This window comes from Lampetra planeri, chromosome 6 (assembly GCF_965212315.1).
Source record: "Lampetra planeri chromosome 6, kcLamPlan1.2.h2, whole genome shotgun sequence".
Classification (NCBI taxonomy): Eukaryota; Metazoa; Chordata; class Hyperoartia; order Petromyzontiformes; family Petromyzontidae; genus Lampetra; species Lampetra planeri.
Genome location: NC_136112.1, coordinates 5,028,433 through 5,157,919, shown reverse-complemented (window position 1 = coordinate 5,157,919; position 129,487 = coordinate 5,028,433). Strand labels below are relative to the sequence as shown.

At 43.6% G+C, this 129,487-nt stretch overlaps 1 protein-coding gene across 4 annotated transcripts; it reads right to left on the bottom strand.

Moving 5' to 3' along the window:
- Positions 1 to 51,457: 51,457 nt before the first annotated feature.
- Positions 51,458 to 128,380, bottom strand: GLT1D1 (glycosyltransferase 1 domain containing 1). 4 transcript variants are annotated; one of them, XM_078595334.1, is made up of 13 exons: positions 128,017 to 128,380; positions 123,935 to 124,083; positions 121,470 to 121,575; positions 117,927 to 117,978; positions 114,473 to 114,509; positions 100,788 to 100,844; positions 97,462 to 97,554; positions 84,921 to 84,970; positions 82,445 to 82,488; positions 77,779 to 77,899; positions 72,835 to 72,933; positions 67,139 to 67,240; positions 51,458 to 60,959 (listed from the first exon to the last, which is right to left on the bottom strand). In XM_078595334.1, the coding sequence occupies exons 1-13, from the start codon at positions 128,082 to 128,084 to the stop codon at positions 60,783 to 60,785; spliced, it is 1,155 nt and encodes a 384-aa protein (XP_078451460.1). In that variant the 5' UTR covers positions 128,085 to 128,380; the 3' UTR covers positions 51,458 to 60,782. The 4 variants fall into 4 exon arrangements, with proteins under 4 accessions (XP_078451460.1, XP_078451461.1, XP_078451459.1 ...); XM_078595335.1 differs by lacking the exon at positions 67,139 to 67,240; XM_078595333.1 differs by lacking the exon at positions 51,458 to 60,959 and having other exon boundaries at positions 65,438 to 67,240.
- Between the last annotated feature and the right edge of the window lie 1,107 nt (positions 128,381 to 129,487).

Here is a 129,487-nt window from a genome sequence, read left to right as displayed (position 1 = left end):
AAGTCACGTAGGTAGAAAAATATAACAAAGGAATAATAATTAAATTATAAAAAAACATTTTGTTTTATTTTATAAAAAATAAAATAATAATTAAATCATACTGTATTATTTATGTTGTTTTATTTTTCTACCTACGTGACTTGGTTGAAAGGCCAATGTGCAGGTTATTAAGACCGGTCTCAGATGGTTGTGGCTGGAGGGAATTGCTCCCTTTAACAATCGTGCCCAAGAGAAGATGAAAGGGCGGGTTCAGAACCGGACGGGGCGGGGCGGGGGGGATACACGAGCCGAGAGTATTTTTTAGTCTGAAGTACCTGGACTCAATTTAGTTTTTCTGGCGTCTTTTGCTCCCACATGTCTGCCCTGACTTATACATTCTGCACGTGTCCGTCACCGCTAAGACTAAAACGTAGAGCCTATGATAATTGTTTTTTTCCCCTTTTATCTGTCAACAAAACTGACACCTTTTTTACGAGGAGTCATGTTTGCGTAGACAACAATACCTGCAGTCATAATGCAAACAAAAAACACAACTCTGATAATGTATGCTTTTTTGTTTGCATTATGACTGCAGGTATTGTTGTCTACGCAAACATGACTCCTCGTAAAAAAGGTGTCAGTTTTGTTGCCAGATAAAAGGGTAAAAAAACAATTATCATATTTTTACTGGCAAATGAGGTACCAATGACGTAGAGCCTACTTGCACATGTGTAGGGCTGTTACGGAGGGGCTGTATGTGTAGGGCTGTATGCATAGGATCACACGGGAAACAAGCACAGTGGGCGGGGCTCCGTGAGTGCACGGGGAGGTGCCCGCAACGACGTCCGCACCGGGCAGCCTGGGGGGTTGCCCGGAGTTGTGATCCTCCGAGGGGGTATAAATGGGGATGAGCCGGAGAGCTCGGGGCTCAGTATTAGCTAAGGAGGGAAGACCGAAGATCGTCTAGCTAGAGCCCTGGACTCCCCTGGGACGCCGCCCTTGTCAGGGCCGCGCAGGACCGAGCCAGCGGCGTGGTCCCGTGAACCAGAGATAGTACTCTGGGACTCCGGGTACCGTAGCCCGACTGACCAGTGTCGGGCCAGGAAGCCTCCCCTAGCCCGTTAGTGGAGGACTAGGAGGTAGGTCAGGGGTAGCTAGCAGAGTATCTCCAGCTATCCGGGTGAGGGGGCCGATACCCCCTCTAGTATTGTATGTCCACAGTTGTGACTACTTGTACGGAATAAATACGTGTGCCTCACCAACGGTGTCCAAGAGTCATCAACGGTACTTCATCTGGTGTCAGAACAACTACGAACATGGACACGCGCCGGACAGCTCGAGCTGGAGTACCGCAGGTGGAGGACACCACTGAAATTGTCGAGCCCGAGACGGCTCAACAAGACATCGTGCAGCCGGGGCCGGACGCATTCTTACCGGGGCATCAGGATGAAGAGGAGCCGCCATCAGAAGGGCTGAGGCTGGCTCACGCGAGGCTGGCGGAGCTGCTTTACGCCGCTGTCGCCACACTCAAACACATCACGCGGCCGGGGGCTGGTGGACCACCACGGGGCGAGGAGAACCGACGTCCGATGCGCCTTCCCGCCATCTCAACGGATTCAAACTTTGAATCTCCCGCCATCGCCGCAGCAGCTGCTGAGGGCGTGGCCGGCCTGAACCTCGGGTCCAACATCGCTCTCGCTGGGGCTGCCGCGTCACCGCCAGCGGAGGGAGCGTCATCACGGCTGCGACAGGCGATACCATCTGCCGTTCGCGCCGAAGCGCAGCCGAGTTACGGGGACAGCAGCCTGCGAGCTTCCATGGCGACCGCTGCACTGCACCAACGGCTGCCTCCGCTCAAAGAGTTTGTTGGCGCGGAGGGCGACTGGGGCGGCTTCCAGCGACGCTTCCTCGCCCACCAAGAAATGGCACGGTGGTCGGATGCTGAGGCTCTCTGCGCTTCCGGCGCTCCTCGACAGCGACGCACTCGCTGCCCTTACATCGGCGCCGAGGGAGAAGCGCTCCACGCTACAGATGGCGCTGCAGTTGCTGGCCGGGGTCTACGGACCTTCAGCGGAATGCAGGCAGCAGTTTTACGATCGCCAGCGGGGTGCAAAGGAGTCACCCCTGGCGTACAGGACGAGTCTCCTGGCACTGGCGAAGACGGCCTTCCCTCGAATGGACGACGACGGCGTGGACGCCATGGTCACAGAAAAAATCCTCTTGCTGGCAGACGACCTGGACATCGCCGTCGTTGCACAGGAGGACACGGAGATGAGTTCCCTCCAGGCTGCGCGGCTCCTCCACGCCAACCTGCTGTCACAGCGTCGGAAAGCCAGCAGGGCAGCGGCCGGGCGTGCGGTGGCTGCAGCCACCCTCCCGGCGGAGGAGGTTTACGCCGTCGACCGTCGACGGCAGCAGGGGACGGGAGCACGGTCGGGCTGGGATGGGTCGAGCCGCTTCGACCGTCCGTCATCGCCGCCGGCGCTCCCGCGTTGCTTCAACTGCGGCGTCCGGGGCCATGTCGCCTCGGGGTGCCGCTCTCCTCGGCAGCGCGGGACGACGCCTCGACAGGACGCCAGCCCTCCTCCTCCCAAGCTCCATCAACATAATCCGGCGAGTCGCGGCACCCCTCATGTTTGGCCCAAGCACACACTCGTCACACACTCGCACACCGCAACGAACGGGGGGCCGACATTGCGCTGCGACGGGCCAACAAGCACCACTATGGGGAATCAAATCGAGCCCAGGCAGTGGTCCGTGTTGGCCCATCGCGTTGTGGCCGCGTCGTCGGGGTCGTCGGCCGTGGTGGGACACATTGACGGGGTTGAGGTACGCATCCTGGTCGATACGGGGGCATCGGCGACCATCATTTCCGAACTCATTTACAATATTCTACCTGTCCAGAGCCGTCCTTTACTGCCGGTTAACGTCCCATTCTATGCTGCTAACGGGGGCTCTCTTGGCATCATTGGACAGATTCGAGCGCAAATTTGTATCGGGGATATCAAATTGTCGGGCCCAATTTTTGTTTCCTCCTCGCTGGCGGTTCCGTGCCTGCTGGGGACGGACTTCTTGGGCAAAATGCCGATTCGTATTTTAATAGACCAGGGATGCATTGAGCTCCCGTCGGGACGACGCATGGCGTTCCTGCCTTCCCCTACTGCGGCTCGGACGGCGTTCGTAACAGTACCAGCGTTCATTGTTAAAACAGTTGGTGTGCCGCCGGGAGCTCAATTGTTGGTGCCTCTAAAACTTCGTCGGCCCTTCGCTGAGGGCATTGGGGACCAGGGAATTCTGCTGGGACCATCTAGGGCCGGGGTTAGTGGACCTCATTTGATTCCGGCCCAGACCGTCGTAAGAGGGGACGGGGACCCTTTCATCGCGGTCCTCAATGTGGGGTCGCAGACAGTGGTAGTTCCTCAAGGGACGGTGCTTGCTCACGCGACGCCGGTGCCCTGCGAGGAACCTGTTGCGAATCACGTCGGCACTGCTCCCCGGCCGCACCCACATTCGGACAGCGATGGAGGGTGGCTCGATGCGCTTTGTGCGGGATCGACGGACCTGTCAAATTCAGAGCGCCAACCGCTTAGAACGCTACTGCGGGAATTTTCCGACGTTTTCAGTCGGGACAAATACGATTTGGGTTGCACTCATCTGCTGCGTCACCATATTGACACGGGTGACAGCGCGCCAATACGCCAGAATCCGTTTCGGTTAAGTCCCGCCGAAAAGGACCATGTCAAATCGGCTATTGATGACATGTTAGCCGCCGACATCATTTCTCCTTCCAACAGCCCTTGGGGAGCGCCGATCGTCCTGGTTAAAAAGCAGGACGGCTCGTTGCGGTTTTGCGTTGATTTTCGGCGCCTTAACAAAATTTTGGTTGCCGACGCATACCCGCTCCCACGGATGGACGAATCGCTGGACGCCTTGGCGGGAGCGCGATTCTTCTCCACACTGGATTTACTTTCGGGATTCTGGCAGCTTCCTCTGGACGATGATTCAAAGCCTAAAACTGCTTTCCGTACACCGCACGGCCTGTTCCAATTCAACCAGTTGCCGATGGGCTTACACTCAGCGCCGGCAACTTTCCAGCGTTTGATGGAATTGGTTTTGGCTGGATTGCAATGGGAGTCGTGCCTGATTTATTTGGATGACGTTATCGTCTTTAGTACAACTTTTGACGAACATCTCCAGAGGTTGCGGGCGGTTTTCCTAAAGATGCGGGCTGCTAATTTGAAATTCAAACCCCAAAAATGTCATTTGTTACGCGATTCGGTGCGTTATTTGGGGCACATCGTGGGGCGCTCAGGTATTGCTACCGATCCCGCCAAAACGCAGTGTGTCAGCTCCTGGCCGACTCCCACCTCGGTGGGAGAGGTCAGGAGTTTCATTGGCTTCGCGTCGTATTACCGACGGTTCGTCGCTGATTTTGCGACGATTGCCAAACCCCTACATGCTTTAACATCAAAAGGGGTTCGGTTCCACTGGGGTCAGGAGGAGGAGGCCGCTTTCTGCTCCCTTCGGGACGCCCTGGTAAAAGCTCCTCCCTTGATTTACCCCGATTTTTCGGAACCATTTTTGCTCGACACCGATGCGAGCAACACGGGTATTGGGGGCGTGCTTTCCCAGGTGGTTGACGGCGTGGAATGGGTGGTTGCGTACGGCAGTCGGGTGTTGTCTCCAGCGGAGCAAAGATATTGTGTCACCCGTAGGGAACTGTTGGCAATTGTCTATTTCATCCAACAGTATCGCCCATATCTGTACGGTCGGCATTTCACCGTCCGCACAGATCATGTGGCACTGCAGTACGCCCTGCGAGTTCAACAGCCATCGGGACAATTGTCCCGATGGTTGGAGATCCTCCAGGATTTTGATTTCAAAACCACCTACCGTAAGGGCGTTCGCCACACCAACGCGGACGCTCTGTCGCGCATGCCAACCACCTCCGAATGTGCATGCCTCCTGGGGTTGGGACGTTGCAAGCCAGCAGGGGACATGCCGGTTCCGGTCCTGGCGGCCGCCGCCGACGACGAAACATTGCTTCCAAATTCTATCGCACAACAGGGAAAAGATTCCCTGCTGGGTTTGCCCGTTAATGAATGGGGGCGCCTCCAGATGGAGGATACCTCCCTCCTCGCGTCGCGTCGTCGCGCCGGGGAGGCGGGGCGGGGGACGGGTGATGCCGACGCATGGGAAATACACGCGGGGTTGCTGATGCATTGGGACGGGAAATCCCATCGACACCGGTTGGTGGTCCCTTCTGGGTTACGGGGTAGGGTGGTGTGGGCTGCTCATGAGCGCCTCCTCCACCTGGGTACCCAAAAGACCCTCGCCTTGCTCCAGCTTGATTTTTTTTGGCCAGGCATGACGAGGGATGTCGCAGATCTGTTGGCATCATGCCCTCGGTGTGCGCAGCGAAAACCACCAGCACGGGAGTCAAACCCGCCTTTGCAGTCTATCAGAGTCTCCAAAGTGAACGAACTTGTCGCGCTGGATATTCTGGGCCCATTTCCCGCCACCCCTAGGGGCAATAGATATTTGTTGACCGGGGTGGAATACTTTACGCGCTGGCCTATGGCCTGGCCCCTGGCCAACCAGTCGGCAGCAGCCATCGTGGAGGCCTTTGTCCAAGGTTACGTCATGGACAAAGGTGCTCCGGAGCGGCTGCTGACCGACCAGGGAAAAACATTTTCCGGCAAACTCCTCCAACAGGTCTGTGAGCTCCTGGGAACGAAAAAAATTCGTACCTCTCCCTATCACCCGCAAACTGATGGGATGGTTGAGCGTCTGCATCGAACCATCACGTCTATGTTGTCGCAGCAGGTTTCGGACTCACAGACCGATTGGGACTTGCAAATTCAAGGGGTCCTGGCAGCATACAGATTGGCCCCCCATGCTGCGACGGGATTTTCACCCTTCTTCCTCATGTATGGCCGCGAACCTGACCCACCTGTTCGGGCACAGCTGCAGATCCCCGCGCCGCTGGGAAAAACTAAATTGGCCGACCATGTTAAATTTAACCTTGCAAAATTGACTGAGGCACGGGATGCTGCCATGCTAAATTCCGACAGGCGTCAGAAAGCGAATGAGCGCCTCAGACTGGGTCGCGCGCACATGCTACAGTGGAAGCCGGGGGACAGGGCATGGCTGCACTGTCCCCCAGGTACCACTCGCGACCTCCTCAAAACTGGTGCGGCCGTGGCGGGGCCCCGTTGAGGTGGTCGAGGTTTTGCGGCCTCAGTGCGTTCGCATCAAATGGGGGAAGCGCCGGTGGTTTGTGCACCCCTCTAGACTGAAACCCTTCGTTGCGGTGCGAGGCCCCACTCCACACACGCGTGGCCAAACATGTGGGGGGTCGGCTGACTCAAAGGGTTCGTCTCTGCTGCTCTCGCCTGACGTGTTGCCGGCTGTCCCGCCCCCAGGTGCACCAGGAATGACGGGCTCCCGCCCAACAACCCCTACGGGGGATGCCGAGGGTCTCGCGACATCAAGCGCAGACTCACTTCGAAATGGACAGCTGCCACCGGATGGTCCGCCATCCGGGGTTGCCCCGTGTGACGGGCCTGCGGCAAGGACGCGCGCAAGAATGCGCAGACTCTTGTGAAAAAAAGAAGAAATGTTTTATTTTTTTTTATTTTTTTATTTTTACGTGTATGGTTACTGTGCGCTGCGTCGGTGGTGTGTTCCTGGCACATTGTGTTGTGTTGTGTGTGGGGGTTCCTTGCGATTTGTATATACGTTGCTTTTACGGAATTCGTATTTATTCAGGGGGGTGCGTCGGGTTATTTTCCCTTCGGGGTTTTCTGGTTCTTGTTGTTGTTCTCTTCGCGTTATGGTTGAAAAAATTGAGGCACACGCGGGGCTCAAGGGGAAATAAACCTTTATTGGAATTGTTGCAGCCGGGACGGCTGCGAGCTGTGCATGGGGGGGTGATGTAGGGCTGTTACGGAGGGGCTGTATGTGTGGGGCTGTATGCATAGGATCACACGGGAAACAAGCACAGTGGGCGGGGCTCCGTGAGTGCATGGGGAGGTTCCCGCAACGACGTCCGCACCGGGCAGCCTGGGGGGTTGCCCGGAGTTGTGATCCTCCGAGGGGGTATAAATGGGGATGAGCCGGAGAGCTCGGGGCTCAGTATTAGCTAAGGAGGGAAGACCGAAGATCGTCTAGCTAGAGCCCTGGACTCCCCTGGGACGCCGCCCTTGTCAGGGCCGCGCAGGACCGAGCCAGCGGCGTGGTCCCGTGAACCAGAGATAGTACTCTGGGACTCCGGGTACCGTAGCCCGACTGACCAGTGTCGGGCCAGGAAGCCTCCCCTAGCCCGTTAGTGGAGGACTAGGAGGTAGGTCAGGGGTAGCTAGCAGAGTATCCCCAGCTATCCGGGTGAGGGGGCCGATACCCCCTCTAGTATTGTATGTCCACAGTTGTGACTACTTGTACGGAATAAATACGTGTGCCTCACCAACGGTGTCCAAGAGTCATCAACGGTACTTCACATGTAACCTACCGGTGTGTTGGCACCTCTTGCCGTCATCTATACATGCGGTTTTAATTCGCGTGCCTTTCGTTTGTGACCCACAGATACTTCGCGTTGGTAGTGTTGCTTTCAGTTTAACACGTAGGCTTTCACGACCAATATCATCCATAATACAGGTTGTGTTATGTCAGAGAGGCAAGCCACAACGGGTGTTGTGGCTTGGCTCTTCAACACACCGTTGTACTGTACGAGTAACGAATTGGCACGTTCTGTTTACGTGACAAACCTTACTAATTGGCTGTGTCGGGTGGTGGTGGGTTTAACGACACAGTTAAATTTAAGCGATCTAACCTCCCCCCCCCCAAAAAAAACCTGTGATGGCGTGTAATATTCCTTAAGGGCCCTGTACTTTGCAATATTTACGGGTTGTTTTTTTTTGCTTTCTTTCGTTTTCGTGTTGCTTGTAAATTAGTTAGACGTCTGCTGCTATCACGGGGTCACCGTGCGCGGCCCGTTTCGGCCACACGCGGACGCTTGCCCGGGTGTTGACTGCGTTCACAATTTGCAAAAGCCATACAGTCACCACTCGAACTTGCACTCACTCGTCTACGCCGCCCTGGCAGGCTCGGCAAGAGGCATCGCCGATATTAAAATACTTTCTACCACCGCGGCCGCCTTCGAAGCAAACGAGTGTGAACACTTAGAAGTGCAGTCGTTGCCCCCCTTGACGCCAAACGTAAAAACGCTTCGGAGTAAAATGAACGCCCCCCCCCCCCGTTTTTCTTCGTGACGCTAGAAACAGACGTGGCTGGCTAACTAACGCAGGCCGAGTAATCTCCCTTGAAGTATTAGTCACACGTACTCTCATCCCAACGATAGCTTCCACCTGTACTTGGGTACCAGATAACAGCAGCCCCCTAGCGTCTAGGGGGATGGGGGGGGGGCTGAGGTCATCCTCCCCCCCCCTCCCCACGTTGCTGATGGCTGCTCGGCCACCCACGGTCTAAAACTCTTAAAAGTCAATTTAAAGATATTAAACACCGGGGGCACATTTTGTTTCTTCAGCATTTCTTGAGTGCACAAGGGGGGCGGTGAGCAATGCGTACGATTGCCGTCACTTATTCTGTCCACTGTTTTAATATTTGCATTAAAGTTCGCTTAACGTTGGTTGAAAAAAAAAAACCGATCTTCAGATATGTATTTAACAAAAAAAGCTTAATGTGGATATGGGTTGTGTGCTAAGTTAAGCTTTACGGATACATACTTTTTGGTTCCTTCGGTAAAGTCACGTAGGTATAAAATAAATAAATCACGACGTTTCGGCCGCAACACAAGCGTCCGTCAGCAGGTGGGAAAGCATGGTCTGCTGCTGAGGCAGACTGTTTTGAAAGGTTTGAAATGGATGTAGCCCAAGGGTCGTAAAGAAGTGGCCGGGGCTAGTGACGTTAATGTGATAAATTAGCATGTAACTGTAAGATAGGAGAGCGGCCTCCTCGTCGAGGGTACAGAAGTGGATATGTTAATGTGAGGGATTAGCACGATGTTAATGTGAGAAATTAGAGGGCACGGAAGTGGCTATGTTAATGTGAGGGATTAGCATGATGTTAGTGTGAGAAATTAGAGGGCACGGAAGTGGCTATGTTACTGTGAGGGATTAGCATGATGTTAATGTGAGGGATTAGCATGATGTTAATGTGAGAAATTAGAGGGCACGGAAGTGGATATGTTAATGTGAGGGATTAGCACGATGTTAATGTGAGAAATTAGAGGGCACGGAAGTGGCTATGTTAATGTGAGGGATTAGCATGATGTTAATGTGAGAAATTAGAGGGCACGGAAGTGGCTATGTTACTGTGAGGGATTAGCATGATGTTAATGTGAGGGATTAGCATGATGTTAATGTGAGAAATTAGAGGGCACGGAAGTGGCTATGTTACTGTGAGGGATTAGCATGATGTTAATGTGAGGGATTAGCATGATGTTAATTGAAGAAATTAGAGGGCACGGAAGTGGATATGTTAATGTGAGGGATTAGCACGATGTTAATGTGAGAAATTAGAGGGCACGGAAGTGGCTATGTTAATGTGAGGGATTAGCATGATGTTAATGTGAGAAATTAGAGGGCACGGAAGTGGATATGTTAATGTGAGGGATTAGCATGATGTTAGTGTGAGAAATTAGAGGGCACGGAAGTGGCTATGTTAATGTGAGGGATTAGCATGATGTTAGTGTGAGAAATTAGAGGGCACGGAAGTGGCTATGTTAATGTGAGGGATTAGCATGATGTTAATGTGAGAAATTAGAGGGCACGGAAGTGGCTATGTTACTGTGAGGGATTAGCATGATGTTAATGTGAGAAATTAGAGGGCACGGAAGTGGATATGTTAATGTGAGGGATTAGCATGATGTTAATGTGAGAAATTAGAGGGCACAGAAGTGGCTATGTTAATGTGAGGGATTAGCACGATGTTAATGTGAGAAATTAGAGGGCACGGAAGTGGCTAAGTTAATGTGAGAGATTAGCATGATGTTAATGTGAGGGATTAGCATGATGTTAATGTGAGAAATTAGAGGGCACGGAAGTGGCTATGTTAATGTGAGGGATTAGCATGATGTTAATGTGAGAAATTAGAGGGCACGGCAGTGGCTATGTTAATGGGAGAGATTATCATGATGTTAATGTGAGAAATTAGAGGGCACGGCAGTGGCTATGTTAATGGGAGAGATTATCATGATGTTAATGTGATAAATTAGAGGGCACGGCAGTGGCTATGTTAATGTGAGGGATTAGCATGATGTTAATGTGATAAATTAGAGGGCACTCTGATGGTGTATTGTCTTTGAGTTGTGCGCCTTTTGGCGTCATCTGGTCCAACCCATGTGAGACTAGGCTAAGGAAAGCTGTCTCGGGTGTGGACCAATCAACTTCAAGGACAGTGCACATTATCAGAGTTATGTCTTTTGTTTGTATTATGACTGCAGGTATTGCGGTCTATGCAAACATGACTCCTTGTAAAAAGGTGTCAGTTTTGTTGCCAGATAGAAGGGTAAAAAACCAATTATCATATTTTTGCTGGCAAATGAGGTTCCCATAGTATCATGCTAATCTCTCACATTAACATATCCACTTCCGTTCCCTCTAATTTCTCACATTAACATCACGCTAATCTCTCACATTAACATAGCCACTTCCGTACCCTCGTCGAGGAGGCCGCGCTCCTATCTTACAGTCACATGCTAATTTATCACATTAACATCACTAGCCCCGGCCACTTCTTGATGACCCTTGGGTTACACTAATTTCAAACCTTTTACAACAGTCTGCCTCAGCAGCGGGCCACGCTTTCCCACATAATGACGGGCGCTTGTGTTGCGCCCAAGACGTCGTGATTCGTGATTTATTTTATTTTCTACCTACGTGACTTTACCGAAAGAACCAAAGAGTATGAATTCCTGCAGTCACGAAAGCTTGCAATATACGTTCAAAATAATGCGAACGTTGTTTTACCATGTCTTTACAATACAAACGTGGACGAGGAAGTTGAATTGGGTGAATGGCATTGTGGTGTGGCATGTTTTGCTTTGCAGTTTGCCTTTCGACTAACATCATCGTCAAAGTGTAAATTTTATTAGCATTTGAGGCAGTGCTCAGCTCCTTTAGAGTCAGACCCAAGCCAACGGTGGATAATCCATATTCCTACGGGAGGAGCGATTTATCCACAGGACAGCCAACTACGATTGACCCTGGAGGGATGATGAGCTGAGTTGACCGTCCCTGCCCCCCCCCGTTCCCCCCGCTTTCCGACTGCAAGCTACTCACTCCACCACCAAGCCAACTGACTCTTGGGTTGCCGCGGGTAAACGCGCGGAGTTATGGGGTTCATAGAAATGTCCGGGGCACAGGGTGGCGGGATCGTGGTGAAGTTTGCTTTGGTCTGTGAGACTTGCCGTGAGAGCACTGGGCGCGAGGCTGTTTCCTGTGGTCATGGGAACGCGGTAACTGTGATCTTGGGCTATATAAGAACAACAATTAAAAAAATAAATTATCCCCCCCACCACCACCCCCACCGTCCATGCTCTTACCACCTAGAAAGCTCTATTTGTCTTTTCTCTTGGCAACCACCACAGCGGAAAATGCCGAGGCATCACATTTATAAATGAACCTTAATGAGAAAAGGCACTCCGACCGAAAATAAATTATTCCGAGACGTTTCGGAGTTTGACCTTATCGAACAGTCAGCATGCACGTGATCTAGGTTTCTAAGATTAACTTGTTTCAACCTTTTTATAGGCATAAATCGTACCCCTCGCACAGCTTTCAGATGGTCATCAGCATATGTGCTATCCATTTAAAAATGAAGGCAGACAGGCCGATGGGGGTTCATGTAAAGCTAATTTTGTATTTTCAGCACTGGCCCCCGCTTAAAAGCATTTGTGGAAAATCCACGGGTGGTATCACAAACTCTGGGCGAGGAGGTGATAAAAAACAAAAAACACATTCACCATCCACACTGCTCTGTCAACTACATCCCATTAATCAACAAAGTGAAAGGGAATGGGGCGCAGAAACCTTTATATTCTGTCCAGTGAATTGAATGAAAAAAACTACTCTACCTCAAATCATATGCCTGTTCTCCCATGATCTCCTCCTCCATACAAAAGTCTAAATGTAAATGCATGAATTCCCTTCATTAGCAAATATCACTTTAACCCCTGCCACCCCATCCTGAACATCCCCAGCTTCTGGTTGATTATTCGGCTATTGCAGCAATCCAATGCATGCTACAGAGGGGCTTTGGACAAATCCATCTCCTAATCTGTATAGAAGAGGGGTGAAAGAAAATCCTGTCACCCCTGAGACCCTGACGACATCTTAGGTAAGTCTCAACTAAATCCCCTTCTCCGTGAAGCAACACCTTGCCATAAAACACACTTGATATCTGGCACGGAATTGTGGCCATGCTGAAAGTGCAATCCGTGACCAGTTACGCCGATGTTTGTGAGAATATCATTGCTATTAATATGCTTGCTTACCCAGAAAGACCTCCATTGTGTTAACAACAAAAAAGGCAGCATATTTTTTTCAACATTGGTACGTTTGCCCAGTTGCATCGTGTGTTTAGCTACATCAGGACCAAAACATCACGCCACAAAAACAGATTCTTTCCATCCGCTGCTGGCCTCTTCAACAAGGCCAGGGGCTCAAACTGACTTTAACACAATATCTGCACAATGACAACCTGCCATATTTGCACTATGTTACCCTATTTGCATTTTTGTAATTTATATTGTATATTATAGCCATTGTATATTTTAGATGTTATTTTATTCAATTTTTGCATACTTTAGCTCCTTAGTATTAGTTAGACTTTGTACCTTTAGTATAGTTAGGCTTGTAAACCACTTATTTAAGATTTGAGATTCCTATATGTTGAATGTATGCACCTTCCTGCCAAAGTAAATTCCTTGTCTGTGCGAACTTTCATGGCCAATAAAACCTTTTCTGATTCTGATCAGGAATGGAACCCAGGCGCTTGTTTCTGTGAGACCCAAGTGTTACGACTGCGACACCTTTCGCTGCCGTGTGAATTGGAAATGGGGGTGCTGCTACACGGTCTGACTACGTGACTTTACCGAAAGAACCAAAGAGTATAGAAATGCTGTCTATATTATAAAAAAAATGTACAGTTTCGTTCGGTTCACAGTGCAAACATTTGTCTATTCACCTCTTAAGTGTTCTGTTCCAGTAATTGTTTTTCCAATCATGTTTCATTTCAAAGTCAATAATGTTCCACGATGGTCCTTTAAACATTTCTGCGAATAGAAATGAACAGAAAGGCAACGTTCCGTAATGTTCCATCGGGAATTTCTAAAAAAATGTTGTCGGTTGAAAACGTTTGTCAAATTATAACAAGTGTGACATTTGCCGTGTGTTTTTGACAATAAAGTAAGTAAAATAACATTTCTATTCGACACTCCTTGACATGCTTACTTAATGCAGTGCTTTCTTTTAGGAAAGAAAATCTGTGTAAATTGTGCTACTTTTGCAGAGAGCAAAGAGAGCTTCGATTTAAAGCTTTCGTGACTGCAGGGATTCATCTTCTTGGCTCTTTCGGTAAAGTCACGTAGAAGGGAAATAATAAAATAATAAAAATAAAACATTTTATTTTATTATGTTTACGGTAAAGTCACGTAAAAGGGAAATAATAAAATAATAAGAACCTTTTATTTTATTATTTAACTTTTTATTATTTTATTATTTCCCTTCTACGTGACTTTACCGAAAGAACCAAGAAGAGCAAAGAGAGCATTATGATGTTTGAAATTTAATCAATCACATTCAGAGAATGTGCTTTAGTGAGTAATTGGTGAGGGTGCAATTATAACGGCTAATTGCAGCAATAAATTCGATAGATTTATATCGCTGTAGGTTAACATCATTTGAGATTTTATAGATTGACATCACTATAAATGGTATAGATTCGTGTCGCTGATTTCGGAAGTCATATAACTATATTTCCATCTTCCGATTCTATAGATTCTCACCACTAGATATGTTATAGATTTACCACAAATATATTAAAGGTGCAAATGGAATGGCTTAAATGTATCAATTCATCACGTAGTAAACTAAACTATTTTATTTTATTTTACCAGGAAAGGGCCCACTGAGCTGTACAGCTCTTTATCAGAAGCGACCTGGCCACAAATGATAGCTCAACGAAGTGGCTTATCGCGTGGAAATGTATACGCTGCCAAATACTCTAAGCGCACGTTTATAAATGCGGAAGGTGAAAAACCGGAGGACCCGGAGAAAAAAAAATCCACGGGGAGAACATGCAGACTCGAAATGTACATGCGTCAGGGTTGGGATCAAACCCACGACCTCCTGTATACCTGGTGAGGGAGTTAACATCTCGCCACCATGGCACCCTTATAAAACAGCCTCTTACCACCAGGTTCTATCGATTCACAACACTATAAATTATACGAATATATACCACGACAAATTTGAGAGATTCTGTAAATTCTGTGCAAGTTATTCTCAACTGGGCGTACGTGAACCCCTTGTGGGCACGCTGCCATGTCCCAGGGGGGTGCGTGCTGTGATTTATAAATGTGTGAAATTATATCATGCGCGACTCATTGGTAAATAGTCACGTATGAATCTGCCAATATAAAATAACCAGGATAAATTTTTAATCCATATTGTAATCTAGAACGATATGAAATATACCTTTCGAAACTCACTGATCGTAAACCACGTGGTTTGCAAGAGTAACCGGCGGGCGTGTGTGAACAAATTCGCGCACGCCGAGCGTCTGATTTTTATTTATTTTGTTCGCTTGCAGTTAGCCGCTAGTTGGTATACTACACATGGACAATGGGTTAAAATTTAGATTTACATTCGTACATTTATTTCTCAGAACCATGTTGGGTCGGGAAAGGGGTGGGGGGCGGTACCTGGTTGAAACAAAATTCAACAAGGAGAGGGGGGGGGTTCAATCTCAATTTTGGAGCTTTCATGACTGCAGGAATTATTCTTTGGTTCTTTCGGTTAAGTCACGTATAAAGATAAAATAATAAATTAAATAATAGCATACTACGACGTTTCGATTGCAACACAAGCAATCATCATCAGGTATAAAAGCAATAGCAACAACAAATTTAACCAGAAAACTATAGACAGACACACAAGCAGACAGACATCACAAAGACACACAGAGAGAGAACACGTATCGGCAGAAAGAGAGAGGTCGTTTATGTGACGAGGCCTTAAATATCGAGAGGGGGGGGGGGTACATTAGTGAAAGGTTGAGAACCACGATTCTATCGATTACTGTGGCTACAGGACTAGAAGTCACACACATTGACAACTGTGTAGATTCTAGTCACCACATTGTATAGAGTCACAATATTCTAGATGTACACATATAGATTGAAATAGAATAGCACCGCATTGAATCGCTGCATATATTCTATGGGGTCACGCACAGCGGTCGCATTCGAACAGAGAAACCCTGAATAAACCAATCCAATATCTCCAACCAACGTTTCTGACATCGCCAAATGTGTACCACACCATCCTCTCCTCGCTCTCGATGAGCTCACCAAATGTACGGGTTTTTCTCTCTCGCATTGAACAACATCTCCCCCACCCCCCTCTCATTTACTGCCTCCTGGTGAAGGAAACGGTGTGAGGGACACATGGGAACAACTTCTGGCATTTACAAGCCACATTCTGTCCGTGGCCAAAGCAGGAATGGAAACGCACAATATTTTGAAGCTTGAGTCTTGACGAGCATTCAAAGCACCGGCTTCCGCTCCGCAAGCGCCTCATTCAAAATTCCTCCATGGCATTTCCCTTGTTCCACAGCCTTAAAAAATCCCACTCCACCAATAAATCCTCCGGTAACTGTGCCAGATGGCCTTCCAGGTAAAAGGTGAGACTTTGCTCACCACCCTCCGGGGAATTCCCAGACGTACAAAAATATATATTGAAAACGGTTCCCATCTTACAAAAATGAACTCGAGAACTCGATTTGTTGTATAATTCTACAAAAAATCAAACCTCTCCGGTCTCTTTTTCTCCCGCCCCCCCCCCCCATGGTACCAATCTCTTCACATCCCTGTGATGACATCCGTTTCAATGCCTTAATCATGGCACACACACCCCACCATAGTTCTGCAGGACACAATGCCCTTTCCACTGCGAGTGAAAGAGATCACCAGAAGTGTTCAACGTCACCGAAATGGAACACTTTGGGCATGAAATCCAAGGGAAATAACACTTTCCCGTTGATAGTTGTAGGTGGACGAGGTCCAACGCTGCAATTTCTTTGCGCGTGCCGTTGTTGGGCGAACGGACTCGGCGAGAGGAAGGCTCGACAGAGCCCACTGCGAGAGGGTGTCTTGTACTAATAGGGGGTTTTCCCCTTTTTTCTGGCAACAAAACTGACACCTTTTGCAAGGAATCATGCTTACATTAACCACAATACTTGCAGTCAAATGAAAACAAAAAACAATACTCTGATAATTTATGCATTGTCTTTGAAACTGATTGGTCCACACCAGAGACAGCTTTCTTTGGAGCCTAGTCTCATATGGTGATGACGCCAAAAGGCGCCTTTTGGCGTCATCTGGTCGAACACCATATGAGACTAGGCTCCAAAGAAAGCTGTCTCTGGTGTGGACCAATCAGTTTTAAAGACAATGCATAAATTATCAGAGTATTGTTTTTTGTTTGCATTTGACTGCAAGTATTGTGGTTAATGTAAGCATGATTCCTTGCAAAAGGTGTCAGTTTTGTTGCCAGAAAAAAGGGGAAACCCCCTATTAGTATATTTTGGTACTGGCAAAGGAGGGTGTCTTGTCTTCCTTGATCACGCTGGCGAGACTTATGGTAGAAGATGTGGGCATACCTACACTCTACTCCACCACACGCGACTTGCCGATCAGTTCACCGGTATTCCTATTCACCGGTAAGCTCTGAAGTCGACCGTGCGAACCAATATTCCTGGACAATATCGGTCATTGATCGAGCTCAGATATACATTTTTAATGACCACTGATTATCTTACCCACCTTTTTACTCAGATCTTCCTTGCCGGTCGCCATTTTGCGAAACCCAAGTTGTCATTACAAAAGAGGCAATGTTTTACCGCCTGGTGACATAAAGGATACTTACAGCACATGCCCAATTCTCACAAGCACATGCTTGGCCCAACGCCAACGTATAACACCTTCATGTCCTCTTAAAGTTAACGCCATCTCCACGTGTAAAAAACCACCCTGCCTAACTGGGCCCCTGTCACCCTGCGTCACCCACACAATCTCGTGCTTTATACCTCCCACTCTTCCACGATGCACTCTAGTTTCCTCCCCTCATCCCAAATACAATTTATGTTTTTTAAACATGATCATAATTACCGTACCCCCCCCTCCGCCACACTGCAAACATGTTTGGTGATAATAATTGACAGTCCTTTGTGTGTGTTGAACTTCACCCATTCTTCACCACGCTGGTCAGTGCAGATGTAAGGGGGAGAGGCCATAACAGATGCGGAGATCACTCGCCACAATGATGTTAGCCGTGGTCAAGAATTAAAACTTGAGTCACCAGGTTCATCGAAGCACAGTTCGTGCACCACTGGGATTTTTGCACACAGCGTTGGTGTACAGTGATTTTTTTATGCAATATTTTGCTGTCTTTTCTTGGATTTTCTGTTTGCACTTAGTCACATATTCACTTTAAAATGTTTTTTGTTCATGTTTTTGTTTTTTGTTTGTTGCGGTTGCACCTAATAAATGAACATGAACTTGAACTTATACCAGCCCCCCCCCCCTTGCCGACCCCCATTACAAAGCTGTTATGGGAGTTATGTCATGAATGTCCTTTGATGAAGGCAACTATTGTATTATAGGATGTACTGTTTTTCTGCAACACAACTAATGGTAGGGTGTTATGTTTTGCAAATTTAAAATATACTGGTATGCCCCTCCACATACATGCCATGAGGTGGCAATCCCTCCTTATCAGTCCAGCGCAGTAGTGCAGTGAATGAACGATGCAAGTGAACGCTGGGATTTCGTGACAGATAATCCGTACAGCGAGTTCCTGGCAGAACACAAATTACCTGAAGTTTAACAATGGCAAGCTGCTCGGAATGTGATTGAGTGTCAAAATTGTCATTTTGATATTTTAATATTCACGTAGGAACCACTGTCTTGTTGTTCATGTTATTTTGCTGTGAAATTGTACTTCTTTTGTAATGGCGAATACTGAAGGAGGTTTCATGACTCAACATTCCAGTTGCAAAGATAATTCTTGTGGATGAAATTGTCTAAGAGCAGTGCCCTTACCGTGATGAAATGATGAAGTATTCAAAAATGTGATTCGTAATTGATACTTTGGTTAGATCACAGAATGATCTGACCAAAATTTGCAGTCAATGTCGCCTTCCTGTATCTGTCCCTTCACATTAAAAAATAAGAAAGTATTCTCTACACTACATGTCAACTCCAAGGCCTTCTGGGAGTGCATCATTTCAGGAGCATTTGTTCAACCCAGGCCAGTGTCGACTTATACAGTCGTCTGATATACAGTCGTCTGATCGTCTGGTCGGGCTTGGCTTGAACCAATGCTGATGAACTGCCAGGAACCCATCTCTTAACAAGACGGTCATGGCCGATAACACCTGGAAGTTCAAGCAGCGTTAGAACCCGTTCCAGTTTCCTTGTACGCTGCTGAAATTATGCCCTCCCAGAACGCCTTATGCTTAATGGGAAGTGTAACATTTTAATTAAATTTTTTTAAGTAGAAAAATATATAGGAAGATTTATACTTTATTTTGTTACATCATGGGACCTCCTTTGGCAGTACCAAAATATGAGAATAGGTTTTCCCCTTTTTTCTGGCAACAAAACAGGTGTTAAGATGTTAAAACACCAAACTGAAACCTTTTACAAGGAATCATGTCTGCATTAACCACAATACTTGTGGTCAGAATGCAAATAAAAAGAGAGACATTGCCTATATGATCAGAGCATGTTTTTTGTTTGCACTCTGACCACAAGTATTGTGGTAAACGCAGACATGATTCCTTGTTAAAGGTTTCAGTTTGGTGTTTTAACATCTCGACACCTGTTTTGTTGCCAGAAAAAAGGGGAAATTCACCTATCCTTTGTTTTGTTACTTGTGTAATGCGAGCAAGGAAAGAGGGGGCGGAGTCTGGGTCACGTGAGGAGAAGGAGGAGTCAGGGTCACGTGAGAGAGAGGATTTAGGGGGAGAACCGGAAGCGATCTGGGAGTTGGGAAGGAGTGGAAACAGGGGGAGGCCACGCTGGGCAGTGGCGAGAGGGTGGCGCCATTTGCCACGTGGTGGGAGGCCACGGCACCGTCGGCCAGCGGTGTACGTGGGGCACAGCAGAGCTCGTGGGACAGAGTTAGTGGAGTCGAGCTAGTGGAGGAGAGCTAGTGGAGAGTGGGAAGCTAGCCGGGTGTGAAGAGCTAGCAGAGTGTGTGGGGCACACGGAGCAGCGGTGTGGCTGCAGAGCGGAGCAGCGGTGTGGCTGCAGAGTGCACGGTGGAGGAGGTGCGGGTCTGAGCGAGGACGCCGCAGGGGCGAGAGAGACAAGAACCCGAATAAAGGACAACGGAGGCCTACACCGTCTGAAGAGTCCTTTATTACACTTGTATACTCGACAATGATGGTCCACGATGTATGCATGACCACGTTTGTGTCACGATGACCACCCACCGATAGAGCCACGTTTTTTGACCAACTTGATTTTTTCTTTTGAGAACTCGGACATTTTCCAGATGACCTTTTTTGAGTGGTTTCAAATGAAACGTGTCTAATGGCTATGTTTGGTTGCATACCCGTCAACCCCTTATCAGTGCCCTACCTTATTACAGACCAATTCGGACCTTATTGGTCACCCCGTGCCCTTATAAATCTCAACGTTCATCCTACAAAGTCCCATCACAAGGAAGAAACACAAACAAATAGACACACATTTTTTGCCCGCATTGAAACGGCTCTACTACTTGAACTCAATTTCCCTGTACAAGAATACGGGTAAACCGTATGGGTTGACAGCGATGTGGTTGTGAGAATTATTCTTCCACTTACCGGTGAGGTGAAACAATAATTGGTGCTTTAAACGCTTGTACATGTGGCCCAATTTAATTTGTTTGGCTGTGTTGGGTGGTGGAGGGTTCTTATGACACATTGTCTGATAATTATGCTGCCTAACTCAAAAATCAAATATGAATCGTAATACTGAATGCCAAAACTTACATGGTATTTTTTTTAAAGATACATGTGAAAAAAACAGTAAAGAAAAAAAATGCACGCACATTTAACAGTGACTTGAGAATGTTCAAGGGTGTGCCACCTCCAAATTTTAATTGTTTGTTTACACAAGACTCGTGTGTCATTGTGGGCAGAGATATGCAACTTAATCAAAATCATTATGACTCTCGAAAAAAACTTTCGTCCTTTTTCACTGCTATCATTAAAAATTGTTGCAATTCAGCGTTCAACTAAAAATACGTGGAGGTAGAAATTTTTAGCTTTTCAGAGAAACGGAACAAAACATTTTGTTAAGAAAGAACATCGTGTTATGGGTTGGCTGCAATTTCCATTGCCTTTTGTGCAGTCAAATGGCGGTTGCATTGAGGAATACACGGCGATAACTCGATGTGCGGCACATGCTCCAACCATTTCAAATATCAACCGGACACTATTTTTTTCAAACTTCACGGTACTATATTATTGCTTGATGTTATTGGGGGCAAATATCAACCATTGTTTTTCGTGCATACTGCCAGCAACCATAACCGCTTTAATATGGACTTGTAAACAAGCACATGTCCCGATGAATTTAAATGGCATGAATTTTCTTTGACAAATGATCAGGTTGCAATAAAACCAGCCATTTAGATTTCAATCAAAATTGTTGTTTCCGCTTCATTACTTTAAAAAAATCATCGCTGCAAAACCTGCCAATTAATTATTTCGAATGTAATATTTTTACTGATTGCAATTTAAAAACACACTCCAACGCAGATTTGGGAAACTTCCTGTAAACCCCGCTCGCACAACACGATTTTACAACGGTATTTGAATTCCTATAGCAGCGTTTAAATGCAACTACATTCTCTTCGTGCAGTACAGAAACGATCGGCATTTAAAAAAATATATAAAGTGGCTATAGGCAGAGGAGTGGGGGGTAAGAGCCAGTCTTGATTCCGAACATGATCTGAGGAAGAAAGTCGACCGTGTAGATGGCTGGGGTGGGGGGCGAAACCATTTTCAGATTATCGATAGCAGAGAAGTTGATGAGCGAACTCCAACTTTAGCGAAGGTTAACTGGACGCTTTAGAATGAAAGTGTGTGGGCTGCCTGGAGCAGAGAGCCCGCGGAGAGGAGCGGAGTGCGATGAAGAGGGGGTGGGAGAGTGCCGTGGAAGGGCAGTTAAAGCGAGAGGGTGAATGTGCAAACACCGTCGACGGTTTCTGGGTGTTGATGGTGCATTCCGCTGTGGGCAAGGATTTTCGCCATGGTCAGTGGACCACACGAGTGTGTGGGACAACCACATGATCGCCAGGTAGATGGCAATCCAGTAAGTAGGTCAAATATCCTCCATGCATGGACTCCTACAATAAGGAATCGCTAAGCATTGCAAGGCATGGTATAGGACACTGTTTTGGGCAGTGACAGGCTTAATGGTTCTTGTGTTGTGGAACGCGGCCAAGTTTTGATTCGGTCCACATTGGACTTATGTGAGGATCATACCACAGCTGGGCTGTTCATTAATTGTTGAAAAGTTATAGGGCGTATATATTTGAAGTTATCCCTTTTATATTTTTTATGAGACCGTTTCAAGCAAACCTAACAACACCATAAAGTCCTCCCTTTTGATAGATTGTAGAAACCCGGCGATGTTGGGAATCATCCACTTCACTATCACAACTAATCTTCACGCACTTCTCCACAAAAAAACATTCGTCGCTGATCTCCGCCCCCTCGCTCTCTGCATTAACTCCCCGCTGCTGCGGTCAGAAAATGCAAAAAATATATTTTTTGCAAAGTTTAGAGTGGTTGTAGGTAGGGTTGGCCTCCTCACCAACAATTACAACAATTACTGATTTATCCAGGGAAGCCACACTGAATCAGAAGACTATTTTCAAGAGGGTCATGCTTTTGGGATGTTTGGCTAACACCAATTACATTGTAACACGTAGGATTTCGCAACCAATATCATCCATAATACAGTTTTTTTTGGGTTAGATCGCGTAAATATATACGTGACGTTAAACCCGCCACCACCCGACACAGCCAATGAGTAAGGTTTGTCACGTAAATAGAACATACAGCACACCGGTGTGTTAGAGAACCAAGCCACAACATTTACAATCTGAGTACGACGTTTCGCCAGTACTAGAAACGAATTGGCATGTTCTGTTTACGTGACAAACCTCACTAGGTGGTGCCGGGTTTAACGACACATTTATATATTTACGCCAACCCAAAAAAAACCCCCTGTAATATGGACCGATTACATTGTTTTAATCATGGGAGCAAACCTGGAGAACCCAGCGCAACACATGCAGAACAATCTTGATTTGAAGCTTTCCCACCATGATGACGCATGCTTGTGTTGCGCCCGAAACGTCGTGATTTATTTTATTTCATACCTACGTGACTTTACCGAAAGAACCCAAAGAACATGCAGAACAGGTGGAGAAGATACAAACTCCACACTGAATGGTCGCCCGTGGCTGGAGTCGAATCCATGCGCTTTCTTCCTGCGCGGCACAAGTGTTACAACCATGGCCACCTCTCGTCGGCCATTTCTGAATCCACTTCTGGATGAAGGCCTTACATAACCGTCGTCACCTCCTTTTCATCCTTTGCCATTCAACGATCCACCTGCACGCGAGCTGACCTATGGTTCGTTCACATCTACGCGAGCGTTGCGACGAGTTTGCAGGCCACTGCCGAACAGGAACAACATGAGAAAGAAGAGAAGGACAAGTATAACCCGTAAAAACAAAGTTTTTCACTATAAATCCTTTATATGCGTGGCGGCTAGAGTCCTCTCGTCCGCTGGCTTGAGATGGCTGCCACCTATGGGTCAGATGATTGCATTGCACCATTAAGCAATTGGTAATTAAATATAATATTTTTGTCCTAAGAAGTGTAACATTTTGGAAAAACATTTTCACGAACGTTAATTGTCACGCACAACGAGTCTGTGTGGAAAATGTCAGCTCGATTGGATCACGGGAAGTGGGTTAAAAAACGATCGAAATATTTGCACGGTCGTAAGCGCGCAAGCAAGCAAGTGAACTTAATATAAAGGATTTAAACAAGTACAACCCGTAAAAACAAAGTTTTTCACTATAAATCCTTTATATGCGTGGCGGCTAGAGTCCTCTCGTCCTCTGGCTTGAGATGGCTGCCACCTATGGGTCAGATACTCAGATGATTGCATGGCACCATTAAGTAATTGGTAATTAAATATAATATTTTTGTCCTAAAAAGTGTAACATTTTGGGAATTTTTTTTCACGAACATTAATTGTCACGCACAACGAGTCTATGTGGAAAATGTCAGCTCGATTGGATCACGTGAAGTGGGTTAAAAAACGACCGAAATATTTGCACGGTCGTAAGCAAGCAAGCAAGCGCGCAAGTGAACTTAATATAAAGGATTTAAAAAAGACCGGCACCTTTGGCCAGCATTCGAGGGTCACAGGCCGACGACGATGATGTGTCATCGAAACGAATCCAGCGTGCAGTTTTCAACGCAGCCAGGCAGCCAAGTGAGGTGAGCGATGTCCACACGATGCGCATCTCAATTATTCTGCGCTGACCCCGTGCGTGATGTCCACACCACCGATTAGCACGGTTGCCTACGTACGGTGAGAAAGAAGTTCTACAGAGTGCACGCACTGGTTCTGGGGGTCAGCGCGGCTTTGAAGAGAGTAGTTCTCTTCCCAGAGAGAGGCGTGCTCTCTGGCTCACTCTGGTGAACTGCTGTACAACGTCGCATATCCGACGGTCAAATATCCACCCTGACGAATGAACTGTCCGCACCCGGTGCAGTACTTTTTAAACGTTGTCACCGTTGTTATGGACCATGTACAGCGATATATTCTAAATCTCGTGTTCATTCGATCACAGTCAAGCTCTTTGCCCCACGTTGGAAGCAGTCCGTGTTTACTCTGTGTCCAGTACCCTATTTGCGCTTAACTGTCACCTTACAGATATTCGCAGCAGTCCCGCGGCAAGTCGGAGGTGCGATACTGCACTGTAATTGTAAAGGATTCTGCCAAAGAGTGGGCGAAGTCGGGGATGGACAGATCTGGAGCAGAGCTCCGGGCGAGCTACTGCAGAAACGGGCATGTGTGGACGCCCCGGGTTTAACCTCCCAGCACAGCCGCAATGCTTTGTACTCCGAATGTTCATTTACACCTACATTTTGACTTAAAGCGTTCGTGACTGCAGGAATGAATATTCTTGGTTCTTTCGGTAAAGTCACGTAGATAGATATAAAAAAAAATCTAATTTAAATTTTATTTTTTACTTACGTGACTTTACCGAAAAAGTATGTGTGTCTGTTCAAAATGTTTAGCGTACTTCTCGATATGCAACAAACTTGAAATTTGGCATGTGGGTAGTTTCCAGACTGTACATAATACAATTAGTATAACAATTGACTTTTGTATTTTTTTTGGGGGGGGGGGGGGGGGCGCATTAATGGATATATTTTGCAAGGCAAGTGAGCGGTGACGTCACATCTGTGATGTCACCCGCATGCGGCAGCGTCACGCAGTGTGCCTGCTGACGTCACGCATCCCCCCCCCCACCCTCCGCGTAGGCCGTGTATTAATCCAAGACAAGAATCCAAGTCTCGGGCGAAGCCGGGTAGTAAAGCTAGTAGCATATAAAATGCTAAAATGTTGTACTTACAAGTTAACTCAAGCACATTCGTCAATTACACTGCCCTTTAAGGATATATGTATACACACACACATCATAGTCAACATTGCCGAGAAAGGCAATAGCTATGAAGAAGGCCAATTTACCCACAATATCACCAATTGTATTCCTTTTTAGGGCAGTGCTATTGCCAAACGTGAGCCGTGTGCTATTTGTACTTGTGCACCAGCTGCCAATGCGGTAACTGTATCACGAACACAGCGCTTCATATTTGTTTTGCGAGGTCAATTAACAATGGCTAATTCATTCTTGGCGTTGGCATGAAGAGACAGGAACCAATGTTGACGGCAGCTGTCAGGTGTATTTTCCGACTTCACAAACCGTACAAAGTTAAAAAAAAACACGAGGCACGTGATCTTTTGGCATTGCGGTGACGGCAATGCCCCCATTATTTGGCATGTGCCATTTCTACGAGATGCGAAGAGGGCATTTTACCGCGCAGCGTTCAGGATAGCTACACCGAAAGAGAACCAATTTGTACAGGGGTCAAGTTCCTCCTGAGAGGGTGACGCGTTCAGCAAAGAAAGGTTGGCGTGGTGCTGTTCATCTCCATAGGTGCACACCTCGGCAACCTCGACTCTGGTTGAATAGACAGAACATCTTGATTGTATGTCATAACAACACTCACCTGCGGATGTACAACACACGTGCGAAACACCGCATTTGCATTCACGAATACGCATAGCGTGATTAATGGCTTTCAGCCAGATAGCTTGGAAATGTAAGTGGACACTGATATATGCATTGTGTGCACGTGGACACTCGCGAATGATAGTCTAATGCTCTACAGCGCACGCGTTCATTGTGAATTGTCTTGAAGCAATAAATTAAAGACTGCTTGGTCGATGAGTCAACAATACTGGGAAATGATTAAAGTTCTCTACCATTAGGCCTTTAAACCTGTTAATTCATTTAAACAAAACACTTCATAATTCTTTGCAGATGCGTTTGTGGGGGTACAGCCAGACGTAGCATTTCCAAGCAAACGATTTATAGGAAAAACGAATTAAAATGATACGCTATGAAACAAAGTTCGCTGCGGCCACATTATTACGTATTATACCTTAAATGCTTGAGATTTAAAAGACTTGTCAACTTCCATCGGCTCCGACCAGGCGGAGGAAGCTGTTTTCCAGTGCTCGACGGCTCGTACAATGAGTGTGCAGACACGAACCACCGCTGCACTTAGTAGGAAAGAAATTACGTATTCTGCTTGAGAGCAGAACACGAGCACCTGGGGCTCATCCGATCGCAGTAAATTGTGAATTTTCACCGAGGATTTAAATATTATCTGCAATAAAACACTACAGTTACCATTCATAAGTATGTGAATGGTAAAGCTGGCATACTCTTAAAAATATATGAATACAAAACTGAAAAAGTATTGTTTTTACATGGATTTACTTGAAAATGAAAATAATGCTATAGTGGGAGACTTCGGATGCTTTGTTCTGAATAAAATCTGGTGCCAAACGATGTTTTATGTTATCCAATTCAATGATATTTAATGGCTATTTGTGTGTATGTATGTTGAACTTTATTGGCAGCATATGTAGCCAACTGTGCTAATTCAGAGGTGTGGGGGAAGGACAACAAATTTCACACAAAAAGCAGTTCTAACGAAATGAGTTTTCAATTTAGACTTAAAAGTGAATAGCTCCAGTGGCTTCCCAATATCAGAAGGAAGAGCGTTCCAGACGGCCACAGAATCGCATCTGTAAGAGCACGATGCAGTGACAGTCTGTGTGCGATGGTTCACCAAAAGCCACTGCGAGGATGACCGGAGTTTTAGTGATGGATTATGCTCCTTAACAAATAAGCTGTTTTTGTTTTTCGGTAAAGCTGTAGCTCACGCATGGATTAAGAGTTTTGATTTAAATTGCCCGTCTGATAAAATATTCTGCAATGAATGAAACCTCACCCGAGCATACTTGCCTCAAATTATATATTCTGTTCATCAATTCACCCATACAATTTGCCTAGAGTCGAGAAGAAAGAACACATTGTCCACAGAGTGACACTCAACTTTTACTTCATACAAAAGGAAAATGCCTAAAGTTTCCAGAGGTATATATACATGTAAAAAACAACCCCAGTTAAAGCTTAAAGTGCACCTGTAATAGTGAAATTATTCATTTTAACACGACCCATTATATTTATAATAAAGGTTTTTGGGTTGGATCGCATATAAATAAATGTGTCGATAAACTGGCACCACCCGACGCAGACAATTAGTAAGGTTTGTCACGTTAACAAAACGTGTCAATTGGTTACTACTTCAACACGTGCTTGTAAATGTTGTGAGTGTACTCTCAAACATACCGGTGTGCCGAAGTGGGAAATAATTGGCACGTTTGGTTAACGTGACAATCCTTATTAATTGGCTGTAGGGTGGTGGGTTAACGACACATGTATATTTACGTGATCTAACCCAAACCACCTTTAGTGAGTGCAATTATTGCTTTCTACAGTATGTCTGTTGATGTGAATCTTTTTGTCACTATCTGGGGGCTAATCCTGCTCGCGCGCTTTGCCCCTCCATCTTACGGAAATGAAATCGAAATAATTTTAGCAAGTTAACTTACACTCATCGTATCGCGGAGACATAACTAAATGCTCGTAAGCCGATTTTTATAATCGTAAAAGAATAACCAGCGACTGTTTCACATTGCACGCAGATAACACGCCAAGCAGTGCTCGTGGTTTATATTTGACATTTTAAATCTTGTGTGACTATGACAGTAAGGTAACAGATTGCACACGGAAGAAATCCGTAAGTGTATTTTATTAACGAATATCTCCCCCGTTTGGTTAGATTGCACAACAAAAAAAACTTCTCCAATATATGTGCCACATCCGTACGCATCAACTAATTATTTCGTTGCGGTAGTGGAAAATGGCTCTGAGAATAAGTAAATAAATAAACACATAGAAGGCTCTCTTAGAAGGTGCTGCTTGTACTTGCAGAGCATGCTGGCCCCTGGTGTAAAGCATGCTGCCATTTACGGTATCGCAGTGTGAAAGCAAAAAAAAAACATTGTGTCGTCCACTTTCTAAAATTAATTGAACAAAACGATGTCTATCTCTGGCTCCAACGCCTTGAGCACCCACGGCTGCTCATTACAGCTTCAGGATAACGGCGTTCTAAAAGGGTCCTTACAAGCACACCTAACGTGCTAGTTAATGGGAAGGAGGAAACATAATCCTCCAAACCAAACAAAAAAAAATTGTCAAACAGTCAGAGGAGCAAGTGCGCTGGGCGACAGCTACAAAGGCGAGCCAAGAGAGCCGTTGTCATGGAAATACAAGAATATAGCCTGCATGTTCGACCTGCTTGCTGTATTCAGCCCTCTCTAATTCCTTTAAAATTCAGATTTAATAGGACTGACGTGCAAGACGCAGGCCGACGATGTGTTGTAAATGCACCAACTGCGGTAGCATGAACAAATTGACGGTTTCATGGTTTCTCACGGAATATTTTAAGGAGGGCCCCCCGCCCCCCTCCCCCCCCACCAGGACCCCACATCCAGCCCTCCACCACAATCGATAGGTGACGGGGTGGGTGGGTGGGGGGGGCATATTTTCCGGAGCTCAGCCCTGGACAGCTCCGGCTAAAATGAAGCCCTCGTTTGTGGTTCGCTAATTACCCAGATCACCCATGCAAAGCCGGCAAATGCGGTTTCATGTGTTGTATCTCGACGGGTCTACATCTCATCTCCTGGTTAAATAACGGATGATTGCTTTACTATGGGCATGGGAGGAGGAAAACCCAAGGATCAACTGGACTGGACATTGCTGTTGAGTTAAAACCATGTCTGTGCATGCCCAAAAATACACGGGACTGCAGACAGTTACATATTCCACGCGTTGCACAAAGTATACGCATTCCCCCTCCACGTAGAGTTCACGGTCATCTCGCACGGTTGGAAATTGCTAATCTGAGCCCCGTAATATCCAACAATTTGAGATGTGAATGTAAGGTCATGTTTCTGCACACAGCGGTGTGTCCGGAGCTTTATTAATTCAGATGTCAAGGAAGGAACCAACAACGATAGCCCACATCCTGACCACCCAATAACAGTGAATCGTGTACAATGGAAAAAAAAAGCCAATGTAGCCCATTTGTCAATCCACAGTTGGATGAGAACTTCCCCATGTGATCCCTCCGATTAGCTCCATCCGGTGTGAAAGAAGTTCAACATTATGCAGTCATGGGGATTGTTTGATCATGCTTTACCATGAAGCTCTGGTTACTATGAAGTTATACATAGTATACAAACGAGATTGATACCGTTCAAATTTAGAAGGTGAATCTCTACAAAATGTGGCCAAAGGCGGTGAAAAGGTTGCACAATAAGAAATACATCAACCGATTCAAGGATGTGTGTGAGGCATCAGCCGTTTAGTCACCCGCTACAGAATACACAATGCACGGTGACTCAACCCATAGCACTTGTCTTATTCGCAATCTTAGGTATCAATTATCTGCTTCGGTGAACTTACACAATGACGACTGTGTTTAATTGCAAATAATCACAGGGTGTTTTTAAACTGTCACAAACAATTTTCGGTCTCCATTCATGACGGTGCAAAAAAAAATCCCCGTAACTATTTAAAGCATTTTTTTTTCAATTAACCTGTTGATGTTGTAATCCTTTTCCTAAGCCTCACCTTACCATATTAATAAAAAAAGTGTGCCGTTCCTGGCCCTTCCCCCCTCAACCGTTATATATACGGGGTAGTATTTCTTGTGATCTCTCATTTACTTGATACAGCTGTCGTGGCTGTGACGGTTCCACCTGAAGACGGAGGCTTGTGTTGCTTCCGAAACGTCGTGAATTTTTTAATTTGTTTTATTTTACTTTTATTAATTTAAATTTTTTTACCTACGTGACTTTACCGAAAAAACCTAAGAGTACTTCTCCTCATGCTTATGTTACCACACACGAGTCTTGCTTTTCAACAGAGACCGAGACGTCTCAACGGGCTTTTTTTGCACGTAGGTAAATCGTGGATTTTAAGTGACAATTTTACCATTGCTTATCGCACCTCACTAAGCCCTGGCAGACGTCTTACGTGTTTTATGGCCATAACAGCTTGCTGCTATGGCAACCTCACCACAGGCCGCTGTGCACCGAGATGGTCAGCGTGGCTCTCGAGTACAAACCTCGTAGTTCCATACATCATCGTGACGTGCCACGGGACAGACCTCTGGCTTCTGTGAAGGGCAGTGATGCTACGTGTCGATAGCGGAGCCGTATTCGGCCAACGGGTTTAAAATTGATGCCACGTCAGAACGAATGCACATCAGTCAGCCACTTATTCAATGTAACAACTATGTGTTCGCCCATTAATGATAAACCTATATCATTTCGCTGCCAGTTATAACTTTCATTTCCACCTGTTATTTGATCATTTCTATCAATCAGTTGGAGTGGCGAATAACGGACGAGGACATCTGATCAATGACACCGACCAAAAACTTATTTCTCGTGCCGTCGATGAACATTGCACAACATTTGGCGAAAATTACAAATCTAATAAAGGACCTGTCAATTGCAATTTATAAAGACGTGGCTTTATTGCTTTTTTTCTGCAACAATTTCAAATGGTGACCTTTTTTTATTTCTTTCTTTAAACATCAGCACTGGGGGATACAAACGCGACCAGAACGTGGTGACTGCCACACCCACCAGCCATTGCGCGCCATGTTGACCCGAATAGATAGATATTCTCTAACAGTATTTTTCTTCTTCTTGGTTCTTTCGGTAGAGTCACGTAGAAGGGAAGTAATAAAATAATAAAAAATAAAACATAATAAAATAATTCTCACGACGTTTCGGCCACAACGCAGTCTCCCCGACAGACCTGGTCTTCACCTGAGGACGGCTGCTTGCGTTGTGGCCGAAACGTAGTGAGAATTATTTTATTATGTTTTATTTTTATTATTTTATTACTTCCCTTCTACGTGACTTTACCGAAAGAACCAAGAAGATGAATCCCTGCAGTCATGAAAGCTTTAAATCGAGTATTTTCTTAACAGTTTGAAATGGCTAAAACCTGTTATTTTACCAGAACAATGTCTGTGTGAAACACATCCCACAATATCATATGTAAACAACTATTTCAATGCAGCAGCAGCAATATATCCCAATATTTATTGATAATCAGCAACGTGTGGGAGTGTGTGCGTTTGTGCATCTATACCGCGTAGTGGGAAGTTGTAGTACAGCGGTTAGCGCACTGCGCTACAAACCCGGTGGACCTGTGTTCTGATTCACGCTCATGGCCAACACCAGTGACATTTATATGAACCGGTCCTGTGCCTCCCCCTAGGTCAACTAAGCCTCAAATGAGTACCTAGTGCGGTGTGTAAATATTGCCATTAGGGAGACAAAGGCGGCCGGGCGTGGTGTTGGCCACCCACCCCCTCGTAGATGCTCGCTAACAGCACTTTTCTCAGCAGCCTATTGAAGGCTATACGGGGAATCTTTTGTCTTTTATTTTTATATTCCGTGTAGAAAAGTTCATGAATTCTGCATGGCATTTTGGAGCCCAAAGCCGAAGCGGTCTTTGTATCGATTGCCCTCCGGATACGGAGGTGTTCGTTTTTCGTCCGGTAGGTGGAAGGTTTGAGAGTATGCGGCAAATGTGTTTACTGCAGATGTATGTCAAACTTCTTTCGCACCGTGTGTAGCCAACCGTGCTAATCGAAGATGCGGTAAATAGATCGGGGGAGGTAGGTGGTGTGGAGGTTGGGGCTGTTGGAAATTAGGGGTGGGAGTTTTTAAAAGTGGCAGGAACATTTTAAATGTTTCAAATGCTGGAGCGTGGCTTTCGTGGTAACTCAGCGTGGTCTCTTCCCCACCCCTCCCCTATTCTCTCAGCAACGTTCCAGGGCTGACTGCCGATCAATTACTAAAACCCTATGCCCAGCAGGAGTCTGGTCCTATAAGCGGAGATACATGGGCCGTGCACAAGCAGCTGATCAATTTCATGCATTAACCTCCTACCCACGGCCACCGCCAGCAGATTGCACTCTCCCTTGTCCAAGGTAACCTCTACAGCACCCGGCTCTGTACCCAATGTTCCCGTAAAATATTGATGTGCCCCCCCCCCCCCATTTCAATCTCGCTCGCAAAACAATGGTAGATTTTTCTGGAAAAATTTCCTACGGACGGTTATGAGGAAAGTTCATTGTTAGCATCGTAAATCTATCATTGTTAACGCTGTAGGGCGGAGGGTTTTTTTTTGTTTGTTTCTTTCACGGTTGTGCAACGCGGCTCCGCCGAAGCGTTTTCCGGTCTGTAGCCGCCGCGTGTTGTTCGGCAGCAATGGTCCGACGTTTCGCTCCACGTTCCTGGGAGCTTTTTCAGGAAAGGAATTGACGGGGGGGGGGGGGGTTGGCGGGGGGGGGTCCGCGGGGGGGGGGGGGTCGGAGGGGGGTCGGCGTGGGGTGGTCGGCGGGGGGGGGGTTTGGGGGGGCGGGGGGGTTTGGGGGGGGCGGGGGGGTTTTGGGGGGGGGGGGGCGTGTCCCGCTCCGGCTTCTCGTCACGACACGGCAATGAAGGACGGATTGGAATGTTTCGCTCTTGGTAATTCAATTAAATATCGGTGCGTTCGCAGGTGCTGGGTTGGGTAATTCATGGGCCCGGCAGCAATTGTGAGAGATAGCAGCGACTTGAGGAGGGAGGCCTTCATCCACAATTTGATTTGACCATGGCTGACAATGGTGATGAATCCAATTCAATACTGAACATTAAGAGATTTTTTTTTTGTAATGGACAGTAGGCATGTAATCCAACTGATGTGTAACGTTAAGCTTATACAATTTTTTTAATTATGAAATGTTTAAAGTATGTTCAGAAAAAAATAGCTTTATTATCTCGTTGGAAAAGGCCACGTTTGAATTAAAACTTTTACTTAATAAAAATCATAAAATCGTACGAAGGAATATATTATTTACGCATGTAGGGGGTTAAATACACATTCAGTCGAACTTTGTCGATCCTATTATTTGAAATGTTATCTGTGAATTCACCCCATTTATAATAGAGTTTTTTTTGGGTTAGATCGCGTAAATATATAAATGTGTCGTTAAAACCCGCCACCACCCGACACAGCCAACTAGTAAGGGTTGTCACGTAAACAGAACGTGCCAATTCGTCACTAGTACAGCACACCGGTGTGTTGGAGAGCCAAGCCACAATCTGAGTACGACGTTTTGCCAATAATTACAACCAGCTTCATCAGGCGACAGCCAGATTTATGGAAGCTGTTCCGCAGTGCAGGATGGGAAAAATCGTGCATTATTACAGATAATACAAAGAATACCCGGCGGATAGCATGAGTCACGGATAATAGGGGTGTGGATAAAAGGAGTTGTACGGTATAACATAAGGCCGTGCACTAAGTGCTGTCTGTGTAAGCGTTACCGAGGGGTCTCAAATGTGTTCGAAGTCCCGTTTCACAATTTAAAAAAATTAACCCGTAAAAACTAAGTTTTTCACTATAAATCCTTTATATGCGTGGCATCGGGGCGGCTAGAGTCCTCTCGTCCTCTGGCTTGAGATGGCTGCCACCTATGGGTCAGATGATTGTCTGGCAGCATTAAGCAATTGGTAATTAAATATTTTAAAAAAATTCCCTAAAAAGTGTAAAATTTTGGAATTTGTTTCACAACAATGCATTGTCACGCACAACGAGTCTGTGTGCAAAATGTCAGCTCGATTGGATCACGGGGAGTGGGTTAAAAAACGACCGAAAGATTTGCACGGTCCTAAGCAAGCAAGCAAACTTAATATAAAGGATTTAAAAAACGGCCACATTGCCTGGGCCGTGCCTAAGCAAACAGTTCAACGCACGGCACTTTTAGTATTGCCACTGAACGTCCTCAGGACAGCTCTTCGGCCCCTTCACGTTACATAACACTCCAAACACGTTTCGGTTTGTTTTACGCACTGTTAAAAATGCAACAACGATGTGAACTTGCTGTATCATGTGGTGATGATTTTTTTTTCTCTTGTCAAGGACCTGCACTGGCCACAGTAAAAAAAAGTATACGGTCAGGAACGCCTAAAACCACAATCCCCAGTTTCCCAGTGGCTATAGATCCCACCGACTGTGGCATTCGCGAGGACGGTCCAAAGGAGCAGGGCGCTTGGAGGACGCCTTCAGGTGTTGAACGTTGCCACGTTCAACACGCCGACTCGGGCAAATGGAGCCTTGTCAAAGTGCAGCCAGCATTGGCAAGAATACATTGGAATATACTGTACAGGTAATTGGATCCGGCGAGTGGAAAATAAAATCGAACTCCGTAAATTTAAAGAGTATAAATATTTCCTACCATAGAGGAAAAGATGACAGTAGCTATGGGAGAATGGGATTTTTAGTATCTCCCGGAATGAAGCATAGCATTTTGGGGATTTAAAACTACTTGAGAGAAAGTTTCTCGACTAAATCTATGGCTCTCGAATCTTCTACGAGTTAAAGGTAAATCAAATATATACACCATCAATAAACCATGAAGGAATAAAAGAGTGGACCGACTACGTGCAGCGATTAACAAGCTTCTAAGTGACATCGTGACATCCTAAAAGGAGCCCTCACTGTAAAGGTCGGAAGGATCCGTCTCTGTATTATATGTGGCATGGGAGAGAGAAACGAGAAAAAAAAACATTTCAATAGACTTCATAACGTGGCCACTGAGGTGCCCAAAAAGATGACTTCACACTTACGGATAAACCCCGGAATGTCAGCAGTGTGTCTTAAAAAATATAACGCGGGAAGTGATTACAGGTTGGTGTGATGCTCTTGACACTTTGACATTGCCAGAAGATAAGCAAAACCAAAATAGAAAACGTAAAAATATAGATCTAGTTCACGAGGTGAGTAAATTTAGACTGGTGGTAAGCAACAGATTTGGGCCCTCTAGAGAAACAAACTCACGGACAGGAGGTCAGGACTGCAAATAATGAAATAACGATCAGCGTAATGAACAGTGCGTTGCAAGACCGCGACACGTACAAGCACAAAATACCAGAGGTGGGACAAAGTCATTGTTATGCAAGTCCAAGTCGAGTCGCAAGTCATCAAATTCATGACTCGAGTCTGACTCGAGTCCAAGTCACATGACTCGAGTCCACATCTCATAGGTGGGACAAAGTCATTGTTATGCAAGTCCAAGTCGAGTCGCAAGTCATCAAATTCATGACTCGAGTCTGACTCGAGTCCAAGTCACATGACTCGAGTCCACACCTCTGCAAAATACAAGTTTTTTCAACCTGTAAAGTACACCAAACTAAAACTCAACGCATTTGTCAATAACACTGGCCGTGAAAGGAAACGATATATAATCGGCAAAATTTTGGTCAATGGCCCGAATGACAAAGGGTCAAATTGCACCCAAACAAATCACCTGTTATAATACTCTTTGGTTCTTTCGGTAAAGTCACGTGGGTAGAAATTAAAATAAAACCAAGAATAATAAATCACGACGTTTCGATCGCAACACAAGCGGTCGTCCTCAGGCGGAAAAAAAACAATCCAGCAGTGGAACTGCGATCGAAACGTAGTGATATATTATTCTTGGTTTTATTTTAATTTCTACCCACGTGACTTTACTGAAAGAACCAAAGAGTATGGATTCCTGCAGTCACAAAAACTTCAAACCTGTTATAATGTTTATTTCCACGCGATTGGCTACGTACGGTGCGAAATAAGTTCAACATACATTTATATAGATTTTCAGGCCAAAGTTTTATTTACAAATGTTTTTCGGTTGTTGTCATTTGTTATTTTTACACCACTACAATCGCCGAATAATTTATGCAAAGCGCACTTGGCTCTCTAATGAGATGCGCGTGTTGCCCGGCATGACGGCTGACCGAGAGAAAGAGAAAATTAGAATAGAAATCAGAAAACATTTTACCAAAATGATTGAACATACTCATGACCAAGGCGAGATGAATCCAAAAGAGATTGCTTCATCATAAATGATAGCTCGCAGAGCGCAAGAAGGGACTAAGTGGATTACATTTACATGGCTCTCCATCAAAGGAAAAATATAATATCTCAGATGAGGATAAGTTTCTAGATATCACGTTCAATGGGTAAAATGTATAAAATTATGTATAAAAATTAGGGAAATCTTTTGAGCCAAAAGGAATAAAAGCGGACATCGTCAAATAGACGGAATCTGCAATGAAAAGCAAATTAATTAACCTATTTACTATATTCTTATACCGCAGATGCAATACCTCATTCGTAGCAGGAGCACTCAATCACTCAAGATGGGAAAACGACACAGCCAATTTACCTCTTGAAAATGCAGGCAGAGACTCTGCTTTGATGCCTGGGAGGCGATTCGCCTGTCAGCCGTTCTGCCTTAAAACTCTTTGAACCAAAGGCCTGCAATATCAGGGTTACCTGTTGCAAAAATATGCCATGGCAAGGTGAACGAATAGCTCAAGAAAAGGTCTGCACTTTAGGGATGTGCTCAAGATTTCTTGGAATAATCTTTTAATGTCGCCCTGTAGTTTTTCCCCGCAAAAAAAAAGATTTCACGTGGTGTTGAGTGACCCAAAGACACGCATATATATGTATAACTTTGTAAATCATCCAAAGACTTGGAAAAGATCAGAACATTTCCGTGAAAAAAATTCTTAAAAAAAAAAGATTCAAACCCCATCCGTAGTCCGTAGCATGTATTTCTTCGAACCGCGGGGCTGAGCTTTGGCTTTTGAGTTTTATAGGAGCAGTAAAAGGTGAATTGGTCCTACTACGGGTGATGACGTGGCCGAGCAGCAGCAGCGTGTTTACGCTTGTTGCAGAGGGTTCGTGACTTGTGCCCGACGGCCGCCCTAGTTAATGCTGCGGGTGTATTGATTGTGAATATTACACACCATCTTCTTCACCGTCGACATTAAAGACCCCGTGATGTCATTCTAAAAACAGTAAGAGGCCATGCGCACCGGATATTTTTGCGGTAAACGTTAGGGACATGGCTAGCAGAGGCTGTGAAAAAGTAACCCCCCCCCCCCCCGCTGTATGAAGCATGAAGAGGCCACCTGGAGGATTGTTTAGAAGTCCTGTGAGAATCACTTACGTGGGTCCGAACTTTGACAGGAATGGATTCTTTGTCTAATGACATGATGGTGATGACCACCATTTGAATGAATTGTAGAAACCATATTTTTTTTATTCCAAGAAACTCTTCACGTGGTAATTGCATATAAGGTGCACTTCAACAGATGTCTCCCTTGAGTAGAACTTGCAGTTGTAAGGGGAAAAGAAAACCAACAATTGTAGACAACAAAAACAGAATGGATTAATTGTTTCAAAACGTATTTATAAATCCTTCATGCAATTTGTTTATCTAATTACTTTCCCGAATGCATTATTCATTTCATCCATTGGCAGTCAAATGCCAAAACATCTTAAATTTTTCTGGTGGCTTAAAATATTTAAGAGCCACAAATCAAGTAAAGCAAATCAAAACAAAATTATTCACGTAAATTATAAATATCATTAATTACATTAAATATGAATGATTGATTATCAATATAAATTCCTGGAGAATGTTTCGTTATAACAAGCCGTCATGAATATGTTCAGCGTTTACAAAAGTGTAAATCCTGCCTGAGTTTGCAACCCTACAGACAAATAATGCAGTGGGGCTGTGGGTCGCGTTTTATTTCTGTTCCGAGTGCGCACATTTTGCTGTCCTCAATGCAGCATGTTCCTTTGAAGGGCTTTGCCTCCTGATGCCCCCCTGCCTGACGCTTGACCCGTGTCGACCCCCCCCCCCCGCACAACCCCCTCTTTTTTATATTTGTTATCAAAGTGTCACAAAGCTGCAATCTATTTTGCATCTGCGCAACACAAATTCCTCATTCGAGCTCTTAAGCGCCGACTCGTTCTCAGCCAGGTGCGAGGCACAAAGCGTCGTTGATGCCGGATCGCCAGCCAGTGTTACCTTTTGAATAATGAATCGGAGAAAATTGCCCTCCCCCTCCCTCTCCCGCACTTTGCATTTACCGGCACACAATTTCTAATTTCAGCTGTGAATTCAATAAATTCGGAAGCAATTATCAGCATTAAGGGGCGGTTGCCTGTGCGTTTTTGGGCATTTTTGCATTGAGATCTTAGACCTCTTGATGGGATTCGAGGGAGGGGGCACCATGCAGTCAAAGGAAACTTTAGACTAGACGTTGTTGTCCTTCAAAAGCACCAACCGATGCTCCACTGTCTTGTTCAAACATTATGTGCGTATGTCTGTTCAACTGACTTATTTCACACTGTACGTAGCCAGCTATTGTAACGTATAAGTAATTCCTTAGGCATTGATTATGCCGAAGGCACACTGCCATCGGACACCCATGCTGTGGCTAATATGCACTTATATCCTAATTGACCAAATTGCCTAATCGGTATGATAAAAAGTTAGATCCCAACAGAACAAACAGGGCAGCGAATGGAACAGTCGGTCGCACTTAAAAAAATAATAATATAAAAGTAAGCCGATGTTACTTTTTGTCCGGAAAGAGTTATAAATAGTCCGTTTGGCTTATTATTAGAGTCCACCGTTGTGGTGGAGTGTACATACTATTCACATCTCTGTGGACATGTCACAGGTAAGGGGAATTATTCATAGATTTTTATTTACGCACTTGACATTGCCCTGTTCCTCTAGCGGTCAGGTCCTGCTTGGTTTTCTGAAAGGCTAATTGTTATTAATGCGAGTTTAAGCAATACAGCAAGCTAATCAAAGAATGATATGGGGCACTGCATGTGCTAGAAATCCCTGATTGGTTGTCCATCGCTTGGATTATGTGCAGAACAGAAACTGAGCACGCGAGAGATTTATGCCCGAGCAATCAATAGTTGGCAAAAATAAATCAGCCCGAGAAGTGCTATTGAGTGGTATTTAATCAGCAATGCAATCAATGCCTTAGGAGATTAAATCATTCTTTCAAACAACACAACTGTGGAGAATACGGTTTTGTTTTCAAATGTACGTTTGCGTAATATGGCTGTGTATTTTACGCAACATCGATGCTGATGCATCGTAAAGTTTAAATTGGCCGAATGTAATTTCGTTATGCATGGCCCTCTTGAGTTTGGTTCTACAGGGGAATTGATAATTTTTTGAGTTGTGGGCGATGACTTTAACGCTTGCAATGGCAACAAGAGTAATTATGGTTGTAGTCACTACACAGCTGCCCTGGTGGGTGTAATGGTTATGGCACCGGAGTTGCACTCCTGAGGATGCCAGTTCAATCTCTTGGCGTGGCAGTTCAAGTTCATTTGTTGAACCACGAGGTGAGAACGCACGAGACACAAGGATAGTCTCATTTTCAAGAGTAACCTGGGTCACCGAAACGACTAAGAACACAAAGTACAGCAATGAAGGAAACGGAAAGCAGAGCAAACTGAACCGTGTAAGATGAAAAATCGAAAATGTTGCACAAATGTAAATCAATGTTAAATAATAAATTGACCATAGCACAAGTTGGCCAGAAGCAGATTATTGGGCAAGATTTTTTCCTTTTTTTTTCCAATGGGCAAATGTCTTAAATCCCCCGCTGTCCGCCCAGCAGTATGGGTGCACTACAATTTGGTCGATGGGCAGCGAGAGCTTGGTGAGGTGAAGTGTAGGTACTCTCTATCTATTCCAAGATGCCGATCCAAGCATGGTCGAGTAGGTAATGAAAAGCAACACACGGATGTCCAAAAATAAATGTTTAATCTGTGGACATTACTGCTATGGCGCATGAATTGTAAATATGCACTTTGTGTCAAAGAAGATATAACAAAATCTGCCGAGCGTTTCTGAGGAGCAAGGAGAGATGGATGGTGGGAATCACACTGATGGACAGAAAGGGATTGGGGAATCAAACTCCAAATTAGAGAAGAACAACACATGCACGACGAAGACAAAGTGGGGCTTGGGCGAAAAAAAAACGTGAATAGAAGGGACGATTACTAAAGGATGAGATTGGTGATCGAATGGCAGCCAAAGAAGAGAACGGGCCCGAGGGTGACCATCGGATAGATGGCGAGAAGGAGATAAATCTCACGTGTGGGTGGCCAGATTGAATGCGGCGTCGCAATACGCGAAGCATGGCGATGACGGGAGAAGGCCTTCGTCCAGCAGTGGATAGATCTAAGGCATCGATGGTGGGGGACATTTTTGTTTTTTGAGGTCAAGGCCACTGGTTGCTGCATAATTCGCAGCTGTAGGTATTCGATTTCGATGGTCTACTTCGGGATTCTTTTGGTTCCCCTGTCAGCCACTTGTCATTTAAGTGATTTAATCTCTTCTGTACCCTTGATCGCAAAGCAGTCGTCCCTGCCATAATACATTATTTCAGGATGAATCTGCGAAATTTCGGACACGCTTAGAATAGAAACGGCACACGTCAGTCGTTTTTGTCTGAATTGATGTGTCGTTTATGCGCACGATCGTGGTCACTTTTGCACAAAGCTGCATGGTAATTCACTGCAACACTTGTTATCTGAATGTCAGTGCACAGAAAAAATGATTTGCGCTCACGCCCTGAAGCAGCGAGTCCACAGGACAGGTGAATGTACGTGGACATGTGCATCGACTACATCAAGCGCACAGCTTACGCTGGAGTAATGTCAAAACAACGAATAATTACTCTGAATTTTCAAGACGCAAGAAATAACTGGATGCTCGTTCGTTCGTTTCTAAATCTGCTTGTCCTGGTGAGTGTCACGGTGGTAGCATGTTGAGTAGGGCGGTCTAGACCTCCTTTCCCTGGTGACAGACTATAGCTCTTCCTGGGGAATTCCCAGGCTTTCCCAGGCCAGCCGAGCAGCATTGCCCCACCAGCGTGTCCTGGGCCGGCCCCGGGGTCTTCGCTCAATGGGACGTGCTGCCCAGTAGAGTTCCAGGGGGAGTCTACCGGGGGGCATCCTTACCAGGTGCCCAAACCACCTCGCTCCTCTCAACCCAGAGCAGCAGCGGCTCGACTCTGGCAGAGCCTCCTCTCCATCACTCTGGCATCGGCTTTACCTGGGACGCTGAGGAGTGTGGTCCCTCTGTAGGTGGAGCACACCCTCTGGTCACCTTTCTTAAAAATGGGGACCACGATCCCAGTTTGCCAATCCAGAGGCACTGCACCCGCCTTCCATGCAACATTAAAGAGGCGTGTAAACCATGACACTCCTACATTGTCTAGCCCAGCAGCTATGCTGCTATGAAGGCCCTTGATCGCCGCAGCGACTTCAGCAGCCGTGATGGATCCGACCCCCCAGCTGTTTACAAGGCTGCCTCCTGAGAGGAGGGCATGTACACGGGGTTGAGAAGCTCCTCAAAGTGTTCCTTCCACCTTTCGACTTTCTGCCTAGTTGAGTTCAATGTTACGCCACCCTTACTGAGAACAGCTTGGGCCACGTCCCGTCAAGCCCTCCTAAGGCGTCGGATGGTTTGCCAGAACATCTTTGAGGCTGCCTGGTAGTCCCTCTCTATGGCCTCTCCAAACTCCTCCCACGCCTTGGCTTTAACTTCAGTGACAGCTGCAGCTGCCACCCTCTTGGCAAGCCAGTACCTCTCAATCGAGTCGGGAGACCATTTTCCGAGCATGGCTCGGAAAGCCTCCTTCAACTGAACAGTTTCCCACACCAATGGTGTCCACCAGCGGGTCCTAGGGTTGCCGCCATGACAGGCACCAACTGCCTTCAGGCCGCAGCTTTTTGCAGCTGCATCCACAATCGAGGTCCTCAACATTGTCCACTCAGACTCAATGTCCACGACCTCCCCTGGAGTGTAGGAGAAGTTTTCCCGGAGGTGGCAGTTGAAGTCTGTCTGCACCGAGTATTCTGCCAGATGTTCCCAGAAGACCCGCACAATTCGTTTGGGCTTTCCACGTCTATCTGGTCGGTGCCCCAAGTGTTGGATCCAACTTACCACCAGGTGTTGATCAGTTGACAGCTCTGCACTAATGCTGCAACAGTGAAATGGTTGGAAAACTTGACCTGGAAATCCAGAAGCTGCCAGTTCCATTTGATCTCGTGGCAAGGCAGTGGAAGCAATGGAGAAGTTGTATCAAATCAATCCCACCTCTGTCTATCCAGCGGCATAAATTAATACAACCATAGTCAATCGGCAGGTCACGTGTGGTGGGGTAAAATGGGGGTACTCCTACCTCTTCCAAGACTTCTGGCTAGCGTGAAAGAGGAGGCCAAAATACTCCTTCAGAGACAGTCTCTAGCACTGCAGTGGTGTAAGCAACACTGTACCTTTACTTTCCGTTTATCTGTCATTGGTATGGCTGGGAATGTGCTGGTTTACGAGCCTTACACGTGGTCAAATGATAAATTGTTTCAATGATCTGCTTGGGCAGTCCAGGGTAGCCAGCAGAGTCGGCTCTTCTGCATTCGAGGCTGCAAGACAAATGTCTGCAAACTATCGATGCTCAGCATCAATGGAAGGGATGGCAAGCTGACCAGCCCTCTCCACACCCCACTAATGCACCCCCCAGGACAAGTAAGTTTGGCCAGTGTGTCGGCAAGGCTGCATTAGTTTGATGAGAGGCCTGGAGCTGTTATTGTTTTGGGTAACACCCGTTTGTAGAAACATGCATTTAGATTATGACGATGATTTTGCTGCTGTAAATTTCTATCTGATAAGCTATCTTTGTTGAGCTATCATTTGTGGCCAGGTCGCTTCTGAAAAAAAATCAAATAGCTCAGTGGGTTTTATCTAGTAAGACTAAAAGTTTCGTTTAATTTGTATATATTTTTCAGTTATTTGTTTACCTTTTTTATACTTTGCATTCCGATTGTTTTTGTTTGTTTGTTGTTGTAACATTCTGACCCACCTCTACTTCACATATGTGAAAAAGAGCTTTATAGCTCATCGTATTCCTCTACTATAAATATATATTCTGATTCTATATTCAACTCCACCCCTTGACTGTTTTGTTACCACCCATACCTGATGCCAAGCATGCCGTTGTCGTTTAACTCGGGTGATTATTTTGGCCTAGTTTTTTTTTAAACGTGACATGTACGAATTGTAAAGCTCAAGTCAAGTAATAACCCGAACAAAACCATTTTCATTTTGACACTTGACTGTTAGTAATACGCAGATCCATGCTATAGCTTTATTTCACATTATAAATGGGATTAATTATAGTACCATTGTATAAAAACATAGATATATGTATTTAGGGCACCTCTCAAAATTTTGAGGCCCCAGGCTGCAGCCCCTTAAGCCCCCTCACTGTGGTCAAAGTCATCGGACACCTCTGAAATTCCGCTCAAGCTACTCTAGGCAGCCCACAATGTGGAGTGCTCCCGTTTGAGGTCGTGAATGACTCCTTACCGGAGAATATTTACAACTCTGTCTGATGGAAGACGCAGAGCCATTGAAATAAACTGAAATATATTTTCCAAGGTAAAATGCCTCGGTGACCAAACAGTGCGAATGAAAGTAAAAGTTGAATCTTGTTGTACACGTAAGCTTATTTGCCCACCTGCGGTCTTCTGGCGGAGTTGTAAATCTGTCGCAGCGGAGACTCTCGCAACCTGAAACAGGAACGCTCCACATTTTAAGCCATGTTTGATGGCCTTGACCGCAGCTAAAGGCGTCCCTGTGTTTTGTTCGTGCCTTGCTTGAGTTTTTCCACGAATAAAATTCCACCCTGTGCTTCATTTAAATTGTCACTGGGCTAGGGAGAAACCTTCCAATGAAGTAAGATGTAGGAGATATAAATAATTGTCTTGATTGTGTACCAACAACAGACACCATTTCCTGCCATCAGTTTGTATGGAATAGGCATTTATTAGGCCAACACTCAATGCACCTCCATGTGATGACAGCATCCCACTGCCCTTCTCTTCACTTCCATCAGCTGTCGTAGCTGATTTTTTCTCAATACTGTATACGTTTTGTAGAAAAAAAAACAGGAATTGAAAGCCCAGTAAACACGCCAATATTGGGCCAACATTGTTACGTGGTTGGAACCGTTAGACCAACCTTGGCCTAACGTCCCATGTCTATATGTTATATAATTTTTAAACTGGGCTGAAAGGCTCGTGTTGTAAATGGTACAATGCACAAGTAGCACTGGGGGCTGATAAGGAAAACGAATGGAGCAAAGTTAATTTAATTCTGAAATGTTTACCCTGGTCCCATCACCTGTATATCATGAGCTTTCAAAGTATGCCTCTGTCGTCGAAATTGGTGTAGAAGTTTATGAGTTCCCCAGACAAAGAAACATAACTACAAACATGTAGAGATTACTCTTTGGTTCTTTCGGTAAAGTCACGTATAAATAAATTAAATTAAATAATAATAGAATACGACGTTTCGATTGCAACACAAGCAACCATCATCAGGTACAAATGAGCGAGAAAACTAACATAGTAAACTTGGAAATATAATGCAATACAACATAGAGAGTCGGCCAACAAAACAGTCAACACCCCACCTGGTTGATTACGTTCTTCTGAAGATTGCTAAATTTGAGAGAGAGACAAAACATAGACACGGAGACACACAGACAGACACACAAGCAGAGAGAGAGACTCACACAGAGACATACAGAGAGAGACACACACACAGGCACACAGAAAGACAACGTCTCTGTGTCGAGGCCTTAAATATGTAGAGAGAGGGGGCAGAGGGAAGTTGTGTTGAATTCCTGCCCATAGTGGCCAGAGGCGAGAATGGACTTATAAACGAGCACGGTAGAAAGCAAATTTAGTCAAATTAGGAAGTGTAATGCAATGCAACACAACACAGAGAGTCGGTTAGCACACAGTTAACGCAAAGCCTGGTTGATTACGTTCTTACAAAGATTGCTAAATTAGAAGTTAAGTTTAAATCGAAACGTCGTGTTCTATTATTATTATTATTATTTAATTTAATTTATTTATACGTAACTTTACCGAAATAACCAAAGAGTAATCCCTGCAGTCCCAAAAGCTTTGAATCTAGTTTGATGTAGAGATTATCCACACAGATTATAATGCATAATGTACATTGAAAACTCATATTTTTCTAAATTGACAACTCAATTGCTTTAGAAATGCTTTTTGTATTTATTTTGCTGTCCTTTCTCCGCACCACCGATTAGCACCGTTGCCTACACACGAAAGAACTTCAACATACATACGAATCAGATAAAATAAAACGTACGGCAACGTGCTTTTGTCAAGAAGTCAACTCTATTTTGTTTTTACTTATTACTCCGTGGCATATTCCTGGATTTTAAGTCAGTTGTGCCATGAAGATGATGTCACATTTCAAGATGTACAACGATGCGATGTCGGCGAGTGTGAAATCGTACGGTTATCGTTAATAGCAACATAACTTCATGCGAAAGCTTCATTCGTATTGAATAATTATCAGCACGAGAGTAATCGGACAGGAGCTAATGCATTAACACTTTAAACCTCTGTCAGAAAGCATGCAAGAAAAATCAAATCCCCAACGGAGCGTTTTAACAAAAGTCAACATTGTATTCTCTTTGTGTGCTATTAGCAAGATAACTTATCTTCTTGGTTCTTTCGGTAAAGTCACGTAGAAGGGAAATAATAAAATAATAAAAATAAAACATAATAAAATAATTCTCACGACGTTTCGGCCACAACGCAAGCAGCCGTCCTTGGGGTGTTTCATTCAGACGCTGTCTTCCCGACAGACCTGTTCTTCACCTGAGGACGGCTGCTTGCGTTGTGGCCGAAACGTCGTGAGAATTATTTGATTATCTTTAATTTTTATTATTGTATTATTTCCCTTCTACGTGACTTTACCGAAAGAACCAAGAAGATGAATCCCTGCAGTCACGAAAGCTTTAAATCGAAATTTAAGATAACTTATGTTTAAATATATTTGCTTGCCTGCAGTTTAAAAGTATATATTTGGACTGCCACCTTAAATCAATGCATGCGACTGCAAATTGTAGCATGTTGGGATATTTCTCAAAACAAGCTCGCTGAATGAGGTTGGCAGTACTGTACCAATTGCAATGGGGGGGGGGGGGGGGGGGTGGTATACACTAAATATACAATGACCAGATGGCAGCTTCCCCTGCCTGTTAAAATTAACTAAACCCAATCACATAAGCATCATTATTTAAAAAGAAAATGCACCTGCCGATGCCCAACCCTTCAAAATGAACAGTGACGGCGCACGCGAGAACGTTGTCTTCTTTGTGACAGGAAGTGTTTAAACGTGCGCGTGTCGTGTGTTTTTTGCAAAGTGATGAGCCACAGTTCCTGGGATTTTCAACAACGGCATTGCGAGAAGTTCGGCATTCTGTTGGGGATTTTGGGAGACGGGAAGCCGGTGAAAATGACGATGAACAACTGTATTTCGGAGCAACGATAGATTGATATTTAATGATAATTATACTGGTAGGAAACACCTGGTTCCACCAGTCCACAGGGGATTATTGTGTCCGTCCGTCCGTCGTGCATCCAAAAATGGGAGGGGTGGGGCTGGGTGGAGAGGGGAGGATGGGGAGGGCCTGGGTGGGGAGGGGCTGGGTGGAGAGGGGAGGGAGGGGCTGGGTGTTGACCCTGGCCATTGACCGAGCAACCCAACGTTCCTACCAGCTCCCTCTGCAGGAATGTTGTTATTTGATATATTATTGAATGTGACCTCAATGCGTTATTCCTGATCCTTTCTAGTCACATTGCAGGTAATATTCTAGCAGTAAAAAGAATAAAAATGCATTTCATGACGAGAGGGAAAAATGAAATGTATACATTTCCTTGATCCTTCCGAAAATGTTTTTACGTAACGTTGAAAAAGGTGCATAATATCGAGCACACGTCCATGATGTACTCGGCGATTGTACCAGATTGTGTTTTTATTGTTTTGTTTAAAAAATGTTCAAATAGTTTGGAAGATAAAGCATCGCGGGCGATTAGGCATTGAACACATTTTTTTAAATAATTTAGACGTGCGTTTTTTTAGTGTGAAATTTGATTTAAAAAAATCCGCTTATTGCAGAACGCTTTCTCTAAATTATTTACATATTGCCAGTGCATAACGACGTCATTAATGTGTACGCTCAAACGCACGACGCGTACGTTTAATTGCGCGGTTAATATATATATTTCACTCTTGAAATAAGTTGTATCGAGTGTACTCGCATGACCCCTGTAGCCTTCAGTGAGCACCACATTCGCCACAGCGTAATACAAATCACGACCCTAAATTGTAACAATTCATCTGATCAGTGAGGCAGGGGTCATTGCCCCACCCCCCTCCACCCCAGTTAGTAAAGGTAAAGGTGCAGCCCTGCAATGTGTTGCCCGCGGCACGGGCTAGAGAAGAGATGGAGTGATGTGGTACAGGAGGACGTGGAGCTGAGTGGACTTGACGATGACTGGTACCAGCGGTGTCAATATCGGCGTCAGTGGAGGAGGCTTGTGAAGGACGCTACTGGGCAGTTGGAGGCAGTCGCCCTACAACAACAGCGGAGGGCGGAGGAGCGACGCTCACAACAACGAGCGGAGCGCCGGGTGGCTAAAGCACAGCAAGTTGGTACAGTAGGGGGCAAACGTGGTGCATCAGCCAGTCATCTCGGTCATCTCGGTCAGTCGACCCGTGGCACCTGCTGGGTCTGCCCCGTGACCTCCTGCCAGCGGGCGTTCGACACTTCACGTGGCCTCAAGGTGCACTTGGCCTGGCACAAGCGTCGTGGTGACGTCACCGCCACTTAGTGGCGAATGGCGGTTGTTGTTGTTGTTGTGTTGCTACTGGTGGAAGGGCCTCCAAGAACGGGCGCTGCAGATAACCCGTCTAGAGGGCAAATGGCCTCCTCTCCGACACCGCACCTCCGATCAGCACAGTTGGCTCTACGTACGGTGCGAAAGAAATTCTAAGTACAGTAATCCCTCGCCACTTCGCGGTTCAAGTTTCGCGGCCTCAGTGCATCGCGGATTGTTGAACTGATTTAAAGGCCTCATTATACCTGTGCAGTAACACCATCATCATCACATTTATCGAACTGCACAGGTCTGTCATCGTCGTCATTGTCATCGTCATTGTCATCGTCGTCGTCGTCATTACTGGAGTCAAGTCTCAAGATACTACTGTCATTGGCGAGTGTAGAACAATCATAATACGTATCATATGAGAGAGAGTGAATGTATAATATTAAGGTTTTATAATTAAATAGATTTAAGTAAAATATATATATAAAGTATAAATATACATATTTTAAACATTCTGGTACCCACACACACATATACGGAAACTCCTAGGGGGCCAATCCTACTTCGCGGATTTTCACCTATCGCGACGGGATTCCGGTCCCCATTAACCGCGATAAACGAGGGATCACTGTACATACATATGCACATCGTCATGGAAGTGGTGAGTGGCCCATGCTTTATCCCACCGCACGAGACCCTGCTGATGAGTTCCCACGCTTTACCCATTTGTATTGTTGGGTGGGCAGAGGAGGGGGGGTGAGGAACTTGTCCCCATGGTTTCAACTGGCATGCCACCAGAGACAATCGAATCGGCGACCTCTGGATTTAAGTCAGGTGTGCTGCGATTCACAATAGAGGTTTTTTTTTTCTTAAAGCAAAAATGTGTGTTGTAAACCCTCCACCACCAACCGGCACAGCCAATGAATAAAGTTGTCACGTGAATAAACAGTACAGTGCCGAATTTATCACTGCTTCAGCATCGCAGATGTGTGGGAGAGAAACAATGTTTAATAAACGGTTGCCCCTAACGTGAAATGTTGTCAGATTGTTCAATTGGCACGTTTGTTTCACGTGACAACTTTATTAATTGCATGTGTCGGGTGGAGGAGGCTTTAAGACACACGACGATTTTCTCACGAGATTTGACCCAACAAGAAATCCTATCGTGGGTCACAATATTGGTCGCAAAAGCCATGAAGTGCGCTAACAATTACATAATGGCAGTGTGCGTATATATAAAATCACACATTGCAGATTAAATGCTTTTCTCAATGTTTATGCACCATAATATAGCCTATAACAGGAAGGTCATTTTTTCGTGAGAAGATATGTTCCGATGGCAGAGTATCCTGCAGAGGCGTATGCTGTGAAGTGCATTCGGTCTTTATGGACACATTTTTTGTATCCATTCAGGACCCACGTACCTCAGGGTCCACAATCATTTATGTGTAACGTCGTAAGTAGCGCAGGAGACGTCGACGGAGGCAACACGTATTTATTGACAATTGCTACTATACAGCACGTAGCACACCCTAACACTTGAAGGGGTAACGGCCCCTTCACCCGGTTCTATCTGAGGCAGTGTCCCTCAGCTAACGTTTCCCCGTTAGCTCCTACTACACCCCTCTAACCCAGACCCATCCTAGTGGAGGCTAACTGACCTGGCCCAGCCTCGGCTCAGGTCCGACCCTCAGCCACACGAGCCTGGCCCTCACAAGGACACAGACCTCGCTGCTCTGAGGTCGCCCCCCTGGCTTGCCCTGCTCGGCTCTTATAAGAACTGCGAGACAGGGCAGTCCCAGGGCTAGCTAGCTGGTCTTCAATCTTCACTGGCTCTTCTGCTCCAACGACTGCCTCGAGCTCTCTCGCGCACCACCTTATATACCCAACTGCCCCCCCCCCCCGAGGGGCGGGGCTGTATGCGGACGTTGATGTAGACACCCCACGAACGGACGTTGATGTAGACACCCCAACGTAACGGCTTGCTACACCCCGGTACGTAATACCTCTACATATGTAACAGTTGCGATCGGCGAACCGCGCAGTGAAATTGTCATTGCCGATACTCGCGTCGTCACACCTGGAGTCTGTGTCAGAGGTGGCTATGCACGTAGCCTGTAATGCAAACATTGTCGAAGCAGTAAGGGCTGGTGGATCACGCAGATGTTGTGAAACTCCCTTGCTGTGGGGAGTCCAGTTGCCATACCCTGGCTTGGCGGGGAGAAGTCCGTACAGCAAAATGTGGACTCCACCTATTCCATCTGTATGGGATAGTAATTTCCCCTTGGACGTGTGGATTTTCTCCGGTGCTCCAGTTTCCCCTCCCCCGCCTCCACATTATAAACGCTCATTAATTAGCCGATAACATCTTAACAGAAAGGATTGCAGAGCTTGCGTAGGGGGGGGGGGGCTGAAATGTGGCACTGGCTTACTCCCTGACTGCTGGTGTCCTGCTGGTCCTGCGGTTCTTTGTGCTTTCTAGCACGATTTATTGTGCACTTTACGTACACTTTCTTGAAGTGTACGTAAAGTGAACTTTCTTGAAGTGTATGTAAAGTGAACAATTAATCGGGGAGAGATTTAGGATGGATTGACATTCAAAGACATTCAGAGGAACACATGGATTTGAGAACGTATGGCGATTATTGAATTCTTTTTTCAAATGTTCAGAAAAGTAAGTGGGCTTGGACGGTACATGTAGCTCGAAGAACGATGGCAGATGGTCAAGGATGAATGACTAGAGATGCAGCCAAGGAACAGAACCTATAAGGGGCGGACGTCCGTGTATACACGCGAACGATGGATTGTATGCCAGGATCGGGGAGTCCTTAATTCAACAGCGATGACGATGAAGTCTTGCATTCTCTCCAAAACAGACTCAAGTTTTTATGTAGTTTTTTACTCAAAGTTTCTCTCTCCCCGATTAGCTTGCCACTCTCATCTTCCAACACCAAGCAGGATAAATGACGGGATTTATTCATAACATGTAATCTCTTCTCCACTCTGTCCTACTTGGTCATATTTTTTTGAGCTCAATTCGCAATGATTTTTGGATAATAACGTACTCGTGCAGAGTGTAAAGCTTACCCATACAAAGAAATGGGATGATTTAAAAAAATATATATTAAAGACTGTAATAACGGAAAACTGCAGAGGACTGATAATGCATTTGAAATAAGGCGAGGTCAAACGTGCCAGAGCGGAAAGATGTTATTGTCAAAACGTGAAAACTCAAGTTAGTTGATATATTTCTCAGCAGTTACATAATTTACACAGCGGACTGTGTCTCAAGTCAGCACACTGGACTTGAAATGCAGGTCGCCCATGCGAATCAATCTCTCAGCAGGGCAGCTGGATTTCTCCAGTATAAAGATTCCGATTCTGGGTACAAACCACAGTCGAAAAGGTCGTGTTTCGTGGGAGAAAGTGGAGAGTTACTCCCACTTTTGTTCAGGATGTACTGGCCAGCCAGCGTGGAGGAGTAGGCCAAATTACCCTCTTAGAGGGGCTCTCCAGAGCTCCCTCTAGTGTGTAGGCCCTTCCGCCAACAGTGGCGTCAGCAAGGGAGTCTGCATCGTTATACTTTGCCTTTTTATGTTGGCAAAAATAAATATATGCTGAGCCACACTGCAATAAAATTAAGACTATAAATTTATTTTAGGCGGTACAGTCTATCCAACTGTGTTTTAATGGAATGGCTCTGGGAAACAATTTAGGAATCTATTTATTGGGATCAATGCGCAACAATAATAGTTTTTCAAATTCAAACAAAAGTAATAAAATGTTTCATATAATTTTATTAACACAATTATAAAGTAAACATGTACATAAACCATTACTTGCTGAGCAGTATATTTCTGCAGCATCATGTATAATTGACGACTTGGATCATTAACATACACAAGCGCTTTGAAACAGGAATTTTGTTTCCAATTTAAAACATGATTTTACACAATCAAGATACCATATGTAAACTTTTACAACGCAGGTAAGTTTACATGAGCATTATTTTGACCACTACATTACTTTGTAGTGAATCTGGGTAAATGGTAAACACACACGCACACATGCGCTTAATAATTTAAACATTAAATGCACCAAAGTGACACTTAAAAAACACACAACTGCATTCCACCCATGTGCCCAGGGCTTAAGAAAATTAACACAAAAATAAGTGGTGACCTTTAATGTCGGCAAAACATCTCCAAGGCATCTCGAGTAACCGTCACTTGGGGTTTACACAAATGCACAGCGAATTAGGGATGCAAGATCAGCTGCGTGAAATCACATCCCAAGAATGCTATGCCACCGTGAAAATATATATTTTTTGCACGAGCACTCCCCCCCCATCTTTGGCTGTTGGCTGGCAATCGCGATGCGAACGCACATGCTGTGCGACGCGATGTATTCAGGTGTGCTATTACTGGGTTCCCTCTTGGAGAGAGAGAGAGAGAGAGCGAGGCTGCATCAACCGAGTGTGTACAAAGTTGGCAACGGTAATGTATTCAGGGGATATGAGACGGAACTGTGATTTTATGTCTCGGCTTACGTGGCTCCTATTGGATAACGGTGAACATCGGCGGATGAAAAAAAACCCGCAAACAAGACACAAATGTATATTGCGCAATGTCCGCAAGTGAACCGTAAATTTATGCTATCTTTTTCAAGTCCGAGTGATTTTATTGAAACTCGATAAACCTAAAAATAAATGATAGTCTGGAGCTGTCAGGATGTGTAATAGGATGACAGCTCAAACTAAAAACAACAGTGGAAATAAGAGCCCTGCCTTTTATTAACGACAGCCAACACAGATCAACAATGATTCGATTTAACGCGCTAATAGTGCTAGTTAAAGTTATTAACAAATAACTATATTTAATGTAAATTGTAATCTCTGTTTTATTTAATGATTCTAGGTCACACTATGCATGCGAATTACCTGTTTTGTTCAGGTAACGCAGTAAGCTGTTCGATTATTACATTACATGTAGACACGTTGACATGGACATATAAATAACATCATTTATACGAAGAGTCAGGGGGTCATTTTGCCCGTTCCAGTATACAATGCAATGTAGGGACATGTAAACTGGTAAGAGACAAAACAGAGTTGCATCTGGCTGAGTGGTGCATAACAGTCGAGTGCGCGGCTTGCAATTATTTTGTCTCTCTCATGGGGCGATAACATTTCGTACCACTTTGTGAGGATTCATGGTTGTGATATCGATCCACCTTGTCCCTGCCACAGTAATGCGTAATTTTCACCACTGGCCGGGAGCTGTAAACGGAAGATGAGCGTCAACCCATGCACAACTGAGCAGGTGTTTCTCAAGTGCAGAATCAGCTGTGTCACACCAGCACGTGACGCCTCACCCCTACTAATTATACATCCACGCGCTTTCAAGTTCGCTCTACAGCTTCATTGTATGATAATTGGTTTTTTACCCTTCTATCTGCGCCTTTTGGCGTCATCTGGTCCAAACCATGTGAGACTAGGCTCTAAGAAAAGCTGTCTCGGGTGTGGACCAATCAACTTCAAGGACAGTGCACATTATCAGAGTTGTGTCTTTTGTTTGTATTATGACTGCGGGTATTGCGGTCTATGCAAATATGACTCCTTGTAAAAAGGTGTCAGTTTTGTTGCCAGATAGACGGGTAAAAAAACAATTATCATATTTTTACTGGCAAATGAGGTTCCCATAGAGCTTCATTGTAATTTCTATGCATTCATTACCGCCCCCCCTCCCCGTCTTTGCCTTCGCACAAGAAGGGCTCACAAGTGACGCCACCACATCTATCCCTCGATTTAAGGAACAAAACGGGCGGATTTCTCCACAGATATGGCTGTTGCCTGATGAAGTTAGTTGTAATTACCGGAGAAATATCGTACTTAGATTGTGAATGTTGTGAATCTACTCTCCAACACAACCGGTGTACTGTACTAGTGACGAATTGGCCACGTTCTGTTTACGTGACAACCCTTACTTATTGTGTTGGGTGGTGGCGGGTTCAATGACTTTCCTATTTTACGCGATCTAGCCCAAAGAAATAACCTGTTATGGGTGCGCTTTTGTCATTTCACACAAAAATAACCACGTTGTCAGTGGGAAGTAAAACCATCAAAGCCCAGCAACCGGATTCACGAGCCGAGTGCGTGGGCTACCAAGCCATTTACTACTTTGGCCCCCGAAAAAAATAATTTATAAAAGTCTTAAATCAATGTTGTACCTAAAAAGGAAATAATTTATGCTATTACTGCTACATTCCTAATATAGATAAATTATTAATTATTGCGGTGTGATTCATCACAGAAAAATGAATTATGTTTTACTCAATAATAATCACGCGCATCGTGAAGGCAGCCTAAATTCCGCTGCAGTATTTATGTCACACAGCAAGAGAGAGAGAGAGAGCGGTGTATTACGTTGCACGTTAGCAAACTGTATTTTTTAATAACTGCCTTTCATTGTAGTTTAATAATGGTACTAAAATAAAGCGTCATTTTCATATTCTTAGGTTTTTTCGGTAAAGTCACGTAGGTAAAACATTAAAATTAATAAAAGTAAAATAAAATAAAAATCACGACGTTAATTTTCATCACTTTTTTTCAATCCGCCGCAAATGAAGGCCTCCTCGCACCACGTCAATTGTTTGACCAAACTTCCCCGTTCTGGATCGTGTGCGGCTTGGTGAAGGAGGGACCCACGTGGCTAGATGAAATATCACTTGCCGCCGATATTAATCATGGCAAGAAATTTACACACTGTGCCACCACGCTGCCTCTAGTTTTGTTATTTAATATAACACTGCATTAAAAAAATGTTATCCTTAAAAATGCAATTTATATGAAAATACTACACCAAATCATTTGAGGAATGCCTAATAAAATCAGTGAAACATAATTTTCAATCGCGGTATAATTTAGAAGTAAACTTATTAAACTCAAGTATTTACCCCCTCCCCCCAGTATCAAGTCAAGGGGCTTACATAGCCAATGCAGCTAATACTACAACACCTTACCATATTCTTGGGTCTTTCGGTAAAGCCACGGAAATAGATAAAATAATAAAAATAATAATAATAATCTGACCTCACCACAGTTTCCTTCCTTCCGGCTAGAAAATACAGCCGTACCAAAGTTGACACCCATCCTCCCAGAGTACGCTTCACAACGATGACCAAACCGCATGGCTTCAGAACCTCCCCTCGTCGGCCGCTTCCATGCCCATCTCGGTGACTCCATCACTCATCGACTCCTACGCCCACCGCATCGACGGCTCCGGTCTGCCGCGGTAACTGCGGCTTACAACGCCACTCTCTTACTGCCCCTAGGACAGGGGTCGGCAACCTACGGCTCCGGAGCCGCATGCGGCTCTTTACGGGCTGCTTCTTGACGATATGTACGTATGTACAGTATGTACATAGATGCATTGCGGCTCTTGAAATACTGAATTTTGTACCGAATTGGAAAGAAATGGCTCTTCTTGTTATTTTGGTTGCCGACCCCTGCCCTAGGATATCCCTCGCACGGTGTCTTTCCCCAAGTGCCCTTATCAATTACACCTCCAATAGTGTTGCTGGCTGCAGGCTGTTTGGCGTTTGCGGGGGGGGTGGGGGGGGCTTTGAGTTTGTGCTCAGCAACTGTGACGAAGTAAAAAATAATAAAAAACTGATCCTGCGCTCGTGTCTGATCATCTTTCACGATACCGTTTTCCCGATCACACCTACAACACATCCTTGCCATGTTACATTTCACACGTCCACGTTTTCTTACGCTATTCCAATCATAATGTGCCCAGCGTCTGCCACAAGCACCTGTATTCAAAGGGCATACATTTATTTTCGAGTTGCTTTGCGGAAAATATCGCTATCTGGCTCTCACAGCAAACACGGACATTGCTCAGGTCTCATAACCAACGTCTTTTAAGCAATGCAGGTGGCCTCTGCTCTTCAAATGCATTTTATGCAAAAAATAACCCTCATAAATGCAACCTCTCTTGACACCGCTCTCAAAACCTCCCGTGTTATGAACATTTCTACATAAATACACAGACATTTACATTCCTTTTGTTTCTGGTGACACGGATAGACAGGAACTGATCACATACTGGTGCAATGCAAACATCGCCAAATGTGATGCCTTGGCCGACAACTCTCTCTCCGTTCGTCTGTCCTTCGGCAGCCTCTGTCGGGTGTTGTGCCGGCGAATCAGTCCAAGTTATCACATTTGTCATCTGGCTGATCCAGGGTCAGCCTTTCCTTCTTTAATCCTTCTACCGTGCCCTGTGAGATGATGCCGGATGGCTCCCCCCTTTCTGTGTCGCATGCTGAAACGGTCGCAGCTTCCGTTCCTTCACCTCTTGTCAAGAGCGGTTCGTCCGTGATCTCTCCCACCCTTGATGTAATTTCAGCTCGGAGAGCGTCGCTTATCCGGTGCGCTGTGTGCGGTGTTCCTAGCCAACGGTGAACTTGTACATTGGCAAAATAAGGGAGGCTAGAGCTCCCAAAGGGATGTCTAGGGTCAGTGAAAGGAGAATCAGGAGGCGCTATGACAATGGGTGCAACATGTAAGCCTTGCTCGTTGAAGCTAATATATGCGAAGCGTTATTGTCCGAGCTGACAATCCGGCACCATCCACAGACTCACAGTCTCTCGGGCACAAATGACCCTCTGGTATTCCGAGGTGTTATGCGGCCTCTACTCTGTCCATGGGTTTAGTGAACATGTAGTCGAGCATGTTGGGCATGGCGGGAGACAAAAATCCACCCCTCCCAAACACACGTGTTTTGATCTCTTTCAAATTACCTCACACCTCTCTCCTTTTCTTTAGTAGCCATCCTGAGCATTAATTTTGACTGCCTTTTTAGAGACTTGGGTGCGCAAGTGTGCACCAAGTATGCATGTATATTGGATTTCTTTCGCACCGTACGTAGCCAACAAACAAAACAGAAAAAAGCAGTTCTAAAATAAATTAGTTTTCAATCTGGATAATTCAAAAGTGGATAGCTCCAGTGGCTTCCTAATATCGTAAGGAAAAGCATTTACAAACAGTATGAACAGTGAGGCCATCTGCTAGTCAGTATGGAAATGACAAGATACGAATGACAATGGAATACGGTTGCTTGAGGTTCGCAGTGGTAATCGGAGAGTTATCGGTGACAACCAGCTCCGGCAGAAAATATAACAACGCAAAGCTATATCGTCCGATGGTAAGACTGAAATTACGAACGATTTCAGCACACACGGTAAATATGCAAGGGTACGAGCGGGAGGTATCCAGGTGGACGCTTCAAGTCCGTCGGCCACTTAAAATGTGTATGCCGCCCACATCTAATTACATTAGTTCAGGCCACAAATGTTTCCGTCGAAATTATGCACGGGGGCATTGCTGGCAATGCGAAGTCTGAGTGTGAATGGGTTCCATGATGAAAATATCCATATCACTTCAAAGTCCGGCAAATCTCATTCACAGATGTAAAGCTCCCTCGCGTCTCGAAATTACCATTAGCTTAAACATGGATTCATATATGGCATTGTTTTTACAAATCAACTTGTAATCTCATATATGTCAAAGTTGATCACAGCAGTTATCTCAATTGGCAAAACAATTGTACAATTTCTAAAATACAATCACGTGTAGAAAAATATACGAGTAACAATAGAACACTAAATTACTACACGCACTTCCACTTTTTCGGTTCATGAACATGTAAAACAACCATAGCGAAGCTCCATGTCTCATCCATTATATTAGAGTTTATCTTTGAGTCTTCTTGGTTCTTTTGGTAAAGTCACGTAGAAGGGAAATAAAAAAATAACAAAAAAATAAAACATAATAAAATAATTCTCACGACGTTTCGGCCACAACGCAAGCAGCCGTCATCAGGTGAAGAACAGGTCTGTCGGAAAGACAGCGTCTGAATGAAACACCATCAGGCTTGGAGCGTATATTTAAGCTGGGTTTGAGGGGGACGCTGGGTTGGAGGGGGACGCTCTTCTCCCTCCAAAGCAGCTTTCCGACAGACCTGTTCTTCACCTGAGGACGGCTGCTTGCGTTGTGGCCGAAACGTCGTGAGAATTATTTTATGTTTTATTTTATTATTATTTAATTATTTCCCTTCTACGTGACTTTACCGAAAGAACCAAGAAGATGAATCCCTGCAGTCACGAAAGCTTTATATCGAAATTTAGCTTTGAGGTTGACACTTTTTGTTACACCTGAACCATAGCTTCGATTTTTAAAATTCCTTTAAATACAACCAGAAAAATATTGACCAGGACACCTCTTTCCAAATAATTATTTGAACGTTAAATATGCTCACGACCACTTGATAAGATGTACCATTCCATGCATTTGTCTGATGGGTAAGGTGCGAAAACCTCAATGGACAATATATGCTCCAGTTGGCCTTAACATTTGACTGACCATGTCTGAGCCGTTATAACAGCATTTTAAATCGTACAACCTTCTTCAGGTTCTTAAACATATAGAGAACAGCAGAGGGCATTCACAAGTACGAACAATGAATGAGCTCCTTTCAGTATGATAACACGGTTATGTCAGCGTGAGAACATTGAACACATTACGATCGAAAGAGATGTTCACGCCTAGGGCAAGCCGTCCGCCATTTTCTGATGCCAGTCCCCTAAGAGCCTAATTGCACACACACACGTTAGTGCCATGACCGGCTTGCTTCAGCAAGGTCGCCGATATTTATATGCCAGTTGTCATGAAAACCTTCTAATTGGAGCGTTTGAAGTTTGCTGCACAAGGGTGGACAGAGTAACTTAAAAACCTTAAGATTAAATCACCAAATACTGTATAGATCTTGCTTGACTCTTTTGAATTATTAGCAAATTGATCTTGCTTTAGTTTTTTTTTCAAAGTACTCAATTAAGTCTTCCTTCATCATATTAAACACAAAGATAAATGCCGTCAGCTAACCACACGATATTTATTTCACAATCTAATTTAAAAGGACATTAGTTTGTATCGACTCACTCACAAGACAACCCTACAAGCCGCCATATAAATTTGTAATGTATCACCAGTCATCCAATGCGATCCATACATAACGACAATTAATGCAGACAACTTTTATTTAAATACACAACTATATCGCAGTATTGAAATGGCATGATGTGTGAATTTATGAAAATCTGAATCCGACTCAGTCTTACTGTAAACACTGCCTATCCATAAATATATATTTGGACTCTCCTTTAAAATATGGAATTTGCCAGAATCTCAAGGTTATGAAATTACTTTCTACACGGTTTCCCAACTGAAACATGGAATAAAAACTTGTGACAACACACTGGAGCCGCTAGCCTGACACACCGCATACATTTGCAGGCAAGAAGCAGCTGAGTCTTGCGATGACTCATGATCTAGGATGCTTGACCAAGGCCATGCTTTTCCAAGCCTCACCTTAATCTAAAGTACAAATTGTTTGATAAAACGGATTACAGTAGTAAAATGATACTATATTATACCACGGACTATACGCGTTTTCAAGTTCACAGACAGCTACTGTACATGCAATAACGACATCCTAGAGATCCATGGCTCATCCAGTCTTCTCGCTTATCCTACGCTTAAAACGTGCATTGATTTGCAAGCAAGAAGCAGCTCCGAGACTTGCCAATGACGCGCAATCTGGCATGCTAACCAAGAGCCACTTTTTTCCATATGTCGAAAGGGCTGTTACTCTTCTCTGCCGAGAAATGCCAGCCAATCATAATTCAATATGCTTTACTAAAGGGGGTGGGATTACTTGCAAAATGTGACTCGCGGGTTTTTTTTTTGTGTGCGCTCCCCCAAGACAAACACTCAACATTGTCAGGCTGAGCGGCAGCCACCATTATAACCCCCCCCCCCCCATCTGTATTCTGCTTGGGGAACAAAGATCACAACAGGATAACAGCTTGGGGTGGGCAGATATGTAAGCTGTAAAGAGCCACACACGTTGACATGCATGGCAGGGGCACACACCCGTTTCAGCAACTTTCACGCACACGCCAGGATTAAGTGTGACCGCGTAGAACGAGCTTTATGAAGTCTGCTAATTTAAGGAGTAAATAGTAGGCATGCCACGATTCCTCACTCACCTTAGCGATTACATTCAAGTGTCTATTATTTTTTGTTCGTTTCGCTCTTAACCATCTTTTGATCACGTTTCATATTTTTCCGTCTCCAATATTTTGTCCTTCGTTACCCCCCCCCTCCCCGAACGCGACGCGAGAGTATCATTTGCATACATTGCACAACTCAAATGCACGTATTGTGAGCTATAGAATCAATTTTAATCGCCGAATCAATACTACATTACTCGCCTGGCAAATAGAGGCGGCACGGTGAGAGTTGATCTGCTGCATCGCTAATGCTTTGCGTGCCACTGCCAATGGCGTGGGCCACACCTTGCAATGTGTGGGGCTTCTTCCTATTGGCGAATGGTTGCCAGTGATTATCTGTTAAGATTACAAATTGGATCCACATCGTTGTCGTCCTCACTTCATCACAGACGCAAGTTCTACTCCGCTTTAACTGCATCACATCTTCGCACTGGCTGCATGCTCAGCGCCGCAACCCACCGTTCACTGCGCTGTGTACCGAAATAAAAGAAACCCAACATATTCATCAATAACACCATGTGACCTTGTAAGAAAAATATAAATAATCGGGAACATTTCGGGCAATGGCCCTTTTTCATAGCACAAGAAGGGGGGGTGGGCAGTGCTCGAAACGTTGCCGATTTTACATTTTTATTTTAAGGCAGTGTTTATGACGAATGTGTTGATTGTTTTTTCTTGTCGTCAAATTGTGCTTGTGCATCGCTACTTCCAACGCAGAAATATCAAGCAATTTTTTAACAATCAGCATTATGTCACCTTAGTTGTGATGAAGGAAATGGGGAGGGGGGAGGGTAACAAACAAACCCCAAACTCAACAATCCCACAACTTATTCTTATTTCTTGTTCAAAAAAATTGTCGCGATGGCCTCTCTTAGCCACATCTCTAAGTGTCGGAGATGTCGGAGGTGTCGGTGACGGGGGGGGCATGCAGTGGTTGTGCCCTGAGGCGCTCGCTACCCCACGGGTTCTTCACCCCGAGGCGGTGGCGACCGGCTCCGGTCCCGACAGTTCGAGCAGCAGACGCGAGTACGTGCGGCGCTCTGCCTGCTGCGAGTGGCTCCCTTCCACGAGACGCCGGGCGCACGCCACCAGCCTCTCCCTCAGAGCCATGTCCGTCATTAGTCTCCGTGCCTGCACTTTGAACTCCTGCGGGATGGGGTGCATGGGCTGTGTGTTAATTCAATCAGCAGTTTCAGTGTTCCGAGGCCCTGATCTAGTTGACAGCGCAATCCATAATACAGGCTTTTTTTTTGGTTAGATCGCGTAAATATGAATGTGTCGTTAAACCCGCCACAGCCAATCGGTAAGGTTTGTCACTTAAACAGAATATGCCAATTCGTTACTAGAACGTGTGTTGTAGAGCAAATCCACAGCATTTACCATCTGAGTACGACGTTTTGTCAGTAATTACAACTTCATTAGGCGACAGCCAGATTTGTGGAGATATCTTCCTGTTGTCATCACATCTACCCCTCTGTTTAAGGAACGAAACAGGAGGATTTATCCACAAATCTGGCTGTTGCCTGATGAAGCTAGCTGTAATTACTGGTGAAATGTTGTACTCAGATTGTAAATGTTGTGGCTTGGCTCTCCAACACACCGGTGTGCTATACTAGTGACGAATTGGCATATTTAGTTTATGTGACAAACCTTACTAATTGGCTGTGTCAGGTGGTGGCGGGTTTAACGGCACATTTATATTTACGCGATCTAACCCAAAAAAAAACAACCGTCTTATTGAAAACCAACCCTAGTCTACAGGCACCCTGAATGGCTGATGGAGAGCTGGCCATGGTAGAAAGGAGAACGATGTGTGTGTGATGTGGAGGGGGCATTGAAGGTGGAAGGGTGGATAAATTAATTAATGTACGCGGCAAGGGGTTCGGACAGAGATAGCAACGACGATAAGATAGCATATTATGTTGCCGCTAATCCTACATAATGCACGGGCATAATAGGACTTTGAGACCCCCCCCCACCCTACCTCCTATGCATTCCACAAGTAGTGACTAATCCCATATCTGCATTTTCCATAAATATGCTAAATTACTCTGTTGATATGCAAATTCCTTTGTCAAGGCGCCCTTCCTCCTCTAACCCAGCTCAAATATACGCTGCCAAGCTTGGTGGTTTCATTCAGACGCTGTCTTTCCGATAGACCTGTTCTTCACCAGAGGACGGCTGCTTGCGTTGTGGCCGAAACGTCGTGAGAATTGTATTTTATTATGTTTTATTTTTATTATTTTATTATTTCCCTTCTACGTGACTTTACCGAAAGAACCAAGAAGAGCATATTATTTGTCTCAAGAAGAAATTCACACTTGGTAAAACAAAAACACATTTTAAAGTACCACTTATTTAGATGTAATATATATTAAAAACTGGACCCTGCTTAGCGTTACAAGGAAGAAAAAACAACAACCACTTAATAAGAGTTAATAATGTGTCACATTCCTTAATTACCTCCTATTAATTATAAAGTGTCAGTCGGTTTATGCAAATAACTAATGATTTATTGGGTGCAATTTACACTGTAATTTTCCAAGTGAATTTCTTAACGAATTTTCAACGGCGCAGTTTTTATGTGCGTGCCGATTTATTCACTTTGCCTCCTCTGCTTGGCAAAGCGTGCCTGTGTGTAAATGTATGCATCTACAATTGTATATGCAGAAGCAGTCCTCTCATCTGCCAAACAAATTTGAGAGATGCTGTTGTGGATAAGCAGCACATTTGCGGATAAGGGAAGTTTTCTTGCTACTATCCACAAAAACACACCTCTTATCTGCAACTCACAATAATTGCAAATAGGATTAATTGGTCGCTCAATTCATTTGATATGCAATTAAGAAAGATAACAGCGGTGTATATTATTCATTCGTGTTCCAATCTGTTGGCTGTGCCAGGATTAACGAACGTAACACTTGGGACAGGCGTGTTAACATGCTTCATTGACAATGGTGGGAATACTCGACATTGTTACTTTACAGCTGCAGTAGCGTGGGGAATAATGGAGGCGATTGCAAAAACGTGACATCCTAAATCATCGTCATCATCATTGTTAATCATCTTCATCATCGTCAACCATGTCCTTACTCTTGCACGCTGCCCAATTGTCTTAGAACAGGTGGGAGCACCCACACTCTATCCCACCACAAGCGACCTGGCGATCAACTGTCCTGTGCTGAACAGATTTACACTGCTGGGCGAACAGAGGCCTTTAAGAAACTTGCACCATCGTTTCAACCGCTGTGGTGGCGAGATCATGTTAACTACCTCACCTGGTATACAGGAGGGCGTGGGTTCGATCCCGACCTTGACGCTTGTATATTTGAGTTTGCATGCTCTCCCCGTGGTCGTGTGGATTTTTCTCCGAGTCATCTGGTTTTCCCCTCCACATTTGGAATCAACATGCGTTTAGAGTATTTGGCTGCTATAAATTCCCACTTGATGAGCCACTTCGTTGAGCTATCATTTGTGGCCAGGTCGCTTCTGAAAAAGAGCTACACAGCTCAGTGGGTGCCTTACCTGGTATAGTAGTTTAGTTCAGTTTGAACTGCCGCGCTGGGAAATGAAATTGGATCGCCACCTCTGGATTGGAAGTTTAGTGTGCCAACTGTTGCACCACGACGGCAGAATCCCCTGCAGAAATGTTTATGGATGTGACAAATATTGGAATGTCCTATCTGCTGTCCCGTGTTACTCTTTCTGCCCTCTTCCTCTTCTTATGCGTGCATAATCGTGGACAATTGGAAATGCGGCAATCCGCACACGATGTGCTGCCATCAAGAAGAAGAGGGCCGCGGAAAATATATTTTTGATGCACATGGGGTGTGAAAGCAAAGGCAGAAATTTGACAAATGCCAAATGAAATTGGACAAAACATTCTTTTAGGACAATGGTAGATAGGCAAGGGCGATAATGAGATAATTTCAAAGTGCGTTTTTAAAAAGAATAAAATTAAGGACAGCTCTATAAGCAATTCAACCGTATGCCAAGACTGTTCGAAAACTATGGGGAAAAGCACGGCTATTTAATTAACCATTTGATGAAAGCAACACTAATTTATCCAGGGTGCCAATTTTCCCGAACATAGCACGGTCGAAATTGAGACGTAACAAAACCGAGCGTGGCTATATTTACTTGAATTTTTAAAGTTTAACTCAAAGACACCAGGTGGCTTTATAGCACTAATCTGCACGTACCGCACAGTACCCAGGCACAACGCAGCAGTGGCATGCCTCCATTGAGTCTCTGTCTACAGACAACTCTCAGCAAAGGGGTTAACCTTGGTTGATTCAATCACTCCTCAAGAAATTATGCAGCCGGGAACCCACATTAGAAGCTGGTCAGAGCTTCCAGCCGAATGCATTTCTCCTGTCACAGTATTATTCCCGCACTCTTTGTATTTCAGTTCCATTTTTTATTTGTCAGTCTTGTCCTGTTTTGTTATGTTCAATCACTGGTCCACACGTGATTACATTGTCTGATAGCCAAGGCTATTAAGTCTACCTTTCAAACATTCCATACCTTATTTTTCCATCCTCGAAGGTGAAAAGGCGTGCAATTTAATTTACTCCTGCAGAGCATGTCGCACAAACAAGCAAATAGCCTCGCATACTATGCGTATCAACATAACATGAGCATCTATTTGTTGTATGCATGTATGTTGAACTTCTTTCACACCATACGTAGCCAACCGTGCTTATTGGAGGTGCGGAAGGACAACAAACCAAACGCCAAAACGCAGTTCAAAAGAAATGCGTTTTCAATTTAGATTAAAAAGTGCATAGCTTCAGTGGCTTCCTCATATCGGAAGGAAGAGCGTTCCAGACGGCCGCAGAAGCGCATCTGAAGGTGAGCGATGCGGCAACCGACTTTGTTCGATGGCGTACGTGTAATAACTGAAACCCCACCCCCTCTACCCTCCCCTCTCCCCCCCAAAAACAATGTAAAGATGAATATGTATCTCATTTAGGGGGTTATTCCAAAATGTATACGCAACACAACCCATACACACCAAGATGATACCGGTTGGTGGCAACCATTTCGTATGATATTCTTAGGTTTTTTCAGTAAAGTCACGTAGGTAAAAAAACATTAAAATTAATTAAAGTAAAAGAAAATAAAAATCACGACGTTTCAGAGGCAACACAAGCTTCCGTCTTCAGGTGGAACCGATACAGCTGTCGTGGCTGTGACGGTTCCACCTGAAGACGGAAGCTTGTGTTGCCTCCGAAACGTCGTGATTTGTATTTTATTTTACTTTAATTAATTTTAATGTTTTTTTACCTACGTGACTTTACCGAAAAAAACCTAAGAATATGAAACCTTGCAGTCACGAAAGCTTCAAATCTAGAATTTGGTATGATAATTTTATGGAGGGGGTGGGTTTGTTAAATAACTGTTGAACCTTTAGACCAGGTCTTTGTTTTTTATGTTGTGAGATTGCTTCGAACTTGTTTTGTGACCTGCAGTGCCTTGAGTACCCAGTACATACATGAGTGCTTCCTAAATGCGATGTATTATTTTTATACAAAATGTTCCACAGAATGTCAAATAGTTTGAAACATTCTAACAACAAAAACAATTAAAAACCACCGTTCAAGGACACAGCAACCATAACATATTTATCACGAAGCGTTGTGCGTTTTTATTTACGTGCGTGTTAATTAGTTACGCCATCAACAATAATTTACCATTGCTCAAAAAAAATGTTTCACGAAGAGAGAGAGAGAGTGGGGGGGGGGACCGGCATAGCTGAAATCGGTAAAACACAAAACGCTCGGTGCGTGCCATGTTTTTTTGTTCAGAATGGCGCCGATGCATTCGAGCATGGCCCCCGAAAGCCGTCAAAGGTGATCAATCATGTTGGCAGAAGCCGCCGAGCATGGCGCCAGGGTCGAAGGTCAGCGGGAAACTTTTTAAGCATTTTACAGCTGAGAAGCCGCACGACAGAATGAGCGCTGAACAATCGCCTTCTATTGATCCGTCACCGAGCAAATGCCACAACTCTATCTGGCCCTCTTACTTTCTGAACGCGCTTGCAGGCTCCGCCGAGTCAGTCACCCACATTACAAACATGTCCACCCTGACCCGGGCAAAGTGCTATGATCATTTACCACGCCATTACACGGTCACTCAAATGCCTCCCAGAATGCCGCCTAATGAAGGGAGAGGGAGACCAGCTGTTTGGCCTCGGAAAACAATCTTGAGTTTTGTGCCAACCTCGCATCCTGTTGACGTTGCCAACCAGCCAGCCAGTTGCCTTGCCTGCTTTATAGATGAATAAACAGTGACACAATTCATCAAGTGATTCACATAGCGTGTTATTGAGCATTAGGGATGGAATGTACGTGGGGGGGGGGGGTGGCGCTGGGAGCAGGAATGACAGCAAGCAAAGTGCGCCCCGAACAATTTCTCACAACGTCCCCTTGCGAAAATCCATCCAAGGGGGGTAGAGAAAGGGTCATGCCACTATATTCAGCACCTTCATCCCCCCAGCTGACGTCTTCATCATCATCATCCATCACTGAATTCAATGCACTAAAGCTCATGAATGACTGAGCTGGCTTCTTTACAATTTTCCTTATCTCAACTCGGCCTCAGAAATACGGTTTCGAATATAATGGAGTACACAAGCCCACGTGAAGACGTTTTAACGATAACGACGACGATGACGACATCACCGTGATGAAATCATTATCGTCATATCAAGCATGTTTATTTACCTGTCGTGCTTGTACATTCAGCTTTGTAATGGGTTTGCTTGATTAATTTTACCACTGTTTTCCATAACCATTCTTTACACCATCCTGTTCCGTCTCTCCTGCTCTGCCCTCCATTACAACCTCCCATCAATCCCTTCGCGACAGGAATAGAGCCTTCTCCTCTGCCGTAAAGATATCTGCCCCCTCATTCAATTAATCGCTTTCCTTAATTGAACAATAATTTAGTACATTTGGTATTCGTGACAAGTCCATCTCACAAAATGCGCTGTTTCACAGACGAGTAGAGCCATTTCACCTTGTCAAAATACACTTCGGTATCTCGATTACAGAGAAGGCCCCAGAGTGCTTTTTCAAATTCAGTTGCGTCTAATTTTCGCTCATCAACAATGGCACGCAAAATTTACAATTTTGCAAATGAAGACGTGACAGATTATTAAAATGCCCACTTGCTAAATTACTCTCACCAATTAACAGATAACTGCCGACTTCTTGCAAAGTGTCCGAGTGGCCAAAAGGTTTAACGTTGTGCTGCAGTGCCCATGGGCTAATCACGTGCACACGCGACAGCTTGAGTGCAAGTGTGCTGCGGATTAATACGTCGCAGTGTTGTGAGAGATGGCAATGGCTTGCGGAGTCCTTCATCCAGCGGCGTGGACTGATGAAACCGCGACTCCTACCACGCAAGGTTGTGTCGCGTGTCTGTAATTCAGCACCTGATGAGTTAATGATGACGTCACCCTGCTGCTGCCCTATATAAGAACGGGCGACACAGCAGAGCCTCACCATTCTGGCGAATTGCCCGATGATGCTGGATGCAATTACCAGCGAAACGTCGTTCAACTCAAATTGTAAATGTTGTGGTTTCACGCTTCAACACACCGGTGGGCTAAAGCAGTGAACTATTTGTCTTTTGTCAACGTGACACTTTTTTACTGATTGGCCGTGTCGGGTGGTGGAGGGTTACGACACATTTATAAATAACGCGATCTAAACCCAAAAACGTTGATTATGAACTGTGGAGGGAGCGGGGATTGGTGGTTCACCGCACAAATGTTGCAAGACTCCCTTCAATTGGGTGTCGAGGTGGCCATACCCTAGCTTTCCAGGGAGATGGCAGCACAGCGAGTGCTTCATCTCCATCTGCTTCCATCTTTTCTAAATAATAATTTACATTTACGAAGCTTATTTCACCCAGAGGTCAAAAGTAGCTGCACAGCAAGTAAGTAAATAACAACACAATTCTAAAACCTAACATAAGCACGCAGGCTCACGATTTAACCACCCTCCCTAAAAACACGTAACAAAATTAACAAGGATAAAAAGCTTTTAAGGAAAAAAAAATGTCTTAAGGCGGGATTTAAATAAACCGAGGGACTCAGCAGATCTAATATCGGACGGAGAGTGAATTCCACAGCTCGGGGGCCACACGGGAAAAGGCCCCCTGGGGTCACCGATTGGATGATGCTGCCACCGCCCCCCTTCTCGCGTGCGGCTTCTCTCCGGCTACTGCAGCATTCCTCTGACATCTAGAAAAACCGCTCATGAATTGGCCGATATGATCCGAGTATGTGGAGGACCACAAAGCATGAGCAGTTGTTGGTGTCGGCTCACAGAGTGGCTGCCCCTCTGTGGTTCCTCGCACCTCCTGAGTCGTACTCTCTCTCTCTCTCTCTCTGAGTGCAAGCGAATATTGGCGCATTACAAAGTCAAAATTGTGAAATTAGTATTACGACGGTGAATATTTTCGTAAGAAATTATGGTTAAATTTCGATTTAAAGCTTTCGTGACTGCAGGGATTCATCTTCTTGGTTCTTTCGGTAAAGTCACGTAGAAAAGAAGTAATAAAATAATAAAAATAAAACATAACAAAATAATTCTCACGACGTTTCGGCCACAACGCAAGCAGCCGTCTTCAGGTGGAGAACAGGTCTATCACGTAGACAGAGTCTGAATGATTATTATGTTTAATTTTTATTATTTTATTACTTCCCTTCTACGTGACTTTACCGAAAGAACCAAGAAGATAAATTGTGGTTAATTCTATTCTATTATATAACGGCCCTTTGCGAATCCACTTCTGGGAGAAGCCCTCCCTCCCTGCACTGTGTTGATTACGGGGTTTGTTTAAACGTACTTCACCAAAGTGGTTGACGTGGGTTGGTGACGTGGGTTGGTGACAGAGGATCCCACGGCTGGTTCAGATATTACTCATCGCTGACGTAAATAATAATGATAACCAAGCTTAGCATCAGGTTTCTGGGTTCAGGTCATAGGGTTCATCGCAAAGTGCGCTTACCCCTACATCACCGCTCCCCAGGCAAAGAGGATTATTGTAATAAAAACAGTGATGATACCGAGACGGGGGTGAGAAGTGTCCGTGCCGACACTCGTTTTCTTGCGACTACAAGCAAGAAAGCAAGGCAGCGTAATAAAAAATCCCTCCTGGAAAAGTCTAGATTCTTGTTCACAAGTTGTTTATGTGGCTTTAAAACGTTTTGCTGCAGTGTGCAGGAAGAACTAAACACTGTTAGGAATGGATTCGACGACATGCAGGTGCATTGTATTTTAAAACCTCACACAGATACTATACATCAGCGAATAATAACAGCAACACTTTCTATGTAGAAATTCCTAATTAGAGTTCATTGAGAATTTACACACATATATCTCACGAATACTGCTATTGCTCTTTCAAACTAGCAAAGCTGAGCTTATAATTACTCGGAATTGCAATGTGTGAGCGACGATCGAGAAGACGTGTTGCGGAGGAAAAAAGATTACAGATTAAAAAGAAATCTTCTGAAACCGTCGTTCCTGCAAGGTCACAACAATGGTACTCCAACACGACAATCAATAACGTAATGCCTGAAAGAGGAATCTCTCTACACGGTCCATCTCTGATTCTAGACCATGGGTAATCCTGTAAGTCAGTGCAATGGACAACATTAAATATGCCTTTTGAAAGGAAATCGTTAGAATTTTAACAAACAATAAAAGAGGACTGACTATGGTGCTTACAAAAATGAGGCAATCTAAATGTATTGTTTTTTTTCTCGTGAACATTTTACACGTTTAACTACTGCATTACGGATTCATCTTGGTGTTTTTTTTTCCTTCGTCAAATGTGAAAATTATATAAACGGTAATGAAATAATAAAACATAAATCAGATGCATAATAATTGCAATTTAATTGAAACATCTAAAATTACTACTGCACGTCTCTAAAAATCTGTATCTCACTATGCTAAGTATGATAATTAATGATGCGGGTGCTAACGTAAAGACAAACAATTATTTTGAGAGGCAGTGCCATAGATTTTTTTCATTAAAATACAGACGGCACAATTCACAAGCATTAGACAGCATGATCACACACATAGCGGCGGGCACCTGCATACTTCATACTTTTGTTAAGTGACAGGGACGAGTACGATGCAATGTCCATTTGAAATTGGCGTCTGTCAGCCACCGCCTGTCAAAGCTTTTGTTATGTAGACACACACACACAAACTGCTGGTCAGGCACCTTAACAAATGAACATTGACCCAGGTGCAGATTAAAGTAATCTTTTTTCCCTCGCCCTGTGCAGCTGAATTTACTGCACTGTTCAAAACAGAGTGAATTGGCGGAGCGCATGACTGGAACGCCACCTGGCCTCGTATCTGTGACTAAAGCTCTCGATTGCACTAGATTAAGACCAAGCGCTGCTGAAAACTAACGCTAACCCACAGCTAATCTTCTTTTCAAAGGACGAATCCTTTGACTTTGCCTACCATGGCGGCGGGGGGGGGGCATGTGGCAGGGAGCCATTTTGCAGCATCTGTTGCTTTAGGACCGTGGGAAGAGTTTTAACTTTCCAATATTCAACTTTCTCCACTCAATCTAATCTCAAACATGCCTCGTAGTGGTCTGTCTCATCCCATATATGAGAACTCACAGACAAAATTGACTAGTGCTGAATTGTTTTATCTCCTCGCAAAATAAAAAAAAAATGCAATGTAAGCATTTTGCTCGAAAGACTGAACAATTCCGCACAAATGAAAAGAACACAATAAAGCTAATGGAGTGAAGCGACCCAGATGAAATATTTTACGTCATGTGCGATGAATGCGTAATGGTAATGCGTTCATCAGCAGCCAGGCTCTATCCGCTGCTGTGTCAAGGCCTTTCCAAGTCATCGGCATTCCCCAATGTCCCGTGACACCTCTAATACATTTCGCTCACACGCATCAGCTTGTCCCATCATCCCTCCATTCTCTCGGTAGCCTTCCTCTTGGGTGCGATCTCTCCTTTGGCTGCCATTCATTCACCAGCCTCGACCGTTGGCCTTCCCCCCCTTCTAGCGATGTATCCCTGCACAGGCCTGCTTACTTTATTAACAGCCAATATTATGTCTTTAAATTATATTTGTTCTCTGATCCATCTGTTCCTCTTTTTTGTCTCAGTGTTATTCCAAGAATGTACCTGTCGATGTTTCTTTTGAGTACGTTTCATCTGTTGATCATTTTTGTCGGTTTCAAAAAAAATAGTGTTCCCATGTCACAGCTGGTGAGAGGCACTGAAATAAAAACCTCCTTCTTGAGGCATGTTCGTATGTTAAGGCAAATTGGTACGTTGTATTGGCATGTTTCTTTTACAAAAGCACAGGAACCTGCTCTCACTTGCCTCATTAATTAATCATTTTGGTCCCATTCCCCCTGTAATAACTGTCCAAGGTATACATACTCTGATTTCTTTTCCAGGATTGCTCTTTGAATATCAATTTCAAGGACCTCATTAGAACACACTGAACTCAAAGCCACATTCAGGTTTGCACGACACAAGTCCATTTCTTGAGAAAGGCACGAGTAGAAATAAAATACAAGACTGAGACAATACGAGGCTTAAAGACGGAAAAACAAAGAACCGGCAAGGCATGACGTATGCAGGCTTCTTTGTTTTTTTAATAATGCGATACAGATCGATATGACGCGTGAGAACCAGCGATGTGGCCATAGGGGAGAAGTTGTGATGATTGGAGCCGAGGGCATTTGGTGGTGTTTGCATGAGAATCAACCAGACAATCTCAATAACCTCAACCAATTCCCTTCAGCTAAAACGTCGCAGCACAGCAATAGGAGGCCCATCTTTCTGGCGAATACTATAGTGACAATATAGCCAGGAACTAAGGCACTTCATTATTTAAAAACAAAAATGGGAAATACACTTAAGAATTGTAAGTGCGCAATTGAACCTTGGTGTAACACCCACAGACTGCCTCCCAGAGACAATATAAAATAACATCAGGTGCAGTCGGAGTGTGTGCTCCATCGTCATAATCATCGCCGGTCCTTATCAATCCGCTGCTGGACGAAAGCATTCCCAAGCCGTCGCCGTCTCTCGTGTTTTGAACGCTTTAACAATCCGTCTAGCCCAGTGGTTCTTAACCCTGGGGTGCACGCATCCCCCGGGGGTACTCGATGCCCTTTTTGGGGGTGCGAGATGTGGCCAGATTTTTTTTTGAAGGTAAATCATCGAAATACAAATTAAGCACGTAAGTACAACTCCTCTGTTTCATCAAACCTATGTGTTTATTAACATTATACATTTTAACCATTGAGAATCAAAGGGGTGCAAGGCTCCAGTAAAGGTTAATAACCACTGGTCTAGTGCCTGCGCGGCAGCGGATTTCATTGCTCCATCTCTGCAGCGGACACGCCCCCTCGTTTGGTTTGCCATTTGCTTCGTTACCCTCTGCCACCGGCGGCCATCTTGTCTTACAGTGACAAGGGCTCCTGCCCATCAATGCAAAATCCTTTGCTTACACTGAACTCTTGCTAGTCCGGCAAGGATGTAAAACAGTGTAACGCGGTCACTACTCCCTCGCCTACCCCGAACCTTCATCGGGGATCTAATAAATGCATAGAATGTTAATTGAACTAACCAAGAATGACACCAATGTTGAACTTCATTCGCGCCGTATGTAGCCAACTGCGCCAATCAGAGATGCTGGGGAAGGACAACAAACTAAACACAAAAAGCAGTTCGATTATTTTTTTTTTAAATCTAGTTTTAAAAGTGCATAGCTCCAGTGGCTTCCTAATGTCAGAAGAGCGTTCCAGATGGTCGCAGAAGCGCAACTGAAAGCGCACGATGCAGTGACCTTATTTGTTCGATGGCTAGCCAAAAGACGCTGCTGCGAGGATGGCCGGAGTTCGCGTGATGATTTCGTGGTTCATTTGTGGCAAGCACTTTGTATGCAATGAGTGCTGTAAAAATGTTTACGCTCAGTGGCACCGTCTCTGCTTTTTACCTGCGCTGTGGTGTAAAGCAGTCCGGTCTCCTCATGCGTGATGAGGGCGGCATTTCCGGGAATGTCTCTTGCGATGACCGGCAGGCCTAGCTGCATAGCCTGTGCGCAAGTGTGCAAACGTGTGGAGATGAGAACGTCGTAAAGTTTACAATGCATGAGATCACATTCATGTTCCTATCACCATACACAAATACCGCTCAAAGTAAAAATGTTGACATTAAAATATAAACGTGTATTTTATGATGAATTCTACATTTTCCATTTTCGAAGTCGAGTTGAACGTGTGTGGCTTTTGTGTATGCATGCACGGACTTCATAGGGACACATTCTCCTATCTGTACTCACATTAAGTATCACTCCTATCATGCACAGATCACGCAACATAACTACATTGCGCGAGTAGGAATGAGCGGTTGCAACGGCTGCCTCGGCGTAGCATCACACAAAGCGGGATGCTGCTGGATGCTTCTGGATGCTACCCATGTGCCTCAGTCTTTGTTCAGCCTGCAGACGCATCTCACGTCTTATTGTGGACTGTGCTTTATAACGCCATTTTTCCATAACGCGGTGTTCTTCAGGAATGCAACTACCGAGTTATAGGAGAATAGACTATCTACAATTTTTTCAAGGATAGAAGCAATGGCATGGCAAATTGATCCTTTTATCCGCATTTAACTGTGGATAAGAGGTGCACCTAGGGGTGAGAGTCACGGATGAGAGGAGTCGTTTGGCTTAATTCATCCTTTTAATCTGCGTATTCCGTGACGGGAAATGGTCACTGGAGGTGCACGTATTTGCGGATACCCATAAAGCTAGGGAAAATTCACCCTATTATCCACATTTATCTGCGCATGAACACATAGTTAATGGAAGTTACTTGCGTGGATAAACGTGCATATTACAGAATCCAGCCATAACACTGCCTCACATCAACGGCAGATAAGAGTTTCATTGCATGTCAGAATATTGTTGAGCCGTTATTTCAGAAATAAAAACATGAATAGTCACGACGGAGGTTTTTTTTAAATCCATAAAACCATCAGTGCCTTAAATTGAATTTATTATAATAATAAATATCTCGCTAGACATTATCATAATATGGCACATCTCTCCCATACAATTATATTTTACATAATAGTCTAAGGCTTGACCCTGTGATTGAGAGCAACGCTTTTTCAACATTACCCAGTCTATGCCTTATCTCTGCTTGTATATAATGTCGAATCGGATAGAGCTGGGTCACTTGCTTCAGATGATCCGGAATGCGGTTTCCTGGGGCTAATCCCCATGGCGTGAGCCCCCAGGAAACAATTCAGCAAAAGCCCAGAGGCTGAAGCCAAAAAATTCCACAGGGGTACTGATGGCATGACTCGTCGGCTCGCGGAGGCTGGGTGGCTTTCAATGAAATATAACCCTCGGTTTTTTGGCACAGGAGGATATAAAAAACGAGAGAACTGCTGAGAGGCGAAGAAATGCCCCAAATTAACTTACAGAGAAAACTAGACGGTGATTGTTCTGACACTTGTACATTTCAATGCAATGCAATCGTGTTTGTATACGCAACAGCTCTCGTTAGGTGGACAAATTCAAATTTTGGAAAATAAAAAACAAAATCAGCAGCTATCAATGTGTTTTATATTTTTGGAGGTGGGGGGGGGGGGGAGAAAGATGAATTTTGAGTCATTTCAAATCAGTAGGTTGTTGTGAAAATTTGGAACCCTGGTGTTGTCTGTAAATGCAGGATATATTTCAATGTTGGTGTAAATAATGCAATACAAATATAGTGGGACAGCACAATAAACCATAAAAACACACAAACACTGAAGATTTAAGGTTGCTGCAAATTTTTTTGTCTCTGCACCAGTCAACAAAAATTGTATATTCATTGAAAGCACTGGGATTCACTTTTTCCCCTTCAAATAATGCTACTTTATATATTGTGTAAGATAAACAAACACAACATTTTTGCATGATTTTGTATATGTAGAAAAATAGTGCCAAAGTATATATTTTTTTTAATCAAAAATAAAAGGCTAAATATTGTACCATAAATAACTGAATTGCTTTCAGTTTACTGTTCTGTATAATGTACATGGACAACACAATGTGATCTTAATTTACAGAGCATCTAAAATGCAACGTCTCAAGATACTGTACAGGATAAGGATACACGGGCTGTGGAACAAGGTGAATGAAAATATAGATCAGGGGGATGTGTGACAAAGATGAAGAGAGGGCTACAGTGCTGTAAGAACGCAATTGGGTGGCAATCAATCATACGCGAAGGAGAAAATATAAGTCCTGAGTTCGGCCTTAAACAGTGGAAGTGTCGAGAGTGAAAAATACATAAACGGGTTTCAGAAATCTTGGAGGAAAAACGGCAACTTTCCACGGAGCGAAGGTTAATTGCTAGTGTCAACAAGAGGCCTTAGTTACTGGAAGGGACGGCAGCGGGAGGAGAGTAAGGAGACACGGGAGGAGAGAGGTGGGCAGGAGCTTGACCACGTGGGATTTTAAACATCGAGGATGATCCTCCGAATGGCTATTGTAGTGAACTGGAGGGATCTCATATAGTCTCGCAGCCGCGCTCTGGATCATCTAAGGTGGGATTTGGGAACTCATCGATGAGAGGGAGAGTTACAAGAGTTAAAGGTGATATGCAACAAAGGCATGGATAGGAGTATCAGCAGCAGATGAAGTCTGGAAGTGTTAAGTGTAGGAGATATCGCAGAGATGTGTAGAAGAGGGCCCAGAAATTGAGAAACTTAACCAAAATCGATGCCTTACTTAACAAAGTGATTATAGAGAATACGTTTTTTTCTCCATTGGAGTGGAAATTCAGTTGATGGAGCAGTCAAAGGAACTGCAGTCAAAAACAAAATCAAGATGGGCACATGGCCTGAACAGTGAATCGGGGTCAGGGGAAATGGTAGGGTATGTGCAGTTTGGTGTCATCTACATAAGAGTGGTAGAGGCAACTTTAAATTTGTATAATAACACTATGTAACACAATTTTTGTTCCTGGGTAGTGTTATTTCGTAATTGCTTATGCCTAAAAAGAATAGAAAATGGCTATTATTTCCCACAAACTTTGCTTTTGTTACCAGTACAGTGATATTTTGAAATGTACCTATTTTCAATGACAAAATGGGCGAATTTGTGTCTTTTCGTTCACATAAAGTCAGAAAACAACATATGAATCAAAATTAACATGTATTTATACTAAAGGAAATAACACTTACTACCCAGGAACAATTTTGTTTTTGTTACACAGTGTCATTATAATGTCATAATAATGCCATGATAGTGTCATTTCCAAGGCTAATAATGTGCATTTATAGGGCACTTAAATGTCCGAGAAATTAAAAGCAGTTTACATCATGTCATCGGTTTTTCACAATTAAGTAAATTGCGAGTATTTTTTTCTCGTCCAAATTTGGACCATGACGCTGGCACACGCGTGGCTTACTCTTGTTCGAGGTAACATCACGGGATCCTGAACGTTCACTGTGAAGCAGGGGACGCGCATCGTGAATACACCGGCAGAGTATTAACCAGGGCGGCAGCTTGCCATCGAACCGCGAACCTCCGTCTCGAGCGGCGAGCCGCCGCGGTTACCGCTCGGCAACATCTCCTCCTCGATTCGGGAAAGCCTCACCGATAATCAAGAATCTCTCTCGGAAGGGTTCCTGCCCCTTTGCACGGTTCTCAGTGAGTGTTCTGTGGGTGAGAGGATACCGGAGTGGCTCGAGGGTAGATACAACTCTAACCTAGGCATGGACGGCTTCACGAACAAATTTGTCCCCCATGCTATCTGCAGAACCATCTCCACAGCTCAGCGGGTTTGAGAGTCTCACAAATCGGCGTGCTCTACCACCGTTGCCTCCGAAGCGACAGATTACGAGAAGATTACGAGCGAGTGCCACCGTGCCCGGCTGTGATTCTTGCCAAGTGTAAGGAGATGGACGGAGTAAGGGGTTCTTGCGTACGCACCCTTAAAGGGCGAAAGCCACAAGGTAGCGGCGTCAGAAAAGAGGATAATCTCTGAATGGAGTCATAGGAGGGGCGTGCGATGACAGGTAAGGATGGAAGGAGGAGAGGAGTGCGCCAGATATATACACAGACACAAGCATGCAAGCGTTCAAGGAGGGACGGTGTTATCGATGGCGTCAAAAGCAGGCGAGAGATCAATAAAAACAAGGATGGAGAGAGTGTCACGATCAGAAGAAGTAGGTCATTAACTGCACATAAGACAGCAGAGCATCCCTGGAGTGGCCTTTGGTGAGATCTACGGATGGAATGGGTCAAGAAAAAAAAAAACCCGAGGAAACCTAAAGGGTCTTGTAACGAAGTCACATTCATTAGGAGAATATTTGTTTTGTTTATTTTTTCAGGGAGGGGGAAAAAAATAAAAAACGCCGCCCCATATGGGTTGGTCGAGTGAGTTGGTGCTGTGACGACGAAGTGGGGGAAGCGTCGCAATTACAGCATGGCGCGTGAACATTAAACACGTTTAGAGCTTGCTTCTTCTTGGTTCTTTCGGTAAAGTCACGTAGAAGGGAAGTAATAAAATAATAAAAATAAAACATAATAAAATAAAATAATTCTCACGACGTTTCGGCTACAACGCAAGCAGCCGTCTTCAGGTGAAGAAGACGGCTGTTTGCGTTGTAGCCGAAACGTCTTCTTCACCTGAAGACGGCTGCTTGCGTTGTAGCCGAAACGTCGTGAGAATTATTTTATTTTATTATGTTTTATTTTTATTATTTTATTACTTCCCTTCTACGTGACTTTACCGAAAGAACCAAGAAGATGAATCCCTGCAGTCACGAAAGCTTTAAATCGAAATAGAACTTGCTTGTGAACGATGAAAGGGGGGGGGGGGGGCGTGCTTCCGTGAGATGTGGCTTAGCCGCACGAGAACCGACGGGATGAGCCGCTCGCCTCCAGAATGGCTCCCGACATGCCCTCGCTGAGGGAGCTGTTGACGAGGCAGAAGGAGCCGCTCATGGCGGCGTGCAGGTGGTTCTGGGGCAACTCCGGCAGGAGCCACACGCCGCGCGCCCTGCGGAACCAACACCCGCGCTCATTTAAGAGAACACGGTTTTCGCAACACCATTTTTATTTTGATTTTAAGCTTTCGTGACTGCAGGGATTCGTATTCTTGGTTCTTTTGGTAAAGGCACGTAGAAGGGAAACAATAAAATAAGAAAAATAAAAAATAAAAAATATATTAAAAAATATATAAAACAATACAAAATTTATTTTTTTATTTTTATTATTTTATTGTTTCCCTTCTACGTGACTTTACCGAAAAAAACAAGAATATGAACCCTTTTTATTATTTTTCATTTTACATGCTTTTTATTAACTCACTCTGTCTGTTGTTGTATCCTCAAATTTTGTAACTTTTACCCACTTCCCAATATGGTATCGACTGCAAACTTGGTATACTTATGTCATACTGATGACAATACCATATTCTACCATAAGAAATTAAAAACATATATTTAAAAACATTATTTTTTAGATGTTATGTTTTGGCTTGGGTCTAATTGTCCACGGTAAACTGACGTTGGCTGTAATTGGCCACGGCCCCTCACGTTATGGCAAGCTTCGGGGCCACCTTCTGAAGTCGTGGAGTTCTGCCATACTCGTACGGCACATTTCATTAAAGCGTGTTTTTTTAAAAAGTTTATTTTTTAATTACTTATTATTTCCAGTTGACGTTGCAAGCGCTTAATGAGTTTGCTCGCTCTGAACCGTCATGCCTGTGCATTGGCGGGGAGCAGCAGTGCAGAGGTTGGCGCACTGCGCCATGAAACCAGTGACCCCGGGGGGTTAGGTTCACGCTCGCGTTCAACACCGGTGACCATAATTATCTGAACCGGTCCTAAGCCTTCCCTAGGTTCCACTCGTCCTCAAACGAGAACCTGGTGCGGCGTGTAAAATCATTGCCACTGGGGAGACAAAGGCGGTCGGGCATGGTGCTGGCCACCCACCCCCTCGTGTATAATCCCATCATAAGTGCTCGCTATAACAGCATTTTCCCCAATAGTCTGTTAAGGCTATACGGGGGGTCTTTGTCTTTGTATGGATGTTGAACTTCTTTCGCACTGTAGGTAGCCAGCTGTCTGAATTGGAGGTGCGGGGGAAGGACAACAAACTAAACACAAAAAGCAGTTCTAAAGAAATGATTTTTCAATCTATAAGCAAGGGGGGAGGGACATGTTACAAAAGGAAAGGTGTGCTCAAGCATTTCGTCTTCTCCCTCACCATGTAACGTAGGATCAAATAACACGCGGAAAAAAACTCAAAGCATTCGTCAATAACGCAGGGGCTAAAGAGGAAATGTATTTATTTTAGCACAGCGGCACGAGAACTGCTGCTCTGAAGAATCCGTTTAATATGTCCTTCATAGCTCATCTATATCCTGTAATAGTTAATCTATTGCATATTTCTACGTAGTAACATATCTTACTTTTATGGCGGTGTTGTTGAATAACGTGTTCGGTTTCTGTTAAGTGCACATTATGCACAACTGCCGATGCAGTATCGCACGTAACGTGCTAATTTGCCAAAACATCACCTGGTATATAATTCCTCCTATTGAAGGCAGTGTTACTGATGAAAGTGGTGAGCTTTTTGTTACTTATGCACCCCTGCCAATACAATATCATATTTTGTTTAGGAGATGTAAAGATGTGTTGCCGAATATCCATTGTCTACCGTATGTCAACATCGCCAATGGATATATTTTCAATATATATATAAAAAAGTGTTATATCCAGTAATAACATTGAAAAAGTAATACACTGTCTGTATGCTAACCCTGAAAGCTTCCATGTCACGACCAACAAGGATTGTTCGTACACAATATACACACACTCGCAGTGTGCGTGTGCAAGTAAACACGATATAATCTACTTTAAGATGTAAGCTACTCCTCGCAGGAGAGAGTGAAAAGCCAATCAAGATTTTGTCCCGGTAAGATTTTCATAAGGATTTCTTGACAAAAATCCAGGGCCTGCGGTATTGAAGTCCCCCCCCTCCACCCCCCCCCCTTGTTATTGATTCAACAATTCATCTGATTCAACAAATCAATTTAGCTATGTAGCCACTAAAGTCGCAAGATGAACACTACTATAAAACAAAGACAAAGACCCCTTACCCCGCCCACCTCCATAGCCACACAGACTAATGAGGCAAGTGCTGTTCGCAAGCACTTGCGAAGGCCGGCACTGCAACACGAGGAGCTTTGTGCCTTTCCAGCACCATGACCTGGTGACCTAAACGTCCTCGTTCATGGCCAAGTCGATCTAGTTTTGGAGCACAAACCCGTTCGGCTATCGTTCGCTCGCCACTGACGTAACAACCGTTGCCGGGGAATGGAAAATAATGTTGTGTTGTTTATATTCTATGGTTCTTTCGGTAAAGTCACGTAGATAGAAAACATAACAATAAAATAATACAAATAAAGTGAATACATTTTATTATAATTTAATTGTTATTTTTTCCATCTACGTGACTTTACCGAAAGAACCAGAGAATATGAATTCCTGCAGTCACGAAAGATTTAAGTCAAAATTTAAGGTTGTGTTGTGTTTGCGAATGGCGTTTGTCCCCAACAGTCTGTTAAGGCTCTATATGTCTATGTGCATGTTCACGTACGTTATGTTGGGGGGAACGGTAATGTCGCGGGTTGGTCAACGCCATGCGCTGTGCACCCGTCAACCTGATTCCAATTGCTGCTCTTGGCCAACAACACTCATGAATATCTGAACCTGTTCTGGGCCTCCCCTAGATGTACATTAGTCATAAATGAGCACGTGCTACGGTATGTGAACATTGAACATCAGTACTTGGGAGGCAAAGGTGGCCGGCGTGGTCCTGGCCACCACCACCACCACCACCCCCTATCATGTGCAGTGCAGGCCTTCATAGGCGATCTTTACCTTTGTTATATGTACAAATTGTACGTGTAAACACAATCATCTCCGGAATGACAAAAGGTTTCATAAATACATTAGCAAAAAAATGCAGGTGGTGAGAATAGGGAATTATTTCAGCGCTTTGCTCAGCGCGCAAAAGTTATGCTTCCTGTGGTCATTAATTAGTATTCCTTCAGTGCCATCAGCTGAGTTGTGGCTGTGTGTTTGCATTTAATTATTGAGCAGCAAATGCTGCTACACTCGCATCATGGAGAAGCGGTTGCTGTGGTTATTAGGTATGATGCATCCATTACTTTTATCGGTATATCAGTGTGACGCAAATGGTGAACACGATTATCATAATTTTGCACGCGCCGTTTTAAATTCGCTTTCTAAAAATGTTCAAAATGAGCACTTGCAATGCTGATTAAATGGGTATTGGGAAGTCGCTTTGAACAGATCTCGTGTCATTTTACGTCGCGATTTATGACCCACAATATGCGAAGCTATTACGCACAATGTGCTTGCTGGGTAATCCACACGCTATAATTTAGGCGGCAAAATTGTACATGGCTTGAAACTTCCAGCATGTTGTACTGTATTGTAGTAGTCTAGCAGTGGCGAAGTGGCCATAGTGCTCGGCTCACGAATGGGAAAGATCGTTTGGGATCGACTCAGTCCTTCATCTCTTCCAGGGCCGACACAATGTGGGTATTAATTCTAGATTTGAAGCTTTCGTGACTGCAAGGATTCATAATCTTAGGGGGTTTTTTCGGTAAAGTCACGTAGGTAAAAAATAAAAATTCATTAAAGTAAAATAAAAATAAAAATCACGACGTTTCGGAGGCAACACAAGCTTCCGTCTTCAGGTCAATTATTTTTTTTTACCTACGTGACTTTACCGAAAAGAACCCTAAAAATACAATGTGGGTATAGTCAACAGTGGCTGTCCCATATGAAGCATTGGTTCCACCAGAGAAACGTGGAATTTCCACAACTGGTTGAGAGCTGCAAACGGAAGACGACGAGCATTGTCCGATGCACCTTTGGTAATGGAACCACTGCGACAATTTTGTGAAGGTAAAAGCAAATGTCCAGCCCCTCCGATGATTTGCTCGTGCCACTGCTGCTGGCAGAGGAGTCTCCACTAGAAGGAGCTGCAGAGAGAGAGAGAGGGGGGACCTCTCCAGGGTGCTTTTGTAGGAGATGTGAGAAGCCACACTTTACCTCGCCACGCACAAACTGCCGATCGGCGAACCGTGCTGTCACCTACGTACGCCTCTGGCTCAACATAGGTGGTGGGCGGTATTTAAGAAACTTGCCCGATGTTTCAACTGCCACGCTGGGAGATAGAGCTGGCGACATCTCTGGGCTTGCAAGTCCAGTGTTCTAACCGTTGCCACCGCGGCAGTAGCATCGCTGACTTTTTATCATATAAAAGTCACAAGCACACATCTTTTGCAAAGTAACAGATATTAAATAGATAGAAACAATGCATTGAAAATGAATGCAAGACGAGATTGCTGTTGTGGTAGACGTACCGTGACAATTCAAACAATTTAGGTTCACAAATACGAGCTGCAGTCTGGGTTCCCAATCCAGAATATATTTCACTAGCGATTAAAACGTCACAATTTTCCAAAATGAACTTTATGGTGATAAAAAAAAATAATGCTCACATCTTGATCCTCTCTTTCACAGCTGCTGAGAGCACGGAGTCCATCTGTAAAAATGAGAAACAGTCGTGTGTGAACGTGTACGAGCGACACTTTTTAATTTGAACCTGGCAGGGCTGTGAGCGCACAACAACCCTCCACCCCCCCCCCCCCCGTTCTGCCATCAATGCCAAAGAAAACTAGAAAAGAACATATCACTCTAGTTGGATGTAAATCAAAGAGGCAATTCGTCTTATGAATATGTAATCTGATTTATATGAGGCAAAATATATTGCCATGAATAAATTAAAACCTAAAAATGGGCCACCTCCCTGCCTCTGGTTTGCTAATTTACCATCGATTTTCTTTTGTCATCACCTTACAGAAAATGCCACTCCTGCTGCACTTGTTCATCTTACATAACGCCAGGTGCAATAATGACGTTCCATGCGTATCGTGGAACTCCTATTATATGTGAATGGCCAGGGTGGGACAATAGTGAATAAATGAAATCGTGGATAAGAGCGGTTTTTTTGTTATCTGTCAATATACTTAATCTTAAAATAAAATAAATCACGACGTTTCGGGCACAACACCTGATGACGGACGCTTGTGTTGCGTCCGAAACATCGTGATTTATTTTATTTTTATACCTACGTGACTTTACCGAAAGAACCAAAGAGTATGGATTCCTGCAGTCACGAAAGCTTCAAATCAAGATTGATACTCAATCTTACATATGATTTTTGTGGATAACAAGATTAATTTAACACGTGACAATCCTTGAGAGTATTTGGCTGCTGTATATATCCACGTGATAAACAGCCACTCTGCTGAGCTCAAATTTGTGGCCATGTCAGAAATGAAAAAGAACGATATAGCTCAGTGGGCCTTATCTGTAAAATAAAATAGTTTGCATTAGTTTTAATCCTCGTTGTCTTCGAGCATTGCTGAATGATCTTAATCATCATAATCCATCATCATCGTCGTGACCTTCATCATCTATCATATTTGTGGAAAAAACATCTTTGTCACTGCCTTTCTAATCATCGATTATATTCACCCATCATGGACTGCGTCATGAGCTTCATCGACGTGTCTATTATCCGTGGAACAAAGGTGGTAAATGCGCAGGCTTGTAATTTCTTTCTCACGCCACTGCTAGCAGAAGGACTTTACACAGACTAGCCATGCTGATAATATTGGTTAGTGGAAAAATATTTTTTTTATTTTAAAATTCATATCAAGTCAAGAAAAATTCCACAAAACCTTTAACTTCAACCAATACGGCAGATTTTCACCATTTGGGTGAAAAATGGTCTCTTATAATCTGCATTTTATTTGCAGACTAGCTAGTCACGTGCCACGCCTGCCCTGTAATCCGTGTTGTTTTCATGGATAAACGGAACTGCGCAAGTTCCTCCCTCCCGTAACCCATGGCACCCCATGGCACACCGTGTCGGCAGAATAATTTTTTTCTGCAGGGCAATCAATCGTCAATCAACCTTTATTTTACGCGACAATTTCGCCGTCAATAAGGTGGGCATCGGTGCACATGACAGCAGAACGGGAACGGTACAGAGGGCCACAGAACAACAGGAAAGGTAAAAGGCACCTGTCAGGATCACAGCGGCTAACACTGACTGAGCAAAGAAAATTGCAGTCGCGCGCAAAATAAAGTGCAACCGTGCGCAACGAATAGCACAAGAATGGTAAGTAGTGAATTAAAATAAATAATAAGTAAAGAAACATTGTATTAAAAAAAATGTTATGGGAAGACAAGTATGAAGCGATGTGCCTTGCACACACCACGGAATTGAGAGACACTCGGCGCATTCTAGATGTCCGGTGGCAGAGGATGTTGGAGTTTTTTGGGACTGAGCATGAGAAGGTACATCCCCCAACGTTGGTTGAAAGGTCATGGCCTACAGCACTAACCTATAGTTCGTGGTCTATAGCACTTTCCTATAGTTAATGGTCTATAACACGAACCTCCGCGGGTCGCGGCAGATTACAGGGTCCATGATGCGGTTTCCCCCATATCAACGTGGATTTTTGGAGTTCCGCTGTACAGCGGCAGACCTTGGAGGCTTCCTCATCGGCGAAAGTCGCAGACAATAGTGCCGATCTGCTGATGACGGGGAAGTATCGTGGATCGGCCAGACCATGCGGACATTAGGCCGCAGGAGATAGGAGTTTCACGACATTATATTAATTTTGTAGTACATTATACATCTTGGTTTCAGGTAAACGCTGCATGCAAACAACTGTGTAACAAATGTGAAAATTCATGCACTTTAATCGTGTTTTATTTTAGATGCTGTGATTGAAAATGCAGCCTGCCAGTGTAGGTGCATTGCATTCCATTGCATAATATTGGTACATTGCCAAGAACACTGACAAACATGTGTCTTCTTTTTAAAAAAATATACCGATTTGTCGCAATGAGTGGTGGATAGACATTCTTATAGATCATTATGATTATCATGCCAGCACTAACCTCTGGACCAATGATGATTAGATGCACCCTGGAGTCTTCATTGTGCCACTCTAACACAAAAACATACCGTCAAGATGCAGCAATGTGACACTTTGCTGTGGCATTGTTGCAAAACGTTGGTCTCATAAATAGGTCAAAAACTAAATCGGCTTGGAAAATGTTCCACAAACACGCTGATGGGACGTTGGCGATTTTAAACGTGGGTGAGTTGCAAATGAAAAACACTTTTGTGTATCTTGAGACTGCAAACACTGTGATGGTATGAAATAAAACCTGCCTAAAAGTTGAAAAGCCACACGATTCTTTAAAAACAAATTAAAGGTAAACGGCACAGCCCTGCAATTACTGGTGCACAAAACTTGCTGGCAACAAAAAAAAAACCCCACCTCGTTTTAAAGGCAGCTCTAGAAATGTTCTCTTTTGAGTATTTGGCCTATTTCTCCACGCAGGCCAGTCGTCTCGCAAGAGGCTGAAGTAACCTATACAGTACCCCCACAACGCACACGCACGACCTGTCGATCGAATAAAATGTTGAACCCATTCTATTCCGCTGGGTGGATAGAGGTGGCAGGGTGTGGGGATTTAGGAAACTTACTCCGTCGTTCCAACTGCCACACTGGAAGATTGAAAGCAAGCCCAGTATGCTGCCCATTACACCACCATGGTAGCATCTCCACCCCCCCCCCCCCCCCCAGCATACATTCAACAAATATTCAAAGAATCACCTCAACAACTATACATTGGTAAAGGTTTTTTTTTTAAATATCGAATTAACAACAGTAATTCAATTTAGCTTAATAATGATTGTAAATTAAACACTGACTACTGAAACACTTTCCAGTTGAACCGTATATCTAATCCACACCGTGCTATTATTGAAAATCTATACATTAGGAAGAAACCTTGTAATTTTACGATACATTTGGTCAGAATTGCCCCCAAAAGCAATTTGTCCTTTTTACAGACTTCAATCCCTCTCAGATTACGTCTTTAGCAGCAAGTAGGAGTGGAACATACTGATCTTGGCCTGTCCTGATTAATACTCAGTCTCTCTCAAGGCAGTTAAAGACAGGGCAACTCCAGAGCACTGCATCGATTCAAATGCAGCAGAACCTCATGAAGCCAAATGGCTCAGAGGTCAGAGTGCTCAGCTGGTATCACTGAGATCATGGGTTCGAATCTGGGCAGCTCTCTGTGATTAAACTAAGTTCTTAAGTTTCGTGAGTCGATGTTTCAGACCGGTCACCCATGGCTGCACGTAAAAAAAAGATACATTTGGTATTGTATCTAATTTGACTAAATTCCACCTCTGAGACTTCCAAAAAATATTAAGTTGATTGTGATGCGATGGGCATTATGCTGCGGAAGGGCAAGTGGAAAAGTGCTGCCCACTCATGTGGATAATAGCTCCCTTGAAGGGATCTCATGAGTAGTTCTGTCAAATATGCTTCTGTGGCCCATTATGTAACACAGGGTTGGCATTGCTCAGTGACCGTTCCGAATGGAACCTGTCTCATGGCGTGATGCTAATAGCAAAATGAGGATCAAATTATAACCAATGTTAGGACTATCATCCAGACCAAATTGAATACCACCACACTTTCTCTTAACAAAATTTATATCACTTCAAGCATCACAATTATAGGTCTGCAACATGAAGGGGTGTTTATCCTGAAGGAGGACTGCACGTTCTCGGTACGAAGGACAGGACAGTACAATGAACGGAATGGCAGAATCGGATATTCATATTGCTTTTTTTAAATGCAGTTTCTCTCCGTCAGCATGTATTTGGCATGTGCGTGCTGCTATTCTGCAGTATTACATCCAACGTTCAAATGTATAACTACCCACGTGGGCAGCATTCCAGAGAATATATTTCAATATTGTATTCTAAAATATATATTTGGACTCAATGTCCTAATTCGTATGATGCGTCTTAATACGATGTTTGGAAGCATTCCAAGATACATATTTTTTGTCACAAGCTGCAATTTCTGAGCAAATATGAATGACAAAAATATATGCACACAAGAATAATTCTCCTTTAAAAGCAAAAATAATAATTAAGTGGCCGTACGACTCAGGGGCCAGACTGAGCTCACACATTGAAATTCTTGGTTTGAATTTGGGCATTTCTGAATCAGAATCATAGACTCGAATAATCTGATGAGCTATGAAGCTCTTTTTCACAGATGCCCAGTAGAGGCTCCTCAAGAAGTTACATCAACAAAACATACAAGGATACTAGAGAAAGATAGAGAAAAGTCAAGTCAATCAAAAATAAATGAATATTGCTATAACATGGAAGTACAAATTTCACGACTCTATACATTTGCCAAGGTGAAATGTAAACTTGGGAAAAGCAGAAAAACAACAATAATAATGATAATCCAAGACCACACCAAGACAATTTCACGTTGCTTACGTTTCACTATATAATTTAATTGCTGATACCATGAGTAAGGTTCATAGTTTTAAATTGCAGTGGCAAATGTGGCTGTATCTGTCATGAATCTTCTGTTTAAGGATATTTCTTAGGGAAAATTTACAAGGTCAAGGGAAGAAACGAGGTTGTTCCAAAACACTGGTGGTGCTGCAGCGGCAAAAACTTTGTCGCCCGCGATGAAACTTGCTTCTCACGCGTAGCGAGCTGAAGAGCTCAGCCTCGTCACCAACAAATGCACAATAAATCGTAACATTAATTACATTTGTTTCTGATGTTAATTTTGATTAATTCCACGGTCTGCGATTTAAACATTTTTAAATCCTTTATATTAAGTTCACTTGCTTGCTTGCTTGCGCGCTTACGACCGTGCAAATCTTTCGGTCGTTTTTTAACCCACTTCCCATGATCCAATCGAGCTGACATTTTGCACACAGACTCGTTGTGCGTGACCATTTATTTTCGTGAAAAATTTTTTCCTAAATTTTCCACTTTTTAGGAAAACAAAAATTTCATATTTAATTTCAAATACCAATGTGATAAAAATGAAACTCTCACTCAAGAAAAACAGAAATGAATAATAAAATAAAACCGATGCCACGCATATAAAGGATTTATAGTGAAAAACTTTGTTTTTACGGGTTAATTTTTTTTTGCTTGATTGTCATGCGATGAACAACTCTTTCCCGGTCATGTACAGGCGTGAGACATGACCTTGGTGTGGTTAAATAGGTTTATCGAAGTTACTTCTGAAGTAGTTACATCATATCATCTTCTGGGGGCGATTCACTACTCGCTTGTGAGAGTCCCGAATGAGAATTTCTTCATCTCATTACGGGCCTCCAATTGCAAAAATGGAATGTAATTATGAGAAAAGCAACGGTAAAATATTACGTCAAATATCAATTATTATTGAAGCGGTTTCAAGGGATGCATAATGGAATAATGGAACAATCGCATTATTAAATTGTTTTAAAAGAGATTGGCAGTCCCGAGGACAATATATTTGGAAATATTTTTGTATAAATTCACTAAAAGGTTTTAATTTAATTACAACAGGATCGCTGACTGGGCATAACACTTCTTTGTCAAAGCCGCGTGGAACAACTCGGACAAGAAGGAGACTGTTTTGTGAACACGGGGAAACGCACATCATAAACAACAAATACACTCGCAGAATTTATTCTAGATTTGAAGCTTTCGTGACTGCAATGATTCATATTCTCAGGTTTTTTCGGTAAAGTCACGTAGGTAAAAACATTAAAATTAATGAAAGTAAAATAAAACAAAACAAAATAAAATTCACGACGTTTCGGAGGCAACACAAGTCTCCGTCATCAGGTGGGACCGTCACAGCCGAATTAGCTGCATCAAGTGAAGCAATGATTCAAGATGTAATCCCTTATAAGCAAGTTGAAGGGAGGTGGAGAGGGGGGGAGAGCTTATCAGGCTGTGGTAGCCAATGAATGGAAACGTATCGGGAGGGAGGAGGAGCGGTGATCAAAGACTGCACGCAGTGCTCAACACAATGAATGGAGACGTGTCGGGACGGAGGGCGAGCGGCGATCAAAGACTGCACGCAGTGCTCAACACAATGAATGGAGACGCGCCGGGACGGAGGGCGAGCGGTGATCAAAGACATCACGTAGTGCTCAACACAATGAATGGAAACGTGGCGAGCGGTGATCAAAGAACAATGAAGAGATTACTGTTAAACACTGTGGATGTTAACACTCGGTGAAGTAAATTAAAATAGTGCCTGTCAGATAAGATGGTCCAAAAAGTGTAATTAAGTCTTTTTTGCGTGGTTAATAACATCTTTCCAGTGATTACTGAGTTTGTACCCATCATCACGGTTGAAATTATGTCTGTGTTTGTATATTTGTATGGCTTCGTGTACAAACCTTTGATGGTAGCCCGGAGGTTTGCAGAGAACCTTGGTCTCGGAAAAGACAATTTCATGAGAGCCCGCCGAGTTGTAGCAATGATCGGCAACGGCCGAAGAATCAGTTCTGCCGTGTTTCAGATCTGACTTGTGCTCGCGGACACGATCAGCAACATGACGTTTTGTTTCTCCAATGTAGCAATCACCACAAATGCAACTCAATTTGTAGACTCCAGGATACTGTAAGTCAGGAACGACATCCTTCACAGATGGAATCAGATCACGGATTTTATGCACTGTACTGAATCGGACTTGGATCTTATGTTTGTTTAGAATTTTGGAGATCTTTTTGGTCACGCCTGCTATGTATGGTAACGTGATAGTTTTGGTCAGAGTTTCATGTGGTTGTTTCTGTGTGGTGGGAGAGACAGCTTGGCGGATAGTGCGGTCAGAGTATCCGTTCATCCTGAGGGCCCGATGTACATGTCTTAATTCATCAGTCAGGTGGTGTTGGTCAGAAATGCCATGGGCTCTGTGGTATAGCGTTTTGATGAGAGAATTCTTTTGAGATGGGTGGTGGTGGGAATCCGGTTTCAAGTAGGAATTTGTGTGGGTGGCTTTCCTGTAGACAGAATGTCCCAAGGATCCGTCAAGCCTCCTCTTAAACAGAATATCCAAGAATGGTAGTTTACCGTCTTTCTCCACTTCCATGGTGAATCTGATAGATGGGTGTCTAGAATTGATGTGGTCCAAGAAGTGGTTCAATGCTGGGAGGCCATGTGGCCAGATGACGAAAGTGTCATCCACATATCTCTTCCACAGGGAAGGACGCAGGGTGGATGTCTGGATGGCGTCTGATTCAAACTTTTCCATGAACATGTTGGCTATAACTGGTGACAAGGGGGAGCCCATAGGGGTACCCTCATTCTGTTTGTAGAAGGTGCCATTCCAGGTAAAATAGGTGTTGGTGAGGCAATGCCTAACCAGCGCAGGTACATCAGAATTCAATCCATGTTGGACTAAGTCCTCAATTATTGTTAGGGTGTCCGGTACTGGGACTTTGGTAAACAGAGATACTACATCAAAGCTGACGAGGATGTCATCAGGAGATAGTACCATGTCCTTAACCATAGAGACTAATTGGGTTGAGTTGAGTACTGCCGAAGAGGTCTTGCCTGTGAAGGGGAGCAGAGTATCTGATAGAAAACGGGCTAGTTTGTACGTCGGAGAGTTTATCGTCGACACGATGGGTCGTAGCGGGGTGCCTTCTTTATGGATTTTGGGAAGACCATAGAGTCTGGGAGGTCTTGCCGCCGATGGTTTTAGAGAGGGACGTTTGCTTGGTTCGATTAGGGAAGTCGAACTCGTGATGATACTCCAAACAGATCTTATTTAAAGCTAGCCTATCACTAATCTCGGAGAGAATAAGGTTACTCCGATCTGAACTCGATAATTTAGACAAGACTCTCTTACAAACACATCTAATGTTAACACAAAAAATGTCACCTTCTGATTGGAACCACGTTGATAACATGACTTCTGCTTCTGCTGACTCAATGTCAGCCAAATGCAAAGCTAACCTGATTTCTAAATTCAACCTCCTATCTAAAAAGAAACCAGAGCCACACATCGCAAAGCTGGATGTTAACAAGACCGTGATTAATCAGAGTAACATTCCAATTTCTGACAATCTAAAAACGGTACTGGCCAAAGGACTAAATTTCGCCGTCACCCCTAAATATATACCAGTAGAGGATATGATTTCTCAGATTGATGTAGCCCTCAGAGGCATAGGACACATCCATGCGGATGTAGCAAGAGCTGAAATAGCTACTATTCTTAAGAATGCTAAGAAACCCACTAGTAACATCAGCAAAAACGAACGCTCTGAACTCGCGAATTTAAAAAAGAGAGATGATATAGTCATCCTCTCGGCAGACAAGGGCAATGCCACGGTCATCATGGATAAAGATTCATACAACAACAAAATCCTGGACCTGCTTAATGATGGGAGTTACTCCAAAATTAAAAACGATCCCACTAAAAGCCTAACGACAAAAACCAACAGTATCATCACGAGTTCGACTTCCCTAATCGAACCAAGCAAACGTCCCTCTCTAAAACCATCGGCGGCAAGACCTCCCAGACTCTATGGTCTTCCCAAAATCCATAAAGAAGGCACCCCGCTACGACCCATCGTGTCGACGATAAACTCTCCGACGTACAAACTAGCCCGTTTTCTATCAGATACTCTGCTCCCCTTCACAGGCAAGACCTCTTCGGCAGTACTCAACTCAACCCAATTAGTCTCTATGGTTAAGGACATGGTACTATCTCCTGATGACATCCTCGTCAGCTTTGATGTAGTATCTCTGTTTACCAAAGTCCCAGTACCGGACACCCTAACAATAATTGAGGACTTAGTCCAACATGGATTGAATTCTGATGTACCTGCGCTGGTTAGGCATTGCCTCACCAACACCTATTTTACCTGGAATGGCACCTTCTACAAACAGAATGAGGGTACCCCTATGGGCTCCCCCTTGTCACCAGTTATAGCCAACATGTTCATGGAAAAGTTTGAATCAGACGCCATCCAGACATCCACCCTGCGTCCTTCCCTGTGGAAGAGATATGTGGATGACACTTTCGTCATCTGGCCACATGGCCTCCCAGCATTGAACCACTTCATGGACCACATCAATTCTAGACACCCATCTATCAGATTCACCATGGAAGTGGAGAAAGACGGTAAACTACCATTCTTGGATATTCTGTTTAAGAGGAGGCTTGACGGATCCTTGGGACATTCTGTCTACAGGAAAGCCACCCACACAAATTCCTACTTGAAACCGGATTCCCACCACCACCCATCTCAAAAGAATTCTCTCATCAAAACGCTATACCACAGAGCCCATGGCATTTCTGACCAACACCACCTGACTGATGAATTAAGACATGTACATCGGGCCCTCAGGATGAACGGATACTCTGACCGCACTATCCGCCAAGCTGTCTCTCCCACCACACAGAAACAACCACATGAAACTCTGACCAAAACTATCACGTTACCATACATAGCAGGCGTGACCAAAAAGATCTCCAAAATTCTAAACAAACATAAGATCCAAGTCCGATTCAGTACAGTGCATAAAATCCGTGATCTGATTCCATCTGTGAAGGATGTCGTTCCTGACTTACAGTATCCTGGAGTCTACAAATTGAGTTGCATTTGTGGTGATTGCTACATTGGAGAAACAAAACGTCATGTTGCTGATCGTGTCCGCGAGCACAAGTCAGATCTGAAACACGGCAGAACTGATTCTTCGGCCGTTGCCGATCATTGCTACAACTCGGCGGGCTCTCATGAAATTGTCTTTTCCGAGACCAAGGTTCTCTGCAAACCTCCGGGCTACCATCAAAGGTTTGTACACGAAGCCATACAAATATACAAACACAGACATAATTTCAACCGTGATGATGGGTACAAACTCAGTAATCACTGGAAAGATGTTATTAACCACGCAAAAAAGACTTAATTACACTTTTTGGACCATCTTATCTGACAGGCACTATTTTAATTTACTTCACCGAGTGTTAACATCCACAGTGTTTAACAGTAATCTCTTCATTGTTCTTTGATCACCGCTCGCCACGTTTCCATTCATTGTGTTGAGCACTACGTGATGTCTTTGATCACCGCTCGCCCTCCGTCCCGGCGCGTCTCCATTCATTGTGTTGAGCACTGCGTGCAGTCTTTGATCGCCGCTCGCCCTCCGTCCCGACACGTCTCCATTCATTGTGTTGAGCACTGCGTGCAGTCTTTGATCACCGCTCCTCCTCCCTCCCGATACGTTTCCATTCATTGGCTACCACAGCCTGATAAGCTCTCCCCCCCTCTCCACCTCCCTTCAACTTGCTTATAAGGGATTACATCTTGAATCATTGCTTCACTTGATGCAGCTAATTCGGCTGTGACGGTCCCACCTGATGACGGAGACTTGTGTTGCCTCCGAAACGTCGTGAATTTTATTTTGTTTTGTTTTATTTTACTTTCATTAATTTTAATGTTTTTACCTACGTGACTTTACCGAAAAAACCTGAGAATACACTCGCAGAAGTTTATAAGTGTACAAAAAAATGTTCTATAAATGTGTGTGTGTGTGTGCTAGCTTTGTGTTTTGTCATTTTTCAACAAGCATCAATTAACTCTTTCTAGAGTTCATGCAAAGCTATTGAAGAAAACCCATTGTGAACAATTACAGGGTAGAATTGTGGAACTGATTTGCAACTGCGATTTGAAACAATAAACCTTACTCATGGTATCAGCAATTCAATTATAAAGTGCGGACTTGGTTTATTATGGTTGTTATATTGCTTTGCTCAAGCTTAAATTTTATCTTGGCAAATGTATAGAGTCGTGCAATTTCTACTTCCTTGTTATAGAAATATTAATTTATTTTTCATTGACTTGACTTTTCTCGATCTTACTCTTGTATCCTTGTATGTTTTGTTCATGTAACTTTTTGAGGAGCCTCTACTTGGCACCTGTGATAAAGAGCTTCATAGTTCATCAGATTCTTCTAGTCTATGATTCTGAAATGCCCAAATTCAAACCAAGGATTTCAATGGTGTGAGCTCAGTCTGTCCCCTGAGCCACAAGGCCATTTTAATTTTTATATTTTTACAATGGGCACTGAACCCCGCCAACATGAGTTTTCTTCACGGGGAAAGCTAACATCAAGCAGCCAGTGATATCTCAACTGGTCCTGGTCCCCTGCCCCTTCTTAACCAACCACTGACCAGCGTGGTGAAGTATGGCAAAATAAGACCCTGCGTCAGGTTTGTTTTTCCCACAAGGATGAAACAACGACACCGGAGTTTTCCTCCTTTCACAAAGGTGTCTGTGGCTTAACAAATGGAGCAGAATTGTAGTCGGATAACGATAGAGTATTTAAACTATACGTGGATAGTTTTCCGTTAACCGTTATGTTTACGCAGTAAAACCTTGGATTGCGAGCATAATTTGTTCCGGAAACGTGTTTGTAATCCAAAGCACTCGTATATCAAAGCACTCGTATATCAGTTGTGATCACGTGACGCTCGGCAGACAAAACGTATACACGTACTACTCGTATTGCAAGACCTCGATCGTTTATCAAATTAATATTTATAACAAATTTTGCTCGTCGTGCAAAACACTCGCAGACCAAGTTACTCGCATCCAAGGTTTTACTGTACTGCAACTTTGCATGGCTCAGATAACTATCAAGGTTTCTCAGCAGCTCTGAAATACTGGATTTAGTTTTTTTTACCGAGACGAACGTGCAAAACGTGGTTCCTAATCAATCACGGGAGCGGTTCTCAAGTCCCGCAGTTGTGGTGGTGTCCTTAGCCTTGTCACTGTCGCTACTGAAAACCTGCAAAGCAGTGGGATGGTTGTGTGTGATCGTGGCATCATGGAAAATTGTTTCCTAATTATTGTATCTTACGGCCAGATGGTGTGCTTTGCTTTTAATAATTAATGACATTTTTACAATATTTTCAAGTTGTGTTTTAATTGTATCGTGCGCTTGGCCACTGTGGATAGTGTCTCTGTTATTTTGTGCTTCGTCCAATTTACTCGATGCAAAGAGCGCACGTTCAGCATCTTGAGATGCTCCTAATATTAAGGTGCCATATAAATATACATTATTATTGTTGTTATTATTCATAATAAAGGTTTTTGGGTTAGATCGTGTCAGTATAAATGTGTTGTAACCCTCCACCACCCGACACAGCCAATAAGGTTTGTCACGTAAACAACGCGCCAATTAGTTACTACTTCAGCCCACCGCTGTGATGGAGAGTAAATCCACAACGTTCACAATATGAGGAGTACGACGTTTCGCTAGTAATTACATCCAGCATCATCGGGCGATTTGCCAGAATAGTGTCACAATCCATCTGCTTCCGGTCTTAAATAGAGCAAGATGACGTCATCCCTGTGAATCCATCAGGTGTAGAGATCAGAGGGGGAGGAGGGAGGGTTTATTGTAATTATATAATAGATTAGTAATCAGCCTACGTGTTAAACTGTTGTTATTATTATCTGCTCGTAACAAGCCGTAAGAGCGCAAGGCAATAGATATGTATTGTCATTAGCCAATCAATGGTGGTGTATTCTGGTAAGGGACTAAGCAGGTACAACACTGCATATTGCGATTGGTTTTGTGATGTATAAATCCTATTTGCAGCTGAGAGATGTCAGTAACACCACCGCAACTGAAAGATGGATTGTGGAAAACTGGCTCAATTCATCAAGTGTTACAGTAGCCAATAGCACATCACCTTTGCTTTAAAACAAGATCTGCGAAAAATATAATCTAACACGTAATCTATAATATGAATGATGAGTAATGTATAAAGATGGCAGCATCAGTAGATAACCAAGCTGAAACATTTAGCATAGACATTTTAAAATGTAGCGACCTAAATGTGATTCATATATTCGCAAGGAAGCCCATCCATTCTGTGTTAAAACAACATATTTAGCATGTCATAATAATAACAAACAATCCAATGATGGACTAAGGGCTCCCCAAAGCCATGTCAATGTGGGGGTTTAATGACCATACTTCACCACACAGGTGTGGTGAAGTATGGTGAAGGGGTGAGGGGGGGGGTCTCAGGACCAGTTCAAACATGACTCAACACTGATGTTACCCTTGTGCAGGAATCAAACTCAGGTGGTTGGGTGTATAGAACAAAGTTGCTAATCGTTGTACCATTGCTGCACCCTCTTGCAGATATATGGCACAAAAAACGTTCATTTGGATCACATTCTTTTATACACCTATGAATATTTTTGGCCTCAAATCTCCAGGCTTAAATAATAGCTTATTTCACTGTGGTTCCCTGCATGATAAGTAACAATGCATAATAAACAAATGTGATGTTACGTGCAACCCCAGAATAATTGTGTGGTATAAGTTGACTTTTTATTTTTCTCTACAGTGTATGGCTCCCAAATGTTCAATAATATTGAGTCCAAATCATATATCTGCTATTGGATTTGTCTTCAGCAGAAGGCAGGCTTGGATAATGTCCAATTTATCCAAGTTCATCATGATGAACGGTGACCCATGCATATAGCACAACCAAATGATTGTACATCAGCGACTGGAAATTAATGAGGTGGTCTATTTATCGGATTCATTACTTCTTTCTTGAAGGTAAAGAAAGAAATCCAAGGCAAAGCTCCGTATAATATGCTTATGTACGTGATTATACATTAAGGCCTGTAAATGACATGTTACATGGGATTTTAAAAATATCAACGTTACTTTCAGTCAATGCACCCGATGATACCATCGTTATGAATAATTCTCATTGGCAAAAAATATACTTTCACACACTTAATGTAAAAAAGTACCGTATCTCTTTCACCATGCAGGGCTATGTTTTCATGTAAATTATGTAAATTAAATGACAGATATAAAAATTCCCCTTTATGAAAAGGTCAAAAAGAATATCTAATGAAGGGTCACTTACAAAGGCCAAATTCAAACACATAAGTTTCACACTTTACATTTATGGACTTTATTTGGATTAATGAGTTCACCAAAATGACCAAAAAACATAATTTATATAAAATAATCTCAAAGATCACACACTCTCTTTGCTCAGGCACGGTTGCATAAGACTGATCTAAATAGCCTGTATAGTATTATTCTTAGGTTCTTTCGGCAAAGTCACGTATTGTTTCGTCTAACATTCTATCAATGTAAATACATTATAAATGTACGTAATTATATATAAATAAAATTTACAGACCTTTGTTAATCCACTTCTGAATGCCTTTCCAAGCACGCTGTATTATAAGAAATGTGTTAAGCGTACTGCAGCACACGAGCTTGTGTGGTTGAGTGGTTAAGCTGGCCAGTGGCGGTTTTGGTATCTGAACCAGCCCAATACCACTCACCAATGATGTCAGACCTGGCCTGGATTCAAACTCAGGACGACAGGTTCATAGCATTGCGTACCAACGACCGTGCCAACGCTCCGTCCCCCCCGCACCTCCCACCATAAAACGGTAGTTGTAAAACATTCTAAACAAAATTAATAATTAAATCTGATATAAAAGCTAATGGTACAAAAACGCCTACATGTGCACGTATTGCCTTGGCAAGCATTTTTCAGATGAGATACAATTTTATTCGTTTTGTGCTTACCGGAGAAAGTGTCCGTCAGGTACAGAGGGTCCTTAACTTGACGAATCCCGCACACGAGGAGGAAGAGGAGGCTGCTCGTATCAGCGGGGACGCCTAATCAATTTGGTTGGTGGGGGAGGAAGGAAGAAAGAGGGAGCCAAGGTTACATTCAGGGTGGTGGGTGGGGGTGCAAACTTGCCAAATGTATGCATAAAGTGTCGCCCGGTGTCCTTTATGTGACGCCATTACTGTATTTTACTGCGCAAAATATCGGGTTGCATTTTGACAGTATGGGGCATAAATCTGTGACCCGCTGACCTGTAACCTTTTACATGCAACGAGAAGGGGGGGGGGGTTGCACAGATTAACTGGTATTATTGTAGGAGTTCGTTAGCATGCCACTAAATCTTCGCTGCAGTAAATTCTGGCACGATAGGGACATTAATGCAATTTACGGTCATTTTTGTTGTTGTTGCATCTTTCACATATGCTTGGCAACAAATGTTTGCCCATTATGTAGGGCTGATGATATTTTTTCTTTAACATAAATCTCTCGCTTGTGATTAAGTCATTTTTTAGCGACGTATCTACTTTGTGGGGAAAAACAAGACGTAAGAGCAGTTTTTTTAGCTGCCCGTCATAATAATCCCAATTGGCCAGGTGGGTGTCAGAATAGGTCAAGTGCTGCGTGGTCATGTTCTTCAATAAAACAGTAAATGACTTTGAATGGCAGAACAGCCTATCCTATATGGGGTTGTGGCTAGGGAGCGAGTAGTGGGGGGATTATTGCTTTCCTCTCTTAACTCTCAGTCTGGGTTTTCCCAGAGCAGCGTTTGGAACGATAACCCCTCCCAAACGCCGCCTCCTTCCCTTCCTGCCCATACTTTCTCAAAAAAGATCAACAAAAGCCATAAAAAAACAAGACCGTGGCAGACGTAAAGCACATATGGGGAAAACATCGTTCAATATTTGCCGTGCGTGCTTGATTGTACTGACATATATTTAACTTGGGACTCTGGCTTCCAAAATGAAAACACTTCCAATAATGTACTCGCCACATCAACGAGCAAATGTGGCATTACACTGGGGATCAGAATAGAGGAGGGTTGGGAACGCTGAACTTGAGGGAGAGCGTGTTAAATTGTCATGCAGATGAAGCACCTTGAGAAAGTATTGAAATGAAATGAAGGCACAAACTGCAATTAATGCAATTTATTGCACACTCCAATTGCCGTGTCAGCTTTTTTCTTCAAATCAGACTTTTTCTTATGCAAAGAATGCATTATTAGTACCCCCTGCCGCACCCCTCCCCTACATTTTTCCTGCGTACTCTATGTGAAGACGATGTCAGACTTTTTAGAAAGAAATTATTTTTTTTGCATCTGATTATGATCACATTTTAAGCACGCAGTTGCTCATTATGATACCCTTTCAACCAGCCCATACGTACAAGTATACATATCTGTGGACAATAATAACATCATTTATTTCCCCTGGAAAGGCTCACCGAGTCTCCAACACTATTTGAGGCTGGTCCTGCATAGTAATGTTTGGTTAATTCCATCAATGAGTGTTTTGTGTGAAGAAGAAAGGAACACACACACAGGAATAAATAAGACAAATGTATGCTTGGATGGGTTTGCAACCCATATGATGTACTTTCATCTCCTGGTCACCATCTTGCAGCCCAGCAGCTTTGAGAGTTTAACAAATACAATCTGATCCACAAACTTGTGTCACAAGTGCTGGATTAAGTGCTGTCTGACGAAAGTAATTTCGAAAATGAAATTGCATTTAAAGCTATAAATATTTTATACATATAAACAGGGATATTGCTCCGCCACCTGTGTGTCTGCAAATTATTTCAAAGAGAGGCCACCGGGGGGGGGGGGGGTTCCTGGTGAGAGCACTGACCCTGCACTGTTGACATCTCGAGTTAAAATCTGAGCAGCCACTCGTGACTAAAACCGAGTTTGTCAAAAGTAGTGAGTGGATGGTCTCAGACTGATCACCAATCACACTGTGCATATTAAAATCCGTAATATTAAACGAGTTTCATATTCTTAGGTTTTTTCGGAAAAGTCACGTAGGTAAAACATTCAAATTAATAAAAGTAAAATAAAATAAAAATCATGACGTTTCGGAGGCAACACAAGCCTCCGAAACGTCGTGATTTTTATTGCACAATTGGAATAATTAAAATTAATAAAAGTAAAATAAAATAAAAATCACGACGTTTCGGAGGCAACACAAGCCTCCGAAACGTCGTGATTTTTATTTTACTTTTATTAATTTTAATGTTTTACTTACGTGACTTTACCGAAAAAACCTAAGAATATGAATCCTTGCAGTCACGAAAGCTTCAAATCTAGAATTAAACGAGTTTGACCTAATTTGGGAGCAAACTCAAGCTCTCCCAAGTGACAAACAAACATCCTCTATAGAAGGGTGCAATATAAAGTACATGTCCTCGAGCATACGTAAGATGTGACTTTACAGGGAGTCTGGGAGCAGATCTGTGGTATCTTATTCTGTGGGCTGTTTTATAACAAAAATATCTGAACGGACTTTTCATCTCGTGGTATGATACCAATTGTACAATTGGAATACATTTCCTGGGAAAAATACAAAAATACAGGGTGCTTCAAAATAATGTTAACACATCGTTTTTAATGGAAAAATAACGGATAATACACTAACATGATAACAAATGTATGTTTATAGCTTCAAAAGTCAAAGAGTCTCCACCTGCTCGCCATCATTGTCAACACGTGCCTGGAATCTTCTCCAGGTGGTCTCCAGAGCCAGGAGGTACATTTCTTGTGGTGTTGTTGCAAATTCTCAAAAGTGTTAAAAAAAAATTTAAGCACCCTATAATAATAAAAAATATAACTGCAGTTACAAATTTAATTCCACAGTACATTTAAACTTTCCAAATGTCAAGCCTCTGACAGATCACTGCAGGGCTGTCTAAAGATTTCACCCAAGACTGCGACGCCAATCTATGAAGTGCACGCAAATTCTGTTACAGCTTGCACTGTTTAACAAAAGAAAGCTACACCACATTGTCCAAATTCTTTAATTGGAAGTTGTGGTCACATAAAAAACAGTATTTCGCAGTTCGCTGCATACCTGTACACGAACGCAAGGGTTAAACATCAAGCTATACGGACAGAAAAATCAAAGAACACCCTACATTCCGTAAAAATACATGTACAACCACGATGAATTATTCATCATCGTACAGCATTGTTGAAGTGCTCCTGAGAATGATAGTGGCCATAGCGGGAGTTTGGCCGTTCTTGCGTTGCCTGCGTGCGTTGTGTGCATACAGAGCTTTGGCTCACCCGAACTACGTAAATGGCTCCTCCAGGCAAATCCAGTGTCGGGATTGGTCCACACACCTGTTGACAAGCGAGGGCAAATAGTTGAAACGTTCATTATACGAATGTAACTTGATTTTTTGTTGTTGCAAAACACTAAACAGCAGTTCAACACGTAGGCTTTCGCGACCAATATCATTCACAATTAAGGTGTTTGGGTTAGATCTCGTGAGGATACATGTGTCGTAACCCTCCACCACCCGACAGAGCCGGTAAGGTTCGTCACGTAAACAACGCGCCAATAAGTGACGACTTCAGCCCACCGGTGTGTTGGAGAGTAAATCCACAACATTTACAATTTGAGCACCGTGAGAGTTTCGCTGGAAATTACATCTAGCAGCAGCAGGCGATTTTGGGGGGGGGCACTGCAAGATTGATGTGCCCCCCCCCCCAGCTCCGTTTGTACAGAAGAATGGCTCCGGCAGAGATTTTTCACGGATTCTCTGCCGTGTAAAATCCGTCGAGTGGCCCTTTCATTATTTTACACTCTGGCGGCGGGGGGAGGGTCGCACTTGTCCACACACACTGCAGTGAGATAGTAGCATGAGATTCGAGGCGATATGAAACAATCTCAGACCTGAAAGTTTGCCTAATTAAAGCGAAGAAACACTTTTTTTTAAAATTTACATGATCGTTTCTGTGTGCAGTCGTTGATGGCTATTCTCCAACCACTGAACTCATTCTAGATTTGAAGCTTTCGTGACTGCAAGGATTCATACTCTCAGTTCTTTCGGTAAAGTCACGTAGGTAAAAAATTGAAATTAAAATTAATAAAAATAAAATAATAAAATCACGACGTTTCGGAGGCCACACAAGTCTCCGTCATCAGGTGGGACCGTCACAGCCAGATTTGCTGCTTGATGCTCACTTGATGCAGCAAATCTGGCTGTGACGGTCCCACCTGATGACGGAGACTTGTGTTCATTTTTTTACCTATGTGACTTTACCGAAAGAACTGAGAACACTGAACTCATCACGTGTGAGAACCCAGTGGACTCAGCAGCAGCTACCCAGATTCAAACCCAGGATTTGAGCAGTGTCGGCTCAGTGCTCTGATCACCCTTTTGGAGCTGCACAGTCTTAATAAAACCCCCTCTCATTATACCACCTGCCATAAAAGACATTAACATTTGAAAGGGCATGCTCTATGGTGCCAGTGTTACGGTACATGCCTGCTAAATTTAAAAGTTACATACAATTACTAAATTATGATAACATAATAAGCTTGCCTAATGTTTGCGTGCTGGGCCCAAAGGCCCCTGCAAGTCGGCTGGGCAAAGTTCCTGCTTGAGAAAAAACCCCCCCTCTAATATAACAATTAGCTTACAGATGCTGACATGAGGTTATTAAACGTAACCACGTTTGCAAACACTTCAATTGTGGAATTTTGCATATGGCTGTGCAAAAATTTGCACATATATACGTTGAAATTCAATTTCGGGACGATGTAAAATATCAGCTAAAAAAATGAAGACGCAAGGTACATGCGCGATGATACCATTTGGTATTCCGACCTATTCGTGTGCCCTATGGAGGGGAGGTTTTTTTGTCATGAAATTCTGAGGGTGCCACTGAGCGATGCCGAGACGCACAGAGTAGTGGCTTGCAATGCAAAGGAGTGTGTGCACTCTCTTGCTCGCTCACAGGCTGACGTGAAGGTAATTATGCACACAATAGTAGCCGGTAGCAGTTTTTGCCCACTTTTTATCATTTCTAGAATCAACACACCACGAGAGGAAATTTTACTCGATTTGCCGATAGGGATCATATATTTTAAAGTGTTTATAGCATGACACTTAAAGCAAATTAGGATTCGAAACTGACCCTGCCCTATGAGTAAAACCAATCAACCTCTTGGGTTGTAATTTTCTATGGCCAAAAATAGAAAATATTTGGTGTTTGGATTTCTCTACTTATAGCCATAGACTTGAATATATCTGTGGCAAATTTCAGATTTCCAGGCTAACATTAGTCTTGAATCACTGAGTCATGACCGTTTATATTTAATGGGCGGTACATACTGCACCTGAATTAAAACTTACAACACTGGACATTCAGTATTTATAGAATGCACATGTGTTTGTGTGTTTAAGCACACACAGTACGCCTTAAGTTCACCGATTTTATCCACAACGTAGGATTTTACTACCCACAGGCTCAACCGATGACTAAGTGTTCAGACGCTAAATTAATTTGTCAGGATTCGAGTTTAGAAAATCGATTAAAACCATTATCGGTTTAACGTTACAGAGAATGTAGCGGCCCCTAGTGTCTGCGACGCATGGGTAAGCTGAACTCGTTAATACGCACACGATTCAACCCATGTCTCGCGAGCTAAAGCGTCGATATTATTTGATTGGCCAATTCGTTGTGCCGAATATTCCCTTGTTATTCACACACATGCTATCTGCGATTTTTGGCGATCATGTAATGCGAGAAAGTAATGAGATAGAGTGATTTTAATTTGAGGATGCGCATCATCCTAATTTATAACCTATTATTTGAGCTTTAAATCAAGATATCATTTCATCCTTTGAATCTTTTTTTCCATTAAGTTTATGTTCATTATAACCAATTTTGTATGTTTTCGTGTTATGATAATTTTCATGTATTTAAAAGCTTATTAATGTATGTCTTCACAGTAATTCATAAACATGTAAAAACATTTTTTTTTAATGAAAGCCAATATCATTACCCGCGAAATTTGCCTCTCTGGAACGTATCCCTTGCGAACATCGAGGGAATGCTGTACACCACTGCTCGATATACACACAGCACTGCAAGTGCAACACCTCCAGTGTTTCATGGTGCATTTCCTGCACAGTCACGCGGCGGAATTCGTGCGGTTACAAACCGGAGCAATGCTGTGCATGAAAAGCGTCCTCGACACGTTGAACCCTTGTCCTAGAGTAATAATAATAAGAAGAATTATATAAAAAAAGATAAATAACATTTACAGTGTAGATTAGCCTTTAGTCACCTGGATTGATGACCACAAATGTGTTATCAAGGTTTAACATGTTCATTTCACTGCACAATGTTTGCTGACATTCGTTAATACAGATAAGAGATATATCTGTATGGATAAAATGGTCCCTTCTTCCCGTAATCCATCAACCTCTCAGCAACTACCAGGGATCAGCAGATTCACTTCATTGAGGCTTCAATTCCCTTTCCTGCTGTCGGACGAGCAGTTGTTATCGTTTTTGTAGCAGAACAAATGAGATAAAAAAAAAGTCTTATAATTTCTTTAAAGCTGCAATGTAAAATAATTATAACATCACTTAATGTAACCATTAGTGGTGTTATAATGGGATGGCATACATCATTTACAAACCTCCATTGTCATCTTTCACAATCTCAGCAATTGTAATTAATCATTCAAACTACCATTTGGCTAAGTAAACCACTTTGCACACGTGTATTGTACGCATGCAAACTGTCACGTGCCTCATTTGTAAAGAGCTCCTCACAATTGGCAGGTTCCCAGTTCAAACCCTGGTTCGGGGCTGACTCAGCCCATCATCATTCTGGGTTCATAAAAAAAATGTAGATTAACATTTGTGGGGAAGTTTACAATGGTTGCCCTATCAAAAGTCTTGCCCCAGTCATAGGAATGTGGAATTACAGCCACCGGCTTAGGCCTCTCAAAACAAATTTGCCCTTGTCTAAAAATGCTCATTGGAGCAGGAAAACACGCGTCGGTTGTTATTGTGCACATTTATGAGTATTCATATTCTTAGGTTTTTTCGGTAAAGTCACGTAGGTAAAAAAAGTAAAATTAATAAAAGTAAAATAAAAAAAATAAAAAAAATCACGACGTTTTGGAGGCAACACAAGCTTCCGTCTTCAGGTGGAACAGTCACAGCCCGACAGCTGTATCACATACGTGACTTTACCGAAAAAACCTAAGAATATGAATCCTTGCAGTCACGAACGCTTCAAACACTATGAGATCTCTTTTACCAGTGGCAAAATATAGTAGTAGGTTTTTACCCTTTTAAACTGGTACAAAACTGACACCTTCATTCAAGGCATCATGTTTGCAATAACCACAACACAAGTAGTCAAAAAAAGCAAACAAAAAGAAGCAACTCTGATAATGATAATAATATGCACTGTCCTTGAAGTTGATTGGTCCACACCCGAGACGGCTTTCTTTAGAGCCTAGTCCCCATTGGTGTTGGACCAGATGACACCAGAAGGCGTACAGCTTCAAATCCTGAATCACATTTATGAACATTTGAATGTGATCTGGTGCCGTCAGCAGAGTGGCACCCTCCACTGCCATTCAAACTGTGACTTTACCACGATAACTACTTTGCACACATTTATGCATGCAAATTACCCCTTGAACTGCAATGTAATGAATACAGCTCGCGAAGTTGTCATCACAAAGCACAGTCTGCACACCGGGAACGTTTTCCATTTTCGGATTAAAACTGCAAAGGACGTTAATGACTGTGCCACCGCTCCACGCCACATCGGCAATTTCCACTTGTAACGTGCATAGCATTCGTTCGCTCTCGAAGGCAGGGTACAGACTCGGAGGCGCGTGGAACCACAGACGAGGAGGAAAGGCAGCAACGTGAGGCGAGCCGGTGCCAAATTCCCCCCCCCCAACCCCCCAAGTTCTGCAGTCCTCTACATATGAAGGTGTTATTGGCGATTATTGAGTACAGGTGGAACAAGGTGGGATCCGCATTTTGCATTCTCCTGGCAATCCAGGGGCAGTTGGCACCTCGACACCCGCAGAAAGGAGATCTCATGACATTTCTGTGATCCACCAACGCTCGCTGCCTCCACAGTGCTGGATTACAGGTGTGCTTCACCACCACCACCACCACCCAGCTAGTCATTAGCTGCTGTGAGATACATTATAATATTATCTTGTTATGGTGTCTCTAGCACGCACGGTGGTAAATTAAAGGTGTTTTTCTCGTTCCAATCAGGAACTTAAGCGCGAGTGTATCTTGCCCAAGCTTAACTTAATTGCAGGGTTTACGTTATGTTTCAAACAAGTCCACAAGTTACACGCTGAGCCATGAGCGAAACAATAAAGGTCGTGCACAACACGTTTCCCAAACAGAATATGGACCTTATGGCGAGACCCCGGGGTCCCATAAGCCCCCGGCTCTCGCATAAACTGCGTTGCGACGCCATTATACGTCTGTTGAAGGCGAACGATACGACTATTCCTCTCGACGAGCTCTACACGATGCGCTAATCAAAGTTTCAAACTTTTGTTTCTTCTGCGCATTCGTCCTCGCTGCTGCGCTTGGACGACACGACAACAGAATGATCGGCGCCAGCCGGGTCGCGGCGTTTATGTGCGCGGTGGGACGGAGTCGCCAAAAATAAATGAATTACGATTTTGACTTCCGTTTATTCGGGACCCCAGGGCCCCGCCGTGAGGTTCATGTATCGAACTGCGAAGTAGGGGCCCGGGCAGGTCACGTCACCAGACAGAATGGGCGGCCAGAGGGCAGACTGCGAACCGAGCGGACGGCCATCGTGGAGATGGCGTGACAAGAACAGTTCTGTGTGCAAGGTGCAGCATCACAGGACCATGTCAAGACATGGCAATATCACTGGGAGTCGTGGAAGACTCATGGCAGATGATAATCGTGCTGAGTAAGGCAGTTGAAATGTTACGCAAGTCCAAAGTTAAAGGACCCATATAACAGATGCAATAGCAAGGTGAATACAAATGTGTCCTTTAATGCAATTTCTAAAAATCCTTTATAAGGAGAAGACAATGCTTCCTCTTTTGTGGCCTAATGCATTCGTGGCTCTTGGAAATGTTTTGCTATTACAATGCCACGCTGTTTTATCCTTGCAGAGTGCAGAGTATAGTAAAAAATGTTTAATTTTCGTCGTCAGACAGCAGTCCTGTTATTCCCTCAGAGGGAGCAACCATCTGCCCTCAGCTGTGTATTTATAGAAAAGCAATGATTTTTGTGTCATTAACTCGTCCGTGATGGGAAGTGGTATATCAACGACTTGATACTCAACCGTGACAAATAACATGGATGGGACCTTTATTTGTTTTTAATTCAGGGCCCTGCAAAAGTAGTTTTTTCCGTCAAAACTTATTTATTAAAACTTAACGCTTTCATGACTGCAGGAATTAATATTCTTTGGATCACAACACAAGTGATGTGTTGTGATCGAAACTACGACGTTTCGATCGCAACACATCGCTTGTGTTGTGATCAAAACGTCGTAGTTTTTTCTTATTTTCTTTCAACCTATATACGTGACTTTACCGAAAGACCCAAACAATATTATTCATGAAAAACTTGCAGAAAAAGATTCGGGTGGAGCGGTGACAGAAGTGGTTAGCTCGCGATACCATGAACCTGGCGACCCGAGTTCGACTCCTGGGTAAGTCGAACATCATTTCAACTCGACCAGCAGAGTAAAGTAAAGTATGGGCAAACAATCCCTATGCCTGTGACAAGAGCATTGGGAGACATTTATAAAGCAGTGGATTGACAAAAGGCTGTGAAATATCATTATAGGATGGTAGACCTTCATAGGATTGGAATGCTAAGTGACACTATTGTAACATGCAAGAGAGACTTGCAATAAAACTGCATTCCTTGCGTGCATTAAAGTAGCGCAAGACGGTAAAAATGTTGATGTCAACAAGCGTGTCAAAAATGTGTGTATGATAGCAAAAAAGTACACGTTCTTAAAAATGACGTGAACAATGATAACGGGAGGTTCCGTTTTTCAATGAGAGGGATCACTGGTGAAGTCAAATGGCAATGGGTTAAGATGGAGAAAGGGCCAGAGGACCTTGATGCGTGAAACCGCCTTTTATAGCAATGTACAGAAATAGTAAATATAATAAGAAATGCATTTAGTAATTACATCGTTACTTATATTCTGCGTCGTTGTAAAGTATGGCATTGAACTATGACCCAATATCTAACGGATGGTGTCCTTGTCCATAACCATCTGACAGTTCACCGGCATTGTTTCGAGCAAAGCTGACTCTACCGATGAGAGAGTGGATGTCAAAGCCAGTCGAGAGTTTGTGGCTGATGTAAAAAAATTTTTTAGTAGAGACAAAATCACTTTACCCAACAGTGTTGTTGCGAATCGCAACGGCCACAGAGCAGTACTCTCAGAAAGTCACACAGTTAAACTCTTACAGCCTGCACTGTGAAAGCATGACAAAAAGAGTTACGCATTTATGTTTACTATTATTCATTTTAAATGCATCCAAAAGTAGCGTGATAAATTATGCATCGGCTGGAGCTAGAAATTGCAAACATTTCCGCCAACTTCCTTTAAACGTAGCCCATCGTCCCCACCTTATATGATATCGTTCCAAAAACCCTGCAGTCAAAAACCACGTGAGCCGGCATCCTTAATCAACCATCCAGTACCAACAAGATGCACACGGCTCCTACGTGATCCCACTACAAAGGGGGGCCCCTCCATTATCTACGCTAATAGGGATGACCCTCGTGTGGATAAGCAACATTTGCAGCCAATTTATCATTTTTAAAAACAATTCATATTGGCTGCGGGGTAGACTCGAGAGGAAGAGAGCGAAGGAGAGGACGGGGTTGTAGGGTGCCAGAGGGAGTGAGGCAAGACGCACGGGGTGTGCGAGTGCTTTAATCACAGAAATATCAGTGCGCTCTCCCGGCTAAGAAGGAATTAACCAGCGTGTGTTTCTGTCCGATCGCGTGTGTATGGTTGGCCAAAGGGAAGTTAATCCAGAGTGGAGTGTAATTACGGAAAAATGTACTCTGCGTTGGCTTCACTGAAACGCGATTGTTGCAAAATGTGGTCTTGAAATTTGGATAGAGTCAACCGCGTTCATGGAGGGGGGCCTTCGGTATTTACGTGGCATTCTTCGTGCAATCCGCTCATTACGTACGCGTCATCACGCTACCTCTTTTCACTCCACAAGATTTTTTTGCGGTGATTTCCACTGGCGATGCACACGATACGCACACCGCGTAGTGCAATCTAGTTCGCTGGCTAAAAAACAAAAAACCACTTTGCGTGCCAATGATGAAGCTTCATAAAGTGATAAAGTGTCCACCGCAGTGTAACGGTGCTCTCAAAAAAGTTTGACTTTCATGCACAATTGATGGCAGGCCACTAGGATTTTGGCCGCAATAAGTTTGGGCAACAAATTTGAAAGGAAAGGCATGACCGGTCTGCTACATTTTTATATGTATTACTGCGCAGAACGGGCCACTTGAACCCAGCATTAACCAACACAGGAGGAGAGGCAATTAAGCATTAAAGGTCATGCTGCTGCCCAAATTGGAAATAGATTTTGGCGTAATTGTGCTATTAGTTCCAGTAAAAGGCCTACCAATGACTGTGGAAGGTTCTTGTAATGACTTTCTCTGGATCGCCTTACACAGACTAAAGAAAGCAGTAATTCAACGTCACCACTGTTTGGGACAACTATTTTTTTAAATGAGTAAATGTGCAAGCAAACAATAGAGGTCAGGCTGAGTTAAATATGTATTGTTGACACTAATTATGTTTTAGGAGCCATCCATGCGAAAAGAAAAACATTTACGAAGGTTTTGTTGTGATAATATTCGCAAAGCGTCGTTTCATAGTTTATCCAAAATTAAGTGTCGTGAGCCAACAAATGGCCGCTATACATTGTGAACGTCGCTGAAATGTTGAGGTCTAAATGGGTTCAGAACCTTTAGCTCGTTCAATGTTAGAAGTGAGAGGATGTAGAGTAGAAATGCTGAAATATTATCAATGCCATTTTTTCTTCTATGCAAATGTTCTATTCAGGACGGTACTACATCGGAATGTTCGGCCCATTCCATTTACATAATATTATGAAAATGCTCGCACGAGTCACAACAACGAGACAAAACACAGCGACGAGAATTAAATTACCATCAATAATAATGTGTTAGATACTCTCAACATTTATCTGTCAATAAAAAATACTGGTGATTGTTTTGTTGTTGGTAATTAATGGCATACATTTTTTTTTTATATTAAACTAAGACAATATATTTTAAAAAACACATCATTAACACTGCCTTAAAACAGAAAATGTGTCTATATGTTCGGTTCACGTTATATGTAAATGTCCCTTTTACAGAGTACAGAGAAGAAGGAGAGATTCGCTGACACTGTTGTTGATTACACGCTACAATTTTGTGGAGCCCTAAAAAAGATACGTGGACGAACGTCGCTCGCTAGATGAACAACTTTGATTTAACAATTCTAACATTTTTGTTTTCCCATAAGTTTCAAGTTTTCAAGTTTCATTTATTAGGTACAGCCCTTGTGAGCCATGCGGCTCTTAAGTCGGTGCAACCGCAACAAACTAAATATGAACACAGAACATCTTAAAGCGACACCAAGACTCAAACAACTTGTTCAAAAGTAAAACATGCATAAACACATTTAAATTTCAAATACATGTCAAATGCTACCGAAGAATTACATCGCACTTTTGGTGATCTGGCATCCTAAGTTTTTTTTTCATCCGGTGTAAGGCCCACTGAGCTATATAGATTTTTTCAGAAGCGACCTGGCCACATATGATAGCTGAACGAAGTGGCTTATGTTGATATTTATAGCAGTCAAATATACTAAACACGTGTTTCTAAATGTGGAGGGGAAAAACCAGAGGACCCAGAGAAAAATCCACCCGGCCATAGGGATAACATGCAAACTCCAAATATATACGGGTGTCAGGGTCGGGCTCGAACCCACGACCTCCTGCATACCAGGCGAGGTAGTTAACATCTCGATGCCCAAAGCGTAATATATATATGTGATACTTCACAAGCTCACACGTATATCAAAATTCATCAGATGTACTGCTTCACCCAGAGGCTCAGTTGCTGGGTTTACTCATGCCCTGGGCATAAAGTGAGGTGGGGGAAAGCATCTCTGAAAATAACATGATGGTGGGGGGGATGGAATTGTGAAAGCATTTTTTTGAGTGGCCCCAGTTTTTGGCCTTTAGCAACTGCCTACCCTATACCACCACTGATCTGTATAAAGGGGTTGCCACCTCTGAGTTACAAAGAAACCCAGACACATCATGGTAAGAAGAAGAGGAATAATACTGGTATACATTTGCACGTGATCAGCAACTTCGTCGAGCTAACATATGTGGCCAGGTGGCTTCTGAAAAAAGCTAAATATCTCAGTGGGTTTTTTCCTGGTAAGATGAACAAAAATATGGAGCTTAGTTGATTAAGACATTTGTTTACCTTTTCCTATACTTTGCACTCTTATCGTGCTTGGTATTGTATGTTGTAACGTTCTGACCTGCTGGAATCTGTGAAAAAGAGCTTCATAGCTCATCAGATTACTCCAGTGTTAATACATATTCTGAAATGCATTGTCTTGAGTAGTGCATTTGTATTATGCAAATGACAGAAAAAAAACCCCGGAATTTCAATATCCTGGGAAGACTTGCAGATTTCCCAAGATGGTTTTCTTAAAAAAAAAGCTGACATCCTTGGAGAACCAGGACAGATGGCAGCCGAAGCTGTAAATGCTATAACATTGTGTGGAGACTGGTAGATTCCTTGGAGACAACTTTGTTGAATACCTCCAGTCACATCATCTTGGGGGCACGTCTAAAACCAGCGGGCTCGTCACTTTGCCCAAGTCTCAGTGATGTGGCCGATAACCACCCGATAAGTGGTGCGATGCTGGTGCTGAGTGAGAATGAAGCATTTGACGAAAACAAAATGCAACCTCGTTATTAAACCGAATATTTTTTTACCCAACAAGATTTTAACAAAAATTGCTTTCACTTACAAATACGAACAGATGGACCATTGGATATTAGGCAAACCCCTTTCTTGTTTTTGTTGCATTGACAATGCAACCTCAGAATACCTCAGCTTGAAAAAATTAACCCGTAAAAACAAAGTTTTTCACTATAAATCCTTTATATGCGTGGCGGCTAGAGTCCTCTCGTCCTCTGGCTTGAGATGGCTGCCACCTATAGGTCAGATGATTGCCTGCCACCATTAAGCAATTGGTAATTAAATATAATTTATTTTTTCCTAAAAGTGTACAATTTTGGAAAAAAAATTTCACGAAAATAAATTGTCACGCACAACGAGTCTGTGTGCAAAATGTCAGCTCGATTGGATCACGGGAAGTGGGTTAAAAAACGACCGAAAGATTTGCACGGTCGTAAGCGCGCAAGCAAGCAAGCAAGTGAACTTAATATAAAGGATTTAAAAATGCATTTGCCTTCTCAGTTAGAAACGCGTCGTAAATGCTGTGCAAAAGAAAAGCAAAAGGACGTTAAACAAATGTTTTTGTTCCGAAGCCTGTACAGGTGTTTGTGCATTTGTCACGAACCTTTATGGTTTATACATTGAAGGAAAATTGGTTCACAACCTAGTCGAGTGCAAATGATATGCAGCATGTTTGGTTAAATGCCTATTACAGTTTAGGGGCCGTCCATAAATGACGTCACGTGATTTTGGACGATTTTTGACCCCCCCCCTCGTCACATGGCATCACAAAAAGTCAGACCCCCCCCTAAAGTAAGACGTCACACAGCTCTGCCCCCCCCCCCCAAAAAAAAAACATGCTTCAAATCGCTTTAAACTATATAGTGCGTATTTAATGTGCCTCTGCACTCTGATGTTGTAGGAGAAAACATTGATCAAAAAGTCTATTTAATTAAGTAAAACGTGTGGTCTATATTTATTAAAAGTTGCGCATTTTGATGTGACGTTCCATTTATCACCCCCCCCCCCCCTCGTCACACAACGTCACAAATGTCTGACCCCCCCCCCTAGGTGCGTGACGTCATTTATGGACGGCCCCTTAAAGCGACGCAGTGCTGTTGATGAATGTGATTTTCGTTGTTGTAAATTGTGCTTGTGCACCACTGCCAACGCAGCATCACCAAATAATGTTTAAATGTAGAGGTATGTGATCAAAGATCGCCTAATATTTTGCATGAAATGCATTAAAGAAAATTGTTAAAATAACTAGAAAATATACGCAAAAATGCTTTAAGAATTTTACTTAAAAAGTAGATGCAACAGGAAACATTAAATTGTGTGGCACTTGCCAACAACAACACCAACTACAATTCCATATGTTTGACACATCAAACGTATGAAAACATGAAGCGTTATTTCTTTCCTGAAAGTACACGGATGAAAAACTGTACATCGTTACAAATGAAACCGAGTTTGTTATCTGGACGTGCCAAATACGTTTTGATTTGTGCGAGTACTTCCTCGTATTAACTACACATTCTTAAATTCACTGTTTTACTTTCTAAGCACGGCCGCGTGGTGCTTATGTCAAACACAGAAATGTGATTCTCATACAAAAGGCTCCCCACCCCCTCACCCTACTAAATATATTCATTTGTGTCACATCCACAAGACGACAACAACAAAAGCCCCTTCAAAATGTTTACTGCAAGGCAGGGTTAAGAGAACAACCCTGAAAGATGACATCAGAGAAGTACGCCTGCAACTTCCCTTCAAAAGGCCTCTATTTATACCAAGGACACAATCTTTAATTTTCCTGCAAATAGTTTTCCTTGGCAGAGAAATTAAACAGGAAGTGTTCAGTCCTCCGAGCTGAATGACAAAAAAAACCGAATAAAAAAATGATGGCGTTTTTGTGTGCAGTCATTGGTATAGACCAGTGGTCGGCAACCTACGGCTCCGGAGCCGCATGCGGCTCTTTGCGGGCTGCTTCTTGACGATATGTACGTATGTACAGTATGTACTCAGATGCATTGCGGCTCTTGAAATACTGAATTTTGTACCGAATTGGAAAGAAATGGCTCTTCTTGTTATTTTGGTTGCCGACCCCTGGTATAGACTATATATGAGATGTGGAAAATAATAGCCATTTTTGTGGGGAATAATAGCCATTTTCTGTACTTTTGAGGCATAAGAAATTAGAAATAACAACTACTACCCAGGAACAAAAAAAAAATTCGTTATGTATTATAATGAATCCACTACAGGGTTCATATTCTTATGTTTTTTCGGTAAAGTCACGTACAGCTGTCGTGGCTGTGACGGTTCCACCTGAAGACGGAAGCTTGTGTTGCCTCCGAAACGTCGTGATTTTTTATTTTATTTTACTTTTATTAATTTTAATGTTTTACCTACGTGACTTTACCGAAAAAAACCTAAGAATATGAATCCTTGCAGTCACGAAAGCTTAAAATCTAGAATCACTACAGGGTGATATTTAATCACAAATGACTGTCCATACTCGAACCCTGTATCTCAACGGTGGGGCCTCGGAACACTGCCGTGGCAATATAATACACCGAGCCAACAGTTCATCCCAACGAGACATTAATTGTACATTGTGTGGGAATGTCTTTTGCCAAAGGATGAGTTTTCATTTTGTATAACAATAGAAATTAATAAATAAATTGCAAATCGGCGCTGCAGCCGTGAAATTTGTTGTTGTTGCAAGTTTTAAACTGTCAAAATTGAATACAAGGCTCAAGTAATGTTCACTTAAAGCTAAATGAAAGTGACAAGTCAAACATTTAATGACTGCCCTAATATAATAAAAACCTCATTAGCTAATCCTGGACAATATTTGATGACATTCGAGTTTCTTAAAACCCAGGTTTGCACACTAACTGGCACATTTTTCAACCCACTAACCTTGCGGTTGGATGTAGACTCTTCCCTTGGTGCACGGCTGCAAAACAATAACAGACACAACAGCAAAAAGTATAAATTACTCACGTACATTTAAAACCTGTTTTGATGAAAATGTCACCCATAAATACTTAATTTAAGCAGTGCCTATACATTTTTTTTGCAATCATGTTTATGGCTAAAGTATGTCTGTAAAATTTCGATTTAAAGCTTTCGTGACTGCAGGGATTCACCTTCTTGGTTCTTTCGGTAAAGTCACGTAGAAGGGAAGAAATAAAATAATAAAAATAAAACATAATAAAACAATTCTCAATTTATTATGTTTTATTTTTATTATTCTATATCTGTAAACTCGTTGATCAAGGATAGATAATACAATAGATATGTATTTTATGCCACTAACAGGAATACTATGTGAGAGTTGAAGAAATGCCTTTCCAGGAAGCATCAAGGAACTAGGTTAAACATTGCCAGATGCATCGCAGTAAAATTGTCCTTAGTTTATACATTTCTTTAAAACAAATATCCTTCATTATACAAATGCAAATGGTGTGTCAATTGGTGATGCCAGGGTGATTCCGTTAGTCATTAATGTAATGCGAGCAAGGATTGAGGGGGGGTGGAGTCTGGGTCATGTGGGGAGTGGGTGGAGTTAGGGTCACGTGGGGGAGAGGATTTAGGGAGAGAACCGGAAGGGGAAAGGGGAGTTGAGACGGAGTGAAACAGGAGGAGGCCACGCTGGGCAAGACGGAGAGTGTGGCGCGGTCGCCACGCGGTGGGAGACGTCGACACCGATGGCCATCAGTGTCAGGCGAAGAGAGCTAACGGGGCAGTGAGAGGCTAGCTGTGAAAGGGGCAGCAGTGACGCTAGAGAGCGGGGCAGCGGTGTGGCTGCAAGGATTGCCTGACGGGGCAGCAGTAAGACTGCATATTGGAGCAGAAGGGAGACTGCACAACGGAGCAGCCGAGGGCTGTGGAGAGGTCGTCGAGCGGGACGCGGGCCTGAGCGAGACGCCGTGGTACAGAGATTCTACGAACCCAATAAAGGACAACGGAGATCGACATCTGAGAGAGAGTCCTTTATTACATTAATGACAATTATTTGGGCACCCATATAAGTTTACTGCTAATCGAAAGGTCCCAATGTCTTCCCTAATGCATGTTGCACAACACTATTGACGTGCGTGACTGCATTCCCACAAATGCTCAAGTGATGTGATCATTACAAGGACAACCTCGCAGTTGAGCAACATTTACAGTGGGATCCAAGGTAAAGATCCCCCCTGTAGCCTTAACAGACTTTTGTGGCAAGTGCTGTCAGCGAGTAGCAGCACCTGTGAAAGCCGGCACGGCACACGAGGAGGGCGAGTGACCAGCATCACGTCTGGCCACCTTGTCTCCCTATAAGTGATGGTTACGCACCGCACCAGGTACTCATTTGAGGCTGAGTGGACCTAAGGGAGGCTCAGGTCCCATTTAGATAATCGTCACCGGTGTTGGCCGTGCGCGGGAATCAAACTCGGGTCGCCGGATTTGTAACGCAGTGCGCTAACCGCTGTACTACGGCATATAGGTGGGATCCACCAAAACACACACACACACACACTTGCTTTAAGCAGCCGCGTTTAATTATTCCTTAAATGGGATGACCGATGGATTGAATGTATGAGTTAGGGCACCCAGGCCACCGGGTTATCTGTGCCGCCACTTTAGAAATAATCACGTGTAATTTAAGCTTATGCGAATGCGATAAAATACACCCGTTTGCAAGACAAGACTAATTAAAAACAAAATAAATAATTCATACAATATGAATAAACATGTACAGATGGAGAACAGCTTTGCACCATTTCAATAACATTGCCATGTAACAGCCCATTTGCAGGAGTTATGATGGATTCTTGCTAGATTGGAATGGCATAGCTCCATTATACCAAATTGTATCACTGTGGACATCATCAAAACAACCAGTTCGCTAAATGAATGAAGATATGTCGGAGATGCACAACTGGAATACAGATTAGCATGTGTGCATCTAGGGCAGTTACTGAGCATAGATCAGGATCAACATTTTTAAATAGAACTGGTTGGAATGATTTTGGAAAAATGAACTTAAAGTAAATGCAACGTACTCTTAGTTCTTTTGGTAAAGTCACGTAGGTAAAAAATGAAATTAAAATTAATAAAAAATAAAATAATAAAATCACGACGTTTCGGAGGCAACACAAGTCTCCGTCATCAGGTGGGCCTGATGACGGAGACTTGTGTTGCCTCCGAAACGTCGTGGGCCTGATGACGGAGACTTGTGTTGCCTCCGAAACGTCGTGATTTTATTATTTTATTTTTTATTAATTTTAATTTCATTTTTTACCTACGTGACTTTACCGAAAGAACTAAGAGTATGAATCCTTGCAGTCACGAAAGCTTCAAATCTAGAATAAATGCAACGTACCAATGTTCCGAAGTATGGTTAAAAATATGGATAGTGGCAAAGAATATGGCACAAAAGCTGAGAACGTCTGAAAGAAACGAGGAGGTTGCATGTTTGGAATTACACTGATGGATAGAATTGCACCAAATGAAATGGAACAATAAACGAGATATTTCAAATGAGATGGCAGAAGAGAATGGGCCAGACTGGACTGGCAGTAAAAAAAACAAGACAGTACAAAAGAGACATACGGAGCAGGTGAGAAACAGAGCAAGACAATACAAGCCAGGCAGAAAATACAACAGAGAATAGTTGAACCAGCCATCCGGCATAATAAAAAATGGAGAGTTTCTTGAGTTGGATTGTGACTCATAAACAAAAAAATCAATTCAGGGCAGAGGGAGGTGAATATTCACATGACTAAATCAAGCATTTATATGTCTGTATGTTGAACTTCTTTCGCATAGTACGTAGCCAACCGTACTAATCAGAGACGCAGGGGGAAGGACAACAAACTAAACACGAAAAGCAGTTCGAAAGAAATGGGTTTTCAATCTATATTTTCAATCACATCTCCAAAAAGCATGGTTTGGCTACGTACGGTGGAAAAGAAGTTTAAAATTGCACAACTCGAGTGCTTTCCTCATATCAGAAGATAATTCCAAATGGCTACAAACGCACATCTGAAAGCAAGCGATGCAGTGTGGCCGTTTTTGTTTGACGGCTTGCCAAAAGCCACAGCGAGGATGAGTGGAGTTTGCGTGATGGTGCATGCTCATTGTATGGCGTAAGGTGCATTCAAATGTTAAATATATAATAACGTGGGTGACACGGGTCTTTGGCTATCACAATCTGCAATTTAGCAAGTTAATATACCGCTTACATTTTGAACAGCGTCACTGCTGCAATCTATTTCTGGAGAAACACCTTGTACTTTGTGTTGCCCATACAAAACCTACCTGCAATTCAATACTGCATGTAACAAAAATGTCAAGTGATATTAAAGCTGCGGCTGGATAGACTTACCCATAAATGTTCTGCGATGCATTTGAGTTCCTCTGTAAAAGCCACCAGGAACCTGCAGCATCATAAATCACATCAAACAAGAAATGTACAAGACATCAAGTCCAAATTTGAAGTGCATGACTAAAATTGCAATAAGTTATTGCGAAAAAATAATTTCGGTTCAATCATACAAAACAGAAGACATCATTAGAACTGCAGATACAAAACAATTACCATGGATGATTAGGCCAAATCACCCTCTAGTGCTCCCCTCAAATGTGTCTCTATTCTCATGTACGACAATATGTTTAGGAGGTAAAAAAAATAAAAAATAAAAAAATGAAAACAACTAAATTAAATCACGACGTTTCGGGCGCAACACAAGCGTCCTTGTTCAGGTGGGGACAACGTAGCAAAAGCACAATCGCTTAAAGTGTGTACGACACACTTAAGCGGTTGTGTATGACACACTTAAGCGGTTGTGTAAGACACACTTAAGCGGTTGTGCTTTCGCTACATTGTCCCCACCTGAAGAAGGACGCTTGTGTTGCGCCCGAAACGTCGTGATTTAATTTAGTTGTTTTCATCTATTTAATTAAAAATTTTTACCTACGTGACTTTACCGAAAAAACCAAAGAGTATGAATCCTTGCAGTCACGAAAGCTTCAAATCTAGAATATATGTTCAGCAGCTCAATGCCATGCCGAGAGGGCTTCAGGAGAGAGTTAGTTCCCTCTTTACCACGGTCCTTCCACCAGCAGAAGTGTGAGCGAGCAAGCGAGCATAGGGCTGCACGTGTATCATAATAACTTTAACCCGTCCCCATTACGAAATGACTGCAAGTTGCAGGGTGGGTGTCCCGTTCACTACTGAATCTCGGAATGTGCAAGCGGTTCGGTGGCAATTTTATTTCGAGAGGCGTAGCGCCGTTGTTTTTAAAGACATCGTACTCACCGCAGAGAACTGTAGCAACACGACCACACTCTGTGATAGCTGGCGCCAAACTCTGGAACACGCCCTGCCGCATGGCTTTTTGGGAGCCTCATTACCGATAAAGTTCTTTTATTTTACAATTTCTTCCGATTCCGTTCTGGTGTGCATCATCGAAACGGATCCGGAAGGAAAACTGAAGCACTTGCTTGCATTAAAAAAAAGCACGTACGTCATCTTAACACGTACGTCATCTTAATGGGAAAGGGTTCAATAGTACCTGGTACAGATTAAAGTTAAGGGGACTTAATAGCATCTTTCGTGATGCAAACATCACTGCCAAGAAATGTACTATTGAACACACACTACAGGCACATACAGTAAAAGGGAAAACATTACATGAACAAAAGTTTTTTTTTTTCAGATTGAAGTGACTGTATAATCTGAACTTTAAATATGCCTCCAGATAGCCGTATTAATATGTAAATGACAGAATGGTTGCAACTGTCAATGTTTGTCCTACCTTTTGACCTGCTGTGCACGGCCGGTCTGTGCATCTGTTCGAACCGACTCTTGTACGGTCGTTGTAGTGTGCAACGAAAAATAGGACACTGTGAATATTTCGAACCGGATGCTATTTCTTGGAGCCAAATCTATTTGAATTTGAATTTTGACTGACTTTCCAAATTCTCAACCGAATCCGAAGCACTTGCTCGAATTAAAAACGCACGCGAAAAATAAATCTACTTATTGATGAGAATACTGCCAACAGCTGGCAACAACAACCTGGCACTCGAAAGCATCTGTGTCAAAGTAACCCTTGTATGGATCAGATGAGATGCAATGTGCCACTTATGGTGCAACGGTGAAAATGCAATAAGCAGGGATATCTCCATGTTCTGTGTGATTCTCAGCTTGCGTTCCATTTTCTTCGTCAAATTACACGCTTCTGATACATATTTTATCGCGGGTAATACGCACTGATTAAATGCATTAAAGTTTAAGCACACTGGTATTTATCTTTTCATGATTAACTTCATTTTTTCCCCCTTTAAAAAAAGCACTCCAACCTAGGAGGTGTGGGCTGAAGGAGATCGACCCCACAAGGGGGTGTACCAAAATGTGTTCCCGTCGATGACACTTCGTCATTGTTGGTTACAGAGTCACAGCTGACATTTCATGCCTCTTCCTCCCCGCCCCACACATTTCTACGGTGCTGGCACCCCCACCCCCTCTGTGGCTGTCCCCCATCCACCACCACCACTACCACCACCACCACCACCACCAAAGATTTGGGCCACAAGCCGTCAGTTATCACGGTTGCCTACGTATGGCGCGAAAGAAGTTCAACATAGTACATTGCTTGCTTAATTTCCAACCATTCAGCTACATATCCGCCCTTGCTATACGGAACTGCTTATGGGAAATGGTATGACGTAGAACATGTCTTAAAAGTCAATCTTTTGAACCATCATGTATTGAGGATCCCTGCTTACATATAAAGGTAACAAAGTGAGACATATTTTTTCATTGAATAACACTATATTTTGGAAGTAAACAAATCTTCAAGGCTATTATCATTGCATCTAAAAGGTCATCCCATGAAAGGGGCTTACAACCTCACAATAAATAAACCCTCATTGTTAATTTGCCAAACCCACTTTCGAACTCAAATACAAAAGAAATTATAATGGTACCTATAAAGGGAACATTTCAAAATCAATTGACTTCGCGTGGGGAAATGGGATGACGTAAAACATCTTTTAAGTCAGTATTTTGTGAATCATCATGTATTGGGGATCCCAAGCCACCCAATCATCTTCATTTACACAAGCCATTTGGTGAACATTGGTAGACTCTTGAATTCAATTACACTGCATGTATGATGATAATTTCAACTTGTGACGTGCACAGCGTTCGCTCGCTCTACAAGACCTTGAATGAATCGGAGGCGCGAGGAACCACAGACAAGCAGAAAGACAGCACCAAATAATAAAGACAGGAGGGACTGATGTAAACTCTAACGGTGTTCTAAGAAGGCCTATAAAGTTGGCATTTTACAAACCAATGCTTGTAAAAAAAATATTTCAAATTTGGGCAACCAAATGTTACACCCGGGGAAATGCTTTCGCTAATAGGGCAGGGTCAGAGTGTGGGTTTTAATTACTTCCAGGTCAAGTAATTTGCCTCTCGTGCAGTGTGAAAACTAAAGTCAATAGTAAGGAGGTTAAAGGGCGGTGACATGGCTTCGACGTGGACGTTAAAGATCCCGTGACGTCATTCGCAAGGGTTGGTCATTGTGTGCCAGGGTCATGGGCCGGAATTTGACACATTTTAAAGATTCCTTGCAAATTTCTCAATTTGAATGCACGTAGTGATCATCACCCCCACAGCAAAAAAAAATTGGCAGGAACCCTCCTCACAAATAATCTTGAGACTCGGCGAGGCTTTCCCTGGGCAAACAGCGGAATCATAACAAGAACCCAAAACCCTGTTAGCGCTGCACTATACGTAGGGTGACGGGACATGCTGGGACATTTTTTTTGTCCACGAGGTCTAAATTTAAAAACCACCACCACAACAAAGAGCCATCACCACCTTTGGCCCCAAGGGTTTGGGAGAACGTTACCATACCTGGCGTTCTGGGCCACTGCTGTCATCACGGAAAGCTTGTGCTCATTTTTCACGTCCTCATTCACGTCCGTTCCACCAAAGACCACGCCGTAAGGCACACCGCATCCTGTCACAGAATACACATCACTGTAATAAATATGTTTCACTTTCTCCACCAACAGTGCTGAGTTTGGGAATCGGTGTGTGCTCATTCCAATAAATTCGTATCTGCATTTCTAGCAAACCATATTTCTTTTAAATGCTATTTTAAGGCATAAAAAACACTGCAAAATGTGTAATTACACAAATGATATTGATCATCTCAATTCACACCAATAGTTTACCCATTGAGTACAAATAGGCATTAAAGGCATCTGTTACAGCAACGATGTGTAATATCTCGTGTTGCTCAAGTGAATAAGTAACTCAAACGATGATCGGAGCATTTTTTAATGTTTGCATTAATGTACACGGTACGGGGAGTTTGGTCAAGAAATATGGATCCACTGCTTGAGCGGAGCAGGTTTTCCGAAAATTTACATAATCCACATTTGAAGAGGTAGGAAATCTGTAACGGTGCTGGGTATTAGAGACAGGAGTGGGGATTGTGTTCTGGTATAAGTCCAAGATGTGTATTTTAAGAAGCAGGTTTCTGGTCTTTGCGTACAGGTGCATGACGAGGAGGAGCTTATGGTAAGCAAAGTGACATTTCTGAATAGAACATTGCAGATGTACTTTGGAAGATAACATTGCAACAGGTGAGATGCATGCATGCAGGATTTGCGGAGGGCAGGTGACAGACGTTGACATGGACACACGTAGGCTGGCAACGAAATGAAAATCAAAAGGTCTAGATACACGATGCAATTTCAGTACAAATGATGTGGGGTGTAATCGGATTGTGGTACATTGTGATACATCAAATCGCAAGTAATCATTAAAAGTGAATACCATGTTACGGCAGGATGCAACCGAGTGCAACACTTCTGCAAAGAATAATGCAAGTCGGGGAAATAAAATCCACACATAGCTGTACTATGTATACACACAGAAAGACAAAGGTCCCCCGTATAGCCTTCAATGAGACTGTTGAGGCGAGCGTTGTTAGCGAGCACCTTTGAAGAAGGCCGGGAGAGCACACTAAAGGGTGGGTGGCTAACACTATGCGCGGCCGCCTTTGTCTTCCCAGTCCTGATGTTTACACACGACATAAGGTGTTCATTTAAAGCAGAGTCGACCTAAGGGAGGCTTAACACTGTTTCATGCAACACTGTTTTTGATGTTGCCCGTATGCCATTAATCGCTGTCACCACTCCACAAATCACACATACACAAACCTATACACACAATCACACGTAAATACTATGTGGTCACATGACGAGCTCAATAATTGGATAAGATAGTCTTGGGATCGTGCTAAATTGCGAAATCAGAAACCCAACGTAATCATGCGCAACTGCATCGCAAACAATTGCCTCGTGCAATAATTGACTCCTTGTTGCAGTGGTGCAAGAACAGATCGAGTGGTTTGCTAAACGTTTTCACAGGGAATATGCTACAATGTGATTGCACAAAAAACATTTAGTTTACAGTTGTGCGGTAAAATTATCCTGGTATCTGTGAATACAGCGGACAGGTCGCAGATAAGTGGCGTTAATTTGTAATAAAGCAAAAAAACTCGTCTCATCCACAAATTTGCTTTCCTGTGTGATGAGGAGCCTCGGATTGTTTCAGACGAGGGGGCGGGATTCCACCGTGTTTATTATCAAGGGGCATTTAATGTATGGCAATGTGTGCCAATCTGCACACATTGCCCCGTGTCATGGAGCATCAATCGTTTCAGCACGGTGAAATCCCTTCAATATTGAAAGCTCCAGCGCTGAGCGTGTGAGTGCGATTCATTTTCGGCAAATTCATACATTTATCCCGCACAAATTATAATAATGGCACTTAACCTGTACTTATACTCTACCGTACTGTTAGGGATGGGGGGGGGGAATTTGATCAATTTATTTTAATATAAATAACGGACCCACAAATTATTACTGTAAAGGACTGTAAATTGTAGTTTCAGTAAAATGATACGTTCCATAATCAACTAACGTTTGGTTAAGGTCCCAAGTGCTTTTAACGCTTCAGGATATTCTAAGTTATTTTTCAGAGTTTGCTTTAATGTCGGCTTGGACAGGGTTTCATCATTTCGGGGGTACAACCGCCGATGGTCAACCCAGGAGATAGGATGGCTAGCCAAAGGTGGGAACGTGGGAAAGAGGACGACGTCCCCGAACACGGAGAGATGGGGATTGGCTCATGCGCAGCAGGCAGATATTCGCAGCGCAGGACCATGAGAGGTGACGACAGTGCAGGAAGGGCCTTCATCCAAGCGGTTGATAGGCAATGGGCGGCGATGGAGATGACGATGCATTTGCCTAATTAGTCCGGCGTAAACGTAGCCTCATGTTGAGAGATTAAAACGAGGACCTTACCCACAAGGAGCCGGCCAGCCTTGTACAGGTGGAGCGCAATTACCGCTGAAATTCCATTTACGCTGATGAATTGACAAACGTCCTTCGGCTCGGAGAAACATCTGCTGTTTTCCAACAGGCACTTGTGTCCACTTGTCAGGAGGTAATGTCTGGTTGTTATAAGAAGGAAAAAAAAACATGACTTACAAATATTTGTCCGGCGAAAAACAATTTTAAGCGTCGCGTGAAGTTTGAACACATTTTATAATTTTCTACAGATTATAGTAACATGCTCTGGAACATAGGATGCACTTGCAAGTGTGCGCCAGGTGTCACACACCAACTAAATTATAGGGCGCATTTCAACTTTTGCTTTAAAATACGCAAGATATAGGAGATGCTCCGATGAGCAAATGGGGGTCACAACGCACCAGGTGACCTGGGATCCTGTAGCTGTTATGTTACTGTATCGTATGCACTGTATACCTAGAACTATTACCAAAGGTGAACCAGGATCAAAATGAAGGAGGTATGCGAGAGCGGGGTGTAGTGCCTTTCGAAAAAATCTAACTCGATAATGAAAAGCAACATACCAGTGTTCCGAAAGGAGAACGCGTTTAATGAGTGCGTATTACCTGCCATGATGGATAGGATATACGTAAAATGGAACACAATCTGAAAAGTGCATACAGCGTGCAACGGTGCATGCTTGGAATTACATTGAGAGACTGAAGAAGAAATAGATCAGAAGGACAAACACAAATTAGAGACATTTACTGTTCGTAAAAGTGAGCTTTGGCAGGGCACATGGCGAGACTGACGACAGAGTGGCAGCCAAAGGAGATAACACGTGAGGCTGCAACCCGTGGAGATGGAGCAATGGGTGTCGGCTTATGTCCGGGGACGAAATGGGTTGTTGCACGATGAGGCTGTGAGGAGTGGTGATGACTTGTTGGGAGGCTTTCATTCGTCAAACGCATATGGCTTCTGCTGCTGCAGCGGTGAAAAATAAATAGTATACGATACGTAAGATTTTTCCAAACACATATATATTTCGTAAAAAAGAACATTTAATGCCTCGAGTTTCTAGAGCGTCAAACTGCCCAAAAATATTTTCCGTGTCCAGTCAGCTGGCCAATTTCCGCCAAAGCAAGCCATCTAAAAAGTTGGTTTGTTTCTTTTTTGCAATGCAGTCATTTAGGGATGGTGGCATGTGTTTGTAACATTGCTTTACATGCATGTGTAGCTTGACGCTACAATTGTACACTTTCACTCCCAATAGGTTCTGACTAAAAGCAAGGATGGTGTACTATCAGAATATCCAAAAGTGAAGGTCATTTGCACATTCGGAGGCATGCATGTTACGTGGATAACCTATGTTTGATAGCCATGACCTTGGATGGAACATTGCAGTGTTAGCAGAGGTAGGTAATGTGGATGGCCAATGGATGATTAGGCGTTCCTGATACCAAGTCAGTATCAGTGGTGTCGAAAGTGATTGTTGCATCTCAACACAAGGATCAATAGAACATCTGAATATGGAGGCAGGAAAGGATCATGTGTGTTTAGGTAGTGAGTAAACGTGGAGGCAATGGGTTATAGTGATTTAAGACTCCTCACCTGCGGAGTCACAGATAGCAGCTTGCAAGCTCAGAAGACAAAAACTGATAAAGCATTGTTAGATGTAATCGCAAAAAGCAGTTTGCGATGGTAGGGACACGTGTTCAGTACAGAGGATGTCAGGTTACCGTGACATGCAGTGCAGTGGTACCCAGATGTCATTGACCAAAGATAAGACCTAAAACAAGATAGTGGGTCTTAAGCGCAGATTTTAGAGGTTGGGTGCGGATTATGAAACAGTTGCGCAAGTGATACGGGGAGGATTTTGGTGGCATTAACAGCAGTGGACATGAGATGGCCTCTTGCTCTCAGAATCTGAATATTTATTTATACTGGAGGAATCCGATGAGCTCTAACGCTCTGTTTCACAGATGTCCAGTAGTTTGATGCATAATTGATAAGACGTTTAATGACATTACTGCACTAATAAGCAAAACAGATAACGCACGTGGCCAATTTGTACGATTTAATGCGTTGCATCTCCGTAATGGTTAATGTTTCCGACCTCAAGATATGTAGTTTTTTTTTTAAAAGGTTAATACTGTCGATGTTTCTGAAAAGGGTTGGCTTGTTTGTTTTTAAAAATCACACCCAGACGAAGGGATACTGTTTAACCGGATTCCTTGCAAAAGGCTTCTATTTGGTGTTTGAACATCTTGCCAGAAAGGGTAAAACCTCTTCATATTTTTTCATATGCTGCTTAATTGCTATGACTTGATCAGTGTGTATGTTTGTCGCATGTTTATAAACGTGTGACTGTACGTACCATCAACGAATATTTCAAACGTGGTGATACTCATATTTGTTTAATGGCCCTGTGCCGATAGTGGGAAATCCACATTCCTCTGGCGGGGGGGGGGCGTCCATAAATGACGTCACGCGATTTTGACCGATTGTTTACCCCCCCCTCCTCCCTCGTCACACGGCGTCACAAAAAGTCAGACCCCCCTCAAATATGACGTCACAAAGCACTACCCCCCCCCCCCCCAAAACATATTTCCATTTTGCAAATAAAACATGCTTCAAATCACTTTAAACTATTGTCATTGTAGTGCGTATTCAATGTGGCGCTGCACTCTGATGTTGTAGGAGAAAAAGGGAGGCGTTGGAAAGTAAAAATTTCACATAAAATTCACTTGAAAATATTCAACGTTAACTAAAACTGCAGATGTTGATATTATATTGAAATTCTCTTATAATTATAAAATATTGAAAGTAATTATAACAATAAAAAAATACTTTAAACTTTGTAGTAACACGAAGCAAAATGGAGAGTACAATTATAACAATCACATATTCATTTCACAGAATGAAAAGCCCTGGTAGAATGATTCGAATCTAAATGTTTAATAACAATCATTCAAAAATTTTACAAAATGTATGCTTCTCCATTCTCCCATGGAGAAGCAAAATGCTCCTTCATGGAATAAATGAAAGATGACCTTAGTAGATTTAAATAATCAAATAGTTAATAATGAAAATGAATACAAATTAGTGTTGTTATAACACATTTAAATATTTATTTGAAGTTGCGCATTTTTTGATGTGACGTCAAATTTCTCAACCCCCCTCCCTCGTCCCAAATCTCTGACCCCCCTCCCCCCCTAAGTGCGTGACGTCATTTATGGACGGCCCCTTATCGGAATTTTGGTCTACTCTTCCAAGCTGACCAGGCAACTTTGACGAAGGGGAGAAGGCACACACTTGAGATGCCACCAATCGATTAACCGCACTGCTGGGTGGACAGACGCGGGGTGATCTAAGCAACGTGCCGATTTGGCTCAACTGCCACTACAGGAGATCGAATTTCTGTTATTAAGCATTTCTGTCACGAGATGTAAATGAAACTCGCCACTTTTTTTTTAAACGTACTCAATACTGCGGGGACTTTAGGATATGGGGGTGTGGAGTTGAGAGGGAAGGTGATTGGACATTAATAATGGTGGAACCGCAAGTCAGGTCACGCAGGGTAACTTCATTTACTTGTTTTAGACTGAATTTTTTTAAAAGTTAATATTTAACCAATTATCGTTATCTACTTGCATCCTTCCTGTGGGGGGTCACCTCAAATCCGTCGCTTTACAAAACTCGGCCAAGAACCCCCCGAATGAATTGAGACAAAAACAGAATTGATGAATTCTCAACGATGCCACCTAAAATCTTGTAACAAAAAATAGTCAATCATTCTAAAGAGAATGCGTCCATTAATGTTAATTGACACGTTAAAGGAAATACAATTAAATAAAATAAAACCCAGTGTCCTGACTTTTGGGCCATCCTGGATAATACCCTCCCGTGCACCCCCCCCCCCCACTAACTCGCTCCTATGCCTAGTCCCGAACGTGCGTCCCCTCTTCCCCGCACATCTCAGGGGCGTTTCAACCCTTTGCAAAGAAAACAAATCCCACCACAACTCTCCCCCAGGACCCCACGCTACTCCGTAACTCTCTGTGCATCGGGGCGAACAAGGCTTGCACACGAACCGTATGCGTTCCGCAGTCGTCGCGTTTCCCGACGCCACTGAGGTGGGTGCCAGTAAAAGCACTTTCATTGTCGATACGAATGAGAGGAGACGGGGGGGAAGGGAAGAAGAGGCACGCGCACACGACCCCTGTTCCTACGCACGAAGCATGCGAGCATCTGCCGCAAATGTGTGCGGCTCGAACGTGACGACGCCTAGGGTAGACGCGGAATTTGCAACGCGTGTCACAAAACAACCCTCGGGCACAAACGACGAGAACCGGTAGCCACTCCGTGTCTCTCTCGTTCTCTCTTTCTCGCCTCTCTTCCTCATCCCGCGCTTCTTGTACAGTGGCGCACATGCGCTTGTGGCTTGCCCGTGACGTGTTTCCATGGGCCAGGGGGCAAAGGTAAGAAGAGGGAGGGGATAGAGTTGGGGTTTTTTTTTGCTTCTCGTTGCTGTGAGCCATCATCATTTTGCCCAATGCAAAGGGGAGTGTGTGTGTGTGGGTTCGTATCATCAGCAAGTTGCTGCTGCTGTTTGCTGGGTTTTTGTCATCCGAAATAGATTAAATAATGAGAAACTTAACACTTGATTATAATAAAAAAAACGGATTATAAGGCGCGCCGGAAAGTAAGACGCAAGTTAGTAAATGTTTATGAGGATGTAAGTTATACTTGTAGGAACCTCCTGGTTACACCAGCCCACAGGGGATTATTGTGTCCGTCCGTCGTGAAGGGAGGGGCTGGGTGGGGAGGGTGTGGCTGGGTGGGGAGGGGAGGGTGGGGAGGGGCTGGGTGGGGAGGGGCTGGGTGGGAGGGGTGGGGCTGGGTGGGGAGGGGCTGGTCACCCCGTGGTGCCCTTATAAAACTTAACGTTTCACCTACTCACGCCAGCTTGTGCCCGCCCTCACAGTCGGGCATATTTGCGGAATACACCACGCCGCCGTTGACCCTGGCCATTGACCGAGCAACCCAACGTTCCTACCAGCTCCCTCCGCAGGAATGTGTTATGACCTCGCACACACACACACAACAGATCATGAGACGCATGTCCAACTTTTACTTTACAATTCCATACAGAAATTAGTCCTGATCACGAGTCATGATAGATCCACTGCTGGGTGACCGCCCTCCCAAATCCGTTCGAAACTACAAGATTTAGAAGAACAAAAATAGATATGTTATCAGCTACGGGGCCGTCCATAAATGACTTCACGCACCTGGGGGGGGGGGGGTCAGACATTTGTGACGATGTGTGACGATGGGGGGGGGGGGGTGGTTGAGAAATGTGACGTCACATAAAAATTCGCAACTTTAAATAAATATAGACAACACGTTCTACTTAATTAAATCGACTTTTTAATAAATGTTTTCTCCTACAACATCAGAGTGCAGCGCCACATTAAATACGCACTACAATGACAATAGTTTAAAGCGATTTGAAGCATGTTTTATTTGGGGGGTGGGGCAGAGCTTTGTGACGTCATATTT

Excerpts from the sequence above, each read along its gene's own strand:
- GLT1D1 (XM_078595333.1), bottom strand. The coding sequence starts at position 128,084 with ATGAAAGTGCTTTTACTGGCACCCACCTCAGTGGCGTCGGGAAACGCG. Across the intron at positions 114,510-117,926 it reads GCATCGCAGAACATTTATGG|CCGTGCACCAAGGGAAGAGT; the intron begins GTAAGTCTATCC and ends ATTGTTTTGCAG. Across the intron at positions 82,489-84,920 it reads TAATCATCATTGGTCCAGAG|ATGGACTCCGTGCTCTCAGC; the intron begins GTTAGTGCTGGC and ends TCATTTTTACAG.